This window comes from Alosa alosa, chromosome 20 (assembly GCF_017589495.1).
Source record: "Alosa alosa isolate M-15738 ecotype Scorff River chromosome 20, AALO_Geno_1.1, whole genome shotgun sequence".
Taxonomy (NCBI): Eukaryota; Metazoa; Chordata; class Actinopteri; order Clupeiformes; family Clupeidae; genus Alosa; species Alosa alosa.
The window spans coordinates 22,070,278-22,214,456 of record NC_063208.1 but is presented as its reverse complement, the minus strand read 5'-3'; the positions used below and the strand labels follow the sequence as shown (position 1 = coordinate 22,214,456).

Below are 144,179 nucleotides of genomic sequence, written 5' to 3'. Positions count from 1 at the left end.
TAATTTCAACAAACAAACATTTGAAGTAATTACTACTCTAAACTAGAAGTTATTCACACTCATTTTTTTAGGAAGTTGATGAACTGAAACATAATAATTTGACAAACAAACATTTTAAGTAATCACTACTTAAATCGTTGATAAGTTCAATGAACCTGATCATTTTAAAACCATTGTTAAAACTAACAAAATTGACACTGGAAATGGAGTTGATGTTTTTAAGTTATCACTCCTAATAATATATTCATGTTATCACCATGACTCATTCAGTTTCTCAGACCTAAACATCGTCACTTCAGTCTCTTATATTTTTAAGTTGACTTCACTCTATTGAAACACATTTTTTGACTGTTTAGGTTTACTATATATTGTACCTCAAAATCAAAAATATTTTATTTGTATGATTCAAATAAGAAACTACTCAAAAGACAATTTCAATGCAGATTCCATTTATTTAAGAATTCCATTAGAATTCTAACAGAACAACATCCCCAACAATGCGGTTAATACAGAAAATCAAAGAAATAACAACCTTTTACCACTTCAACAAAGGTAATAATACTCAAATAACAAAATAATAGGCCAACATAAATAAAAGCGAAAAGCTCCATTGCTTGCTTGAGTATTAACATGCTGGCAGTACCAACCATGAGATTTGGAGAAAACAGACTGCTTACTCATCCATCATCAGCAATTTATTTTCAAGGCTAAGCAGCAGTCTAGGAGGTAACCGCTTCAGGTCTTCCAAACCCATTATAATTTTTTGAATGAAATTAAATGTGTAGGACAATTGCTTTGGATAATCGAGTTGAAGTGCATAAATTAAGCCAAATAGCAAAATTAACGTCTCTGTCAACTCTGCTATATCACACACAACAATATTTCAGTCAAGAACTATAGAATGGATAGCAGGACCAAACTTCACAAGCAGAGTATCTGCACATTTAAAGACCTAAGACCTTTTCAAGACATCTAAATGGAAAAAATAAGACTATACCACGCCAAAAAAGATAAACATGACAACACTGTTTTATGCAAAACTTTAACACCCATCCCATTTTGGATGTCTACAGAAGTTACCAAATATAGATTTTTGGGGAAAGAAAATTAATTGTGTGTGAATCACCTTCACAGCTATAAATGGCCAATTGTAGGGTCTGGACTCGTTGCTTTTGAAGCTGGCTGTACATATCTGGTTGTGCTACTGGCTGAGGCTGACTGTTCCTCACCTGTGTCTGTAGTAGCTTAGGCTACTTGCCAAAGATCTAAACCAACCAAAGCTTGACTGAAACATTGTAAAACCATTGACTTGTTTTAAAAAAATGTATGGGAAAAGTGAAATCCACTATTAATTAAGAGACAGGTCCTCCTCGCATATTATTTTTATTAGAATATTATTTCTGCTGAAAAAACTGCTATGCGGTTTGCAAAGTACTGGGAAAGGCTGACAAGCAAGCCTATTCATTTCCATGTTAGGTAGGCTAGGCCAGCAACACACGCTGGAGAGATGTAAACAGATGAACTTTCGTGTATTTCCTCCTGATTGCGAAAACTTTCCTTTTCTGTCAGTCATAAATTGCGAAAGCAGATAAATTGGCGCAGCAGATTATCAGACAAGTGAAAGAAGCACCGGGCATAATTTGACCAGCAGTCTCCACTTCCATGGTTTATGAAACGCTATGCTGCTAAGGGATTGACATCATTTTCATTAAAGCAGTTATTTTAGAGTGCATTACGCCTTTGGTCGGCAAGCTTGGGCTTGAGGATGCTTTGGTGTTGAAGATGCTTTGGTGTTGAAGATGTTGACTAGAAGTTGTTTCGTGGGGAAAAAAACAATTGGCTAATTGGTTGATATGGGTGTGTGTGATTGTGACGATAATAAGCAGAGAATGACATTGACCATTTTCTCTATCTCCTGTTGCTATGTCACTTTTCAAGTCCAGGCCTGTCTGGAGAAATGATATTTTGCCCGCTCAATTAGAGGCACTCAGCGGCAGCTCAACCTAAACAGAGGGTGTAGTGGTAAAATAAGAGGTGGGTACACTATCAGTTCTGTGATCACGGTAAGGTGGACTGCGCCATGCAGTAGTGGGTTTTTAAAAAAGGCATTCAGAACATGTTTGATGAAGGTGGAGGGCAGACGCCCAATATTGTCCAGGTGCATTGTAGGCTATAAATGCCCTCCGCTGGCTGCAGATAATTGCAGATTAACAATAAACAGTAATGCTAATCTGAGGTACCTGTCTAGTTTTATTCCATAAATATATTGTTTTTATAGACGTTATTGGAATAAGAGCTTCCATGTACGCTTGTGGCTGTTGACATGAATCAAACATGTTCTGAATGCCTTTTTACAAAACCCACTACCGCTGTCCACCTTACCGTGATGACAGAATTACCACTAGGCCTACACTCTGCTTAGGTTGAGCTGCCGCTGAGTGCCTCACATTGAGCGGGTGAAATCTGATTTCTGCTGAAAGGCCTGCACTTGAGAAGTGACATGGCAACAGGAGATTAAAAGAAATAGTCAATGCCACTCTCTGCTTATTACTATCACAATCACACACCCCATATCAACCAATTCGCGCCCAATCAACATCTTCAACACCAAAGCTTCCTCAAGCCCAATCTTGCCCGACCAGGTGCAATGCACTCTAAAATAACGGCTTTAATGAAAATGTCAATCCCTTAGGTTTAGGGATATAGTGGAGGCTAAACGCAAATAAACTCAGTTTGTCCACCTCTGAAATTTAGATAAGAGACAGGCATATTTTTTCTTGCCGTTTTCAAACCTTTAGTGATACACACGTTAAAAACATCTTCACTTTGCAACCACTACACTTCCTCCAGTAGCCTTCTACTTGATCTACAGAATGCAGATGACACCCGCACAGAACAAATGCTTCCCCCAAAATGTAATTGCGGATAAAAAAAATACAAGAAACGGATGGAGACATTTCACTCGCTCGACGGTCCCATACCGAAAATGTAATACCTCCCTTTTGAAAATTCAAGACATTTCAGACAATTTAAGACTTTTTTAGGTCATAAAAACCGAAAGTTGTATTTAAGACTTTTTAAGGATCCACGGGGACCCTGACAAGAGAGTCTGTATCACCCGAGACAGTGAGAATAGCTACAGCTGCATCGGAGAAGTCTGGCAGGTCAATTTCTTCTGCCTGAAGAACATGACAGTAATTAGTTAATGAGTAGAGTAGTCAATGAAAAACACTACATGTGTATTTAATATAATATGAAATACCAGTGAATGAAAAGTTCAGGTAAAATTCCCAAATATGACATTCTTGGTGAATTACTGTAGTATGATTTAACTGCTATTCTGGTGGCTAGGAAGATGGTTGTGGTTGTTGTCTTTTGGCTGCAAGGTAGTATCAGAGAGGGCTGAATAGAAATACAGATATATAGAGAAGACAAAGTAAAAAAAGAAGAAAGAGTGAAAGAGGACAAACAACTTACATTTCAGGTCTTAAAAAATCCAGGGAAGGGCCTGCAGAGTAATTTTCCTTCTGCTGTTGACATTGACGTCTTCCTAGAAAGACAGAGGGATTGTGGAGTAATGGGAAGACAAATCAGCAGAATATTAATCCTATGCATATATTAAACAAGACTGTAGTACAGGTGACATAAATACAAGATTAACTCCTTCACGCTCCTGATATGCAACCTCCTGCTCTGTCTTTCTATGAAATCGTAAGAGATGAATGTTCAGTGCATTAATAGACTGGAATGAGCAAATGCGTGAGTGGTGTATGCATGGTAATGGGCTGACCCTTGAAAACTGACTGTGATTTAACTAATAATGGCAAAGTAACTGAGCCTGTGTCTTGGAAGAGCGCCACATGACCTGCATAGCCAACACATTTTTTGAAAATGCCACATAAAATAAGTCTTAAGGTGTCATCCCTTCTTTGATACAAAAACATCACTCAACCCTAGCCTTTGTGTATCCATGTGGAGAGATGCAAAGGGATAACATTAGGCTAGGCTATTCTCATTGGTAAATACATGCTTACAAAATATCACTATAACTTTGTGACACTAGTAAATGGAGGACAAGTAAGTTATCACTTACCATGGTGTGATGGTGGTTCCCTGCACAGAACTGAAAAGATGTCACACAGCCATCTGGTCCTGAGGGGAAAAATATTGTGAACAGTATTATTTCACTTTTTTGAACAAAAGTCAGTCAGACAGTCTCTTCATCTCTCTGTATAGGCAGGCCTATCAGAGTCAGACGTTGCCATTGATCATGCTTAGGCTATTGTCAGTAAGTTCAGAGCTACAACTTGGCTTCCTATCCGTGTTAACAAAACTGGAATTGACGTTAATATAAGACATATGCTATTGCTGCAGGGTTATTTTTCAACTATGGTACTCTTTGACCTGGTGATTTTTAGAAAATGTAACATCTTTCAGTAAAAATCTTTTTGCATGTTAATTATCTACTCTTTCTAGAAACTTGCCCTAATACACACTCAGTACACAGTGAACACACAGTGAGGTGAAGCACACACTAATCCCGATGCAGTGAGCTGCCTGCTACAGCCTTTCGGGGAGCAGTGAGGGGTTAGGTGCCTTGCTCAAGGGCACTTCAGCCGTTCCTACTGGTCGGGTTCGAACCAGCAACCCCGGGTTACAAGTCCGAAGCCCTAACCAATAGGCCACGACTGCCCAATCACACGTTTCCAAAACACAACAAAACGTGTGTTTTCAAGCAAAAATAACATCTACTGTTCCAAATGTATTTTATTAAATATTACACATATCAGCCAAAATATTAAATTGATAAATTTTCCAGAAATGTTGTATGTTGTATTATTTTTACACGTTAACTTAAAATATGTGTTGTGATGGAAATGACAAAGTGTGGTGGAGATGACAATGACATACATAGACAAATTTAAAAGCATTACTGTAAGATTTAAAACAAAAAAATGCATCCCTGCCATATGTTATGTAATTATGATGTTTTTTTCTACTAGATTCTTTAGTAGGCCTACTATGAAGCAAATAAACTGTGTTTTTAGGGCAATGTCATTTCCACCACTTCACCATGTCATTTCCACCACCAAAAACAAAAAAGTAGTAGGCCTAAATATTTTTTAGTTTTTCTTATTTCTTCCAAGGACAAGAAAAGTATCATAGTTGAAGAATTACCCTGCAGTGTTACTTTGCATTACATCTAGCAGCTAAGGCGAATCATGGCAGCTTATGGTAGGCTACTAATAACATGTTTAAAAGTGCGCTGCCTGTTTGTGCATGTCATGTGTTTGATTTCCAACTTATGAAACGTTGCTTTGGTGTCTAACCTGCACGGCCAAAGTAGGCCACACCAGAAACGGATGATAAAGGATCTTTGGTAATGCTAAACCATACTGTTTGTCACTAAAGTAGTGCAACAACAGGCAGGCTGGCTGGCTGGCTGGCTGACAGCTCCGACAACAAACTTTAGTTAACTCACTAAAACATGCAGCTAGCCCGCAAAAGGTCTCTTACATAACCTACACTTTAGCTGAGGTCTGCCCGCTGGAAGACGGTACACAAATAAATAAACAAAGTACACCTACGGTACATTAAGGCGTGTTCTTACCTTTGTGTAGAGGCTGTAAGGCTTGCAGCCTGATGATGATTGATGGATCATCTCACTGATTGCTTGCAGCTTGCCTCCCTACATCCGGGTGCGCAGCAGTCCTTGCAAACAATTAGTCTTAGGCCTACGATGTCAAAGTGTATCAACTTACAACTGCCACAATCGATTTTAGACTAGTTCATTCACCATTCATTGGGATTTACGATTTTATTGGTTTATGTTGGTTTGTGTAGGTTATTAGGTTATTTGCCATGTTGATATGAACCTAACCAATGAAGTTGCACGCCTTTTTATTCGCCAGACGCCATTTCAATCCACTCTTGAAAGAAATGAGTTTTGAGGTCAGTTCTACTCATATACTAAGAGCTAATCTTGTCAAAATAATCAATAACTGGGAAACTAGTTGAGTGAACTTGAAACGTTTGTGGTGCCTGAACAATATGGCAGCTTTGAGTACAGCTCTGCAATTTTATTGAGTTTAGAACACTGTTGGGGAATACAGTGTACAGTGTGTTTGTGTTTGTGTTTGAAACATGTTGCCACCAGATATCAGTAAGAATTAGCATCTCCTCCAGGGCACTGCTTCAGTGGCCAGCCTTCTCCTGAGGTTCCTCCAGGATGTCCAGCAGCAGGAGGAGGAGCAGGTAAGACCATGATGTTGTCCTCAGTCCAGCCTTGGCCGCTTTGCCCCCTTGCCTCGCTGCATTAACATGATTGGGGATGAGCGATGACTAACTCTTCATGAAAAGGCAACCTCCCTTAGGTTACAGTTATCACTAAATTAGAAATAAAACATGTATGTCCCTAGACACACACACACAATTTGTATTTTGTGTTGATGTCTCTTGGCATGCCTGTGAATCCTTCTCATATGGATAGGGCAAGATATGACATGAAAGGGTGACGGACAGAAGCCTCTTTATAGAGTGAATAAAAAATATCCTGTTGTAATGTTCTCAATATTACTATCAGCAATCTACCCATATTCAGGTGATCCAGGTAGAAAAAAAAAAAGTGTAAGGCCAGACATTTGCATACCTAAACTAGTGGAAAGGTATCATATTGACAAAAGCCTTTGTGATCAGCAGCACCCCTGTTTATACATACAGTGAACTAGAAAGCCTCTGGTTTCACCTGCAATTTGGTGTTGGTTCTCGTCACCCTGCTGAGGGCCTAACTCAGGCCGGGGCTTCTCCTGGACCACAGGAAAATACATGAACTCTAACTGTATTTGTCAATTTGTCAAATGTCATTTGTTTGATGGCCAACGCAATTCTCATCCTGAGGAGCGTCCGTGCCATCCTTTACACAACAACCTACCCATATCCACGTGTTTGCAATTAACATGATTGCTCTGCTACTTTCCTCACCTGTATTTAAGAAATTGATTGTGTGTAATTTTGTCATATTACCTTTTGTCAGGCTGCAGATGACGTTGACATGTTCGCACCTTGTCACCAGTTTGTAACAACAATCACACCCCACACACTCTGTAAACATGGCAAAGATGAGAAATCGTTGATAGAATGGTAATTAACATTATTAATTATAAACGTCCAACAGAAACATTATGATCCCAGTGTACGTTCATTAAAGATAATTGTAGCAATGATTAGAGTATTGGAATATTAACCGTTGATTCAGTCCCTTCTTACAGAGCCTTGTGTTCATCTTGATCCAACACAGACGTGATTAAGACATAATTCACCGACAGACCTAATTGGAGTAAAAATGGAACTAATGATGAACCCTCTCCTCTGTATCCATTGTGTAATTGAAAATAAATGGGTTTGAGGGGAGACACTGTGTGTCCTCTAGAACAAACCAACTTAAAAATAAGTGGCTTGTAAAAAGAAAACAGTCATCTTTAAATAATTAAGCACAGCATGTTGATGCTGCATTCCAAAAAGACGACAAAAAAAACAACAACAAAAGCAATGAGTATTTACTGGTTAGCGAGATAGATGGACAGTGATAGAGACATGAAATGGAAAAACAGAGAGGAAAGAGAATGAGAGAAGCAGAAGGTGAGAGGAGATTCTGATGAAAACCTGCCATTGCTCACACAATCCTTTAATGTAGCTTGAGCTTGGGCACCATGTGTGATGTGAGGAGTGCGAGCAATCTGATGGAGGTGGATTGGCTGCCCAAACAGCCTGCCATCTCATTTCATCCCATCCCATTCCCACCTCAATCAGCGCTCCATCATACAGCTCTCTTTCGAGCGCCTGGCCACAACGACAGCACTTGCTTTCCTTTAATGACACAAACAGTAGTGACTGGCGGCCATGTTTTTTTCTCTCCTCTGCTTGACTTGCAGTCCATGATTCTTATCCCACACACTTTTTTTTTGTCAAATTCAGCGAATTGCTCCTCAATCCTCTGACGGTCCGTTCAGTGTTTGCGCAAAAACAAAACCTTGTGGTGTTTGCACTTGGTCCTGACTGACGAGATAAAGTCATAAACAATCTCAGCCAATCAACACAGTGCTTCAGCAGCACTGAAGGGATGATGGAGATTTGATAGGCTGTTGAGGTGATATGTCAACAACCATTTGCAAGACCAAAACTGAATCATGGACTGTACCTTTTAATAGACTTGGTGACAAGGGGAGAAAATATGGGAGACAACTGAGCACTGCCATAAACTAAGATATGAAATATATGCCCAGTGATATGACTGGGTAGGTTCTCTAGTGCACAGCCATCCTGTAATCATCGCATGATTTGAGTGTTTCCGCAGGGTAAATACTCATCGAAATACAAGGTGTAGCGTTATTGCCGTGCACTGTCGTGTTGAAACCTGACATTGCCTCCCCAAACATTGTTTCGTCGGGGGACACAGTCAGTCGAGGAGGGGGGTGCTGAACATACCCACATAAATGATCCCCTCATTTTGCATGCAGGCACACCGTTGTTTACATATCGCATTGTGGACTTTGCCGACTTTGAATATGGAAATCAGGTCTTGTTCAGAAGATCTACATTTAAGTCATGCTACGCCCTCCCTCCACACACACACACACACCGCCCCACACACAAGTGTAGGGTGATGTTGGCTCTGCAGTGTGAGAACAAAAGAATAATGAAAAATGTCAATATCTTTGCTAAGCTTTTCCTTGAGTGGTCGCTGTGTACACTCTTAAAATGAATGTGCTGTCCCTTTCTGGACACAAAAATATGTAAAAAAAAAAAACAAAAGACAAAAGTTGTGTTGTTTTCAACGCAGTTGTTTTATTTTCAACACGTCTTGTGTAACAAACAAAAAAGGAAACAACACAAACTGTGTTGTCCCTATCTGTACACAGAGATGTGTTGTGCAAGTTGTGTTGTTTTCAACACATTTATTTTAAGAGTGTAGGGATAAGCATTCCCCCCACTTACATAATCCCTTTCCTCTGACTAATCAATGGAGACTCAGTAAACTCTGCTCTGCTCTTTCCTTCGTAATGAGTTGCAGATCATTCAGACGTGACTCACTCCATGTTTTCTTTCAGAGAAAAAAGAAAGTCTCTTCACCACTTGAAAAAATATACAGGGAATAACTTCATAAACACAAACAAGAGCTCTGTCTCTAATGTAATACAAATGAGGATTAAGGAGACATTAAATGCATGTTAAATGTTTAAATATACTTGAAGAGCTATCGGGTTGGTCTAGTTTTACAACAACAAGGATGTGTGTGCATGCATTTGTGTTTTAGTGTTTATTTCCACAAACAAACACAGATGCACTTCAGTTAAACCACTCACTGAGGACATATTCACGGATGTCCAGTCGACATCTTTCTATGTGGCCAACAGAAGAGTCCCAAAAAAATAATTGGTGAGAGATGAGGGTCACTCTTGCACACAGGCAGTTGCCTTCCACATATTGGCCCTTTCCAATCTTAACAACCCTACAGAGGAAATCATGCTTGTCAGAGGCATAATGATCATGCCAGTACCAGTTTTAGAAAACATTGTGAACTTCTTTTAATGGGGTGGGCTTGTAGTGTGATCTTCATCAAATAGGAAAAGCTCACTTCAGTGTGCATGAATCATTATAGACTTTACGGAAAGGTGGGATAAATGTACAAAAACAGATTCCTTGATGCTTTTTGTGTTATAATTTTAGAATTGTTGAAAACAGAACTAACCTGACCAACATTCTCTCTCGAAATGACATAACCCTACAGGCCATATTTAGCCACTAAGTAATTTGTAACCATAACTACATCATTAAAGGTGCATTTCTGTTCAGTTAGTTTCATGGTCATATTTATGCTCAGTCTATAAGTACATTTTTTACTTTGTATACAAAAATATTAAAAAGATATATCTTTTTAAATATGTTTACTCCTTTGAGCTATTTACATCAGTGCGATACAGTGAAAATGTGTGAGGCAGCCAATAGACTAGATCTTAATCATTAACTCCAGCCATTAACGTTGTTATTCCCACCACTAAAATGTTGACAAACGTTACAAAGTGGTTCTCTGTTGGTAAAACCAACGACAGCTAGATCACTTCCTCACTCCCCCAGAATAACATCCATCCATCCATCCATCGCTCGTTGGCCTCTATGGTCCTGGCTGGAGTGTTGGGGGCTGCTTTGCATACGATTGTATCAGGTCCTCAGCTGCTGGGTCTCTGCCACGGTGAGAACCCACTGGGCTGCACTCTGCATTGGTAATCTCCAGCGTCTGGGGTTCCAAGCCTGGAGAGGTCTCTAATTGGCCAGCCTTTCATTTGTATTGTCGGAGGCCCGGCTGGAAAAGGTCTGACCGTGGAGGTCACAGAGCAGTCCTCGGCCTCGCTTGACGCCTGCCCTTTACTTATCCAGATAAATTATTTATCACATGGTGCTGCCGTCGCGGCGCGTGGGCCAAACTCGCAAAACACCGGAGGGGCCCTTTTCAAAATTCACGTTGGCAACAAAACATGGCTACTGCTGTTTCAAAAATATGTCATGTCCTCTTTTTTTTTTTTTTATCTAACCAGCAACACAAATGTAGGCTTAAGCTTGTTGGCGGTTTACAATATCTCCAAGCAATTGCCCTCAAAACCTATTCACACCAAGAGGCGAGCAAACAAGCACAAACTACTGACTGGCTAATGCCCCGTGAGGCATCTGGCTGATGTGTAATCGATGGGATGCCGTGGAGGAGTTGGGTAGGAGGGTGTCCTTGGTGTGCTCTCCCCTCTCCTGGCCCTGGCGTCTGCCCTAGAGACAGGCTGGCTAGGGCCCAGAGAGGAGGGTCCGTGATTGGGGTCATGTTTTTCCTCGTGGCACGGCCTTCCACTAGACCCTCTCCCCAGTGGCAGCCCAGTGACCTGCTTGGAGCCACCAGAGCTGACCACCATTCTGGAGCAAAAAGGATCTTGGTCTTGGAAAGGGCATATTTTTTTTCTTTTCCATTTTCATTCACTCATTGACTTTCTAGAATAAATATCAATTGTCCTGAGAGGTATTGTGAAATGTTTCATTTATTGAAATATCTTAAATAACTTGAAGAAATGTATGTAAAATGCTTCAATAATATCTATTTCTATATCTATAAATGACAGGAATGTCTGTCTGCCTGTTTGTCTGCTATTCGCAGATCTCTGAACCAACACTGAATCAGGGCACAGTGCGGGTCAAGACGCAAGATATTTGGATGATTATCATTTCTGACCTCAACAATAACGACTCCCTCTATGCAGTTTGCTTGTTTTGCAGATTTTGCAACAAAACTGACACTTAAAATAGCCCAGGGCCCACTTCCCCGATAACGACGGAGACACGCTCTTAAGAGGGTTTTCTACGATTCATCTTACGATCGTTCGTTTGGTTTTTCCGACTGTTTCCTGAACATGCTCGTAGCGTGAACGGGAGCTGTCCACGTTAATAGTTCTGAAATATTTGACGGTGATGTCAGATGACTGCACGTCACAGCTATAGGCCTACCATTTAAACTTCGGATCTACACATTAATTCACATCAATACGAAAATAGAAACACTTTGACATCTGCATGTAAGCATCCCAAGTAGGTTATATACCACACAGAGACATAAATAATTGTAATTATTTTAAGATTAGATTGTTGCACCATGCAATAATTTTTCGCGGTGCCACTTAAGAACACGTTTGAAGATAAGAAAGAAGTCGAGTAAGAACGAGAGGAAATGTGTAGACTTAGATTTTGATGCAGTAGGCTACAGACTAAACCACATGTTGCTTTCTCTGCTTTTTACCTCATAGGCCTAATAAAATATTCACTTAGCAAAGATAATGTCAAACTATTCTGGCAATGTCTCGTTTCATAACTTGATTGCATTTTTGTTCGCTTTTCATCACATTATTATGACCATTAAATGTAGGCTATTTTGCACGCTAAAATCTGATTCATCACAGGTAAACACAATAAAGAATGGGAACGTAAGTTGGATTATGTATTCTAAGTTGTAATTCCTCTGTATGTCCTGTTGGTGACCTCAGTGAGAAGTACTGTTAAGACGCTCTTAGCCGGTAACGAGTACTCTGGAGCACTCGTGAGATCTCACGAAAGTGTTTTTTCACGATGCTCTTAAGCTACGATGGTTTCGGGAAACAGTCGGCAAATCTTAAGACGTTCGTAAGAGGGACTTTATGACGCTCTTAGGCTTAAGATGCTTTCGGGGAAGTGGGCCCAGGCTACTTTGGACTGTCTTTAGACAATTCAGACTGCAAGCAAGGTCCCAAATTAAAACGAGCGATAAAGGCCACGAATTTAAGGATGTTTCAGAATGCCACACAGCTTGATGACAAGTGGCAGACAGAGCGACATGCACTTATGCTACCAAAGACTGTTTTTGAGTCACATCGTTGCAAATTGCATAGGATGATGCATCTTGCTACAAAATGGTTTGTCTTCTATATCATTAAGTTATTCAATAGGCTAAATATATAGCCTTACATTAAAGCTTTAGGCTTGTGTCATTTCGATCAGCTACAGACAACAAGTGGCAGACAGAGTGTGATGCCACTTACAGTATAGGCTACCAGAGATTGTTGAGTCACATTGTTGCAAATAGACCTCTCTGGAATAAGTCCCGCCTCCGACACATCCGTATCCACCCAACTTCCGGTCGTCAAACTCTGTAGGTGGCAAAGTAGAAAAAGCTGGTGAGCCGATTGGCCTACATACTTCTGCCATCTAGTTTCCACTGGATTTTTTGATTGTCGGTGCCGTTAAAGTAGTAAATGATTATTAATGCTAACCGGGAGCTAGTTCCAATGTACGCGGGCGGAGGAGGGCGTTACATCTCGCTCACCAGTGTTGTGCCAGTTCACAGCTTTTCTGAACTAGTTCAAGTTCAGTTCATACATGCTCAAAGTGAACAGTTCACGTTCAAAGTTCACAATTTTAATTCTGAACTAGTTCAAAGTTCAGTTCATTTTACTTTTTTCGTGAGATATTCAAATAAATACTTTTTTTCACACTCTGAGCTAGAAATCACTATACGTTCTTTGAAGCTGCTCATTGTAGACATTTGCTCATGACACTGCAATTGTGGGTTTCTTACCAGGTGATGAAACTTGCAGCAGTACAGACAAGGTAGACCAGTCTCCGTGCCATCACTTCCACTAGCCATTTTTTTTTTTTAAATTGCAGCGCTTTCTCTCACTCTCGTCATTGGTCTGTCTCTCTCTCTCTCTAGTTCCTCCAGCCCTCCGCGTTCTCGTCATTGCCTGCTACGCGGCATTGCTATGCCTACCCCGCTCTGCTGCAATTCAACACGGGTAACGTTATGCGGAAGCCAGTATGCTATTCAACTATTCTCAGCTGGACACTACGTTGCCCGCAATGCATTGCGCACACAATGTCAAAAACATTTCTGTCTGGTGATACATGATTTAAGCGGCACCAGCGAGAATACAGGAGGGAGGAACTTTCTCTCATTGCGTTTCAAAAGAGAAAACAGATGTCACTCAGTTTTCAATGGAAAACTAATTCCAATGTTCATTTACAGTGATGTCTGCCGTTCATGACACATAATGTGAACTAATTCACGTTCAAGTTCTTTATTTAAAAATGTGTTGCGTTCAGTTCAACGTTCACGAAAAAATGAGCGTGTTCAATGAACGCGTTCTTTTGAACTGTCGCTCACAACCAGTCACAACCTAACGTGATGGTCATTTTCATGTGTGATTCACGCGTGATTTCAGCCTTAACTTCAAGTTCAGACTTAACTTTGGTTCGACTGTGCTGAGAGTTTGTTGGCTGTTATTGAAATATGTGAAAAAGAAAGAAATCGCCGACAAAGACCCTAAAGTACTTCCCCGGGTGACACGGGGAAAAAAAAACATGGGTGGGAAAAAAACATGAAGAAAAAAAAAAAAAAAACATGTACTTTTGCGGGATCTCGCAAAACTTTTTTTCTACTTTTGGAACTTGCTGGGCTTCCTTCTTGACCCCAATAGGCCCACAAACCACTACCGCCAGATGGCAATCATATCATGATACTATGATTGCTCTATCGCTGTTGCGTTTTGTGGGTTTTCTGGACACATTACATAGGCCTATGACACGGGAGGGAGAGGGAGACACCTCACACACACACAACATACAGGAACGCACATACAGACACGCACACACACACACAACATACAGGAACATCACAATGCAACTAAGCGCTACAATATGATCAAAGGCCTATGCAATTATTGACAGAATTTAACGGACCTTTGTTCCTCCCGGTTCGCTAGTTTGGCCCTCTGATATGATTGTTGATGTTTTTTTTCCCATGACTTTTTTTTTTTTTTTTTTTTTTTTTTTAACCCATGTTTTTTTTTCCCATGTCACCCGGAGGGCTCTGTACTAATACGACGGAGTATTAGGGCCACACTTGAAGGAAAAAATATTTTTGCCATGACGAGATTGAACTCGACATGTCGACTTTAAAGTCACCATGTCAACATTAAACGACATTTCGAGAATAAAGTTGAAATGTAATATCGACTTTAATCTCGACGTATCGACTTTAATGTCGCCACGTCGACATTAAACTCAACATTTCGAGAATAAAGTTTGTTTGGAGAGAGAACGACCGCTCGAGACGATTGAAAGGGAGGACGAATGAAACAATGCAACAAGTGCAACAAGGATTCAGAGTGTTCGAGTGCAACAATGATTAGATAGGCCTATATCATGTGGACAAAACATAGAACATATTAACCTACGTTGCTCAGCCAAATACTTTGTTGTTAGGTCCTTATCACAGAGTTACAGGCGATAAATGCGATGGTCAAAAGTAGCCTAAACGTCATAGCGGTTTATTTATTTATTGTAGGCCTATTATTAAAGTGTTGTTTTTCATCTAAAGGTTCAACTTCATGCTTATGCACTAGAGGCATACTAGGCGCTCTCCCCAATCCTAGACTTTCACGTTGCTTGTTTGTAATGAATGCAAAACAGCCTATTGCTGAATGTCTATGGAGGGACGAATGAAGCTGTCCTCCTGACCACCCCATGTAGGCTAGTAGCCTACATGCACACACAACCTATGCACACAAAGTGCATAAATAAAGTGCATGCACACATATTCTCTCACGGGATCAAAATAGTATATATGCTTAGGCTATGTGTTTCTAGCCTCCTATACGTATTGCAGGTGAGACATGGAAAAGCAGTTTTAGAAAAATGAGTTTTGCCATGTTATCCTGAAGAGTGACGGCCTGTGGGTCATGAAGGGCAGTTATTTGGATGTGCAGTGGCCTTAACCACGTAAAACAGAGTGAAATAACATTTTGTATAGAAACATTATATCATTGGATACATATATTTTTCTAGCTATTTAGCCTAAACGGCATAGTGCATGGTATTTCCATAACCGCGAGACACTTCACGATGACAGCAATGAGTAGTTAACAAGGACTAATCTATCTGAATATCTGCAATCTAGCAATCTATCTAAAATAACACCTATTTGAAGCCCATTTTTTTTTTTTTATGTAACATATTGTGTATTAGTGTAGGCTACATAGCTTAAACTGTGTAGGCTATGTTTAAACAGTATAGGGCCTATTGCGAGTTTAATGTCAGCATGTCGACTTTAAAGTCGACACGTCGAGATTAAAGTAGATATGATATTTCAACTTTATTCTCAAAATGTTGAGTTTAATGTCGACATGTCGACTTTAAAGTCAACATGTCGAGTTTAATCTCGCCATGGCAAAAATATTTTTTTTCTTCATGTGTGGCCCTAATACTCCGTCGTAGTACTAAAGACATGACGAGACGAGATTTTTTTTTTTCACGAGAAACAGATAATGATAAACAGACTAGGAATCAGAGGCAGAGTCGTATTGAGTCGATAGCTTTATTTTGCATGACCTTAATCAGAAAAGTAACATTTTCAGAATGTATTAACAACCTATCAAACGATTTCATGCAGGGTTAGTGCCACCTCCGTAGACAGGCTCTGGTGCCACGAACTCCATTTCAGTGAAGACAAACTATGAAACATTGCCGTTGCTAAGCAACCTTGACTTGGGGAGTGCTTCTTACTGATATATTTCTACTTTAACGGCACCGACAATCAAAAAATCCAGTGGAAACTAGATGGCAGAAGTGTGTAGGCCAATCGGGCCACCATTTTTTTTCTACTTTGCCACCTACAGATGTTTGACAGGTATGATATTTCGAAACGCCATGTTATTTCCCATAGACATTCGACGCCCGGAAGTGGGGTGGACACTGCTGTTTTGGAGGCGGGACTTATTCCGGAGAGGTCTATTTCATACAATAATACATCATTCCACAAAATTTGTCTTCTCTATCAGGAAGTTATTCAATAAGCTTAACAATAAACATATCCTTAACTCAAAACAGCTGTTAAGCTTATGTTATTTTGATCTGTACAAATGTCACATGCAGCCATGCCTAAATTATGCTTACTGCACATTAATTATATGCTAATATAATATAATTTTCAGTATTCATTATTGAATGCTTAGCTGTTGGAAGGATGTTTTCTCCATCATCCTATTTTTAAAGCAGGCCTACTGTACCTGTGTGCATGTAATTGGGCTACAGGTTTTCTAAAGGAATGACATGGTTGAACAGGCACTTGTTGATTACATTAGGTAACAGCCTAATATATAAGTAACTAACAGCCAAAGCCAATGCATCTGAGCGCTAGAAGAGATGAGGTACCTTAAGTTAAGCATCCATCGCTGACAGCTGCCACAACCTTTTGGGGGCCAAACAATAGCGTGGTGGTGGTGATGATAGAGTGAATAAGCATTAGGCTCACCTGTCATGCTGCCTTGCGCCTCTCAAAAATTTCACACCACCCTGAAGGGCCACTTCTGCTGGAGCCCACGGTCAATAATTCATCATTCGTACCTGTGCTGGAACAGAGAGCCAACTCCTCGGCACCAACCCCTCCAAGCACCTGAGAAGCTCAGTAGGTAAAAACAACAACAACATACGTATCTATTTTTGAGCAATTGGAAACCACATTGTTCACCGAGCAAAATGTATGTGCTTCAGGTACCTCCTCAGTCTGCATAATACTGAGCCATTAGTCAAAAATTATGTTTCAAATTAGTTATAATAAGCGGAGGATGGGGGCGGCTCATTAAAGCTGTGTACACTGAAAGGCTCTGCATACACTCTCTGGGATATTCATTAATGCAATTAAAACTTTTCTTTTGTAGGACAAAGAGGAGTTATGCGTAGCTCCTAGTTATTTTCACTTCTTTTCATTTAGTTAAACAAAGTGAAGGAATGTGGGTTTTTTTTAGGATGGCATAGTGCGATTTTTCTTCATTTTTAGAAGAAAGTTTATGGCCGTGTTGAGATTGGCCAGCAGGTCTTCATCTCAGAAGCACCCTTTTGTAATACTGGGTGTTGTCAATGTCATATCACATCAGTATTTTGCAGCAGACACACACAAACGCACACACACACACACTTACGCTGATTGACACCCACGTCATCCACTCTCGGCGGCTCTGCCCTCTGAAGTCAGGCTGGTGGCTCCATCCATCCTTCCATCTGGACTTGACATAATTATGATCCATTTCAGTCATCCTCGACATTTCACTCATGTTCCCTCTCAATTATGTCTTGCGTTTTAGCGTCACCTGCCGTTTAGCGTTCCATATGTCTCTGATTACACCGTACTCTATCACTGGCAAACAACAACCCCACCACCAGCACCACCCTCCACCCCACTCGTTACTTCCACACACACACACACACTCGTAAATACAGCTTTTATGCGTCGCACAGGCCGACCACTCCTGGGGCCCAGACCCAGCTGCCCCCACCACCCCCCCCCCCACTTGCCATCCGGGCAAAATGAGAATCAATGGTCTAATCAATGAAGTAATAAAAGCCATAAAAAGGGCTCTGTTTTTAATTTCGGGTCCATCTGACCTTTGGGATGGAGCTCTCATTTTAAGATGCAAACTAGCCATTTATGCATTCACACAGAGTTTTGAGTTGGGGACAAATATGCCCAGACCAAATATGAGAGGTTTTTTTTAGGGTGGGGAGCTGAATACTAAGATCTCTTCACAAACTTAAATACTTTAGACACCTGTTCTCAGGAGTAATATTAATGTGTTTAAAAACACAGATAATTAATAAAGATAAAAATGTGTGTATAATCACCAAATTATGTTTGGACTTGTTTCCCCATTTTTATAATTTATTCATACAGTTGTTTATTGGAACATGCCAGAGCTGAGCAGTCGTCGGCAGTTAGATCCCAAATCCCAGTTAGACCCAGACCCGGAGTTTGTCTGCCTCTGTATTCACTTGTAACATGCTAACTCCCTCTCAACGTATTGACAGGAGACAAAATCGACCTTGTGTTATGGTAAACCACACTGTACATCTGGTCGACGCCTCTTCGCGTTACTCTCGCTCGGTTTGCGCAGCGCGCACGTCAGTGAGCAGACATGACAATCAGACAATTCAATAGGGGGGTATTTGAAATGCCGCTGACGGCTGAATAATTCAGCACTTGCAATGCACACAGCTCGGGCCTTGCAAACGAATGAGATGGAAGACAATGAAAGGATGAATAATCACAGCAGCAGACAGGTATATATATGTGTATGTGTGTGTGTGTGAGAGACAGAGAGTAAGAGAGAGAGACAGAGATGGGCACTGGGGAATCTCAGACATGCACACACACCTCGCACTCTAAGTGGGCTTTTGAGGAGATGTGAGGAAATATATCCCCGTACACCACCGGATCCCGGGAGGACGGAGTCTGACCAGCGCTGACAATATGCTGCTTCCCGCCTCTACCCCATGTATGCCTAGCAGGGAGGGGCGGCATGAATAAACAACCTAAATCTCGCCCTCAGTCTGTCTGTCATTCACTCACTCATTCTAGCATTATCACATGCTTTTTTGTCTCTACAAAGCCAGATTTGGACTGACAGCAAATTGTATGTAGCAGAGAAGATGGAGAGAGAAGCTTTGGGGGGTAATTAGAAAGGTCCCCGCCCCCACACCAGCCTTGTGCAAAATTCCAGAATTTAATTGAAACTGGCTCTTAAATTCCAATTCACTTGCATTTCAATTCGAATTGTGCACAACCCTGTCCCCCCCCACACACACACACACACACACCTAACCCAACCCACCCACCCTGGTTGAGTGATTTAAAAGAAAATACAAAATAAACAGTTGAGAACAGGCTAGTGGTCCAAACTTCAGGGGCTTTATCTCACCCCTGTTGTTTTTGCCAGCAGAATGTGAGATCCAAAAAGAGGCTTCCATGCTTGTTGTTTGCCTCTTGAAGATGATGCTATGAGAGTAGGAGTCAGAAGAGTAGATTCTGTATCTGCTGGAGCGAGTACTGGGTGCTCGTACAAGGGAGAGCGGCTGTAGTAGATTTTAAGCAGGTTTCCTTCAAGGAGCCCTTAGGGTAATACAGAAATACAGATTGTCTGCATGTCATTGTTAAAGGAGTGCTACAGGTCTCAGATCTGTCTCCCTGTTCACTTTAGCTCTCCTTCCTCCATCTCTCTCTCTCTAACTCTTCCTCTACTCCCTCTCTCGTTCACTCGCTCACTCAATCACTCACATCCTCCTCAGATGGAGACATGACACTGCCTCTTTCATATCACAGGAAGAGACTGAGGAAGGCAGCGTATCCATGGCAACTAAGAGCCCCTTCAGATGATAAATTGTCTCACAATATCATTTCAGAGGGAGGGCCTCATGCCTTCCGCTAGTTCAACTGTCCAGACCGGGAACCAAGACTCTCAGGGGGGAAACCACGGCTGATTGTCAGCAGTGTCGCTTTTTAAATATGCATTGCTGTATTGTCACTGAAATAGTATTGCTGTGAAAAGTCCTTGTCCTCCATGGTTTCTGCTAAAAGCATTACATTCCTAGATCTGTGCTCTGATCTCTTTCATGCTGACATACGGTAGCTTTTTATGATGGTTACCATGACCACTAGTGCTGCTCAAATTGTAGCTTGTGATCAAGACAAACAGCTGGTCAAGGGGGTCGAGAGGTCAGCAGGAAATGGGTTTTTGGCCTCTAGTTTTCTCTGTGTGAGTGGATCTTGCGGATGGTTAAGGAAAACCACTGACATAACTTGGTGACTTGACTGAAATGTCACCGCAAAAACTTTATTTTCCTTCCTGCAAATCAAACAAACAAACAAACAAACAAAAAGACATTTGTCTTCCAATTCTCAGACCAAATTAAGCTTTCTTTTTACAGAATACTTACTGGCAAAACAAACCAACAGGAATGCTTTTCTGCTATTGCCGCCCAATGTCCATGTTGTTTCCTTCCCAGCATCAAACCAATCAAAGGAGGCATTTCACCAGTGTGATGATATATTATTTACAGCTCCTTGTGGTGGTGTGGGAGTCATTGCTGGGGCACCAGACTCCCTCTGGGCTGGAGGCCATGGCTGATTGATATATAGTTTCCCTTGAGTGGTGGCTGCTGGCCCCAGCAGGGTCTTTGCTGGTGTATCAGCTTTTTTTCTCATCAATGATCAACACATTAAGAACCACAGCAGGGATTACAGGCTCATTAGCATACGTTTAGCCACACTGACCTAAGTGCTAAGCGGGGCTGACAGTGCATACTGAGTGTCTTACTTTCCCTCTCTCTCTCTCCACCCCTCACTCCTAAACTTTTCTCTCTCGTATTCCTTCTCTCAAGTCACTCTTCACTTACTAATGGCTACCAGTGCATCACAGCCCAATAAACTAAAACTAAGAATCTAAAAAATAAAAAAAACCTCAAACAATTGAATTTCCTATACAGTATATATTGATATTGGCAAGTGTTGTCTGTATGTCCCAGCACTACCCAGCCTGCCTCTCTGCCCTCCTGTCTCAGAGAGGCCTGATTCCAGCTAGCTTGGCACTAAACCCCCTACACCCAGACTCTCTTGGCAGCCCTCGGCCCGCGCATCCGTATCACGCCGGGCTAAGATGCCCTCTGCCTCACCAGCTGGTGCCCTTCCATTCTTCCCTGATCCGCAGCATGAGTCCAGCTCACCAAGTCCGGTGTCCCCCCCACCCCCCACCCCAGCCCTCGGCCTGACCCAGTCCGATCATGCGGATCTGCCGCTCGGCCTGAGTTTGGCAGATGGGCAGGGGCCTCGGATGCCCCTCGACATGATCTGATGAGACAGCGGCGCACGTCATGTGTGGGAGGGCGAGAGGGCGGCTCCAGTTGTTACTCTCTCCCGCTCTTGTATTTAATGACATTCAAGGTGTGAAGCGTGGCATGACTGCAGGAGGAGCGTGAGAGCACCGGAGGGGTCTGTGAGAGGGGTCGACGAGGTCATGAAAAGACTTTCTCAGCAAAAACATGGAAGTTAAGAAGAAGAATGCTTCAGGACTTCTGGGAGGTAAATGGTAGGCACTGTATGATGTTTTGATACATTTGACATGCAACTGTCTCTATTACTAGTAATACATTGTGTTATCTATCTGAAAATCCCTGTTATGTTCATCCTTTAAAGGAACCATATGTAAGATTGTGGCCAAAACTGGTACTGCAATGACTTTCAAATTACTGTAGAGCGGTGTATCCCCTCCCCCTCCCCCCTGACTGGCAGAGCTGGCAACCCAGATGCCGAAACACTACTGACTTTGTGATTCGTAGATAGGTGGACGGTGGCGCATCAGGCCAAAACATAACATGACAACATCAACATCAGTTGAGGGCTGCAACTTCACTTTTTAAATGACAATATCCTGGCCGGACTACTGTTGTCAGTGATAAAGGTATTTGAAATGAAAATGATTTCTTAATGTCTAGTGACATATCAGGGCCATTTTTAGCCTGGCGGGCCATCCTATATCATTGAAATGTATAGTCTGGAATCGAACCATTCACCTCGCTTAATCCAAGGGGCGGGCAGAGAATTGTCTTTCAAACTGCCTAGGCATACAATAGGCCAGCGCTACGACCATATCCGTATCCGGTAGGCAAAACGGCAAATACATCCTTCTTTGAAAGGAATGACTTAAGTGCAATGTGTTGCTCAACTTTCAAAGAAAAGCACAAGTCCAACTCCTCCAAAGTTGACGCCAACGCCAATTCAAACAACCGCTCTTCGTTCGCCATAGCCACCTTCCTTGTTGTTCACCGTCGCAGGACTGTCTTTATCCTGTTAAGCCCGCCTTAAGACTCTCTAACAAAATAGAGTGATTGGATGACATCCACGGCGTCAGCCAATAGAAATCCCTATGGTTTGATACTAGACGTACAGGCTGAGCAAATTAATTTGCCGCTAGGGTGCGTCTAGATTTCTAGGCTAGGCCATTTTATGATTAAATGAAATACATTTCTTACATACGGTTCCTTTAAGAATTACACCTTATCCCACACATGAAGCGTCTATGTTTGTGAATTTATAAAAACATTAAAAATGTACTTATTTTGGCAAATACACTATACATTTTTCTCTTTTTTCCATGTGGAATGTAACTTTCATCAACTTCAGAAAAGAACTACAAGCCCAATGTGAAAGTTGGCTGTGCAGTCTGAGCGTGTGTCATGTTTTGAATACCCCAGGTGAGGTGTTAGTCATCCAAAAAAATACCATCAGTAAGGAGTCAGTTGTTTGATCCACATACACACTGTGGATGCCTAGCCTCAAACCCATTTGTAAGAATGTCCAATAGAAAGAATGTCCAATAGAAAATAAATTGGACTCTGTTACCCTGCGACCCAAGACGCTGGTGGTAGCATGGGTCATCTCACACACTGGAGTAAACTGTTGGAGATTTTAATTTTTTATGCGATGAATTACATGAGAGAAAACAGAAGAAAACAAGTCACACTAAAACAAAACAAAAGAAAGAGAACTGCAAGAGGACTCCAATCTCAGGTTTGCTTTAGGAGAACAAAACCTGAAACCTATTAACAATTTATATGGTTGCCTAATTTGAACAAAAAAGATCCTTTCTAATTTAGTCTAAGCACATGAAAAAGTAATGTGCTGGTAATTTAGTTTTCTTGTTGGTAAGTCATTTGAAATGGTTTAGACTTGCTCAGTGGCATAAACAAAAGCATAAAGTACATTATACACAACATGCATTTTGCATGTCTTCAATATATCTTAAAGCTATCCACTGCAGTTCTTCCTCTTCTTCTTCTTCTTCTTCTTCTTTTTTGTGTGGTGCTACAGGGCTCCCCCTGCAGTTGAGAGTATGTATTTGACACAATGGTCGTAAATACTCTTGGCACTTTTGGCTAGAACCCTTCCTCCTGGACACAGTGCATGTGGTTTTGTTTACAAAGCGGTAGAGATAACTTCTGAAGAGCCATGTCGACTGACAAGGTAATATTGCATGATTTAATACAAATAGTAGGCTATTGCACAACTCTGGGATGTTTTTATGCAAGTTGCAAGGCTCGTTCTCTGTAGCCGACTACATAGGGTGCACAATTCTGCCCATTACAAGTTTGTTTACCATCAAAATGGCTTCAAAGCTGTTATATTAAGGTAAAAAAAACTTGCATAGGAAGCCTTTAAAGGGAGCAAATGATGTCTTCATTTAACTCTCAAGTGCCTTACTAAGATGGAAATATTAGAGGTTGTGAACTCAATCACTCAAACCTTCAATCTTAACTAGGACAAAATAAAACCACAATAGCATTCAGCTAATATGCTTGTGATAAGGTCAGCTATAAACACACATGAATTTCTTTCTTGTATTCCATTGGCACTTTCAGCAGGGATGAAACAAGTTCAAGCTCAAGCTACAGAGCCTTCACCTAGGTTGATTAATGTTTCTTCACATTGCATTTTTAGGAGAAAGATTCTGCATTTCACTCCATACTGTCTGCAAGGGTATAAATAAATCTAGTCAGATGAAGGTCAAATTCAGTCCAGGGTAATGTATTTACATGTGTGTTTGTGTGAACTATCCATGTGTGCACATTCACATGTTGTCAGTGCCTTGAAATGATGTTGTGATGCATACATACAAGTACAACCATTCCCTATAAAAATGGGACAGGGCCAATCTCATTTGCTTGAGGGGGTTTATGTGTGTTGTTGTGGTGAGCCAGGCATGGGTAGGGGAGCTTGAAGATGTCTGATGACCTCTATAGGAACCACCACCACACCCACCCTCCCTTGCCCCTCACCCCTCCCCCCAAACAGACAGGTCTCCTGGGCGTGCGCGCTGCAGAATGGGGCCTCTTATTTTGCCTGGTGGAGGTCTGGCACTCGACTTTGAGTGTGCGTCCTCTGACCATCTTCTCTGCTGCTTGCTGTCAGTGCGACTCACGTCACGCTGGGGTGCAGTGGATGCCTGGAACTCACAGAGGTATGAGTTTGTATGTCTTTCCATACGTGCTTGTCTGTAAGGGATAAAGCAGGGGTGAATTCAAGGAGTTGTGTGTGTTTGTGTGTCTGTGGATGTGTTGTGTAATTGTGGTGAGTGGACACATGTTTTGTTATGAAGTGTTGTGTAATGCATATTATACATTGGTGCACTTCTCTACATGTATGTATATTCCTGTGTATACTTGTCTTTATAGACATATGTGTACATTTGTTTGTTAGTATATAGAATGTGTGTGTGTGTGTGTGTGTTTGAAGCATGTTGCCACCAGATATCAGTAAGAAGTGTGTGCAAGGTAAGTAGAGTTAGCAGCATCTCTGTCAGCTGGCCAAGGGATCTGGCAGATTAATCTAGCTCATCTCTTCATTTATTTTCTGCCCCTCAGCACCATCAAGCAGATTTCATTAACACTACTGGGCTGATCATAGGCCTGGTTACACTTGCTCCCAGTCAAGCTCCCACTGTGTGAATGAATTATGTCCTCCCTCTCTCCCTCCTTTTCGATCTCCCTCCCTCTCTCACTCCTCCTCTTTCTCTCTCTCTCTCTCTCCATCTCTGTCTTCTACTCTGGAAAAAACACCATCCTCCATCTTCCCTCCTCCTCCTTCTCTACACTATCTGTCTCTTTTGCTCTCTGAAAAAAACATTCCTGTTCCATCTCTCCGCACCCTTCTTTCTCTCTCTCTCTCTCTCTCTCTCTCTCTCTCCCTCTCTGTGGCGAGTCAGCACAATTCAAAAAACCCAAACGCAGATGTTTTCGAAAAACACGAAGGGCTCTTGTTTACCATTCTGCCCCTTTTTTTGTGCAGGTAAATTAGGCAGCTGTAAAGCGGACATGTGGCGCCAATTAGCCCTCGCCCGCTGTGCCCGCATTGTCAGAGCGGGACCCGGAGCCAAGCGTTGGAGAGCTGAAGCGGGCGCAAGAGAGAGAGGCGGCAGTGATCAGCGTGAAGCTCGCCACGGCTACAGCCGGAGCGTCTTCGCTTTCACACTTGACCTAGAGAGCGGTGTTTAACAGTGAGCGGTTTGCCGTGCATTAAACACGCTGCCTTTTGACAAGATCGTCAGCCGGCCGTGGCCCCTGTTGCACGTCGTTGCTCGATGCAGTGCATCATTAATTATGCCAGTGGGGGTTAACAGGGATGCACAGTGGGGCAGAGGTGAAGGAAAATAACAGAGATGCTTAGCTGGAAAACAAATGCTGTTGTCATTGGTGCTGCTTCCAAACATCAGAGCCAATGCAAACAAGTACACAGGGAAGATAAAGCAACTATGTTAAATCAAAAGACTAGAATGTTGAACACTAGACCAGACAGTTTTGAAGAAGACTGGTGTTAGGGAGCTTGCAGAGCACGGCCAATGACTTTGACTCTGTGCTTCATATTCCATCGCCACTTCCGTGGTGAGGCATGTCTATGCACGTATTCATCAGTCAAGCCTTTCAAGCTGTTGGTATTCCTATGCCATCCCTCAGAGCCTTGATGAGTTGCATGCTCTGTGTCGAGGACGTATGCTTCCTGTTTAGTAAAACAGTTGATCTGTGCATGCTGCTGCTGAAGATGGGCCTTGGAGACATTCGACATTCTGATATAAACTTTCTGATATAATAACTTTCATTATTCCACTGCTGCATTGTCTATCAGTCTTCCTCTTGTCACATTCTTGATTTTAGGATGTCTGGTGCCTCCTGGTTTGAGACATATTAGACCACTGAATATAGCAGTGAGTTAAGACACACACTGTGTTTGAATAGACAAAAGAAACCGCCACCACCTTGTACTTAGTCCACATTATGTGCTCTGCAGTAGAAGGATTTGCATGAGCATTTCATTATGCTTTGAGGGAGGTTCACTGCAGTGCTAATGCTGTATAATTTTTGTCTTCCAGTTAAAACTACTGGTGTATTTTTGGTCATGGAAAAAGCTACAGGGCTACGGTCGCCTCTCACCCCTAAAAATACAGTGTGAGAGATACTTGAAACTGGTTAGTGTTCAGAACAGCCCTGAAGCTAGTGCAGGTCCTGAGCGCAATAGTTCACCCGTGTCAAGGAGGAGACTCGAACAAGACTGCAGATTTGACAAGAATGGCCTAGTGTTGTATTGTGTGTGTGTGTGTGTGTGTGTGTGTGTGTGTGTGTGTGTGTGAGAGTCACAGCCTCACACACTGGTTGTTTTAGCTCAGACATTGTCTTTAACTTTCTGTGAAAACACCCAGATTAGAGGGATAATTAGATTTGGCGGATACAGAGACTCTCTTTTAGCAAGTCAAATTCCCCACTCGTTTCAGCTGGCTCATCTGTTGTGAAGAATCCCAGCTTCTCGGCTAATTTTGTTCCTGCTTAAATTTCATGAGCATGTCCTTATAAATGTTTAACGTTTCATGACTGAAAAACCGAAAGTAAATAAAATAAATGAAATAAATAAATAATTGGAAAATCTCTGAAGACGAAAATGGGCGAATAAAGAAAAACAAAGAAAAAAAAGTTCTGATTACATCACTAATTACACCCAGAAAAAAAAAAAAAGTTTTAAGAAGTCACCAAAAAATGTAAATTATGTTTCCTTTTCTAAAATCGTTTGAATACACTGGCAGTGCTCCAAGACATTACTAAATTTTCCCCAAACTACATCCCAGTGATATACAGTGAGTCTATATTGCTCCTGGCAAACCGTCATCTTGCTGTGAGGAGGCAACGAATAAATATGCAGTTGTGTTAAGTGTTTAATTATGTTCCAGGCTGGTGACACTGGACATTACTCAAGCCGCGGAGATGCCAGCGAGATAAATGAGCTGTGGATTTTTGAAACTTTGTCCATGATAACCTCTCATTAATACCGCTCGGAATTAATGCTGGCATTCAGTGCGCAGGAGCCACTAATTACTCGCAGCCTATTTACTGCCAACCAATGAAAAATATGCACAAGTAGAGCGGGATTAGAGCGTGCATGTCGACAAGGCGAGCGTGCATGACCAGATTTCACACCCCCAATCGTCACAAGTCGGCGGGTGGTGGTGTGTGTGTGTGTGTGTGTGGGAGTGGAAGGTTACATATTGTGGATAAACGCCTGCTAGATTTGTTAGGGCTTAACTTTTTTTTTTCCCAAGTAAGAGGGCGCTTGCTTAGCACTTTTTAAGAGAGACATCAACATAGAGAATATTTGAAAAGGACTGTTTCAAAGAGCATGCGGATAGACTGCCTCTGTGTTTGGCGACCTGGTAAAAGTTTCCTTACATTTTTGCAGAATTGTCTGTCTCAAACCACTGTGTATAGCCTGGCCTGCTAGTGTCAATGGCTGGTGTGTCCATGTCCTTTACATGACCATATAGCATCATAATGAACTTGAACTTGATCATACCAAAGCAGCTGGCTACACAACATGTTTTGTTGACAGAAAACATTCTAGATCCCTTGAATAAGTCCTTATTCTGCTGCAGAGCCGGAAATGGTGGCAAATTGCTGCCTACTGACATTCCTCTAGAGAATAAAATCATGCAAATAATTTCTCCAACACTCTAAAGTTTATATATAAAGATATAATTAAAGAACATTATAGTTTTCAAGTAAGTTGTTAACTGTAAAATATCTAAATCACCCTTATGTAAAAGTGTATGTAACATTTTCAAACTTATGCTTCTTTAATGGGTAAGACGCAAACTTTTTAGAGATGATTGACATTACTAATCATTATCATAATTATGGAATTAACCTCTGTCATACTACAATGTATGATCTGGAATGGTAGACAACTAAAATCCACCACTATGCACACACAATCATCACCCAGAATAAACCATTTCTGAAATGTCTTCCTCAAATGTGGATTTAACAGAGTTTGCCTGCCTGAGCGTACTGTGAAACACTGTTTCAAATCCTGTGTGAAAAATCAGCAAAGACTACCACTAACTAGTGTCCATTAAAACATGATCACGAATAAACACACCCGTGGAAATCCCAAACACGCGTTCGGGTTAATGTATCAGGGTACACCTCTGTGCCAGGCCAGCCGTATAATTATACCTGTTAACAAAAGAGCTTGTTTGCTTGAGCCATATGGCAGGGTGCACGTCCTGTAGTGAGACCAGGCCTGTCACCATTGTTCACGGGAGCAGCTGCTGTGCAGGGCTGAAGTCGAAGACGGGCGCCAGCATGGATGAAACTACTGACCACTGGATGATTGGACGCTGGAGTCTATCAGAGGCATATTTAACACAAAGAGCTACAGAGTAAGTGAAACACAAACTATCTCTCTCTGTGTCTCTCTCTCTCTCTCTTTCTTTCTCTCTCTCTGAGAGGAGTCTTTCTTTCTCTCTTCTGAGAGGAGTATTTTCTGAAGTAGACATTTTTTTGTCACATAATTGTCTGTTTAATATGGGATGACCATAAATATACATGTTTCTACATCATTTGCATGTATGAGCTACATCAATATACATTTCTATATGTAGGCCTACATAAACTCTCAGTGCAAACAAAACTGTCAATAACTATGCAATACAACATTCATCATATCATAATTTGTGCATTAATACCTAAAATAATAGCGCAAGAGAGGGAGACAGCTTAGTGGTGAAAATGCAGGGACCTGTTTACACATCAGATGCCCTGTCATGTAAGGATAGTGCCGCTGTCCCGCCTTTTTAATTGGTCTGCTCCTGCTGATGATAGATAGATTATTTATCTCAGCAGAGCACCAGAGGAACTGGGGCTGTCACACAATCGTCCGCAGAGAGAGAGAGAAAGAGAGAGAGAGAGAGAGAGAGAGAGAGAGAGAGAGAGAGAGCCTTGTGGGGCTTGCTGGTGAGAGAAAGAAAATTAGCTGTTAACTGGAAGCTGCTTCATTTCGTGAGATCCTTATAAAACTGGCTGCGGCATAAAATAAATTGAACAAATGAAGCACAACTTGCCACAAAGCCTGAAGCATTTTTCAAGATTATTATATTAGGGGAGTATCTATGGCAACCGTTAATATACAGGTCAGGGGGCAGCCTACTTGTTAGGGAATCAGACAGCACTCTCCCATGTTTACATCCATGGTTGAGGTGCCCTTGAGCAAGACACCAACAGTGCCCCAGTCTCTACAGCAATGTCTGCCCACTGCTGTGGGTGTTTGTGTGTGCTCACTATTCACTGTGTTCTAACTGCTAGTGTGTGTCTTCACAAATGGATTGGTCAAATACAGAGAAAGAATTTCCACATGAGATATCCTGATGAGTATCTATCAGCCCATCCTTCTTGGAGGTCAAGAAAAGTATAAGCCTTCCAGACTTCATAATTATAATCATCATCAAATAAAACCATTTGCTCCACAAAATTGGGATGTTATTAACAGAAAGACATAGACTGAGCTGCCTCCTCTTTCAGGAGAACATTTATGGTCACTCTCGCTCTCTGTGTGAAATGGTGGAGGGTGAGAAGATGAACCCTGGACAGACTCCATTGCCTCGCCCTGTGAAATCTCGGCCCGTCCCTGCTGGCTTCCTGAATTGGAAAATGAGGTCACGCCAGGAGTCACCTCATCCTGGCCCCGAAATGGAAATATGGAGGCTGTCAGCACAAGGTGACACAGAGTCCCATACTCCAACCAAAGGGCATGGTGGACAAATGCATGGTGTCAGCATAAATATGACGCCTTTTGTTTATCGTTTCGTATACAGTGTTTCTTGAGTTTATTTACTGGTAAGTGACCATGGCAAGAGAATGTGTTTTTGGACATAGAACTAAAATGAGCCTTGTTAGAACATCGCAAGTTCAATGAAGAGTCACCATATAGTTAATTGGCCATAGTTTTCAATAAAGTATAAACCACCTTGTTGCCATGGGTCTATTTTAGTGTATGAGAATGTTTTACTTGGGGTGAAAGAAAGAGAGAGATTTGAAGAAAGAGAAACAGGAGAAAGAGAGAGAGAGAGAGCCTACCTTAAAAGCCTGTCATAAATCATTCATGCATTAGATTTTAGCCTGCTTTACATGCCGGAGCTGATCCTGTCCCACAGGCTGAGGCAGTCAGCGATGACTCAGGGTATCTGCACTCCCGCAGGTGCTCTCTAGCTCAACCCCCACCTCCCCCCTTGCCATCGCTTATGACTCACCCATTAGAGGGGCCATGAGAGGGGCCTATCGCTCCCTTGCCAGCCCTTCCCCTCCAATGAGCCACCAGCCAACCAATGGCACCTGCAGCCAAGAAGGCCCCAGAGAGGTCCACCCTGGGGGTAAGTCCTGGCAAGTCATGGGACCCTCTGCCTGGACTTTGGCCATTCTAAACCATTAGTTCATAATTAGTCTATGCTCGTTGAAAGCGAGGGTTGGTGCTTGCACACATGAAGGTAGTCTCATGCTGGCTCACTTCAAAGCATTCTCCATAATCCACATTTTATGAGGCATTTATAAACAGTGTGCACCTGTGACAGGTGATTTCCACTCCATAAAAGACGCAAGACGAGGTTCATAGTTTTTATAACTGATTAAATGAATTTTTACTGGCATCAAGGATGGAAATGTTACTCACTCAGTGAATATATTCTGCATCGTTTTTATTTAAGGCCAATGAAAACAAGAATACAATATTTAGGATATGAGACTAGCTTTTTTCACAATGTTCGCTTTTTTTGTTAGATTGGCATTTATGGAATATTGTAAAATTAAATAGGAGTGTTTTTTATGGTGCCACCAAGTTATTCTTATGCAGTTTTTGACGTGATTAAAACTCAAAAACACCTGAACTGATGGAGGACAATCTTGTAATGACTATCTTGTAGCCTTCATGTGTAGCCTTGAGGGCAGAGAAATAGAACAAGATAGCCGTGACCGATAGAGACTTATTAACAAATTAATGAGCAGTCATGGATAGCAGAAATATCTGTGATATTTTTCCCAATTCCCTGCAGCAGCCAAATGGTACAATCAATTAGCCCCCGGCATTCAGAACAGAGGCCAAGGTCCAGATGTGGAAGGGGAGATTTTTTGCACTTATCTTATGACTTATTTTATCACCATATCTTATGACTCACAACTTTACCTGCACCTAATTAAAAAGGCAAAAACTGCAGCTTCTTTTCCAGAAAATTAGATGCTCATACATGAAATAATTTATAAAACTTTCCACAAAGACCTTATCACGTAACAGATAAAAATAAACCACACAATAATAGCCTCGCAGATAACAAAATGGCACACAAATGGTAATGTCCGATAATCTTTTGAGAGAGAAAGAGAGCAAGAGTGAAAAAGCTGTGCAAATGCTTAACTGACCTTATAGCAGTTGAGTTTTGCATGACCAAGGCTTCAAATGAAGAGCAAAACTTCTGAATGAAAAAGCTAAACATCTTCCTGAACCGCCAAACAAGGGTCAGTGAAACGCTTGAGTGCTTCTGCGATAAAGGCCCACATTTTATACTTCTAATCGTCTTGTACTGATAAAAGTGCTCTCTGTGAATCTGTCCATTGTGTTTCATGAATTAGCGAGAGGAGTGTGGGTGGGTGAGGGGATGAGATATGCTTATTTGTACAACCTGGAAAGAGTAGAGCCTAAGGTTTGGGAGATTGTTTTCCCCTCTTTCTTATCACCTGGAGAAGAGTGCCCTTGAAGCTGTGGTAATTGTCGTACTTTCGCTCATCCTTTTAAATGGAGATGAAGCCTTGTAAGGAGGTCTTATGGAGAGCAGGGTCCCAAGCAAATGACCCAAAATGACACCAACTAATAGCTAGCTTATTAAACGGTGTGAAGCCTTGTTCACAGCGAGCATATGCTCTTGATTTGCTCAAAACTGGAATTGTTCTCATGGCCAGGCTCTTTGCAGGAGTGATAGGCATGTAACAACCTTTTTCTATTGGTCCAGTTCACAATGTAATAGTGAGTTCTGCAAGTGTGAGAATGAGTATTGAGGGAGCTACACAGAGGGCCTAGAGAAGTGTTAGCTATGTGTAAGTTTACTGCTCTTCTTGCTACTTAAACTCTGCTTGTAAATATCCTGACTTTCCAGTGATTTCAAAAGCACCTTTCGAGCTACAACAAGTTTACAGATCCTACGACTCACAAAAGCCGGCAAAGAGCGTGATCTCATCCTCGCTCAAAACTGTGACACCCTAACGGTGACTCCTCTGCACCTGTCTGACCATGATTTAATTTGACTCAACATGTGCCTCTCTGAACAAGCCTCTGTTCCTCTGCCCATGATCTCCTTGCACCGCACCCTGCATCCATTCCTCCTCTCTGTGTCCACCTGTCAGCACACTCTGTCTAGAGGTTAATAATGCCACAGAGTCACTCTGCTCTATACTACATGTAAGCTCTTGTGTGAATAGCCTGTGTCCTCCCGACCTGCTCGACTTAACCAGTCTCATCCATGGCTGAATGATACCCTGGGAGTGCTGTACATTGACCTCAGAGGTGCTGGGAGGAAATGGCATAAAACTAAAGCACCTACCGACCTCACGAGCTACCAGTCCTTCTCATCCAGCATCACTAGTGCACAGAAGTCTTTTTATAATGATAAGATCCACAGTGCTGCTGACAACCTGAGACAATTTTCCACTTTCAAAACTTTACTCGACCCTCAACCTCCTCCTCCAGCAACCCACCTCACAGCTGACAGCAATCTGTCTCCTAAGGTTGGGTGCAACTAAGTCTCAAATATGTAGCGGTCCTACTACATGTCCCTCTCAGTCTCCCCCTGCTAAGGGCACAACAAGAGATCCAGAATGCAGCAGTGCTACTGCATATCCTCAGTCTCTCTCGGTTTATGGCCCATCATTTCCTTCATTCACCCCTCTCATTGAGAGTGAGGTGTCCTAACATGTGTAAGCTTGAGTAATTACTACAATTCCTGAATATGAATAAAGAATTAATATCTTAAGTAATAATTTAGAAAATATAAGGATTTTATAATGTTAGTAAATGGGGAAGTTCATGTCTGTTATTAAATGTTTACAGCACGTGAGGGAACTAGGAAGTGACAGGCTGTGTGGTTGGAAACACGTGTAAAAGCTGAGTCGGAATTAAACAGAACTGTTCTTGAGCATATCCATCTCTTTCTTGTGTCTATAAAGTGAGGAATCCACCTGTAGACGAACCCAGGAGTCAGGATTTAGTTTACACATGTAACTGTCCTTCTACATGCCCACTGGTCCCAATTCCAACCAACCTCCTCCAAGCTATATCTCCTATGATCTCGCCAGCAGTCACACATGTGATTAATGGATCACTGGCTTTTTGTACATTTCCAACTGCATCCACACTGGCTCAAGTAACAGCACTGCTTATAAACCTTTCCCTTGCTTCCACTCAAGTAGAGAACTATTGGCCGGTCTTTCTAGTGCTATCGAAAGGGTGGTTTCCAAACAAGTCACAGAATGTCTCTCACCGACCGACCTCCTTTAGCCTAATCAGTCCTGCTTTAAAAGTGGCCACTTCACCGAAATGGCTCTGTTGTCTGTGACAGAAACCTTCAAATCAGCCAGAGCAGGCGGTCAGTCCTCGGTACTTATCTTGCTCAACTTATCAGCTGTTTCTGACAAAAACCATCATCCTACTATCCATACTTGGAAATATGCGCATTACAGGCAAAGCACACTTCGCACTTACCTCAATGGCTGATCATTCAATGTGTCATTACTGGGACAAACATCCACATCTCACCGCCCCGTTAGAGAGGTGCCCTATGGCTTGGAGGCTTGATGCTGGGCCCTTTTCTTTGCCATATACACCACCACGCTAAGCTTGATTATCTGCTCACGTGGCTTCTCATATCATTGCTACGTAGATGACACCCAACTATATCTGTCCATTCCGCCTGGTGCAGATTTCCAGGTCTCAGTGCAGATTTTGGATTGTCTATCAGACATATCCACTTGGATGAAGGAACACCACCCCAACTAAACCTTTCTAAGACCGAACTGCTGGTCTTCCCAGCCAAACAAACCATACATCACAACATCAAACATCAAAATTGATTCTTCTCTCCTGCTCCTACCAAAGGTGATAAGAAACTTGGGTGTCATGATTGATGACCAGCTAAACTTATCTATGTTGCCGCTTTGCACTACTCAATATAAGTAAAAATCAGACCGTACCTCTACAGAGGTGTCCCTCTCTTTCTTCAAGAAGCACTTGAAGGTCCTCCTCTCCTCACTCCTAACAACTCAACCCTCCCAACATGCACTTACCATGCACTTCCCTTCTACTATCCTTCTACTTCCTCTACCACTATATCCTTTGACTACACTTTTAGCACACTTTAGACTCAAACTGCTGCACTCTCATTCTCTGGTAGCATTTATTGTTGGAGTATTAATTGTTCTCCTGCAATGTAGCTCTAATGTTATTCCTCATTGTTGTTAGGCACTTTGAATAAAAGCATCTGCTAAATGAATAAATGTTATTGTAAATGGAAGTATTTTTCTGGATTGTTTCTGGAACAGCTTTGTACATAACCTTGGATTACCTTTGTGTATTGTAGATGAGTTCATGATATGCGGTATATATGATTCTCTGATATTTTCCTGTTAAATCATATAAGATATGAATGCACAATATCTCAAACATATGGTTGGAGTTATGCGAAACTGAGAAAAAGAGAGAGAGAGTGAGTGAGAGAGCGAGAGAGAGATCTTAGCATTTGAGAGGAAACACTTGTTTTAGGGTCAGACCTTTGCAAATTTGGCAAACAGAGGCCTATTACAAGCTACAGTGGCTATTGTTGTAACACTGTAATAAAGCAGGTTCAATAGTGGTAACCATATGAAAGCATGAGCCATTTCAAAATCATTTGTGCAATAAAATTCCCAGCTGGCTCAATTTAGATTTTTCTTTTCTGAATTGACACAAAACAGGTTGCCTACCCCTACCTTTGTCTGCAATGCATTGTATCATAAAATATATTAATGAATAATAAAGTTAATTTAATATAGTAAAGAGTTTCCTTGTCTGCAGCACTGCTTAAGATTATTGAGCTCCTGCTAAGCAAACTCAGCCAGCTGCAAACAGCCCACTTAAGAGGATCAGCATGTGACATGGGGTTGCAGAGATGGATCATTGCTTTCATACAGAGCCATCGCTCTTGTTTGACAGGATATGGTTTACATTCAAAGGGTGCGTCTCTTGTGCATGATAAATATCGAGAGGTTCATCAAGGACGGATCTTTAATAAAAAGACGAGACAGGGTGGTGGGAGGGGAAGCTTTAGGGATGGGTTTGAAAGACAGAGACAGACCGAGAGGCAGAGAGAGACAGACAGACAAGCAGTAGAAGAGAATGAGAGAGAGAGAAGAATGGGTGACCAAGCTGATTGACAGAAAGACAGGCAAACAGAGTGAAAAAAAGGCAGAGAGAGACAAAGCATACAGGAGGATAGACAGACAGGAGTTTCATGGGCAGACATTTAAAGTCAAACACAGACAGACAGACAGACAGAGCAGGAAGCCCCACTGGCCCCCTTACTGGACGGTCGTGCCCCCGTCTGTTTCACAGTCCCGTATCTGGGGCGATGACAATTTGGTTTTTGCCCGTGAATGGAAGCCGTCCAATCAACAGCCTGCTTCCAGATGGGGTGGGAGGTTGCAGGGCTGGAGGGGGTGACGGGCGAGGAGCGAAGCCAGCCATCCACACGGGGCCAGTTTAATCACGCGGATAACTCCCAAATTGTGAAAGTGAATGGTTTGTTGATTAATTTGATATGTGTTAGGGCCCCCGCAAGCCGCCGGAGGAGCGGTTTGTTGGGGTGTGCCGAAATGAGGCTGTTCATCGGAGTGCTGCGGGACAGGCTTGGGCCGTCATCTGCGAAATTTGCCATGATGCCAGGGCCAGACCCAGCTGATAAGGCGCTAAATCTGTGTCGCGACGGCGGGGGAGAGAGAGGGGAGATGGGGGTCGGCTGATAATGAACGAGTCCGTGGTGACGATCGGCACCAAGGCATTTCTCAGACCCGTTCGCCGTCTGGAACAGAATCCAGACCCCTTAACGAGGAATGTGTATGATTTTTAAGACACTCTAAGGACAAAGCAAAAAGTCTGACACTGTATGAACTATTACTTGTGTAAAGCTTATATAATCTATACAGTAAGTCTGTCTATGAAAATGACATGCAATATAACTAGTGCGTATGGTACAAAACTGTAGGTCACGGGTTCAGTAGCTAGACAGAAGCTGTGTGGGTTTTTTTAAACGTGAATATAAACAGCTTTATGTGTGAGTTCATGGTCTGATTTTAAGTGACTTTGTTTACACAGTGAGGAAACCTCCATGTGACCTTCAAAAGTGTGTCACAGTCTGTTGCCCTCCCCCACGGCCGTCGGTCAGGCGACACTGAGGCCTTCGAGGACGGCACCTGACATCCTCATCCCTAGAGGCTACAGTAACCTTTCCCACCTGAGCAGTCTGCTGTTTTTTTTTTAATTGTTTTTTTTTACTCAGGACCTTTGGAGCGTGCGATCGCTCTGAGCGACCATTAGACATTCAACCCCCCCTGCTGCCTGAGCTGCTCTTCCCTGAGCCCTGAGTGGGACCTGCTGGCTGCTCATTTAGGCACGCGCTGCTTGTTCACAGCTGAGCATCTGCACTAGGGCTCTGAGGCCAGACTAGTGTAGCCAGGTGCTAACACCACACCGAGGCCATGAGGTCAACACCTAGGAAGTGCACACACTGATGAGTGGAAATCATTCAGGTGCTCTACTTTGAACAAATATATATTTATAACAAATATATATATATATATATATATATATATATATATATATATATATATATATATATATATATATATATATATATATATATATATATATAAGATAGTGATACCACAATCCATGGGCCATACCCTGTCTACATTGGCACACATGTCTGCACCTCCCAAATCCCTCGAAAACAAATGTAGATAAAATGTTCGGGAGCTTCCCTTGCTCTGTTACCACAACATTGTCACATAACATACTGGACAGGAGTGTGACAGGAGCGCCTGTATGTCCGGTCTCTACCTGGGCCCATCCGGAGCAACAGGCACCGGTGCATTGAAATTCACAGCCCGGCAGCTTTCATGATTTATTGAGTCATGGTGGGAGTGTTTTCATAATGCTCGCCCCCCACACACACACGCGCCGGCTCGAGCGCTTCCACCTCCTCTCCGCTCATAACAACACTGTGTTGTTGTTTACTTGACTGCCGGCAGTCCCGGAGCTGGCCGCCAGCACACACCAATCCACCCGCTGCCTTGAGATGATCAAAGCAGGCCTCCCCGCGTCCCCCAGGTCTCTGATGGCCACGGGCAGACCACTCCTGGACCCAAGCTGGATGACAGTAGACCCTGCCAAACCAAGAGTGTGCTGCTGTGCAGGGGGGGGGACTGGCCAGAGGCGAGTGAATAAGTAAGTGAGAAACTTTGTCAGTTAGTGTGTGTGTGCACATGAGAGAGAGAGAGACAGAGAGAGAGCATCATTCATCCACTTCAAAGACTGCCTACAGAGGTCCGACTCCATCTGCAGTTCCGGCAGAGACACAGTGGGTGGGACTCTAGTCTGGACTGACTGCAACTATGCCAAGTCCAAAGCGCCTCGACAGGAGTTACTGTGAGAGAGATGGAGACATGCTTTCTGCTGGAGACTAGCAGAATGGCCAGAGGCCTAACAGTCTCACTAGTGTCCCTTTGAAAACAATGGGAGAACGGCAATGAGCTAGCAGTCAAAAGAAAGGCTCCAGAAAGCATGGGGAACCTTTCAGTTTGAGTACATACAGTAACCAAATAAATTTAATGTAGTGCTTTCTTTTTATGATCAATCTTGGTTGGTTGCTGAGATAAGTGAATAAACTGAAACACGACTGCTTGCTGACCGATAAGGTCTACAACAAGCACAAGCAAACAAGCAGATATATTAGCCCATACAGTATAGAATGAAATTCTACATGGACATGTTGTATCATCATGAAAAGTACTTGTATAGAATATGTTTTCCTATTTTTCAACTCATCCAGGATTCTTAAAGGTGCCATGTGTAATGTCCGCCAAAAATCAATTCATACTCCACATTCCATAAAAGATTGGGGTAGTAAACCTCCAGAAAGCGAGTTGGTCTACCCTAGAGTAATAACCAAGACACGTGTATTGCATTTTGGCTGGCGGTTATGTTGCCCGCATACCACCTCCCATGGCCGAAACTGGAATTATGACACCTGTCGGGCTGTGGCTAGTAATTTATCATGCTAATTCAGGTTGATATCTCTGCAGCACTATACCTTGTCATTTTTTTAATGACATCATCGCCATTATTTCTTCTCATTCTATTGATGCGTGTAGCTCATTTTTTGGATATTTTTACCTCAATTCTTACACATGGCACCTTTAAAGAAAGAGCCCAGTCTCATCTGCGGAGTTGCTGAATGCTGTACTGCTGCAAAATTATAAAAGGTTTGTGTAAGCATAGACCATTTAGCATACATATACTGGAAGATCTCGGCATTCGAAACATTGCTATAAAACTAAAACCTATGCTTAACCACAGGGATTATAGGGCAATTGCTGCAAATGCACGTTAGGCTAAGCTGTTAATGTGTCTGATTGATCAAAATACCTTATTTCTGCAGTTAAGTACAATACAATGTACAGTACTGGAAATGCATTTGTTTTTAAATGTCCAAAATGTTACATTCCTGTATATGAAAATAGGCTATTTGAATTCTGCGTGTGTATTTTTGCATGTAAATAAGGGTAAGTTCTGGCCAGTCAGGATGTTCAGATCCACCACAAATAAATTTGCCGTTGAAGGAGAAAGGCAGCTGGGCAGGCAGCAGAGGCATTGGGCAGGCAGCCATGACCTACTGGTTGGGAAGCTTAGTTGTGACAGTAGGGTGGCCGGTTTTATCCCTGACTGGTACAGTAGGAACATGGGAGGCTGTTTAGCGTCACTCTCCCATGTCCACATGCAGGGCTGTGGTGCCCTTGAACAATGCACCTAACCCTCAACTCCTTGTGGGCAGTCCACTGCTCTGGGTTTTGTATGTGTGTGTGTGTGTGTGTGTTCACTAATGGCTAAAATGCCAAGAAAGAATTTCCCTCAATGATAAATTATCAATTATAGTATCTATCTATATATCTATCTAAAAAGAAAATGGTGGATACCGGCTTGTAAATTATTCATTTTGTGACAGACCTAATGAGCTGATAGATGTATCAGTTATGTACTACTGGCAAGTTCATGTTCTAAAATGTGTCCAGGATTGTTGGTAAATGTAAAATAATTCAATATAATAGGATTTTCAAACATTTCAAACAACCCATAGTATACTTCATTATTCAAGAGTGCCACTTCAAAGGAGATATTTAGAATCTTCATCAAAACACATTCTAGTCACACTCATGTTTGTAAATATCCCAGGTTTCATGAGATTGCATCACCTTCTCTAAATCACAGAATTTTCTTTCATAGTGATTTTATGTTGCAGGAATTATTTTAGGTAAGCCTGTAAAAAAACGTGTTAAATAAAGTTTGCAAAGACTTTGAACTTTTAACACAGAGGGCTGAATGGCGTACAGTCGATGCGTCTCAGATGACTCAGCAGTTTTAGATGTGAGTTTTTAAGTTAGCAGCAGCTGTAATGTCTTATCTTGTGGTCGTCAATGTCTGACGCTGGTGCTGCTGTTGCTAAAAGACATGTCAGACAGCAGCATTCCAGCCGAGCGCTTCGCAAACTGTATATTGACCGCAAGTCAAAAGACGGGATGTCAATCAATGGAACATCCACATGCGACGGCCAGAGGGGTCAAGGCTCTTCATTTAAAGGTTCCATCATCTCATTGGCCCTTCTGTGCCGAGCACAAGCCCACAAATACCTTGAGTTACATAATATTCTGCCGAGAGCTTAGAGGTTTACCTACATCTCTGTAATGGAAAAGAGCAATCGATGGGTGAAAGACTGACTGAAGAAAAAATGGGCCTTTCTGCACATGAAGGTCATGGTGTGCTCATAGGTCCAGTTAAGTGTGGCTTGTCTGGTCCAAACAATTTGTCACCATTTGTCAAGGGGTATTACACAAATTATAGAAGTTAGGTTATTGACAGCTCTCAGCACTTGAAAGACTAGTCATTGTGTTGTGGAAGAAAAATGATGACCATCACACCATCTGACATGTTTTGTTATTACTTTATTAATTATTATTATCATCATTATTATTCAAGTTTAGATGTAACAGACATCTTTGCCATCTTTGTTGATTTTTTTTGTTGTTTGCTTGTAAAAACTACAACACAAAAACGTTAAGGTGGCTGCTGAAAATCAAAAAATAAACAAAAACAAAAACAAAACAAAAAACAATTCTAAACCATCATCTATGCACTTTAAATGCTGTAAAAGTAAAAACAATAACAATCTAAAAAAAAAAAATATGGTTAAAAACATTTACATTTTTTGCCTTCTGCCATGACCATGTCCTAGCTGGCTTCGTAGCCTCCCATCCCACAGCCCCCCCTCCTATGTATTTCTCTCTCCCTGCAGCCTTACATAAGGCCCTTATAAAATATGTATGGTCACTTACAAAAAAAAAGTCAATTGATTAAGATGCAGTACCTGTATGCAGCATGCTAATTACATTTCATCATTCTTCCTTGGCAATAAACTGGATAACTGAAGTGCAAGCGTTAACATATTTCAACTTAAAAACATCCATACTCCATTAAAAAAAATAATCAGAAAACAAGAAATAAAAACAAGAGCAAAATAAACTATGACATCTCAAACAAATAAACATTTTTTTAAAAAAGGCAAGAGTTCCTTATGTTATTCAATAACCTACTGTATAAATGCTCCTGTGAAAAAAAAAAAAAGCTTTATTATTTAAATGTATTCTTTTTTTACTCATTTATTTCCCAAGAGGCATTTGCAGTAAAGCAGCATCGTAAGGCTATACTGAGTATCTGACACCTCTCAGTAATTCAAAAACAACACACTCCCAACACATACATAATACCACCATCCTCCTCTCTCATCCTTTCTCCCCTTCTCTCTCATACATCCTCCAAGTCTCTCTCTCTCCACTTCATATAAATATATACCGTGGGCCGGAGTGCAGCACTCCACGACAGGATAAAGCCAGACTAGCAGAGAGTAAAGACATTTCCAAGCTAGCAAAGCATGCAGCGGAGGGGGGTGTGTAATAGCGATTAAGTAAAAAACACCAGAGGTTTTTGCTTCTGCTGAGCATCGCCGGATGCTTTTGAAGATGATTACAGCCTAGGCCTTCTGATTCAGCTCCAGTCCAGTGGATCTGATATTGCTGATGAGGGGGCATCTGCTTGGTAAGGATCTGTAATATTTGTAGTCAGAGGGAGCACGGGCGATTAAGCTGATGTGGATCTCACGAAGGACACTGTGTGAGTCTAATAAGAAAGCAATCGGGTGGTGTCAAGGCACCGACGGAGCCAGTCTGAGTCTTGCCATGGCTTAAGTTAAAACTGGACCACCAGCTGTGGAGGTGCCTTGCACCTTCACTTATTTGTTTATTCACTTCTAGGTCCACCACATGAAAGTCGATGAGAGTACGCTAGTGGTGCAGTTCAACTTTAGGAACTTCCACACATGTGACCGCAGTCGTGAGTCCTTTTGCCTCCATGTTGCTGCTCTCTAAAGACTCAGCCCTGCAACATAATGCATGGATTTGCAAACTCGGGAGTGTTTACACAACTGCCACTGTTCCAACGAAAGGCACCTGCAGAACATCTGCACGTCATGACTGTTTACAATACTCTACTGTGTCGGGACGCAGATGGAACTATGCAAGAATTAGTCCATGGTTCTCTCAATATTTTGTCTTAAAAATGCAAAACTGACACACTAAAAGAAATAAAAGAAAAAACAACATAAAGAGAGATACTGGTGAATGTTGTGGTGGCTGAAATGCCTGGACGACCAAATAAGGAAGTATTAAAAACGTTGTAGAGATCCTATTCACTTAATGAAACGGATGCCAAAGCCTGGTCAGGCTCTTGAGTATTTTCTTTGTTCAGCGTCAGAGTGTGAGAAAGGCTGAAGCCCACCGCCATGAGAGTTGCTCTGAAACTACAAAGCACTGCGGTGTACGTGTGTGTGTGTGCGTGCGTGTGTGTGTGTGTGTGTGTGTGTGTGTGTGTGTCTGTGTACAGTATGTGTGCGTGCCAGGTAAGATAAAGAATAGAGACAGACTATGCTTGGAATGGACAGATGCGTGATGTGGCGTGTGTGCACGGATACATATACGCTACAAAATAACCATGTCCTTCTGTTCCTTGAAGCTCCTGCCTTTGTAAAAAAAGGCATTATATTCTTAATAGCATTTTTTGTTCTTGTGAGAGATAAAAAATATTAAAAATAAAATCAATGAAAAAAAAATGTAACAATAGCAGGTGTTTGCTTCATTACCAAGTTTGCTACATTTGCAAATGTAAACAGTTTGTCAGAGCCTAGCTCATGGGCTCTTTACTCCAATGCAAGTTTGCAAGTTCATTGCTGCATATCAACATACCAGGTAGAAAATACTTTGTACAATATATCAGGCACTGATATAATGATTATTCTTATTAACATCTTAGAAAATATATTGTTTTCTTCTTCTTTGTTTTCCTTCTCAAATGTCTAGTGATATCAGTTTTGCATCCCAGCAACTAAGGCAGCAGCTTAAAGTGTTGACGGATATATCTGTGGGAAAAACAAAAACAAACACCAACCCAAAACAACCCCCCTCCCCACAAAAAAAAGAAATGCATCTCTAAAAATGAACATTGTTTGATACAACATAGGACACTTAGTACAATGTTAACTGGCGACAAGTACGTCTAAAACTACTTAAGGTCTCTAGATCAGCCGTGCACGTTCCCTGAGGACGTCTTTGTTAGTCTGAATTTTGCTGAGGACACTGTCACTTCTTCCGTGGCTTTTCCGAACACCTGTCTCAACCCTTTGACCCCAAACATGAGGCCCATCATCCTGGTGTCACTGGAGGTACGAGAACATTTTGATAAGCCACTTCTCCCACGGGAGAAAGGCAAGGGAGTACAAAATAAAATAAAATAAAACAAAATAAAGTCAAATAAAATAAAAACGGCAAAAAAAAGGTCAAACCATTAAAAATAAATCTGCTCATGTACCTTACTTGCTGGACTGCTCGACAAGTCTCAGAAACTGAGGTGGGAAAACAAAACTGCTTGTACCATTGTCATTAAAAAGCATTTGTATCTTCGTAAAAATGTGGAAATTGCAAATAGCTTTTTGTTGTTCATTAGTTTTCAGCTTGAAATGAACTCCCAACAGCTGTCTAGAACTCTCATGTCTTCTTTCCCATTTTGAAAGACTGAGGCACCGCATAAGACTGGCAGCGCAAGCCGTCATGGCACATTTGTGGTTCTTCCTCCACTTCATGATGTTTTTTAAAGTCAGGTGAGTGAAGGTGATTATTGGGGGGTTAAGTGTGAGGAGTTGAGGATGGAGGAATTGGTGGGGGTCTAGGGTGAGGGGAGGATGCGTTCTGTGTTGAAGCACTGTCTCCACTGCGCCCCCTGCAGTTCATGCTGCACGTTGTGGCGTCGGGGTCGTTCTGGACATCCTAGACGTCTGATGGCTCACTCTTGTGGGGGGCTGTCGCCTGGGGCCGGTGCCGGCGTCGGGGTCGGAGTCGGGGTCAGGGTCGGGGTGGAGGCGGAGGAGGGCGGCTCGCTGGCCGGCCGGTGGAGGCCCCTCTGGATGTGCGTGGTGAAGTCGTACTTGTCGGCGCAGGCGTGCAGGCAGATGCTGCACTGGAAGGGCCCGCCGTCGCCGTGGCAGCTCATGTGCAGCGCGTACATCACCTCGTCCAGGAAGAGGATGCCGCAGCGGACGCACTTGCTGGACAGCTCGTCCTGCGTGCCTTGCTCCGCTGTCTCGGGTCTGGCGCGCTGCGGCTGCGGCTGCGGTGACCGGGCCCTCGTGGAGCCCTCGTCCACGTCGTTGTTCGATGTTGGTTTGAGCTGCTGCTGTTTTTGCTGCTGCTCGCGCTCTTTCTCGATCGCCGCTGCGGCAGGCGAGGAGCGTTTCTCCGAGTTGATCCTCTCTATGACGATGGCGGGCGGCGTCGCAAGCCCGAGGGGGATGGCGCCACCTGAGCCGGCGCCGTTTGGCGTCACCGAGGGGCTGGGCTTGGAATGTTTGATGGCCAGGTCGAGTGGGGCGTCGCTTTCTGGACCGACGGAGGACGGAGGTGGCGGGGGTGGAAAGTGAGGCTGGAGCCCGAAGGGGGCGTAAGGCACAAAGCTTTGGCACGGATTGGGCAGGCCGGGCACGGGGCCCAGGTAGTGCGGGTTGCCCGGCACGGACATCTTGTACTTAGTCCAGAAGCGCAGCCAGTCGGTCTCGCTCTGCAGGTCGCTGTGGAGGAAGGGCAGGCTGAAGAAGGGGTACTGGTACTTCTCGATGGGGCTCCCCGGCGGAGAGTAGCTGGCCTGCTTGGACGGCCGCATGTACTTCTCGATGGGGCTGCCGCGCTCCGAGCCGCCCTTGCCGCGCCGCCGCCCGTCCGAGCCGGGGGCAGCGAGGCCGTTGTTGCCCTCGGCTCCCAGCGGCCCCCCGGCGTCCGGCGGGCTCTTGTGGAGGTGCAGCGGGGGCATGCGCTTCTGGATCTCCAGCGTCTGGTTGACCAGGAAGGCGTGGGTGGAGCGCGGGCTGGGGTGGCCCTTGACGCCCGCCGCGGCAGGGGACCCGTAGCCCTCGTACTTGCTCAGCGGGCCGTGCGGGATGTCGGAGCGCAGCGGGGCGACGGGGGTGTCCGGGCCCGAAGGGGTCTGCGAGTCGTCCGGCCGGCGCTCCAGGGGGCTGCCGTTGAGACGCTCCTCGCTGTTGATCCCGCCGCGCTGCTGCTTGGGACCCACCGACTCAGACGGGAGCGTGTCGGGATTCAAGCGCTTCCGCGTGCGCCGGCGGATGATCTGCTCGCCGTTGTTCTGCTTGATGATGTTCAGGGGCCTGGGAGTCTGTGAACAAGAGAGGAGAGAAGAGAGTTAGGATACAAAAATGAGAAAATAATTATTAGTTACATTATTCACGATTGTGTTAACATCATCTTTGTCATTTTAATCATAGTTATGCCTGTGGCAGGTTTGTGAACTATGTGTGTATGTGTGTGTGTGTGTGTGTGTGTGTGTGTGTGTGTGTGTGTGTGTGTGTGTGTGTGTGTGTGTGTTTTATAAAGTCAGTCTGCACTTTTGCCCCTTTCACAGGTCCAACTGCGGTCACAGCTGGCCAGACAGGTGAGGCCCGAGCATTTGGACTCGAGTCCAAATCTGTCCCGCTGCGGCAGGCTTCAGTGGCTTGCTGATTTCCCATTAGAGCTCGGCGGGTGGTAAGTAAAGCAGCAGGCTGGGCCGAGCCGGTCAGCGGGCCCTGGGCACGCCAACACCACCTGCCCACCTCCACATGCATCTCCTCCCTCTCACCCCCCCACAGGCACAGACTCTAATGACACCCACAGAGGCGATGGGATGGGAGGACCCAAAGACCCGAGGCCCCTCGTGGTGCAGCGGCGCAGACTGCAGGTGGAACAATGCTAGCCCAGTTACTCGCACTCCTCTTTCAGGACTGGCTGATCAGCTTTAATTAGCAGTTGGTTAGCTTCGTAATCAGTCATCAAAACTCAATTAATTACACGGCTGGGGTTGGACTGGCTTGGGCAGGCTGAACAGGGCAAGAAAAGATCAGAGAGAGATAGAGAGAGAGACAGAGAGAAAGAAAGAGGGGGAGAGAGAGAGAAAGAAAGAGATGGAAAGGGAGGAAGATATTGAGCTAGTTTTGCTCCTTCTTTTTCATGTTCTGTTGTTTTTTTCCCTCTTCCACTCATACCAAATAAACGGAGCACATAAACTCCCCTGCCGGACGGCACTTTGCCTGGCTCTCTATATCAATTGCTGTCAGAAGGCTCCTCGCCGTTCAGGGGAAATTGTGTTGTTGAGGAGACGCGGCGCTGAGGGATGTTCCATTCTGCCTGGACCGGGGCGCAGCAGATGGATCTTTTGAAGAATTTTGGCTCTCTCGTGCACCGCCCAGCTTTGACTCTTGGGGTGGGGGGGGTCAGATGAGGGGGCCTGATAGGGGGCCGTCTCTCTCGTGGGCTCATGTTGCTGGACCTGAAAACATTAGCTCATCTGCAGCCGGGGTGGTGCACTCACGGCGGAGGAAGACCAGATGAGGAGGAGTAGGAGGATGAGGAGGAGTAAACTACGGGAAAAGCACATGTGTCTCCCGTGAGGACACCTCGGAGATGCATAAGGTGAGGAGGATCTTGCCGCCTCATTCATCACGTGTTGGCTTCTACTTCTTCTGGCGTTCTTTTGTCTCTCTGTCTCTATCCAACTCCCTCTGTACGACATTGCAGCCATACAGGACTTATGTACACTGGTCAGGTACAACGGGAGATATCTACACATTGTTCTGTTCCTATCCGTTGGGAGGGGGGAGATCGGGAAAGAAGTAGAGAGGAGGGAGGGAAGATGGCCAGAAGGGTTATGAGGGTGAAGCCATTTTCTTTTCTTTGATTCATTTCGCTCCTGTGCTTTTTCTCTCTCACTCCCATTGGACAGCCTGCACCTTAACGTTCAATGTGCATATGACACCGGGAAGCAGAGGGGGAAAGAGATGGGGGGTTGCAAGAGGGGCAGGTGGGGAGAAAGAGGGGTGGGGGTGGTGTAATGGGATCAGATTGCCCCCCCCCCCCTCTCCCTCCTTGACTTTGAGGGGAGCAGAGTCCCAGCGGAATCAATCCCACACGGCGCGGCCAGTCTCCTTTTGTGCGCACAGGAATCTGTCGACAGGTTCCCAGGCGAAAGAAAAACAATCATTTCAGAGAACTGGAGAGGAGAGCAGTGGAGAGGAGAGGAAAGGAGAAGGGAGAGGAGGAGAGGAGAAGAGGAGAGGAGAGGAGAGAGGAGGAGGAGGAGGGGGTGACTGGGGGCAGGAAGGTGGGGGAGGTCCTAACCACAGTACAGGTGAACTTGTGTAAGAGGATTTGGAGGGTGCAGATCTTCCTCTGGTTACTAACTCTCCTCATCTGGCCCAGATGGAGAGTGTGATTTATTCCGAAAAGACGACCAGAAGCCCATCAAGCAGAGAGTCTGGCCTCACACTGACTCGTGCTGAAGGAAAGCAGGCAGAGGAGTGGAGGAGGAGAGGAGGGATGAAAAAAAAAAAAAAAAGAAAAGAAGTGCGAGGGAGGTGTATTTTTTGACAAATGTTTGCTTTGTTAAGAAACGGGAGTGGTATCACTTAAACAAATCTGTGCACAGCTGCCTTTCGGTTTAGCCGAGGTGGGAGATGAATGTGGAGAGAAATGACTCGTCTGTGGCGGGGAGGCATCAGGACAGTTTACATGAGAGGAGAGAGAGAGAGAGAGACAGAGACAGAGAGAGAACGAAAGACAGAGATGACTGGAAAATCTGACAAACAGAAAGAGTGCCCTCTGCTGTTGGGCCAGTTCAGACCTCTGCTCGGAAGGCACAGCCAGTATGGACAGTGCTTCCCCTCTTTCTCATCTCTTTTTTACCCTTGCGTCATCTCTCACTTCTCTCTTTTTTTGCTATCTAATTTCTCTTTGTCTCTCTCTCTCCCCCTCCATTCTCTTTCCCACTCCCCCATCCGTCATTTTTGGATAGTGTCCCTTTCAGATAAAACACAGTCATGGACATCGAGCACACTAGCAGCACACACACACACACATACACACACACACACACTCACACACACACACACACACACACACACACACACACATTTTGTGTGCCGTTCCCTTTCTCTCCTCTCCTTAAGAATTGAAAATCTCTGTAACCATAGAAATCTCAGCTGTTTCTGTGAGAGTGCTGCCGCTCGCCTTTGTTAAATGATTTAAATGGGTGGCCTCCAAGTTACAACGACGGAAGAGCTTTCACAAAGTAAAATCGTAAAGTCAGGCCAGGATAGGGGTTGACAAAGCAAGGACTTTTTTTTTACAAAGAGGAAGGCAAGACACAATATTATGACATTTGCTACAGCAGATGAGCCAAGCAGATGGTTAGAAGAAATCATTTATTTTAAAACGGCAGTGACACAGCATATAGATGGCATATTACCATTACGGGGTACACAATCATTTGTTAATGTGATTCTGTATTGTAGCAAATGAGGAGCACGCTTCATAATTCTTCCTGCAACGATTAGACGCTTTGAAATTCAACTCAGTACTATGTGTGACACTGATTGCAATTGCCACCTCGCACACCTACAGGTACACCGTGTGCAGCAAATCTGAAGCACTTTTTTTTCCGGCACGGCAGAAATCACTCAGAAAAGGATATGACATTTTCCACGCGCTACGCGACCTGGTCACCACAGCTGGTGTTTGCGTCTTCATCTAGCGAGGTAACCACATAACGCCACTGACACCCCACTCCTCCCTCTTCACTGCAGCCAAAAAAAAAATTAACGATGATAACATGCCCTCCACCAGTGGCGATACCTTATTAACCATGTTTGCAACAGAGAACGTTTCATTGAAACTGGCGCTTCATTCAATATATTTTTTTTATTTTCATTTAATTTCAATACATGGGCCTCCATAGTATCTACCATCAGAAATGTTAACCTTTTCCATATGTTAACCTTTTCCATATCTATGCAAATCCTTTTCAGATCATCTATTTTTACATACAACATCGCATTCATACCTTAATCTCAGTGTGATCAGTGATTACTAATAAGGCGTATCAAGAGAGAACATATGAGTTTTTATGTCAATAAAACCTTTTTGTTTTTTAGCTAGTGGGAGAGGAAGGAACCCCTTTCCAGTCATAACAACTGATAACTGATTGAACCTTCTATTCCTGCTAATTTGCTACATCAATTATACTACTGTGCTAAGAGACCAAATCAGAGAGAGATCAAACAGATCAGAAACTATGTTTATATTTGAAAGTTCTTTATCACTCCCATCCCAACCAATCCCATCCACCACACATACATAAAAATACCCTGCCTATCTATAAAAGATGGAGACAATGAGCGAGCGATCAAGACTAGTGGGGACTCTGCCGAGTTTTATGGTGGCCGCCATATTGAAGCGCACATCCGCCCCTGTTCCTGACGGGTTCTGGTTATTAGTAGACAAAATCAAAGAGACATTTATAGTTGCAGTGTGTTCTGGCACGGAGAGACCTGCTCTCCGCTAGGCCTTGCTGCAACGCGGTTTTTATGAGGTGCCATTATGAAATGATTTCTGCACGGCGTATAAACTTTTTATTTAAAAGTATAAAAATACGAATGTAACAGCGCTGCCAAGACATGAAGGACAAGGGGTGGGGTGGTGGTTCAGAGGGGAGGGGGGGGGCTCTGCCTTTTAACGATGGTGTGTGGGTTGAGCAAAACTAATTATTCATTGCTGCACTGTCTGGTGGTCCATACTACCTGAACGTCACTACCCCCACCCCTCTATCTCTCTATCTTTCCATCATCCGTCTATCTCTCTCTCTCTCTCTCTCTCTTTTTCTGCATCCCCCTCTCAGAATGGCACAGGGGCAAGAATGAGTCAGACCCTCCACCAGAGGAGCCCCAGTCGTCCCTAAAAACAAACAAGCAAATCTCGCAGCCAAGCATGGGCCTAGCAGGAGAAAACCCTGCAGACTTGGAGTGCCCTTCTCCCATTACATTTATTAGCTGCTAGCAGAGCATGACGTGTGCTCAACCTGATGGTCCACTGCATACACACGACCGAACAAGAGGAGAGCAGGGACAGAGACACAGAGACACACACAGACACACACACACACACACACACAGACAGAGACAGATACAGATACAGATACAGATACAGATACAGATACAGACACAGACACAGACACAGACACACAGACACAGACACAGACACACACACACACACACACACACACACACACACACGCAAGAAGAAGCTAACAAACTAGTAGGTATCTCTGGACGTAATTGCTGTAGTACAATTCATGATAGGGCTGGTGAGGACATATTTGCAATCTAGTACTTGGGCTCATAGAAGCACAAGGTGTAAGCAGTTTTTTTAATTGAACACTGCTTAAATGGTCAAACGGGGTGACATTATACCATGAGATCAAAGCTATCTGCACATTGCTTTGAGGTACAATATGTGCAAATACAAAAAAATAAAAATGAACAAAAAAACACAACAAGGTGTAATTACTTATTGACAAAGTATGTTCAAATACGAAATCAAAATGCTGTGTCCTAGATTTTAAGGTAAATATGGGAAAGTGGGATAAATAAATAAATAAAAAACCCACCATTTGAACAAATGAATTTCATTTAGAGGTGCAATCAATACAGTATGAAAAAATCTCCCAATAAGAAAAACACAAAATGCAATTTGTTTGGCTTTGTTTCTGAACGGAGCCTTAAGCTTATAGGTCAGCATTGCAAAAAGATATAGTGCTGACAAGAAACAACACCACGGGGACTAAACTCTGGGTTCCCTCTCATAACATGACCTGGATATCTGTCAAAGAACAAAAAGGGTCTATACTGTAAGAAAGGTATCATATTAAGCAGACAGAACAGAGTTTTTAAAAAAGAGTGAGAAGGAGAAAGCGGGTGAGTAAAAGAGAGAAAGAGAAGGATAGAGAGGGGGAAGAAACAGAAAAAGGGAGAGAAGAATGAAGAAAGAGAGAAATGAAAGAGGGGAAGACGAGAGAGAGAGTGTGTGGCGCTGAAGTGAGACTGTGGTGGGCCTGGGCAGTGATGGGCCCCAACCCTGTTTCTCAAAACCACCAGGTGGCACAGGTCCTGAAAGGGGGCCGTTTGTGGCCGGGACCCGTGGAGCCCAGCCTGGCTCAGCTCAGCACTTGCCCCTGCCCCCCGGCGACCACACCGATTCAGGGAGCCTCCTGTGTGTGTGTGTGTGTGTGTGTGTGTGTGTGTGTGTGTGTGTGTGTGTGTGTGTGTGTGTGTGTGTGTGTGTGTGTGTGTACTGAGGCTAGGGCTGGGGCTTTCTGCCACCCAGGCAGCCCGCCCAGACGCCCCCCGAGCCCTGCACGTCAACGCTGCCGCTGATGGAAAGGGGGGGGCAATGAGAGACCTCCAGCCAAACCCATAAAGACATGAGAACTTTCAGACGCTACCCAGCTCCAATTGAGTTAACGCATATATATAAAAAAAAAAAAAAAAATCGAAAAAAAAAAAAGCACACCGCTTTGGCCGGCGAATGGGTGCACGTTATACGTGCACAATGCTCGCCCTTGTGTTCTGCGGGGAGAGAGGCTAATTCCTCACATGTTGTCAAATATGTTTACCCAAATGTTTATCCAGACACAATTTCAAAGAGGGGTGGGGGGAACACTAGAGCACTTCAAGGATTTTTTTTCATCAAACAGCGAAGCCTTAAGTACGCAAGGGGCGAAAAAAAAAGGAGCAGGGAGGGGAAAAATAAATACATTTGCTCATTCGGATCAAAAACTGAACTTTCTGAAGGAAGCGAACAGCCTGTAAACTAAATCCAATTGTAAAATATCATCGTGATTGACTCCAGGGAACAGTGACGTTTGTTTTCAGGAAAAACGGACCACTGGCCCTTTTTCACAGTGCCTCACAGAAACAAACCAATCATCAAGGAGAGTTAAAGTAAGGGGGAAACAATTCTCCATGATTCCTGACATTTTGATTTGATTTCACACAATTTGTGAAATTCATTTGATTTTGCCAGGTGACTATACATCTGCTTTCCACTACAGCAATCAGGCACTACCTTTGGTGTGACAGGATCAATCCTATCATGGTTTTTCGCTATACTTGACAGAGGCTTCAAGTGCAAACCCAAGGGAGGAGGCTGTGTGTGAGTGTGTGAGAAGTGTAAGATAGAAAAGAGAGAGAGGAAAAAAAGAGAAGAAAGAGGTGAAGAGAGAAAGACAAGACCATGAGTGTGAAAGAACAAATACCATAGTGTGCAAGTGTGGAACAATTCGACAGTGTCCGTGATGGTGGGAAGGTGATATATGCAACAGGACTTAAATGCTTCTCTCTGGTCTGTTGTGTGAGGTATCAATTTCAAGGTCAGATGTTTCTGAACCTGTGAGGAGCTGAGTGTGTGTGTGTGTGTGTGTGTGTGTGTGTGTGTGTGTGTGGAGGAGGTTTGTCATTATCTAGGGTTGAAGGTGAGAAGAGTGAAAGAAGACCTCTGCTTGGCCATGCCAAAGGTCGCATCGCCCTGCTCTGAACTAGCAGACCACACCTCAGTCATCTCCTCACTTTTTTTCGTACAGTTTTTTTTTTTCTTTTTAAACTTAATTTCTGTGGGTGGGCTGCCTCTGTGTTTTCCTAAGCCATCCCCTACCCACCCCTCCACCATCTTCTCTCGCCTCCAACCGCCGCCACCACCACCCCCCACCACCCCACCTCTTTCCCTTTCCCCTTCTCACCGAGTGCAGCTTCTGATAGAGGCCACACGCGTTGCACACGTAGCCCCCATTGGCGTTCTTCCTCCACAGCGAGGTCTTGGTGGTCAGACAGTTGGCACAGAACACGCCGGAGCCTCGCCGCCTCTGCAACATAAAAAGAGATAGAGAGAGAGAGAGAGAGTCAGTGAACGAGTGAATCAGAGCTAACTGAGAAGGATGAATGAAGGCAGAGCATTAGAGAGAGAGAGAAAAACGAGGGGAAAAAGGTAGAGAAGGGAAGGCCTCATTTAAGGTTTAGACCTCTGATTGTGTTATGTGGTGATGACCATGGACCATGTAAGTATCAAAATAAACCGAGGGCACCTAACAAAATACTATATGTCTATTGCAATCTCTCTAGCCCCAACATTTTCTTGTTGGACTGTTCTAAAAATATATACACAATATATCCAGGGCAAAGCAGGAAGTTAGGGCAGTGTAATGTAGGTATTGTTGAATTGGAAAAAGTTACAGTGTGGTACATGGCTCATGTACTTTATCAGCTGTGAAACAAAACACACACACACACACACACACACACACACACGCACGACGCGCGGACACGTAGAACGTGGTGGTGTGGTCAAAGGTTTGGATGTCTGACCGAACTGTCGTCTAGGTTATGTACTGTGAGGTAGATGCTCCCGTGAGGGGAAAGCAGAGTGAGGTAGGTAAAGAAAGATGGGAGGAATGCCAACGGTGGCCTGGGCCACCTCCCACTGCGCTGCCAAGGGGGTCGTCTGCCTTGCAGTCGTGGCCCCCCGACGTCTCGAGACCTCGCACTGTCCAATCAGAAGGTCAGGCTGCAGGTTGATTAGCAGAACCCAGCTGATTTTGCCGGTTATTAACCTTCTGGTGATTAATACGCCTTGTAAGGTACCACTGAGACGGCTGTGACCGTCACCCCCATTACACGGCGCTTGTCCCCACCCAGTGCGAGCGACAAACACACACATGGCCCCCTGAGTCCGACAGGCTTCAGAAGAAAAAAAAAAACAACAACAACTACAACCCTTCCTTTGGTCTGCTCACCCTGAGCTGATTTCCCATGAGTTGTTTGGGTTTCTGTTTGTGTTTTTCATTAATGTGCTGTCACAGTTTCACTCTGTTATCAGCTTTTCATTTGCTTGCATTTTGGACCTCACTGTTCTTGAGAGTCTACCAAAAGAAACAAAATAAATCAACTGAGGCATTGATAAAAAAAAAAATGGAAAGAAAGAGAGACAGAAGGATAGAGAGAGAGAGAGAGAGAGGAGGAAAAAACAACAACATGAATCATTTGGTGACTACCAGACTTATCGGTGGCTCAAACACAAGTGAACACAGGGAAACAAGCAGCCCGTGACTTGCAAGGCGAAACACCAGAATTATCTAGATTATGGCCAGCAAAAGTCATTTGGACCTTATAGAATATGTGCAATTTATCTAATGTCAGACATCTTCAGGAGGGAAGCATGTTTTCCCTGCCAGAAAAATACAATGCTCCTAATTGTGCTCAGATACATTTAGAATGGAAAGCTTTCTGCAGACATAATTTTGGCTTCAAGGCCAGAGAGCTTTCTTGGCAAGGGACAGGGCACTTGATTCATCGGGTGTTTCACAACGTCTCAGTAAAAAGTGCTGGTGAGCGGCCAGTTCCCTATAGGGTAATTTTTCCATCCAGATGCGAGCGCTATCGGAGGGCCCCTCTCGTCAGCTAAACTAATTATGATCTCGCGTTTGCTTATGCCTGCTCACTCTAACGTTCGACACTAGCCATTAATCATGGAAACGTGCAGAGAAATGAAAAAAGACACAGAGGACGAATGAGAGACAGTAGCCTGGCTGGTCGTTAAGGTCCAGAATGACAGCAATAATTTAATGAGATGGAGAAATGTTTTTCAGTGGGTCATCAACAGCAAGTGCAAAGTTGCCCCTCTGACAATTGCCCTCTTGAATTGGGTGGAAAGTGGGGCAATCACTTTTCTTTCTGTTCCGCATGGCTGCTTGTGGTCCAATCACCGGCAGGGTTACAGGATCCCTGTTTTAACCGCCAGTCCTTTTCCAAAGACAGCAGTACTCATTTCAAGGACCATCAAATCACTATCGATTCATTAATTTTCTGTCATTACACTCTACTCAAGGTGGAGATCGGAAATATAAAGTTCCATAACGGAAACTTCAGAACCGAGTTTCTTCCCCTGCTTCATTTACTGAGTAAGGGTCATTGGTTAGCAGCAAGATCTTGTACTGTAATGCACGTACAGTACATGATTCAAATCAAATTAAGTTGTATTAGTGGATTGAGTTCAAATTGGATTACAGAGAATTTAAGTCAGGAATCAGGATCAATGTTTTTACAAACTCTTGAGGTTTAATCGAGAAAAAAAAAAAAAAAGTGAAAAAAGAGGAGGAAAAAGAAACAAACATTCTTGCACCTCCAGTCTCCAAATGTTGGGTTTCTGCGGCCCACATGGCAAGACTGACAAGCCACGTCAGGACTGATTGATTTATTCTTTCCTATCCTGGTCTAGCGTTACAAGCCAAACAGAGTGTCCGTCATCGGGTTGGTGTGTTGCTGAGCCTCTGGCTCCCCCAGCTCCCCGGTCCCACAGGCTCCGAAATTATTCACACGTGTGTTCCCCTCCCACAACCCATCCTGCCATGGTGTCCCAGGCGCTCTCTATGCACAGCCATCGGAGGGCTGCGGAGTGGAGCTGTTCGCCAGCCTCATGCGCCAGGACTGACAGTCTCATTCGTGGCGTTTCTGCTTATCTCTTCCTGACTCGGTGACAGGTACAAAAGGAAGGATTCTAAGTAGACTAACTAAGTATGCAATTAAGTACGGAGAAAAAGACGAAGGACGTGGGCAAATAAAGGTAACCATGACAACGCAAACTGAGTAAAGAAATTCCTACTGGAGGTATAAAACTAAATCACACAAACACACAAACACACACACACACACACACACACAGAGTGTATAATAAATATAATAAATCCAGATGTGGCAGAGAGACCAATGAATCACAGGCACACAGATTTTCCCAGCGCTCGGTGTGTAGCCAGTGCCCAGGTTTGTTGTTACATGATTTCCTCGACTCGAGCTGAAATATTCATGAAGGCCAGGTGTGCACCCCCTCCCTTCTTTCTCTTGCTCCCTCTCTTTTCCTCCCTCGCTTATTCCTCTCCTCTCTCCGCTGCCGGAGTCAGGTCTTTCTGATCTGAAGTGACACGCCACGAGCGGCAACATGGACCCCACGCGCAATTAATGACTCTGCATTTAGAGCACAGCTCCTTGTAATCAATAGCAGCAATGTGATACAGCCCGCCAGAGAGCGGCAAGTCAGTAGACGAGACGCCGGCCAAGCTGGGGGCTAGCTTGTGCTAGCACGGGAGGCACCAGAATGTCAACACTCAGCCAAGTTCTCCTGCATAAAAACATCCGGGCAGGCTACGGCGCTGAGAGAAAGGGAGGGAGGGAGGGAGGGAGGGTGAAGAGAGAGAAAGAGAGACAGGGAGAGATCAGAAGCAACAAAGGCTTCTCCTCAAAAAGCAGTTGACATAGGACCATGAGATCGTTACATAGCGAGGGGGGAGAGAGAGGAATGAATGGAAAAAAAGAGCTGCTAAAACACGAAGCGATTGGAATTAGCAGTGTGTTACCATAGCTTCAGGAGTGAGACAGGATGAAGGCTCGTTTGTCCTCGTGGGTTGGGTGCTTTTTAACAGCTGTGTGCAGAGCTAGGAGAGAGGGAGACAGAGCGAGAGAGAGAGAGAAAGAAAGAGTGAGAGAGAGAAAGAGTGAGAGAGAGAAAGAGTGAGGGGGCTGGCTGGGCCTGGAGGCTGTTTGGTGTGTGTGTATGCAAGTGTGAGTGTGTGTGAGTGTGCGGTGTATATATGTGTGTCGGTGCGGTGGGGATGGGGAGGGCCGCTAAGGCCGTCCAGTTAGTTCAAGTGTCAATTACACAGGAAAGACCCAGAAATAGTCTCCCCACTGTCGAATGGCTCGCGATCCCAGACTTCCTTTTCAATTATCAACTGGTCTGCTCTGCCATCTGTAAAAACGAATGCATACCTAGCCTTGACAGGTTTATCTTTCTCTTTTTTTCTCTCAACTCTTATACAATCATTTATTCAGAGAAAAAAAAGAACATACTAAGACCAAAAAAAAAAACCACAGACCATAGTTGCACAGACTGGTATAGAAAACAAGCTGCAAGCTTAATGTTGAGAAAGAGAGAGAGAGAGAGAGAGAGAGAGAGAGAGAGAGAGAGAGAGAGAGTTGCCCCTGTTTTCTCTAAGTGGCAGCCGATTCTTCTCCTCAGCCATGTACAGCACCAGGCTCGGTGTGGGTGAGCAAGGGCTACTGCGCGAGGAGGGCCCTCTTTGTCTGCTGACCTGATTCAGTTCATCAGTGCACTGGGGCGCCGGTGCTGCTCCCCCTGTGGCGGGGCCCTCCTGCTCCGTGCTGTGCTACCCTTCCTCTCCCCACCTGGCGCACTTTTCATCCACATTCTTTCCGCGGTAGGAATGCTGCAATATGGCGGCAAGCTGAAGGCCATGCCAGGTATGTGAAGCAACAAAAGAAAAAAACTCTCACAAAAGAGTTAGAACTAGACAGTTAATGGCTCTAATGGGCCTCACTGACTCATATCCAGTAGACATACATAGGCTTGGGTGAAAACATACCCCTCCCTGCCACACATACACACACACAGTTGCAATTAATTAGTGGTGTGTGGAGAAGTGCGCATCAGTTCTCATCAAAACACATATCCAAGTACCAGCCAGACACACACACACACACACACACACACACACACACACACACACACACAGCTCGTGCTTTCAACTTTGTTGCTGTGATGAATGACATGGGTTCCCCGCAGCTCCATCAGTAGGTGTGGGCCCATGTGTGTCTCTGTGATGGATTATTAATGCCTGAGCTTTGGCACGCCCAAGGACTTTGACTCATACTGCAGTGGTGAGAGGGGCTATCAGGTCATTACGAGCAGTCACCTAATTACGTCTATTTATTTAATGCAAACGGTTCCCACGTTTACATAGCAGTCGCTCATTAGTCCTGCTGTTCCTTATGGTCAAGTGAGGATGGCTGGTCACTGGGTGCAGCTAGTGTTTGGCCCCCTGTAGTCTTGTATCAATCAAAACAGCTAGGAAAATCACAGGGCCGCTGGAACACTGCTGTCGGATATTTTGGTGGCACAATTAAAGTGATACACCACTCTGTCAACATGTGAAAAAGATAGCTAATGAGGACCAACAACATACAATCTATTCAAAGACTCCAAAAATGTCTTTTTTCTTTCACTTGTTGTAGAAAGACACTGAGTATTTTCCCACGGCTCACACTGAAACAGACGTCTAAGCTTCATCAGGAATTTCAAATGAGGGGGGAAAAAGGCAAAAAATGAAGAAACTTGTTAGCAGCGGCAGTGCTTGAATCACACATAATCACGCTGGCTCATGTCGCAATGTCAAAATAAGTCATCACACGGCAAGGAAAAATTCCATTCATAGTTGTGAGTAATGAAGGTTCATCCTAACAAATGAGAGGAGAGGCGGGGGGACCAGGAGTAACGATAAACAAAACCATCACGATGAAATTACATTTAATTCACTTAAGCAATCCGCGGGCCCACTTACATTAAATAAACAATTATTTAATCAGCAGTGGGGGAAATTAGGTGAACCCCTACTGACAATTTCAATTTCAGAAATCCTGCATCAACATTTCGGGGGCTCAGGCGTGAGTATCATAACCGCCTTCAGCAAACATCTGGTTACAATTCCAGACATATCGAACCATCAAGTCCTATCTCGGGAGGAGGTTATCCTGGGTTTAGGCGAAAGCCAGCGTCTCTCGCTAAATTGCAGCTCTAATTGTATAATTCAGTTTGAGTTTAATAAATTAAGTTTAATTTATTCCTCCAAGATTTATTCACTCGACAAAACCTAAAAAGCGAAGCTTTTGGGAGGTCACACTGCATCGTAATAAAGCCGAGAACACTTGGAGTTGACTTCCCTCTATCCATCTCTCTCTCTCTCTCTCGTCTCATTTTCTCTCTCTCCCTTTCTCTCTCTGTAGCCCTCCAATTTGCTCCCAACTCTCTTCTCTTTATTAAGGAACCATGCTAGTCATGCCACTCAAACCTCAGGAAGTGCGCTCTCCCAAGTATTCGAATTTGCAGGGGGATTGGAGTGCTTAATCAACCTTAAGGACAAGCGCAGACCTTCTGCTTTCATGGGAATCAATGTGCGTCAAGATTTCTTTCCCTCCCTTTTCTCATTCTTTCTATTGGGCAATGTGAAAAATGCAATCAATGTCTTTCAGCATACATGTTGTCTTTTTTTTCACCTGATGTCTTTGCAGAGGAGCACATGACATCTTCTGCACATGACATCTTCTGAAGAAACGATGAACGTTAAAAGAAAATAAAAGTGAGTCATATCTCTGCCACAGTACATGTTAATGCATGAAGTAATACTCTCGGGAACTGGGAAATGGAACTAGAAGGACCTCATCTCTGTGCAAAAAGATTCAACATGGCCAGAATCACCTTGGCTGGGTCTCACTATTTAGACTTTCAAAGGCGTCCTCGATGTTGCTGGGGACTCATTCAAAGCATCATGCTTGGCCACGTAAAAACCAACGGCCAGTCTAAACTCTGTGTACTGGAGGAACCTGAGAAAGAGGCCCACTTGAGCGTCCTCAGCTGCACGCTGGCACGTATGCACACGCACAGCAGAGGCTACTTGCAAAACCACAAAATCCCGGCTCATATCAGTGCAGTGTGGTGCATTAAACTGAGCAGCAAAAGGGGGCTCTCGAAATCAAAGGCCACTCTCTAAAGTATGCATCCGAAACCCTTTTTTTCCATTAATGCACAGAAATATCTGTTCTCGTGGCAGAACAATGAGATAGTATTCTCTTACTCTGCCTCCAGAAAAGAGGTCTTTTTTGTTCCTCTGTGCGCTCCAGAGGAATCAATGCGTTCTGTGTAGCCCTTATCGGAGTCTCTCTTCCTGCGATAGTGTAAGAGCCGTCCCTTCAGAGAGCCCGTTTCCGTGGCTACATCCTGCCTGCCTGACGTGCAGAGGAAAGGCTGTGTTACACAACAGCTTCTTCCTGCGCGTGTCATCTGTCACTTTGTCCCCATGCCATCTGTGTGTGTGTGTGTGTGTGTGTGTGTGTGTGTGTGTGTGTGTGTGTGTGTGAGAGAGAGATGTGTGTGTGTGTGCTGGAGAGGGCTGTCATTGTCACTGAAATGCATGTGTGTGTGTGTGTGTGTTTGTACACACTGGTCACCTCTCCTCAAACCTCCTCTCGGACACAATGGTGGTGGTGTTGGTTGAGGGTGGAAGGGTGGTGGCAGCAGGGGATGGTGTGTGTGTGTGTGTGTGTGTGGGGGTGATGGTGAGCACAATGGCCTTTCCGACAGACATGAAAGGCACAGCCATGACATCACAGGGCTTGTGTGTCACCAGACACAGCGAGGCCAATGTTGCCCAGGAAGAGACCTGTGAAAAGGGTCTGCAACAGGGCCAGCTTTTCCCAACCTTCCTTTTATCCAGCTTTTTTTTTTCATCTTGTCATTTATCCCTGTTTTGTTTACCTCTTCCCCTCATTGTGTGCCATTGAACACAGAGGTGTGAGTGTGAGGGAGCAATAGAGCAAGGGACTGATGGCGTGTGGAGGAAACCCTGCAGCCCTATAGGGACTGGGGATGAAGAGGGAACCGTCTTGAAAAGCAGAATGAGACCGTAACGGAAGGAAGGAAGTGTTCCTTTTTCAGCGGCCGGCTTGATCTGGTCAGTGGAAAAAAGCCGCCTTGCTGCAAACTCAGAGGAGGGATTCGGTCAGTCGACTGTGAAGGTGTGTGTGTGTGTGTGTGTGTGTGTTTAGGAGATCATGATCACGTTACGGTCACACCACACTGAATTAACCGTGAGATGAAAAAAAAAAAAAAAAAAAGATCACAGCATCACTTGTGCAGCAGTCTAAATACTTCTTCAATTGTGCGTTTGCTTTCCTAAACTCGCCGTGGTGAATCAGAGGCCGTTTAGTCGGCAGAAGCAAAAATGTTTTCCCTCAACTATATGTGGAAAGATGGACCATGAAAACTGCCAAGAGGTAAACGGTGGCACACTTTCACTCTAATAGTCTGTGCGGTAACACACTGTGGAAAAGAGGACACAGGAACCTCGATTCACCTTGCCCTGAGGGTAGGGCTGGGGTGAGAGGAGTGTGTGTGTGTGTGTGTGTGTGTGTGTGTGTTTGTGTAGAGTAACACTGTGTAGATGGAGAGACTGCCTGACCAGACGGCACCTGAACTCCAGATGATTTGGTGGGCAGCTAAAGTCAGCCGAGCTTGACGGGGAGCTGCTTCCCACCTGTAAACTCAACGCCGTAATGGCAAATGATTGCAGTGCGAGGTCGGTCATCTATGAGCTCAGGCCACGGGCAGCTGTGCCACACAAAAAAAGACTTATTTTGTTCTCTTCGTCATGACAAAGAATTCAGGAAGTGAAAGTGGTCTTAAAGAACGTGCTGCTGAGTTCTGAGGTAGAAAATAATTCTGCAGAAAAAAAGTTCGAAAATAATTATGGAGAACTATGTTGAAAGTGGGAAAGAAAAGAAAAAAGGAAGTAATGAAAGACCAGACGAGGCATTCGGACTGGAGGATGGTAGGGCCTGCTTAGTGTGGAATCGAAGAGGACCTTGTTAACAGGAAGAGCAGAGGCAGAGGCAGCCAGATAGCACTATGCTGAGAAAATCACCCAAGGCAGGGGTCATCCCTCAGGCTCATGTAAAAATCACAGCTAGAAGTACACTCTGAACACACACTACACACACAATATGTACTAGACAAACAGATACAGACACACACACACACACACACACACACACACACACACACAGCTTGGACCTGTGTGTCATACATGTATTTATGGTGAGGACCTGGCTCACCTGGTGTGCACACAAATCAAAGGAAAGCCCACAGAACAAGGCCAGAAGAAACATCCCGCCTCCGTATGCAAAGTTCACAACAAATTCAGCTCCTCTTACTGTTGATTCTGTAGACATCTATGTCCAAAGCTCAAATGAATCGAGCTGAATCAGCTTTCCATACATTTTCCAAAATCAGTTCGTTGTTCATCAGCTCATGATGTCAAGAGTTCGTCCACATACATTTAAGTGGTCAAATTTGATTTGTTAGCCATTCACGCTAAATGCCAGTTTTCACTCAAGAGGTCCATCTCCAGTAATGTGCGAGGCCAGTTGGAGTGCTCTGTGTCTGCAAGCAAACCAGTTAAAGGGTTGCTAGGAGAGGCGGGAGGGAGGGGCAAATCGATGGTTTGATAAGATACATGGCAGCAGTGGGGGTCTACATGGCCCCATAAGGACCAATGAGAACTGAAAATCAATACGCTCATGATCGCATGAGGGAGCCTTGCCAGACGTTATAGGCTCCTCCTGACGCACTCAAGCAGGACATCAGGATATCCACTGTGTGATTTTCTTACTTTTTCTCCATCATTTTTTCACACTTTCACAAATGTGACAGAAACCTCCACAAGTTGCCCATGCCCATTTGTTAGCTTACATCCCTTTTGAAAAGTTGAAAAATTATAACAGCCGTGACATTTTGTGATTGGAAGATCTGCGCCATGCAAAATCCACTTTAGTCAACACGGGCTAAATGACAAATAAAATGTATTTGCTCTCGAACCATTAGTTAATCTCTTACAAAACAGGTGGTAGAAAAAAGCAATTATAAGGTGAGCTCGTGTTTCTCTGTGTAGGGAGTGGATGCCCCTTTAATTAAGATCCATTGTTCTTCCTCTTTTCCACCCTACAAGTCTTCCTCTTTTCCACCCTACATCCAATCTGGGTGATGCACGAAAATTCCATTACCCAGAAGCACCTGGGGGGATTCGGCAAAGCAGCTGCGTTAACAAAAACAAATGGCTCGGAGCATAAGACAGTCAGGCTGGTCGACAGGATTGGGTTCACAGGGAGGTGTAGAGAGAGAGAGGAGAGAGAGAGAGAGAGATAGAGAGAGAGAGAAATGAAAGATGTGAAGTTTTGTGTTTTGTGATATCGGGGGTGCTGCTCAATTACGAAGGTTAACTACTCCCAGTGGTGGTCTGCTGGAGTCTGACAGAGGGGGGTGGGTGGGGGGACTTCTAGTTTTGGAAGAGGCTGCTTTCACAGCAGGGAGATTTTTGGGTGGAAATTTGGAACTCAATTCACTTTCCTACCTAGGCAAATGTGGTCCTCTTTCAGTGAAACTGGAGTATTAGCATGGAACTTGTTTTAGTGTCAGGTGCAATGACTATTTGATTACTGCATTACGGCTGCGGTTTCATCGTGCCAAAATATAGTCTGAGATGTAATGCATTATAATGTCTAAAATGTAATGTAATGTAAGGGTGGAAACCAAGTATTCATAAACACACTGAACTGTACAGCTCCGATTCTGAAAAGTTCCACTGTTGTTCATGACACACAGTGTAAAAAAACTGTGCTGTGATATGGGGTAGTTAATGATGGCATCAAGTGACAGCTGGAGCCAGTCTGCAGGTCAGATAAGAGAGAAGACCGATAGTTAGAGTAGGGAGCAGTCCTCTCTTTCCTTCATTTTTTTTCTCTCTGCTTCACTGGAAAAAAAGGAGTCTGTGAGGTTGGAAACTAATGGAGTCTCCATGGAGCAGTGCACACTAGCGTCCATCTTGGCTCCTGACTCAGCAGCAGCATCTTGCTCCCATCAGTAAGATATCAGACCGCTGTGCATCTGGTGCTGCATCCGCTGGGGGCGAGTGGGGGTATTAAAAAGTGATAAGGGTCACGTTTTAGCTGGCAGGCTACTGCCACGCACTCCACTGCCAAACACAAATCAGACTAATAAGGGATGCTTCTATCTCTACTGCTGCTCTGTCTCTTTCTTGGAATCCTTTACTCACTCCCACACACACAAATACACACACACACACACACACACACACACACACACACACACACACAACTGGTTGCATCTGTCGAGGGTTTCACCCACTGAACCACAAGAAATGTCACGACTGCACTAACGAGGGGCGAGACCCTGAGACGACGGCACAAAGTAAAGTAGACGTGACAAGTGCAGGGGTCTGTCCAACCCGCCAACGAGTCTCTCTCTTCCAGCCAATCACTTCCATTAGAAAGCATATATGATGTACATGAAACAGATCACCAAAGGCCGCAAGATAATGCAACATGGGGGATATATATATATATATATATATATATATATATATATATATATATATATATATATATATATATGTTCACAAATAATTCCATCATAGTTTGCATTAGCCATTTGTGAGTCAAACTCAGCTAAGTGGCTCACACAATTAAACTACAGGGAGAGAAGTGGGGAGTGTGTGTAAGGGTGTGAGTGTATGCATGCATTGTGTGTGTGTGTGTGTGTGTGTGTGGGTGTGGAGGGGGTAGGGGGTTGTGGCGGACAAAAATGGCCATGTTGAGCTCTGCCTCCATAGTTCTTAATTGCCTAGCAACCTCGGACAAGTAAGCCTTCCAAATTGGAGGATAAGTGGAGAACCGTTTCCACCAACTGAGGGGCAAATTTCATTGTGCTTAATGTGGATAATTACCGAAGTTCTCTGCAAGAGAAGAGAGAGAGGGCTGTAATGAATGGTACTTTATTGTATTAAATCCCCCTCTCTTCCAAAGAACGCAAATATAGAGGGGGAAAAAAAGTCACTTTGGTGGCAAGGCCAAATTTTCTTGTCCACTGTTTGAGTGTTCTTGGGCACTTCAGCTCAACATTGTGACCAAATAACCATAAATCAGGCATGAAGAAAATAAAAAGAGAAACTCAATCAATCTCAACTGCTTAACTGTGCGATTTTGACACCTTATTGCATTGTATAACTCTCACATGTGTAAGTACATATCCTGAGTCACAATTAAGCCTAACACCTTGTAGCCAAATGTTATTATTAATAGGTACATAGAATATACTCAGTGCATGACACACTATTTAATATACAGTGTGAGTCAAGGAAGATAAACAGCAGAGGGAATTCTTCAACGGCCTCTCTGTTGGTGTCTCTTAGGACAGTGCATTGTCCTAAAATGGACTGTTCATCCCTACTTTGACCATCCCATCTACTGTACATGACCTCATCTACTGAGTGAAGGGAGCAGGGAGGGTTTTTTTTTTTACCTTTGGAGGGTAAGGGAGGGCAGTTTGGGAGGGTAAGGGCAGGGCAACCGTGGGGACAGTGTGCCTCCATTCCTCTGCACTGGCCCCAAAAGAGACCTGCTCCTGGGGCTCTGGCTGTGCAGGGAGAACATGGTGGAGGACGACGGCCACGGAGGTCATTCCATATGGATGAACATTTAAGGAATGAGGGTGAAAAAAAGGAGCCTGACAATGGACTGCTTGCTTGCTTGGACGATGTGTTCACTTTCCCCTTGCTGACCTGCTGCCGTTCCATCTTGTTTGCCCAGCACCACTAGCTTTCTCCTCCACTGCGCTAATATCAGCCCAGAGATCTCACAGAGGTCAGAGGTGACACCGTGGACATCGAGGGATGGGGCAGCCTATTTCCAAGACCCGCTGTCCATGGACGCACACAAACAGAGACATGGACATTTGCTTATGACCAGGAGAATGGGAGTCTTTTTTCTTTTTTTAAAGCGGCTCTCTTCCATTCTACACTCAAATGGTAAACTCAACCTTGTGCTGTTGTACAAGTTCACATTCAGTTGTGTCAGTTGAGTGTGGTTGAACAGTCAACAAGGCAAGGGTGTGATAAATAATTTAGTCCCAAACCTCAACCTTCGCAGCTTCCACATGCATCACCAGTGAAGGCTTTCAAGATATTCTACTTTTCGACACACAAAAAAAACAACAACACTCACTCACGGACAAGTATGTCCAGCATCAAATAAAGTATGCACACTTGTGAATGGCAGTGATAAAAGTCAGCAGTACAACCCTCCAGTAGTTAAAAACAAACTGCTACATAAATATGTAAATCCTGCTACGAGTGGCGGCGCGCTGCACATAGTCATCATAAAAGCTGGCTGCATATGGCCACAATGTGTCCAGCACGCGTGCATCATAATGAGCAGTGGTCTTAACGGCGGCTCAGTATGCATGTATGAGTTTCTGCCATGGGTTGAACTCAAATTCAACAATGGCCTTCATTATTTTCGTGTGTGCCTTGGGTGTCCTTGTGACGTGTAGTCTTCATTAGGGACCCCCCTTGCGCTCGGTGGCTAAATAATCCATGGCTGTGTCCACCCGCGTCCACAAGCCGAGAGCCTGTAATCTACACTGTATGTATGTATGTATGAGCTGGCTGACTGGCGGGCAGTACTGGCTCTCTAATGGGCGTGTGCAGCCGTGCGCTGCATTACCGATTCCATCTGGAGGAGTAGCAAACTGCAGGGGCCCCTGTCCTGCCCTCTAGCAAATTGAATGACTAGCCTGTTTCCAATTTGCGCTAACTCTAATATCTAGCAGATACCCCACCCTCCACCCCCCACATATACCTCTACCCACACCCCTGTGTGTTCCATGACCCCTGCCCACCTCCACCTCCAGGCAACAATTTAAGCCCTGACCCCCTTTAGCAGCAAGACAACATCATGCCATTTGCACCCCCCCCCCTCTCCTTTTCCTCCCTCAAAATGGCTGACTCTTTATTGACCCCCCCCCCACTGCCCCCGCTGTTAGTGTGGCCTGCTCCGAGGCCACTGTTAATTATGGTGCCGATCCCTTCAAAATGGACGAGCTGGACATTTCATTAACTTTGCTACTGTAAATCTCATTGGAGCGATGCAGACGGCAGCAGGGTAAGGTGGCGTTGGGGGTTGGGGGGTAGCGGGTGGCTCGACAGCCGTCTGGTGACATTCAGTCTTTTAATGAGGTGGGTCAAAGTCAAGCACACATTCGTTTTTCACTGGGGGAGGAGTGAAAAGGGGAATACAGGTGTGTGTGTGTGAGTATGTGTGTGCTTGCGTACGAGTGTGTGTGCTTGCGTACGTTCATGTGCACGTGCACATGCTTGTGTTTGCCTACCAGACTGAGGGGGCTAGTGTCTGGCATGAAAATGATTCTGGACAAAAGTTGCATACCCATCTCAGATTTACATGACTGAGGGAGCTCAATCATCAATCAAACTGTTCTATTTCACCCCCCCGAAAAAAACTCGCCAGTAACGTATTTGTGCCCTGCACTTCTCTCGTCACGCCGGCTGCCTCAGCAATTTGGAAACGGAGCATACTGCCGCATCGCCAAACAGGAACTGATGGAAGGAACCCCTGTGGCTATAAACCCTTCTTCTGTGACAGTCGCCCACTGTTAAATTGAAGCTGGGTGAACAGCGATTGCATTGTGGCTACATTTGCTTTGTTATTAGTGCTGCTTTGGGACGAGTGAGCTCGGAGTACTCAGCCAACTGCAGCTGTTTCCCCGACCTATGACGGCAGGCTTTCTTCCTGTGTCTCACGCCCACTGATAAAAGTGGCATCGAGGCTACTTCCAGCTCAGCGCCACCACCAGGTCAAGGTGAGGGACCAGTCCAGGGAATAGAATGTGTGAGTGCTGCTTGAATCAAGAGGAACTGTGACATCCAGCTACTTCCAGACACTAGGTCAAGGGGATCTGACCAGTGAATGTATGTGTGTAAATGTACGCTTGCATGTGTGTGTGTGTAATAGTATGGCTTAATTTCAGGGAAAATGGTCAACTCTGGAAGAGAGAGAGAGAGAGAGAGAGAGAGAGAGAGAGAGAGAGAGAGAGAGAGAGAGAGAAGAAAGAGAGACAGAGAGAGAGAGTTTGTGTGTGTGTATGTGGTGTCCACAGTAAATGAATTTATCCACTGTTCCATTGCCTGTGAGCCGTGCCGCACTGTACGAGTGAGCAGATGTGAAATTAACCTGAGGTAATCACTAAATAACTCAAAAAGTCCAATTAATTCCATTAAATTACTTCTCCTTTGATTTTCAATTAGCCTCCAGATTGTCAATGGCTTTCCTGCCACCGCTCCTGCTGCTTTGGCAACCGTATGGTGAAAAAAACCCAGTCGAAAAAAAAAAAAAAACCTCTCTATCCCGTTTAAAACTTGCTTTTTAAAGGCTATTGAATTTTGGGGGGGCTGGTCACAAAACAGTCCTCATCCAGTTACACAGTGGCCTCGTGGGGCACAATGGCTGTGGGTATCATATTTGTCCAGGGAGTTGTGATCTGGTGTGAATTTTAGTGTGACCTTAGCCTTTTTTTTGGCCTGGCTTGGACTGTGCCAGTGCTGTCTTGACTGTCGAATGAGCGAATCGCAGGCTGTAGCCTTGGGGTTCTTCCGCTGGTTTTGCAGGTGTTAATTACTGGCGAGTCCCACCCTTCCTTAGGTCACTTGAGATCAGGAGAACAATGTTCCCTGAGAGAGAGAGAGAGAGAGAGAGAGAGAGAGAGAGAGAGAGAGAGAGAGGGGAGAGAGAGAGAGAGAGAGAGAGAGAGAGAGAGAGAGAGAGAGAGAGGAGAGAGAGAGTGTGTGTGTGTGTGTGTATGTGTGAATATCCAAGAGGGCTAGTCTGGAAGCTCGAAATCTATGGAGTTGGACAGCACAGTGTAATCAATAGCTATATTGATATTTTTTTTCTTACTGCTTTTCACACCTTGCTCCCTGCCACACATATATACGCACACACATACACACACACACACACAGTTGCAATCAGTGCTGTGTGGAGAAGTGTGCATCAGTGCTCATTGAAACATGTACCCAAGAACCAGCCGGTCATACGGACACACACACACAAAGTCCTTGAGCGGCTGCAACTGCTGTGATCAGCCTTGAGCATGGTCCCTTGATAGGCTCGGCAGTGGATCGAATTCCATCAAACTTCCCTGTGCTGTGAACATCACCTATACATGGCACTCTCATTCCTGGGGAATTAGCATCATGGGATTCCCTGCTGTCAGGAAAACTGTGATTGCGCCCCAGTCTTGTGATGAAAACCAGTGACCCCATAATAGCTTACAGCATAATACTGTAATAGGATCAGAACCAATTTGAGGATCAGGTCTGGGATAGGGTAACCAATCACAATAGTTACTAAATTACTTATTAGTTTTACATTCCCAGTGTAACGAAATGTGGCATTTACCAAATTGATAAAATTCCAATCACTGCACCACGCAAAGTGTCATAAAATACTATTAGGACTATACATTATAATTTGGTGACAGTTGTATGCCCACAAATGACAGTGCTTTCTGGCAGCCATTTCTGCTGAGACTTCTTCTAAATGTCCTCAAATACAAGAAGTCAGAGGCTCGCGGTATGTGGGGGATAAGGATATAGCAAGTTTTGGTGCAACATTCTCCACAGAAAGGATGTGATCTTTCCTCGTCTGTTCCCTCATCTGCTGTGAATTAACAAAAAACTGGTCAATGGCACTCTGCATCGCTGACATAAAGTGTTAGAGCAATTCTGTCATCTACTCTCTGTTTGGCTTATTAGTGCTAGCAACAGCCAGGTTTTCATGGATTGCGTTTCCTCATAACATGGAAATAATGGGCTGCTTAAACAGCATTTTAATAGGCTACCATTCATCATAGCCTTCCTCCATTTTATAGATTTTGCCTACATTTTTATGCAGCATTTAAAGGTACTTTGTCTTAAAGTTACACAAAACTTAAAACTAATTTTGTTTTTCTCTATTTCAGTTTGGAGAAAACCAACAAAAGGCAACACCATTTCAGAAGTAATTTCCCAAAATCTCCCAAAGGTCTACAATCGTATAGGAGCCTTCTGGCTCGAAATGCACTTCAACACAACATCCAAATTCCTTGAACATACATGTAAAATATCTCTGTAGATTTCATCTCTAAAGCAGCATGCCCTTGGATGCATCCATGTAAACATCATAATCCTTCAGATAGAGGAGCTGTTTCATCTTTGTCTAAATCATGCCATACAGGCTCCTCTCTGCAGACCTGATGCTCTCTCTATCTTTTCTTTCCTCCTTTTCTTTATCTCCCTCTCTCTATCTCTTTCTCAGCTGAACTCTTTGGCTTATCGGTGGCCACTGGATGCACACTTAGCAGAGGGGGCGGAACGTGACAGCTGGCAGGCACGAGGGTCAGTGAGATCTGGCAGTGGTGCTGTGCTGTGGTCGATAGCCGCCCTCGCTTCGCTTTGCTTTTGCCTGCTGCCCACCTGCGCACGGGGAGGGAGCCCCCCCACCTCCTCTCTACTCCCTTCCCCTCCTCACCACCACCACCACTTCCCTCTCAGCCTCCGCCATGTCTTGATCAATGCTTTCAATTTGAGCAATGGAGGGAAATGACAAGGAATGGAGAAAGGGGGAGCAGGATTCTGAGAGAGAGAGAGAGAACGCAAAGAAAAAAAGAAAGAAAAAAGAAAGTGATAGAGGGAGAAGGAGAGATGCAGTAGAGAGTGAAGGATAGAGAAAGAGAGGGAGAGAGAAAGAAATTCACAGGGTGGAGAGAGGGGGAGAAAGAAAGTGAGAGAGCGAGAAAAAAAAGAGACAGAGAGAGAGAGAGACAGAAAGAGAGAGACTGAATAAAGGTGAGGGCCCCGTGTCCTTATCCCATGCTGTTGTCTGGCAGCTGGCACGAGCATAGCTGCAGTGTCTGGTCATTGATTTCCTTTTAGTGCGAGTGCATTACTTCAGTCTCCTCTGTAGGCTTAGAGGAGGTGGCCACTGGAAACTAAGCTGGGCAGCCCGGTGGAAAAAAAGGAGCTTTGTCTCCACTGATCTCAACCTGATCTACCCTCAGTGCAATCTCTGCTCTACAGCTGGGAAATATCTAAAACAAGATGGTGTCATATCAGTAGGTTATAAAGGATAATGATTCACTCTATATGAAATATATATTAATGCTCTATTGATGCCTGTAGTGTTTTGACCATGGTCATTCCAAGACACTTGCTCACGTATTGGAGATACGAGCCTTCAAGCCCGTCCATCATGGTTAGCCCATGACTCCTTGATGCCATCTCCACTACAGATAACCGGAGAGTTATGAGGCAAAGAACATAACTTCCGTTCCTTTTATTTTTGAGGCACTTTTTCTGATACTACTGCATTCCCTTTGCTCTTTGGTCTGTCTCTCAAAACCATGCAGACGTTGGACAGTGAGTGATCTGAAGAAGCTGCAAGCCCTTAGGTGCATGGAAAAAAAAAAAAAACAGGGAATCTCAGACTGCACCTCTGGCCCAGTCAATTTCGGACATCAATGCGGTCGATTCGGCTGGACACCAGCCAACCCCCGGGCGGTGACATCGAAAGGCTCTCTGGGGAGACGGCTCACCCTTGTAATGAGGGCTTGTCAAAATGTCAAACTCGATCAATACCGGGAGCTAAAGGTCAAAACTGCTCCTGCGAGCGTGATTCAATACTTCATTAAGAAAGAGGGAAGTACAGCGTGCATGTGAATGGATGTTTAAAGTCAGAGGAGTTGCGCCACGCATACCATCGACAGTGATGGAGAGAGGAGATGCATGTCTCTGCCAGGGTGTTAGGTTGAGATGGGCCAGCGATGTTCCCTTGGGATAAGAGGACTGATAAGTCTTTGTTGGCTAATTATTGTTTTTGTTGCTGAGATTGTTGAAATTTCCGTAGTAAAGCTTTATCATATAGACATGTTTGTGTGCATGTTTATAGTGTGGATGTGGGGAAAATCTCTATACGTCTCTGTGGATGTTAAACCCTGCATCGATGAAGTACACACACACTGTATGTGTGTGTGTGTGTGTGTGTGTGTGTGTGTAGGAGGGAGGTAGCAACTCACGGCCTCTCTAACCTTTCCCGCCCACTCTCCCTATACAGCATGCTTACTCCTTACTTCCACGCTCCACCGAAAGCGAGAGGCAAAGAAGCAACACCTTTGCGACACCCGCCTGCATATATTACCACGCCTTCTAGTGAGGATTCAAAAAACACGGCAATGAAAACATTGCAAAGACTGTGTAGATGTGTGTGTGTGTGTGTGTGTGCGTGTATGTGTGTGTGTGTGTGTGAGGTTTCGACTTGAAATGCTGCAGCCAGGTTTGGGTGGGATTGTCAGGGGCGGGCGAGGACGCCTTGATCGATCAGAGGGCCTCCAAGGCTGCGGGGGGAAACATGGGGGAAAAGAGATATTTGTTGGAGGGCTCTCAGAAAACGCACCGAAGCCCTGCATAGTAGTGATTCGCTGTGGGAACGCAAGACACCTTGTTTTCAAATCCTAGACGAATCTTCCTCTGGATCACGTTCGGAGATGAATGATGAGTTGTAAAAGAGACTTGATGTGTGAGTGTGTGTGTGTGTGTTTGTGTGAGCCGAGATAGGGAAAGTGAGAGAGAAAGCATGAGAGAGAGAGAGAGAAAAGAGAGAGAATCATAAGGGGAGGATGAGAACTGGCTGGCATCCAGCACATTCAGTTTTCAGTCCCATTGTTTTATCCCCCTGCAATATATTCCTCATGTGGAGGGAAAAAAAATGATTCTGCAGTCAAGGATGAGAGGGAGGAGAGAGACCTCAGCAGAGAAAATGAGACAAGGGACTCCGCAGCTGCAGCGGAGCTATTTAGAAGGCATTGCGTCACTGGGAGAGGAGGCTTACCAGTATCAGACAGAGTAAGCCCATCTAATATTAATGTCCTCTTTATTCACCCCCCAACTCTGGGAAAAACTGGAAGGAGCGGTGCAGGGGGGGGGGGGGGCATATGCAAACAGCAGCCAGTCCAGTTCACACAAACACACACACACACCTAAACACACACACAGAAACCTCCAATTACGCGACTGACAAACAACAAAGGCACCTCCACTGATGGAGTGAGAAAGGGTTATATGGAGCACCCACGCACACCTGACACATCTTTGACAGAGAGCTGAATTCACACTTTTTCAGTGTTTGCAGGTAAACTGCCTCAAAACTGCACCACGGTGTGAAAGAGGAGCGAGAGAAGCATGGAAGCCACGCGATGGGAGAATGTGGCCTACACGGTGCCTAGGCCTGAGATCAACAGCTGCACTCCTCTGACGCATCTCAGCATGAATCAAGCGAAATCTAGAAGGGGAAGCCCTGCATCTATATATGCCTTTTCTTTTCCTCTGCATGTTTTGTTTTAACTGTGGGTTAAAAACCCCGGTGTGACTCATTGTAGGTGACTTTCTTTGTATTTGTTTTGTTTGATTTCTGTTTCCTGTTCAAACGGCCTCAAACTTCTTCTTTTTTTTCCCTCACCCAATCTTTGTTTCTTTTCACCCTGCTTTCTTACCTCCGTGTCGTTGCTTTTCTTGTTGCCATTGAAAACAAACTGACCTGAAACACGTATGATGATGACACCTCTTCCACACCACACACACACACACACACACACACACACACACACACACACACACACGCACGCACACACACACGCACATATTTCTCCAACCAGCTCTGAGACCCTTTCATGAGCCGTCATCGGTGATCGCCATGGAGACTCGACACTGAGCCACTGGGCGGAAACACCCATCTGTCAGCGCGGACGCTGTTGTTGTTGCAGACAGAGGAGAGGAGTGTGTGCACACTCACAGGACCCTGCACATGTGAGGCAGAACGTGGCGCTGCAGCAGCACCACAAGCTCACACTCTCAGTGAAGGCTGCTGGGTCCTAAAATTCCTTTACATTCATGTCCTAAACTCCAGAGCTAACTTAGCCACCCCAAAAAAAAACAAAACAAAAACAAAACAAAAACAAAAAACAAGGTCCACAAACACTGATGTTTGTTTCATCATGTACCAACATGTTGGTAGCTGTAATTAATTTTCTTTACGTCATGAACTTTTTTTTAACATGCTTTAGGCTTTCGGTAACAGGTGGTGTGCGGAAGCCTGATGTTAGAGGTGGGAGATATATTCTGCACGCCATTTTTGCGAATCCTGTTACAGATTATCTCCAGTTTATGCATGGCACTCACGGATTACCACACCTATCAGTCAAAAAGAGAGGGGACGGTGCCAGATGTTGACAGACACAAGCTTTACGTTTCGCCTGCCAGGGCATTTTCAGGGGGCTGTCACTTCACCTTTTCTGCAGCTCGGATGGAGCCGGAATGGGTGGGTGACGAGAGTACCTGCGGGGCTGCCGGGTGAGTCAGCCTGCCAGGAGTGCACTGCAGGCATCTGGCTGTTGAGGGCAGCACTTCTTTAAATGCACCGCTATTTCTGTGAGTCCTCTCTCTCTTTGTCTGGGGCAAGGGGCCAGGATGGTCTGAGTCAGGGAGAGGGAGAAAGAAAGGGCCTTTTCTCTGCCTTGTCTGGGGACTGCATCTTACACAGGAAATGAACACAAGCCTCTCTCTGAATCAGCTGGTGCTCAGGCCCGGCGCCTGGCTTTTCTGCTGCGACCTTCATAAAGACAGGGGGAGAGAAAGAGAGAGAGAGAGAGAGAGAGAGAGGAGACAGAGAAATAGAGAGGGAGGAAGGAGGAAGAGCAGATCCTCTTCACCTGACTAGTCTCTTGTGGATCTATGCGTCTGAGTTCCTCCTGCCTCCCCTGTTTGGTCTGTCTGCGTCTCCTCCAACATCTCACTCCCTCCTGCTGGGCTCCGCCTGTCTCCCTGCTGCCTCGTTCGAAAACGCTGTTTAACTACAGAGCTTGCGTGTCGTCAAAGGAAGCCTAAAGAAGCAGGCTGCCCTAGCAAGCAGCCAACAAAGGAAGAGACGGCTGAAGACAGTCTCTCTTCTTCTCTTTCCTTTTTTTCTCTCTCTCCCCTTCGCTCTCTAGCTCACACATTTAAAACACACACACTCGAATGTACACATACCAACCAACACACACACGCACACCCACACACAGACACACACACACACACACACACACACACACACACACACACACACACACACACTGCAAGCGTTCCTGGGCTGGAGGCTGGCCAGAATCAGTAATAAAGTGCTAAGCAGAAGACAGGAAATACTAGAGAAGTCGAACAATGTTATGACAATACTTATAACTTTTACAGTCGGGGCCCAGCTGCACATCTGCAGAGCATCAGGCCCTCGCTGGCCCAGACGAGAGGAAACCATTTTTACTCCTGGCATACAGCGTCTCCTGACAGATGTTATCACTTTGCCAATGGCTCCGTCGTTCTTTTCTCTTTCTCTTTCTTACTTCAAGACTCTCCCTAAAAGAATAAATAAACAAAACACAAAAGTATAGGTTTTTGGAGAGCGAAGGGAAGAGTCTCTGGTTGCACTGGCCGAGAGTGGAGAGGGGCTGCGTAATAAGTGAATGATGGAAGCCGTGATTGATTTAGCATGAAGGAATTTAAACCGGCACGTCCAGACGGGAGGTGGGGTCTCGCTAACAGGAAACCCGGGGTCTGTCGCAGGGGCCGTAAAACAACACGCCGAGGGGTGTGCCGCCCTCCCTCTTTCCAAAAATAAAAAAAATATCTCCCACTCAAGTGATACTCAACTGTCTGTAAAATTGACACTACCCAGCTGACAGGTAGGAGTCTAAATGAAATGGCTTTTCAATGACTGGTGATAATTTTATTATTTTCCGTATTTGTTTTCTTGTTTTTTTTTTATTGCCTTTGCTTGGAGAGACAACCTATGCAGCCATTCTAATATCCTTGCACTTGGATAAAGAAATCGTGTTCTCTCGAAAGCATGGGTGGCCCTTTGCCCTTGTCTTGTTACACATCCACAATGGGTGTTTAATAATTACGAGCACAGAAACATGCTTGTGTTTCTGCAGTTAACAGGCTTGGAATATTTACCGGGTGCCAGGACATCAGGTTACACTTTTTAACAGTGATGGGGGGGGTCTCTAAACAAACAAAGGTGCAATCTTAACAGCTTAACAGTTTGTTTACATCTGTCAGACAAAAGAGGAAGAGAGAGAGAGGGGAAAAAATGCTCAGATTGTTTCATCTTTTGGAAAGCCAAGTTAGACACTAAGCTCTTGTGTAGGCATTGGTGGTAGGCTTGTAGACACAAGTCACATTTTACGGACAACATTTCACCATTTGGTAATGAGGCTTTATTAGCAAACCGTACCTAATTGTAGTCAACACATAGAGGCTGTTCGAGAATCTTTTGTTTATCCATTCTGAGAGCTTCTTCCCTCGCCTTTCTCTCCCTCTCGCACTCTCTGTACTACACTGGTTTCGCCCCCGAGTCCCAATTTAATCACAATAAAAGCCAGCCACAAGGATGCAGCCTTCTTTTATTTATCATTAAATACAGATCAAGCTCTCATTCCCCAAGGATTAAAGTCAATTCTGCAGGAGCGGGGCCCTCCAACAGATCTATGGTACACCTTTCATAGAACAAACAACAAATCTCATCCAAGTCATTTATAAATAAACAGGAGCTTATTTCCCAGATGCCCCGAGTCTCATGGAAGTTGCGGCGAACGAGTTCAGCTTACACAAACTGCAGGGGTCCGACCTTCCTCTTTAATTTGTTGAGGCATTTGCGTAGCTTGGGCCTGGTGGGTAAGCACGCAAGACTACGCTTCACAAGGAAGGTCAAAAGGTGTCAAATGAACAGATAATTCAACTCATGTAAAGAGAAGTTAGCTGCACATCATTTCAATGGGCAAGGACACAAAATTCACATTCAACACAATCTACTGTACACTCTACTCACATTCTACGGAAAATCATCTCATACCACATGATTTTTTTTCACTCATTACATGACAAGAGCTCTAAGAATGTGAAAATATTACAGAAGTGAGACAAGAACTAACCAGTTATTCTGTTTGCCAAATCATGTTTTCCTATGGCTACATCCAACTATCCCTTCCTTTCTTAACGCAATCCTCCCTCATACGGAACACGGGTAGTACGTGACTCTCTCGATTTCGCCCTGCACATTTTACACATCAATTCGAGAGCAAGTGTTTCATTACCCGAAAACACAAAGCAGACAACCTCCCAGTGTTTGCGAGGCGAATGTCAGCCAGGGCTTTAAGTGGGGTTAAGCAAGCTCAGTGAGACGTTCCAAAAACCCACCAGGAACGAGACGAGACCCGGGCTTGTTCGGAGGGACTCCAAGTGCCTGAGTGCAACTGCAGCTCCAATCAGGAGGTTTTTTTGGGGGCTTTCAGGATATACCCAAAGTGCATTTGTTATTGAGAGATGGAAGTCCACTGGGTAAAAAAAAATAAAGATCTTGAGGCCTCTCGCTGTTACTGTTGAGTGGAGTGGTGTGTGAAACACCTCTAATGAGATAAAGGAGAACAAGCCAAGCCATGAGTCTCTCTAAAAGACTTCCTGGGGTTGCATCAGATGAGGGACCACCGAATCAGTAACAATTTAGTCTTTGCAGGATCACAGTGTTTATCTCGAGTGGGGAGTTTTTGTAATGGTTGATCCCTCTCTCCCAGTGTGTGTGTGTATGTGTGTGTGTGTGTGTGTGTGTGTGTGCTGGCCAGAAAGGAAATCGAAACAAGAATCATCGTTGTTCATACAGGTCTCTCACTGCAATCCTGATAAGCACACTGTGCTAGTCGAGGGGGGTGACACTAAACAGCTGTGCCAGATGCCAGCGCGGCTCCTGAGCAACCTCCCTTAGCAACAGCTAAGCAGCTGCCTGCCTGCCTGCTAAACTTCACCACGGACAGAGCTACCCTGGAAACGATCGGAATGAGCACAAACAAGTACGAGAGGAGCACAAGTGAGAGGGAGACAGAGCAAATGAATAAAGCAGCAAACTATTCCTCAAAATGACGCACGTTGAGGACTTTCATTTCACCTCTCCATGAGAGCAGGAACGAGAGAGAGAGAGAGAGAGAGAGAGAGACTCTTGAAGGTTGAATGAAAGCCTGGGCCTCCATTTTGACAAGATGTAGGGAGCGAAATCAGCAATGGAAAAGGAAGTAGAATGAGGGGGAAAAAAGAGAACAGTGTAAGCCTATTAGCTCCCACCCATCTGTGGGCTGTGCATTAGCTTGTACTTACCCGCAGGCCCAGGAATCACACAGGAGCTTTAGAAAAACACTTTCACACACTCCAAGACACACACACACACACACTCACACACACACATACACACACTAAACACACTCTCATGTGCACTCTGTCCCTGGAACACACACTCATACACCCGTGCACACACACACACACACACACTGGGCGAGAGGGATCAGGCATTACATGCCGTTGGTTGGGATTTCGGGACGATGTACAGCCTGAGCCCAGACACACATGTATCATTTCGCTGCTGATTAGAGGGGAGAGGGATAGCTTCACATTGAACAGTTTAAGTCCAGCTGGAAAGCGATAAGGGATGATATTAAGAAATATATAAATAAATAGGAGGAGGGGGGAAAAATGTTGAAACATGTTTTCCTTGTGTTTTAATCTTCTCCCTTCTTGTAATGTAACACTGGCTACGGGGCTTCGCCTTGAAGCTTTTATTCGAAACACATGTTCTCCACTCCGTCGTTATCGCTCCATCAATCTGGAGACACTAGCTGATTCATTTTCAGTGTGGTTGGAACTGTGTGTGTGTGTGTGTGTGTGTGTGGGTGTGTGTCTTTGTGTTTGTGTGAGAGTGTGTGTCTGCGTGATGTGCAAGTGTGTGTGTGTGGGTGGGTAGAAGGAAGAGGGCGTGCGGCTGGGCATCACAGCCATAGGCACTTACTTATTAAATCACGATAAGACCATGCAGCCGTAATGGAGAATGTTACATTTTTTTTTGCGAAAGTACAACTGGAGCTCCACTGATGGAACATTAATGTAAGATACCCCAGTGGGAGTTGCTGGCCGCACACAACGCTTGTATAGAAGGGCACCAAAGTCTGAACTGACTCAACTCTGGAGAGCCTATTGGGGAAAATAATCTAACTTTGCTTACTTGAACTACAAAAGTACTAAATAAAATGCTCTCAACTTAATACATGTCCAGCATCAATTAAAACATTACTTTAAAATGCTCTTAAATTACTATAAGTTTTGCATCAATTAAATCATAACTAATAAAAGTTAAAGTTGCTGATATTTAGCAGACTTATTATCCAACACCACTGATTTGTGTTAATGAAGTGTTGACATACTGAGTAATTACAAAATGTAAGTTTTCTCAGGAAACAGTTCTTCTACTGAAGGATGGTTCACTTCTACCATCTTAAAGCATCATGTCACTTAGTTTCTATAAAGTCCACCAACTTGATGCATCAGAGAAGGAACAAAAATGATCCCTAGTGTTCACTGTGGCTTCAGGCGAGTCCCCCCCATAACTTCCTAAATTATTCCTACACTCGTCCCCAGCCTTTGACTTTCCCTCTTTCCTTCTTCCCAGTGAATATGGGTTGTGTCACCGCCCTCGCGAGACAGAGAGACACGCTGTGTTCAGCATCTCAGCCCAACCATTGAGCTGGGGAGTGGATGATGAGGTTTGAGATGGGGTAGGAGGGGTAGGGCCAGGGGGCATTACTAACACACTCCGGCTTACATCATGTTCCCGAAACCTACCGCAGTCACTTGCACATTTCCCGCACCTTGATATGACCACACAAGGATTTATCAATATTCGCACACAAAGACAACAACAGTAAGGAAAGCAAGGATGGGGGACTAAGCAGTGTGCTATTACTGCCCACAAGTCTGTGGTGATTGTCTGATGGTTTTGGTCAAACAATGGTATGCATTAGCCTGAATAAGACATAGCTCCTCACAGCGGATTGCCGATTTTAATTAAGTACTTCCATCCATTTATGGGTTTTTAAAAAAGAACCTGTAGTCACACGGGCTAATTGATTTGGCTGATCATAATTAGAAAATGAATGGGGTCTCAGACAATCGAGTTTGAGATGAAATGAAACTGTTAGGTTAACAATATTGGGCTGCGATGTGTGTGTGTGTGTGTGTGTGTGTGTGTGTGTGTGTGTGTGTGTGTGTGTGTGTGGAGAAATTAGATTTGACATGTTAGACGCATCAGAGGTTAATAAATGAGACATGGATGGAACGGATGGCGAGGTCAGGTGGGATGTGAAACTGGTCGAGAGGGTTGGAGATAATAAGCAGAATGACTTTCATGACCGAAAATTAGTTCTCAGAGACTCTGGACAAAGCTATTAGAGGAAAATGACTCATATTGTGGAAACAATATAGAAGTCTCGTATCACATCAGCAGGAATATAACAGTAAATGTTGCATTACTTGGAAGTGTAACTTCCATCTCTCTTTACGGTATAAACAAAATAACGCTAAATGGCTCTTGTATCAGATGGAAAAATAAACTCACGAGGAATATTCAAATGACAAAAAGCACATTCAGCATGCTAAATAGCCACTTTTCAGAGTCAACCAAGATGCGAGAGATCTTCTGAGGACCTGTGGTGCGCCTAAACACCTCCAGAAAAAAGTGTCTAAGAGAAAACCCCATTTCGTGTGGGAATGTAAACATGTACTCTTCAGTTTGTGGTGCTGTCTGGTACCAATCAGTTTTAACTCTGCAACCCGCGGGGTGCCTTTTCATGTGTTGATAAATTAGCCCCTGAAAGCGTCATGTCATATGTGCAACAGCTTGTAGGAACCAGAGACTGTAGTGGAGTATGAGGGGCTATGAAAAACAGAAGAGAGAAAGATATGGGATGAGATAAGGACAGGGAAGAGAGATAAAAAAAAACCTGGGCGAAGAAAGACAGATGTAGAAAGTAGGGGTGGGAGAGAGAGAAGGCAAGAGGGGCCCACATGCACCCAGGCTAATTGGATACACTCATACTGTAAGCCACTGTAGAGAGATGAGTAGCTTTGAGGAGAAATCTGGACAATAATAATAACCTCAGCTTCAACTATTTTTATTTTCCCTCTTCTTCTGCCATTTCCTGTGACCACGCAGAGCACACTGTCCACCGTCACCATCGCCACCACCCTTTTACACCCACCACCGCCACCTCGCAACCTTCGTCTGATTAGCTCACTGGTTGCCATGGAGTTGGCCTTGGTGCATGGCTATTATTTCTCACAAGAGTTTCCTCCCACCTTCCATATACTCACGCACACAGACCGGCAGAGGAGGCAAAAACAACACCAGGAAATCAGGGTTCTTACAAATCGACAGTGCACACCATTGTTTCCTTTTGCCACCTGACTGGAAGTTATTTTTTTTTTAGAGAGAGAGAGAGAGAGAGAGAGAGAGAGAGAGAGAGAGAGAGAGAGGGGGAAGGGAGGGAGGGGGTGGAAGGAGTAACCAGAAATGCATGGTGGGGATGTGGGAAGAGAAAGAGTCATCACTAGAAAACAGCCTGTGATATGACCATGCAAAAGAAACTGGCCTTTATCATTGTATTGATCTGCGCATGCATTTCACCTATGAACGAGAGTTTTGCTTCTCGTATTTACTTGACACGTGTGCACGCATGCACACACGCACCCACACGCCGCACACACACACGCACACACACACACACACACACACACACACACACACACACACACACACACACACACACACACACACAGCCTTGGGAACATCAGTTAAATTAGTACAACTGGGGCAGAGTTCGTCTATTGGTCCTGTGGATAGCTGTAAAAATATCTCTTTAAATGATGTGTGTTTGTGTGAGTGTATGTGAGAGAGGGGGTGGGGGTCGGGGTGTTGCTGCATCAAATTCCAGGGAAGCGCGAGTTGTGCTTGACTGCTCACTCAAGCCGGACACTCTCAACCTGCCAAAAGGATGACTCAAGTGACCCTGAAGGGCGTACCAGCACCTCGTTAGAATTAATGAAACCTCTCTGCCTCAACATTCCCTGCTAAACGATGCCTCCTAGCCCCCTCCTCACACTCCCTGTCTACTATCCTTCAACTAGCGCCTCCTTATGGAGATGGCACAGCAGGCATGAGTACTGTCCAGTGTGGTCTGTGCCACCCTTTGACGGTGTCAGCATGTCTGGTGACTAGACCGTGGGCATCTGAATATCTGTTTTAAAATCTGTGTAAAATTCTACAGGCTAAATGTGGCTGAAATCATGTCTTCAGAAAAAAGAAAGATTTTATAGAAAGACTATAAATGATAACCATAAAAACAGTTCCCACTAACATATAATCAATGCTGAGGGGAAAAAATAGGTCTTTTGGTTGCTGGACTGTCTCAATGTTCTTATCTTCTAGATATACATCAGTGAAGAAATGCAATATTTGAGCTATTTTCTTTTTAAATTTTGCCATTAATCATGCTAAATCAGTCATCTTTGAAGTCTGATTGACAATATCTAATTTATCAAAGACGTTCATGTGTAATTATTTCCTCATTTCCTTGGGGAAATCTCTCCCTTTGTTCCCCTTCACACTCACATGCCCAATAAAAGCTTGCATCACATCCCTCACATGTTACGGCTGAAGCTATTAATATGATGCTGCCATGGAGGATTGACACCAGGCTTCCAATATTTCATGCTCTATTGATTACTTGACAGCAGCAGTGTCAAACTTGTCTCAGAAAAGTCAATTTACAGTGGGCCACATCTTAGTGTTGCACCTCATTTCTTGGCAATGGGTACATAGACAAAATATTTTTCCTATTTCCTTTTGTTTTGTCTGTTACCACTCTGCAACTGCCAAACTCCCACAACCTCTAAAAAACCCAGAGCCAAGAAGTCAAAACCAGTCAGACATATACACCACAGACCCTATAACTGCAACACCTCAGAGAGTTTGGCAACAGCGCTCTCAGTTAAGACACGAGAAGCCAATAGCCCTAATTGATCCCTGTGTCTTATTTAAAGGCCAAAAGCAAAGGACTCCACTGGGTCCACTCATTTACCATAATAAAGGGCCCTGTTGCCCTGATGCAGCTGAATACATGACTTTCACCATTTAAAGAGGCTCATTATTCAAACTTAGCCATACCTGGGTTTAAATTAGATTACTGGGAAATATACTTGGTCCCACCAGGATGTAACTGTATTATATGCCCTACTGGCTCCTCTGCAGGTAAATCGAGGAGATGATGTGTGAGAAATTACGAGAGTGCACGTGTACATTTACAAAGAGATGGGAAGCGACATGGAAGCTCTTACTGCTTTTTCCACCGATTTTTCAGCCATCGTTGCCTTTAAGAGGCTCCTTTTTAGAGGAGGCACAGTCGTGAAAGCTGGCAGGCTCCGATCCCCGTTCTCTGTAACAATGAGGTTAAAAATAAGGCCTCCTGCACAGGAGGAGTCCCAGCCCTGGGCTTATTTTTTCCTGCAGGATTTGCCATGGGTCCCATTAATATGGGATGTGCACACACGTGCAGTCACAAACACACACATACACACACACATGCATGCACACACGCACACACACACACACACACACACACACACAAACTTATACTCTCTCTCTCTCTCTCTCTCTCTCACACACACACACACACACACACACACACACACACACACACACACACACACACACACACACACACACACACACACACACACAGCAACCAGCTGGCAGTCTGAATCAATCTGCAATCATTTTGAGTTACCTTTGAAAGGAAATGGGGAAAAAAACTTGAATGTTTATCAATGAGGACATTATGCTCTTTGGGCTAACTGCAGTCTGCTGTTTGGTAGCTATTAGGCTGGAAAAGCAACCAAAGCAGTGTTACCTTCCAAGACCTTCCAAGAATTGCCTGTGTGAAAAAACCCCACAGCTAAACATGACATATTTGTCTAGCAACAACACCAAATTTTAGAGCTAATTTGAATTTTAAACAGTTAGATGTTATAGCCACTGACACATAATTGCTCAGATAAATGATTGTGTTGTTTATGGCACAAAGTGCTTCTGTGAAGAATTGAAGGGAGACGTTATGATTGAGTGTGGAGAGCTGCGTTAAGGGCTGTTTTCGGATGTGTGAAGTGAACGCACAAGTCTGCCTGTGATAGTCCTGGCCAGCGGGCCAAGCTCGAAGTTTATTCGCTAACATCCAGGAGGCTGCACATCTGCAGCCGTGAATAACCTGTTTGTAAAAACACGCACGTCCCTAATGAGAGCTCCATAAAAATGAAAATGAACACCATGTTTGTGAGAGGCTCACACTTTTCCCAAGCCAGTGTGAGCCATCTCCTAAGAATGCAGAGAGAAACACGAACACATTTGTTTTTTTTTTACAAGCTTCACAGAACTTCTGTTGCTGCCTCGTATCTTGGCTCCTGAAAAGTGCACTGCTCTGAAAATGATGGGATTCAGACAGAATAAGTTATGTAACAGCATCCATTCAAAACAGGCTGCTTTTCTGTGTGATGCTTCAGAAAAAAAGGCAACATTTCCTTGTCCTTCAGTTTGTGTATGCTTATGCATCCCTCTGAAGATTGGTATGTGTGTGTGTGTGTGTGTGTTTACAGGGAATAAGAGGATCTATTATGGCCTAAACGTTTCTTTCCTCGAAGAAAAATAAATTAATAATATTTCAATAGCAACCGTAATCGCCTAGAGAGCCTTGTCAACCATGAGAAATCATAATAAGAATAATAAAATAATACATAAAAATGAAAAAAGTGAGCAATATAAAAAAATTATAATACAAAGGTTTCCCACTAGGTAGAGATGCATTTATTGTTCAAGTGTCAGGGCAAAAAAAGCTACCTTGAGAGTGACAAACAATTAGACATCTCTTTAAAGCCCTGAAGTTCCGCGCTGAGCTGTCTGCAAAGCGACGCTCTGGTGTTTGTGCCATGCCTGAACAGGATTCCATTAAAGGCATTTTAGCAGCAAACTCCCCTGTTGGTTTCCTCAACGCTTTCAAGGTGCCAGTCTTTTGAACTTGGTTGGCAGGTAAAACTTTCTTTTCTTTTCTTTTTTTTTTTTTGTGAAGCCACCTTCCACTGTCGCTCTCTCACAGTTCACTGTAAACAGTAAGTGGAAGAACCTAAAGGGCTGCATTTGTAGGATGTGGGAGTATGTACAGACGAGGCTGGTGAGAGGCAGAGGATAATGCTAAGTAGCGCTGCTCCTCTTGCCGGTGGGGCTGAGGAGCTGCGTCACTGTCTGTCTCAAGTAGTGTGGCGGGTGCCACGGGCTACTGGGGTTACTATGGCAGCGCGGGTGAACTGCCTGTGCATGGATGCTCCCGCTCCCCTGCGGAGAGGAGGGGGGGGGTGCAGTATGAGGAGGTTATTGGGAGAAAGAGAGAGAGAGAGAAAGAGAGAGAGAAACAAAGAGCGAAAGAAACAGAGGGAAGAAAGACATACAAAGAAGGGACGCTACCTGGGCCAAGCCCCACAGCTGAGTGCCTCTGAGATAAGTCACTGATAGGGAATAATCCGCCCGCTAAATCCCACATTCCAGAGCCAAAGCATCTTTTAATAACAAAAACAGGGAGCTCCTACCACCACCACCACACTCACCACCCCACTGAAAAACCTTCACCGTGGCCCCTCTCCAAACAAAGACACAGGCACAGAGACAGAAAAAAGAAAGGATTGAGATAGAGAGGGAGAGAGAGATAGAGAGATGAGAAAATGTGTGAGAGACCAAAAAACCACCAGAGTTAACTACATCAAACCTATAAAACTGTGGTGAGATTATGGTGTTATAAGGGAGAAGGTAGATGAGGCAGAGCATGTTTCTACCTGATAAGTAATCAAGCAACAAAAGAGCCCAGGCATCGGGTGTGGCCGCCTATCCCCAGAGGTTGGGAGAGATTCGTGTCAGGGCGGGAGAGAACTGGGGAAGGGAGCGACAGCACAAAATGTCAGAGGCTGACAGAAGGTTGTTTAGGACCGGTATAGCGTGTGGGCAGCTGGCCAATGTACATGGCATACACACACACACACAGACACACGCACTCGAGAAGATGCACAATGAACTTGATTAATGATTCATTACACTGACTTTGATTTGTGTGTGTGTGTGTGTATGTATGTGTGTTTGTGTGTGTGTGTATTTTGGTAAGTGAGAAGTGGAGATGTGAGACTTCAGTACACTCATCTTTCAGGTGTAAAAATCAGGCAAAAGATAAGCAGAACATTATAACACACACACACACACACACACATCACTGATGAGTGTAAAAAAACAGCTGCCAGCTTTCTCCAAATAAACAAAATGTGCCTTCTTCCTGTCACAAGTAATTTTCTGTTTTTTATCACCACACCTGATTTGACAAAAACAACAATAAAAAAAATCAATGAAATTATAATTGTGCCTCCAAAGATTCCTTTTAGTTTCTTTCACCAACTTAGCATATGCTCATCACTGACATAAATAAACACAATTTCTCTCTCTCATTCTCTTGCTCTATCTCTCTCTCTCTCACTTTCTCTCACACACACACACACACACACATCCTGACAGAGTCTCTTTGTGATTTCTCCAAATTGCCTCTAATCAGCTTCGGTGAACCGCTGTTAAACTGTTTTGTGGGTGGGGTGGTGGAGGAGGGTGGTGAGTGGGAAAGGGGGAGGGGGTTCTCAATCTCAAGGGCTTTCAAAATGTTAAAACAACAGCTACAGAGCAGGGGGACACACACACACACACACACACACACATCCTGACAGAGTCTCTTTGTGATTTCTCCAAATTGCCTCTAATCAGCTTCGGTGAACCGCTGTTAAACTGTTTTGTGGGTGGGGTGGTGGAGGAGGGTGGTGAGTGGGAAAGGGGAGGGGGGGGGGGGGTTCTCCAATCTCAAGGGGCTTTCAAAAATGTTAAAAACAACAGCTACAGAGCAGGGGGAAAAAAATACCTTGTGAAGTGAACTGGCTGTTTTGTGGAGCCAGGAACAGTTGCTCCTCTGTCAGCCTGAGAATAAATCTTCCCAGTAAATAGCTCCAAGGCACTGCTAAGGAATATTGTATGGATCAAAGAAGTCATGTCTTCCTGTATAAAAGACTAGGCCACAAGCTTGCTTGTTTGTCTAAAACAATTAAGACTGGTATGAGAAGCAGGGAGGGTGGGGTGTGGGGAGGATGAGGGGGTTCGGGAGAGGGGAGGGGGTCCAGACAAATAGCTAACAGCTGATACCGCTTTGGCAAGTATTTTTTTGGCGGGGGGGGTCGACAGCGGTTTAAAAGAGGGCGGGGGGTGGTGGGTGAGGAGTGGACGGGGGTCCAAATTAATGATTGGTCAAGGTCCGAAGCGCGGTCTAATCTCAGCCAATTGCTCCCTAATTATGTAAGGTGCTGCCAATTTCGGCTGTCGGACAAATCAGGAGCAGCGTGCCGGGCTTTCTCCACAGAGCCCCTGATTGAGGCTGGTCATTATTTGGGCTGATCTCATTTTCCCACATGGAGCCAATATGTGGCCCCAGATGTTCATTTGCAATCGGGCACAGAGCACAACGACTCATCTACACGCGAGGGTAGCTCTTGCTCAACCACCCCTCCCCCCCTCCCACACACTTCCACCACACACTCACTCACACGCTAACCCCCACCCCCCCACACACTTCCACCACACACTCACTCACCCGCCTTTCTGGGCTGCTGTCTAACACCCCTACCCAACGACCCACCCAGGATGAACATAGCAAGGAATGGTGGGAGTGAAAGCAAGAGAGAGTGAGAGAATCAGGAGGAGGAGAGTCACAGAGAATGAGTGAGTGAGTGAGTGAGTGAGTGAGTGAGTGAGAAAGGGAGGGGGAACGAGCTAGTTATACTCCTGTCAGGTCAATGAATTGTACCATGTGTAGTAAAGACAGAGGACTTTCCTCGGTCGGGTAGATCTTGCAGTCAAACAAGTAACGAACAACGCTTTGGTTGCTCGAATCAAAAGCGTAATTTATATAAACGTTCAAATTACGCTGTGTGGGGAACATTTGGGTTAGTTCTTTTCCCCTCAGGTCATAAATAACTCACTTTTTTGGACTCTAGTTTCAGCCCCCGCCAGCATTATTGGGGCCACCTGGCTGTTTCTGGCAGACACGGAGGGGTGGGGCCCCTCAGCACTGAGTGACACACGGCACTCTCGGTTATTTCCTCTTTCATGCATGACTCTTTTTTTTCTCTCTCTCTCGTGGCACACTTGTCATGCTGAATCGTTGGAGGAGGCGAACTTAGGTCCTCTCTCTCTCTCTCCGCCGTATTTTTAGACGTCGAATAACAATGGTAATGGAAAAAACTAACACAAAGTGTCTCATTTTCCTCCCCGTCTGCCATCTTCTGTCAGCGCGACACGGCCTCTAATTCAGATCAACCTCCTTACGTGGGACAGAGCTCTCTCTTTACGTGGCCTTTCTCCAGGGGTGTAATGGCAGCTTTATGAAAGGGTTAGATACGATAAAAGCTGTCACTCTTGGTCGAACCGTGGCGGCACCAAAAATGAAGTTGATATCAAATGGTGAATGCGCCTGGAAGAAATCAGATGCTAAAGATCACATGCGTGCTCTTTACAGCCTGCCGATGAGAGGAAACATAGAAAGAAACAGACATGCATGATTACAGCTAAAAGCCCCACCGAATCCATGCATTAGTTTCCCTTCAAGGGACGTTATGGGAGAGAGATGAGTGGAATCGGGTCAGACGTGATGCAGAGCACTCCGAGTGTCTTCTTCCTCTGGCCCAGGACACAGTGTCAGAACGCACAACTATTTACATTTCACCCTACGACCCGCCACATTTACACACAAATTAAGTCAGCCCACGTCAACAGAAGAGACACAGCGAAAAGTAGCAGAAGAATTGTGCCATCTGTTGTGCACTAATCTAATTTAATGAGTAATTACGTTTAACTTGCCGCATCGTACAATTAGAGCATAAAAATAACTGTGTTAAAATAAGAGCCCACAAAGCCTTATTATGGCCTTAAATGATCTGTAAGGGCGTTTTTTTTTTTTTGGATGAATTTACATACTCCTTTTTATGCTGCATATCTCTTGACCTAGATAATATTTCACCGACTCATCCTGTATTTTGCATTGCTTGCAATGTAAATAATTTAGACTGAGCTCAGTTGTCTGGAGACTTCGCTGTCTTCCGGTTTTATGATCATTTCAAATGTGTTTCTTTTTTTTTCTTAGCAGACAGTGCCAGACAGAGCTGGCAAGGCCTATTAGACAGACAGCAATAGATGGACATTGGACTTTGTGGAGGAAACAGTAGCATACGCTTCTTGGGTCAAAGAGCTTGTCACGCCTTGACAGGGCAACAGAACAAAGATGGACAGAGTGTAATTTCGCTGAATCTACATGAATTATTAACGTTTGAAAAAATAAACAGAGCTGCCAGCACTCATGCGAAATTGTCTGAAGTCGTCATATAAATTCAAACTCGTCTGTCGGGACGATCGTGGGCTTACAATGCACAGTGTGAATGGAACGCCAAGAAGAACAAACACGCCCTGGTAAATGGGCGCACGGATGGGCAATTATGGGCAAACACGACGGGCGGACATGTACGATGTACGGACACGCTGACCTGCTGGGTTTACGTAAGGCCCGCCAGGGGCCTGGATCCGTGAATGAATAAACGTGGGATGGAGGGAAGCGACGACGAGGCGAGGCGGGGGAGGGACATAATTGCGGCGGAGGCAGCAGACGTCGTTTGGCCCTACCGATTATGTCTCCCTTTTTCCGACTTCAAACAGTCAGGCTGTTATGGACCAGAGCGGGGGGAGGGGTGCTGGGGTGGGGGTGCATGGAACACAGCAGCGCTATTTGGTCATGCACTCACCACCTTTTCCACTTGAGCACTAGACACAGGCCAAACCCTGGGAACTGTGTGAACAACTCACCCCCCCCCCCCCCCCACTAGAGCTGCCACCAAACACCCCCTCCCCTCCTACGCCCTTATTCCACCCCCCTCCCCCCAGCCGACCTCAACCCCCACCTCGGTCTCCACCTTCGCCCGCTGCTGGCTGCACTGGGGTGTCAGTTTGTGTCGGCTGCAGTCAGATTTCCCATCAACCCCACAGACAAAAATAAACATGGGCATCCTGGAAAGGGCCCGCTGAAACGGACCTCTGTACTCCTCCCCCTCAGACAGTGAGCTCACCCGCTGCACCTCAGCCCACGGGCTGGCCAGAAAAAGAGAGAGAGGGGGAGGGAGGGAGGGAGGGAGGGAGGAGAGGGATACAGGGAGAGAGAGAGAGACTGAGGGGGTAGTGAGGTGCAGCAGGTACAGTGCGCTTGCCCTTGCTCTTTTTCTGTTCCCTCCTTCCTTCCCTTCTGCACCCCCCCTCCCTCTTTCTCTCTGTCTGTCGCTCTCTTGCTCTGCAAAATGTGGCACTCTGTTGTGGAATTCAGCTGCAAGTCGACGAGGAAAGTTTTCCGCTTCCTCTCTGTGCTGTACTGACAGGCACATTCAAATCGAGATTGTGCACACACATTTGCAGTCTATTTCAACATGTGTACACATAAACACATTCACCGACTCACCATTTACAAACACACACACACACACACACACACACACACACACAGACACACACACACACACACACACACACACACACACACACACACACACACACACACACAGACACAGACACATCCAAATATGAGCAGTAACCTAAGAGTTGAGTGTCCAATCCTAAATACATGAGAGCACATGCCACACAGCCAGACAGCTATAGAATGACACCTAAGAGGGGCTCAAGTCTAGCAGTGACACTTTGTCTTTCTATCATCTCTCCATCTTTCACTCTGTCCCTCTTATGTAGCTAGACTTTGATCTATTTGTTTGACTGTGTCTCCTTCCCATACTCACATGCTTACACAGACACACAAACACAGACAGACAGAAGCTGACAGCCAGGACAGACGGGGACACAGACACAGACACACACACACAGACACACACACAGACACACACACACACACACACACACACACACACACACACACACAGCTCCGGTGGTGTCTGCTCCTAGTGCTGGAGTGTGTGCGTGGTGGGGCTGTCTGCTGTTGAGATTTATGGCAGGGGCGTTGGCGTGGGGCTGTTGACAGGCCGGGAGTGCTCCTGAGGACTACATTAACACTGGCACAGGGGCCCTCTCCACCCTCCGCTCACTCGCTCTATCTAATCTGCACTCACCAGGGCTACTTGGCAGCCTTCAGGAACCCCACTGCCCTCCCTCTTCACCCTCTCAGTCTCTCTCTCTCTGTCTGTCTTTCTCCATGAGCATGGCAGCCAGGGGGCCGGAATTGTGTGTGTGCGTGTGTGTGTGTGTGTGTGTGTGGAGGTGGGTGGGGTGGGGGGAGTGAGGGGGCCAGAGCGTAGCGGCGCGTCTGGAGTCACAGAGCCTTGGAACCGCGAGCTGGGAGCAGTCAGTCACTGCGCCGGTCTGCTGAGTCTCTCTCTGTCTCTCTCTCTCTCTATCTTGGTCTTCGTCCTTCTCCCTTTCTTTCTTTCACTCCCTCCTTACCCCTCTCTCTCTCTCACACACACACACACACACACACACACACACACACACACACACACACTCTGTCCAGGCCCAAACTATTCTACCCACGGTGGGTCTGCACTGTCTGACAAGCCTTCCCAGGAGAGGCGCAGCAAAGCTGGCCTGCCTCTTCGTCTGTCTGCCTGCTGCGTGAAGCTACTGTGGGCAAAATGGCCGTCCTGCAAGTCCTCTCCGACAATCTACTGTTGTGCAGAGAGGGGAGAAAATACACTGAGGTAACATGATCCAAGCCAGTGCTATAGAGTTACAACTTCTGGATCTATAGAAGCCTGTGACTTATTAGCAGCTAGAAAACAAAACAATCTTGGGAACTGTTCCTCGACGTGAACTCTCCCCTTCCCTCCTCACCCCCGATGTCTCCCCCAAGGCCAACTGGAGATTCCTCCTGGTGTGACAGATACATCTTGCATGTCATCACATTGGCCATCAAGTAACTAAGAGCACCCTAACCAACAACAACATAATTTATTGAAATTGCCATGGAGTACACTTGATGGAAGCCTTCAATCACTCTTCGTGGCCATAAAAGAACCGTATTTTCTGACTTTTTAATGTCAAGTTGGGATAGAGGTCTCCCCAGCATCCTGTGTTATAATAGAGGGAGACCTTGAGTCAAGCCACGGCCATCTGTTTGACCTTCCTGGAATCTAGTGCTGCTCAGGGTTGGAGAGGGTGAACAGATATGAAGAGATGGATAAAATGATAAGGAAAAAAACAATGACAAAATAAGTTAATACAATATGAACATGGAGAAATTAAGACAGACATATGTTAGGTATGTGTGAAGAGAATGTGTGTGTGTGTGTGTGTGTGTGTGTGTGTGTGTGAGAGAGAGAGAGAGAGAGAGAGAGAGAGAGAGAGAGAGAGAGAGAGAGAGAGAGAGAGGGCTACTTGAGGATGACAAAGACACTTTAGCTTCCGACTGGCCAGCATCTCTGGTGCAGAGGGATTATCTGATCCTGCCATCTGTAAATGTCATTGCTAATGACCCATCCTCAGATTATTAGTGATCAGCAAAAAAACAGGATTTATCCTGCTCTTTCCCCCGCCATATCAGAGCGCAAGGCCTTCTGGACGATTACTCAGCTGTGCAGAAATGTATTAGCATGATATTCTTCCCCAGGCTAAAAAGTTACTGCTACAGACGGCACAGAGAGAGAAAAAAACACTGGGTAAGTGAAGGGCAAAAAAACATTTTTGAAGAAAAAGATTCCCGCAGTAATGTGATACTGTACTGTCACTACAACATACAATGTAGCTTATCAAGGCAGCTGGCACTAAATATAATTCGAGTCAACATGCGGAAATGTAAACTATGGCAGAGCAAATGAACTTCAGCGTCGATCTGCGCCGAGTTGACGTGTTGTTTACCGCCGCCCGCCTCCACTTCACTGCGGCTCATTTAGATTGTTCACATTTGGAGCGGCACGCCAAAGCCAGAGGCCTCTCTGAATTATTTGTGTGTTGAGGGTTAAGGACTTTTACGCTCGTTTGTGAAAACAACCTGAAAAGGAGGGGCGAGAAAAAGAGGAGGACTTTTTTTCCCCTTCGTTTGTCTTGACATATGGTCTTACGTGAACCTAGGACTGGGTGAGGAGCCCCTCTAGGCCTGATTACAGGCGGCTCTCTTTCTCTCTCACACACACACACACACACACACACACACACACACACACACACACACACACACACACACACACACACATACAAAGTGAGAACAGTTTCTCCAGGCCCAAAACAGCATGGCCATTGACATGAAAGCCGTCTCTATTGCCGTCAAAGCCAGTGGAAAGAATCTGCACAGGAAAGAGTGTGACAAAGCATTTCCCCAGTTCAGGATAAAATAGATGTGTTGTCGTTTGGGACCTGGTCGGAATGTTGCCCATGCTGTGTGTGTGTGTGTGTGTGTGTGTGTGTGTGTGTGTGTGTGTGTGTGTGTGTGTGTGTGTTGGAAGGGGGTACTTCTTTAAAGTTGGTCGTCAATGCGCTATAGCTGTCTAACTGTTTGTTTAGCGTGAATGTGCCAGAGAACTCCTTAATCCCCAAGCTATTGAAACTTTTTCTTGAAAAGTCATACGTACATGGTACCACCTGTTTTTCAGACTCTTTCATGCAAATAACAAGGGTGCATCTCACGAACAAAAGTCAAGGTGAAAGGTTTCGAAGCCGATGAGCTGAGGCAGTCATTTTGAACGTGCCGTTTGGATAGGGGTTGTCCCTTGCTATCTGATCCACCTTGCCCTTATCTGCCATTTTCATCACTTCGAGATGCCAGAGCAAAGCGAAATCTCAGTGGCTTTTTTTTTGACAGAACAGCATTTCATAATGAATGTCATTCAGCATGATGTGGCGCAGCACAGGCCCACATCTTTATTGGGCCAAAATGCTGATTTTGTTCATTCTGAGAGCGTAGAATGGGTGGAGTAGGTGCAGAGGGAGGGAGGGTGATGAGTGGTGTGGGGTAGGATTAGCGGAGTGTGGCTCTCCACGTTGCAGATGGGGACAGACATTCAACCTGATGTGGTTTTTGGGAGGGGGGCAGGGGGGTGCAATTAATTAGTACCGTGGGAGTGGGGTAAAGCAGAAGAACAGATGCCAGCAGCGTAGCTCACCTGCTACCCTGTGGAGTGGGGCTTTTTTCGGTCTTGGCTGTCCATCTCCCCTCACACACACACATGCACGCACGCACACACACACACACACACACAGATGCATGCACGCACACTCGTCCGGCTGAGGAAGGGCCAGTGGGGTCCTGTGGGAGGTCGCCTTCCACCGCTTGGCATGTGGAGCCGTGGCTGCTTGCGTCAGCATGAATAGCATGAATCACCGGCCGAGCGTCTCGCGTAAACAAGCAGCAGAAGTCAGCACACCTTTGAACAGGCACACAAACTAACAACATGCTTACACAATCAGTGAAACATACACAAACACTCACACCCAAGATATATAAACACACACACACATGCACACACACACACACACACACACACACACAGAAAATACTGGCACACTCAGAAATACACACACACAAACACACACACTCGACTCTGGTTTTTGCATCTCTCTAGGGGTGGATGCCATCTGTCTGGCTGGTCTACAGCTGAGCGCAGTCTCACCTGTGCCAGCTTTCCCCTGCTCCAGACCCACACACACACACACACACCCCACCAGCCCCACCACCCCAACCACACTAACCCACCTCCCAGTGTGTGCTCTCTGCCACGTCAACAGGGGCGCTGCCCTGCTCTGCCCTGCTACTGGGACATTGGGCGCCCATAATCCCCTGCCATTCATACCCTGGAATGACGGATGGCCTCTGCCACCGCTGTCGTTCGGAGGCTCGGCGCTCTCACAATGGGGGAGTTTTCTGCCGCGCCACCGGCCTCCATGGCTAATACTCAGCTGGCTCGACCGGTTCTGCTCCATCAACAAAACTTGGTGCGGGGAGAATTACTCTGCTCTGTCAGTCTGCAGCTGTTCTCTCTCTCTCTCTCTCTCTCTCTCTTCCTCTCTCTATCCTTCTCTCCGCCCATGTGTCCATCCGTTTCCACAGGCCCAGAGTCTTCAACTCTTAACGGAGTCTCCATCCGTGCTATGGTGCGCAGCTCGAAGCTCCGTAATTACGCATTCGTTTGTTTTGAAGCACAGCTGGTTCTTGTTTGTGTGTTTGCTTAACGCCCCGCTCTCACTGTCCCACCGTTCCCCCACCAACTCACTTCTCTTGCTGTCATCACAAAAAAAAAAAGCCTCCTTCCCTTCGCTCAGCTCCATCCCCCTCCCCGACTCCATCCCCCACCCCCACTCCACCCACTCCACCACGCCGCTACAAACTCTTTCCCTGCTAATTACCCTCCTCCACTCCTACAGTCAGACTATGTGCCACTGCTTCTTCCCTCCCCTCATTATTAATCCTGTCTCCACCAGTGTCATACCTGCAGGCAAATTCATCTTCTATTCGACAAAATTAGCTGCTGTGGAGTTTTAGACGAGTGATGGCCTCAGCAGGGACATAAGCGTTGTGCACCAACTCCCACTTCTAACTCTCCTCCGGTGTCCAATCAGAGGTTACCTCAGGTTACCTGAACTCTGCCTAACCTGCCACAGAAGGAGAGCTCATCCTTTTCACAACACTCCCAACGTACAAATACGTGCAAATAATTACAAACAAACAAACAAGCAAACAAACAAAAAAGACAGATAAACAATTAGAGGAAATAAAGAGGATGGCTAATGATGAGACATGGGCAGCCTTGGTGTATGAAACGACCACACAAGCAGCTGCATGGGTCTACCAGATCATCAAAACAAAAAGAGGCCAGGGAGTGTGTGTGTGTGTGTGTGTGTGTGTGTGTGTGTGTGTGTGTGTGTGTGCGTGTGTGCGTATTTGCTTGCTTGCGTATGCAGGTGTGTAAAATAGGGGAGATCAACAAAGGCATCAACACAGGTGCGGGTGAATAGCGTGTTAAAGAGCTGCCCATATGTGTGGGCTTCCTCGAGTGCCCCGCGGACGCAGCTCGGCCCTTGTTCCCCTCTCGTGAGCCCTCTCTGGGAAAACACACTCCTTCTGCACCAGCCAATTAGAAAACTTTGGAGAACAATTGACAAGACTTGCTCTCTGTGTCCCTGTTCTCCTGCTCCTCAAGGCTTCATGTTACTGAGGTAAGGGACAAGGGAATTATTGACTGTGCTATGCCTATGCTCTTTTTTGTCTAGGCTTGTTGGAAATAATGAAAAGAGTAGAGTGATATATATATATAAATAAAGTTATATATATATATATATATATATATAAATAAAGTTATATATATATATATATAAAGTAAATGAATAAAGGGAGTTGTGTAGAAGGATGGCCTTAGGGCTGTATTTTGAGAGCAGATCAGGATGTGCTTGAGAGATTGGTAGGAGCCTCTGATGTTACCCGGTGGAATACTCCGCTGAAGTTTTTCTTTTCCTCAAAAAAGTGCTTGGAGAGCGAATTCGCTTCTCTACCTGGACGCGGGAGACATTTCACGCTTCAAAGTAGTTCTCCAACTTTGGGGATGAGAGTCTCAGAAACCTTTTTCACTTGCGTAAATGAGCTCGTTAATAACACTACCTTTGGAGATGTTGGGTGCCTTACAATCACTGCCTAAATGCCTTAAAAAAGGATAAAAAAGAAAAGAACGGTGCGACAACACACACACAGGCCCACACACACTCCACAGACACACACACACACACACAGGCCCACACACACTCCACAGACACACACACACACACACAGGCCCACACACACTCCACAGACACACACACACACACACAGGCCCACACACACCCACAGACACACACACACACACACACAGGCCCACACACACTCCACAGACACACACACACACATACAGGCCCACACACACTCCACAGACACACACACACACATACAGGCCCACACACACTCCACAGACACACACACACACACAGATGTACTGTAGATGCTCCACAGATGGCTAACGTGCACTCAGCGGGAACACACATTTGTGGGCAATTAATGTGCCTAAAAAGTTAGTCAGAAAAAAAATCGGTGAAAGTGAGGGTACGGACAGCAGCGGGGACAACTGGAGTCGCTACACTTTTCATTTTCAAAACACGCGTCACTCCGTGATAGCCTTGTTTTGGCCTGCTGTGGGTAATTACAGATCAGTAGCGTAGCATGCCTCAGAGGACACCCCCCCCCCCCCACTTCTGACTGACCTCCCCCCGGGGTACAAACGGCTTGGATGTCGCAGGCTGGTCCGCTCCTAATTAGCGCCGACACCTTGGCTGGTAACGGGTCGCTGGTGTCAGAGTGTTGCGGAGGCCTCCAACCCTCTCGAGCCCTCATTGGTCTGCAGGGAGAGGAGGTCGGGGTGGGGTGGGGTGTGTGTGGGGGTTGGTGGGAACCACCATGGTGCTCATCATGGCATGACGGAAAGGAAAATGAAGGGAGAAAAAAAGGGGAAAAAACAAGAAAAAGAAATGTGCTAGTGCGTGTCGCTTATCTGACTAAAGCTCTGTGAGTGATAGGCAGTTATGGCCATCTGTGGAGATAAACGGTCCCAGTGCAGCCGTAAGGGTGAATGGGCTGTGCTTGAAACATAATGGATAGCATGGAGATTGCTGGTCATATTCACTCCTCCATACACACAGACACAAGCACACACACACACACACACACACACACACACACACACACACACACACACAAACCATGACCTAGCTCACACCAACCGTGCAACTGCCTGTGCGTGTTGCCATGACGAACCCTTCATTATGTATCTGAGAGGTATTCAGGAAAGTGAGCTAGGGTAGGGGTGGTGTGTGTGTGTGTGTGTGTGTGTGTGGGGGTGTCCACTCAAAGGGCCAAGGGTCAGTGTATCCACTCCCTCCTGTGTCAGTGTATCCACTCCCTCCCTGCTAAAACATCTCTAGCGCTGAGATTAGCGGGATATCTTGTGATATTCGATCGCAACATGTGACATTGTCTTATCTCTGGATGGTGAAGAGAAGAGAAGGGGGGGTATCTTGTTGCAGAGGGGAGCGAGATTGAAAAAAAAAAGAAAAAAGAAACTAAAAAAAAGAAACAAAAACATGGCACGCTAAACCAGGCAGAACGGAGGCCGTAATGAGTACAGTGGCATAACCAAAACATAATTAAAAGCCAATGAACTCCTTCTATAATGAAGCACGCTTCGGGGACGGATAAGTAAATGAGTTTCCTTGAGCTGCTAAGACAGGAGTTGAGTGATCTCCGAGAAAGGAAAAAAAAAAAAAACGCGGTTAATTGCTCGCTGGCTGGTATGCGCTGCGAAAACGGGCGACTCTGTCGAATCTCTGGTGAGTGGAGCAAATGGCGGCGAGTTGTAGGACTTGGCGGCGCTCGCTGTCCTCTTTCAGGTTTCCCGGCGCACGGGCGCGCTCCTCCCTTGCTCGCTTGCTCGTTGTATAATGGGCGGCCCGATGACTCATGCGCTAAGTCATGGTAACTTTAAAAATATTGTGACAGACCATGGAGCCCTTCTGAGCCCCATTAAGCCCTCGCCATCACGAAAAAAGGGAGCGAGAGAAACCGAGAGGGAAAGAGAGAGAGAGAGAGAGAGAGAGAGAGAGGGACAGAGAGGGTGAGAGAGAAAGAAAGACGAAGGCGATGAAAAAAAAATCTGATTCAACGTTTCCTGAAGGTTAGCAGCTCGCAATCTCCTCCTCCCGCCCCCCCTGCCCCAGGCCCAGCTTCACTTCTTTCACACACTCTCTCTCTCTCACACACACACACACACAATCACACACACGCTCGCTTGCCGACACGCCTCGGCCCTAATGACTAAACCACAGCGCGGGGGCCACACCCAGCCTCCAGCCTCCTGCCAACCCGCTCCCACAGCCATCCAAGAGGACTGGAGGAGTAGAGAGAAAAAACACCCCCAAAAAACAAAATGGAGAGATCGCAGAAGGAAAGAGGGAGGGAGGATGGAGAAGAGGAGGGATAAAGGGCGAGGAGGAGGTGGGGGGGGTTGTGGGTGGTAGAAGACTGGAGTCCTGCACGGAAAGTGATTATTCATACATGCAAACTGTGATCAAACAAGAGGGACAGAGAGGAATAGAGAGAGAGAGAGAGAGAGAGAGAGAGAGAGAGGGGAAAAATGGAGCGAAAAGGGGGATTTAGAAAGCAAATGAATCCAATGTCGTCCGCTGCCAACGTTCCTTACATCACACAGTGATACATTCTGGACTCAGAGGAAGGAGGGCATTCCCACGGGAGAAAGCAGCCGATCTCGGGATGAGAGAGAGAGAGAGGGATCGAGGTATTGACTGAATGGTGGGGGGAACGGATGGCGAGAGGAACGGGAGGAAATGATGTCAGAGCTCGTTGGCACGGCCCTTCCCTCGCCTGCTCTCACTCTCTCTTCGACAGGGACTCTGTCTGCCAGACACAAGATCAAAGGCAGCCTCTGTGAGCTTTTTTTTTTTTCACGAGGACATAAATATACAGAATGTGTTGCAAGCACGGCCCACTCCCCCACCCACCCCACACACACACACACACACACACACACACACACACACACACACACACACACACACACCCCCCCACACACCCCACAGCCAGAATCAGGGCTAAAGTATACACAATTGCAATGACCTTGAGACTTTTCTCTTCACAATTCACCTCCTCCATTGAAGGCATTTTTAAATGGAGGCCGGCGCTGTCAAAAACGTCAGATGGCGAGCGGCGCTTACACAGAGGCTCCTTTGTGGAACACATGTTTTTTTTGCATGGGGGTGTCACGCCCATCAAAAGCCGCCTCTCCCTCAGCCATGCCATTCCTCAGCAGGCAGCACCTAGGAGCGTCTTAAAATAGCCTCTGCCGTTCCGCTTATCGCTCTGACACTTTAAACACACCAAGCTTGCGTGAGTGGGGAGTGTGTGTGTGTGTGTGTGTGTGTTTGTGTGTCTGCATGTGTGTGTGTGTGTGTATGCGTGTGGCTATTTATAAACTCACAAACCTGACTTAATGAGGCCAATAGACATCCTGTAGCAGACTCTTATATTATCCTTGGGATGCAGTAGCCACTCTGAGACTGCAAAGGGATGCACTGCCTGATCAAATGGCTAACAAGAACAACACACATACACACACGCGTGCACGGACACAGAAATATAAATATTTACATAGGCAGTCACACAGATGTATTCATCCAGACATACACACATTCCATCACACTCTAAATGCAACCACTCTCCTATCCCATCCATCCATCCATCCATCCATCCATCCATCCATCCATCCATCCATCCATTCATCCATCCATCCATCCCCACACACAAACACACACACACACACACACACACACACACAGACACACAAAGGTCTCCATCTATAGAACTGACAGCGTGTCAACTTGACCACTCAAGTGGAGTGATGGTGGAGCAGGGGGGCCTGTAAGTGTAAGTCTGCTGTCGTGCTGTTGGCGGCCATCGCTGCGAGCAGTGCTCTGGGGGGGGAAGTAAAAAAAAGCCTGTCAAGCCGGCCAGCCTGTCCAGCGGGCGTTCAGCTCCGTCCAACGGCCTCCTTATTTATGACCTCGACCTGCCCGGCGCTAATGTGCGCTGAAAGGCAGCGGGTGACGCGACGCACCGCGCCACCACTCGGCTTGAACGGCGCTGTGTTCCATCAACACGCCGACGCGTATCTGGCCGAAAAAAAGACGGAGAGAGAGGGGAAAAAAAGACGGGAGGGAGCCCCTGGAGAGAGACCGCGTTGGCCTGCGCTGCCTGAGAAGAAGAAGAAGAAGAAAAAGAAGAAGAAGAAGTAGAAGGCGGCGGCCAAAGGAGGCCTGTGAAAGCGTTCAACCCTGCTGGGCTCGGTGAGCAGTGGGCCGCGGCCCGAGGAGGGCGTTTTTATAGTCAGGTCTTATCTGGAGGCGAGAGGCAGCAACGGTGGCCATCACCACAGAGGTTGAGTAGAGTGCTTACAGAGAAGCAGTTGTTGTTATTGCTGCTACTGTTGTTGTTGTTGTTGTCGCTGCTACTGTTGCTGTTGTTGCTGCTGCTACTGGTGTTGTTGCTATCGCTACTGTTGTTGTTGTTGTTGTTGTTGTTGGTGTTGTTGTTTTTACTTGGGCTGCTACTACTTCTCACAGAAACACAAAGCCTTTTCATGGCTCATCATAAGAAACTTGACCAACTTGACAGAACTTGCTTCTGTATTGTTAAAGCAAAGACGAGTTTTACATTTACTTGTACTGCAAGCCCAGACTGATCTGATAAAAAAACACATAGGCACACACACACACACACACACACACACACACACACACACACACACACGGATAGGTAGATACACATCTAAGGCCCTGACAAACATGGAGTCAGACAATGAAAAGAGGGACAGCGAGCTGCTGCCAAATAATTGATACCACTGGACTGGAGCCTGCTGTTTCATCAGTGCCGCTCAAGCCTGTCTGTCTTGGCTCATCATCACCTCAAGCTGTTCATACACTTCATCAACTAATACAGAAGCTGAAGGGGCATCAAGATTACAAAAACAGAACGAGGAAAAAGAAAAGTAAAGAAAACTTTTTCAAATGAGAGACAGGCACAGAGAAAGGGAGAGAGGAGGGTGGGTGGAATAGAATAGAGGGTATGAATGGCCATGTTTGGCTTACTCACCCGAAGAAGTGACTGGGACTCCTCCTTGGAGCTCTTGACCTCTGTGGTGCCACCGCTGGAGTACTGCTGCGTCCCGTGACCTCCGCTCTTGTCCCCTCCTCCACCTCCTCCAGACGGGGTCTGGGACTGCAGGAAGCCCTTAGCGTCAGCGCTCAGGCTGAACACCAGCCCTGGCGAGTCCCTGAGCACGGCCGCCGCCGCTGCTGCTGCCGCTTTCTGCTGCTGCTCGTGCTGATGCTGCTGCTGCTGTTGGGCGGCGACGGCGTTGAGCAGGCCTAGCGCCCCCTGGGGGAGCTGCGAGGGGCTGCCACGCAGGATCTCCCGCGCCCGCTCCTTGGGCACCCACACCAGGCTCTGCACCTGGTCCCCGGCGCTGACCGGGAGGGCAGGGCGGTAGCGGCTGGGCGGGCCGAAGGGCTGGCCAGTGCCTCGGCCCAGCCTGCCTCCCTCCCTCCTCCCCTCCTCCTCAGGCCTCCTTCAGCGGGATCAGGGCTCCTTCGCCGGGCTTCGCTCTTGACGCCGGCCTCGGTGCCGGGGCCCGACTCGGCGGGCCGGCCCTCGGGCGGCGCCAGGCTGTAGAGCTTGAGGTCGCCCTTGCTCTCCTCCTTGATGCTGAGGGTGGAGGGCGCCGAGCAGCCGTTGGTGGGCGCGCCGCTGGCACTGGCGCCGCCGGGCTGGGCCGGGTCCGGGCAGTGCGCCGTGTTGAAGTGCTCCAGCAGGGCCGACGTGTCCGCCGCCGTGAAGCTGCAGTGACGGCACTTGCAGCAGCCGTGGACCCTCCTGTCGAGAGAGGAACACAAAAAGAACAGAGAAGTGAGTGAGGAGAACGGAACTGATCCGATCAGAACACAACGGAACAGAACCAAGCAGGGAACATTAGAACTGGATGCACCGCCAATAATCACATGACATAAACAGCTGGTTCTCCCAGATCTCAAGTGTACAATCATTATAACATATGTAAAATGCTCCTATTACAGTATACTACCCCTACTCTCCATGAAATTACCTGCTGGAATTGTAGAGTTAGCCTTCTAGCTAGTATTACACACATGAACCTAAAATAATACAATATAATCAGACCAGTGGAGATATATACTTCCACTCCTACTTGGACTACCCCAAAAGCCATTCAAACCTTTGAGGCAGCGAATAATAATCAAAGGTGATAAAAATGATAGAATAAAAGGTGATAAAAATACAGAATTACTTCTTTAATCAGTCTGTGCAGACTGTGCAGAGTGTAGAGCAATCTTATTATACAATTTAAATAGAAATGGTACTGGCAGACAAAATGCTGCACTCAAATAAAAATAAATAAATGCATAAATAACTGTTCACAGCTGCAGTGTGAAACAAAAAAAACCTCAAGCCGATGGCAATCTCTTCACTGCCTCATCTCATAAGTAATCAAGCTGACAGTGAGCATCGAAATGTGATGCTAAAATGCAGACTCATCATGGAATCCTTTTTTGTTTGTGTTTTCTTTTTTTTGCATCTGCAGACATATATTCCAACTTTAAGTATGTGGCTATGCATTTATGGAGGGAATAAATCCCATGGAGGGGTCGTAAAACTCCTGATGGAGACCTTGGAAAAGGGAAAAAAGAGAGAGAGAGAGAGAGAGAGAGTGAGAGAGAGTGAGAGAAAAAGTTGAGGCGCAGAAAAATCACAAGCCCAGAGCGAAGAGTGGAGGTAAGGGAAGGCTGTGGTGGTGGTGGTGGTGGTGGTGATGCACGGCCCTGGCGAAATCCGCATCTGATTTACTGGAACACAAATGACTTAATGTTTTTACAGAAACATAAAACCCGGCAATGGGTGCCACAGCTCACAGACTGGCAGTCCGGACGAAGGCAAACAAAAAGATGATTTCCACTGGCAATGGCCTCCGTGAGTTTGTGTGTGTGTGTGTGTGTGCGTGTGTGTGTGTGTGTGTGTGGGCGTGAGAGGGAGAGAGAAAGAGACAGAGGGAGAGGGAGTGAGTGCATGTGTGTGGAAGTGTAAGAGAAGGGGAGAAAATAAGTGAGAGCATGCTTGCTTATACAAGATTTATGTGGCTCCATGAGAGAATTTGTGTGTGTGTGTGTGTGTGTGTATCTGAGTGTGTGTTGCCATGTTCCCATAGCCACTGTGTGTGCCAAGTAAATGTGTGTGTATGTGTGTGTGTGTGTGTGTCAGTAGCCTGTGTGCAGAGTAATTAGGCTAAAAGCCTCACAGATGCACCACAGTGGATGAGTAGCCTTGTGTGTAACTCCAGCCATGCTGCCCAGCATTATCACATGGGCCCAGCAGAGGCCTCTGCCTCACTCCAACTCAACAACTGTGTGTGTGTGTGTGTGTGTGTGTGTGTGTGTGTGTGTGTGTGATGTGGTGTATGTTTACAAAGATGTGAGTGTAGTATGTGTGGGTGTGTGTGTGTGTGTGTGTATGTGTGTGTGTGTGTGTGTGTGTGTGTGTGTGTGTGTGTGTGTGTGTGTACGCGCGTGTATATGTGTGTGGCTGAGTGGGTGTTCTGTGCTTATTTTATCGGCTAATTATGTATGTTCATAATTTATCCAAGTAAAGAGGGGGTTTATGTAAATCCAGCCCAGTCCATGAGGTTTTGATGAGTGTCCGTTGGCTGATACAGATAACTTGTAGGATAATGAGGGATTCTGGGGCTGAATAGGGGTGAGACTAAAAACAAAGGTACGGTGATATTATATATCCCCATCAACCAAAAATTAAGAATAGTAAATATAGAATTTGTAAAAAAACGAATTAATTCACATAGTAATTCTGTTTTTCCAGAGCATCACTACCCTCCACCCCCATATCTAGGAGTTCTTGATAGAGTAGTGACGATCATGACACGCAATTATAGTTAATTACCGTGAATACGACATTCCATCAAAATAGCCTATTTACATTTCCTGTCTGGGGTTAGAATGAACTGCACATTGTGTCTATTTTGTTTAATAGCATATCTATTCTTGTGCTGTGATATAACGATATTATATGAGAAAAATGCCATGCTAGCATCGAGCCATGAGTGTTGACCTGTGATTCCTACCTCCAGCAAACATATGACCTTGACCTTGTATGTGTATCTTATACATGCCACTGTGCTAGTATTCTTCTACTATATTTCTGAAGGTGAGGCATGTCATGCAGCAGTCATGGAGGTGAGAAAGCCTCAGGCCTGGTGTGAGGGAAACAGCGAGAGAGTTCTCTACATCATTCCAGCCCTGCCGCTGGCCTTCCCAGCATGCCGTTCAGCAATTTGTTTCCCACCTCCGGGAACAAACGGGAGCGGGGCAGGGAGGGGCTCATGGGGTGTCCGCTAGGTGTGCGGACTGTGGTGAGGTGCGTGTGCCCTAGTGGGTGGGTCGGATTATCGGCGGCACTGTTTACAATTTAAAGCAGAGTGTACTATGCAACCAGGTGCTCGTATGAATTAGGCCCCTGTCTGGAGTTATTTACACATGCGCATACACACACACACACACACACACACACACACACACACACACACACACACACACACACACACACACCATCACATGTCTGAAGCCCAGAAACACTGTATTCGCTGCACTTTCTACGCTGAACTCCACACAAAAATGATCAAACCACATGTCATTTTCGGAGCATTACCATGACTCAACTTGGCAGAGTTTTATTGACTTCATGGAAGTCAAACTGAACAATTCATGAGTTTGTCTTGCACTCATAGATGGAAATCCTGAAACCTTTTGTGGGCCAGCCAGAGAATGAGGCAGCTCGCACTAACGCCGGTTGGATGTTGCTCGGGAGGATGAACACTAAGGGTTGATCTTGACCTTCTTAGGGCTTCTCCTTCTACTCCTTTTTCTCTTCCTGAGTGAGCTAAAGTAACTACTACACACAGCTGCTTATATCTTCTCTCAAACAAAACAAAGACTCCCTCTTAGGAGAATAATAAAAAAAAAAAAAAAAAAGAAAAAAAAATTCTAAAGCACGCGGCTCCAACATAAATTGCATGCCTCTGTCGACCTCGCCGACAGCAAACACAAATATTTAGGCCGACCCTCGAGACCCACACCCCCTTCGCCCCGACGTGGATCCCTCCGCAGCCTCTGATCTGAGCTAGAGGCCGCAGCCTCTCAGCGGTCAGCTCCAGTGACCAGTGGCTCGGCTAACACAGAGCCTGAGAGCTGGGAGAACTCTTACAATACTACTGTGCAGATTACTCACATTTTTTTTGTAAGAACCTTGATATAACTTCTATACAGAAAAATATGCAAAAACCTAAAACGCAAGTTTGAGGTAGTTTCCATCCCTTCACAAAAACATGCAGAGGAACTGCTGTAATATAGTCCTGCACCATTTTTGAAAGATTCTGGGCTTTCTGGAAAAGAGTTTCAAAGGAATAATTTTTATGACTTTTTTGTGAGTCTTCTTATTCCAACAAATATTTAAAGGGGTAATAAGTTGTCAGCAACACTTGGAGGAAGTAGTCATGCATTGTTCAGTGGAGTGTCTGAGACAAAGTATTAGGCAGTAGTTTGGACGCTCTGTGTGTGTGTGTGTGTGTGTGTGTGTGTGTGTGTGTGTGTGTGTGTGTGTGTGTGTGTGTGTGCATGTGTGTGTTGCTGTGTGTGCAGAGCATTGCAGTGTTCCGCTATCAGATAACGCACAAGAGAGAATATCAAAATTCACATTGCAGCAGAGATAAAATTTAATTACCCCATAGTTCTCTCCACTGCACAAAAAACTTAACTACTTAAGAAAATACACACAAACACACACACAACACACACACACACACACACACACACACACACACACACAATGCGCCAGGCCCTTTAATTAAGTTGCGCTGGTTTTGTCGCTGGGGGAGCCCAATCCTCCCTTTAATCCTCCTAACTGTCATGTGTGTGTGTGTTCACTTTATTCACAATTAGATCAGTGCCGATAAAGATCACAAAATAGCTGGCGCAGTCTTCTCACCCACGGTTTCAAACAATGGATGTGAACGTCCACTGGGGATTCCGGCGATTGAGGTCTGAGTCGACAATTTCCATCAATTTACTCGTCTTTATTATTTCTGCAAATCCTTCACATCCCACTGTAATTCGAACAGCTGTTCCACAAAGAATGCAAACATCAAACTTTAAACTGAGATTGATGACTTTTGTCGAGCAAGTTAGGACTGGAAATACATCAAGGATGTAAAGGGCAAAATAAATAATTTGATAAAACACAATTTCAATGATCTTTCAATGAAAGAGACCCCTGGAGGAACTCATTTTAAATTGACATGTTGATTTTAGCAGTTGCTATCAGCCAAGTACATGTGGCTACCTGTAAGAGTGCAAGGTTAGATCTGCATTAACACCAATGCAAAGATCTCAGTTGCATACACACTTCTCTTAAATTTGAATAAGCATATATGAACATACATCTTCTTGATGGTCAAATAATAACTTTAGTTAATCCACGGTAATACTATTTAAATGTAAATATCAGTGTGTATGTGTGTGTGTGTGTGTGTGTGTGTGTGTGTGTGTGTGTGTGTGTGTGTACGTGCGTGCCGGCACATGCATGTGTGCATGCATTCAACTTAACCAAACAATCAAGTTAGATGCTGTTTACAGCACTATTCTGCTTTAATCTCTCAAACTGCTTCTGCTAGCAAAAACATTTTTGTCCATCTGAGAAACTCTTATTGATTTCGTCTGAACCAAGCTCCCAACCGCTCCACCAAGGCAAGTGAGAGATGAAGAGAGTCTCCAAACCAATATCAGTGGCAGAGTGCCAACGAGACATTTCAGCGCCAGCCTAGTGACATGAAAGCTTGTTAGCTATGCACCCGGGCACACGATCAATACCTTCACCTGGGTCTGAACGACACTAAGAGTATGGGGGCACGTCAATTACCCCGCCCCTCCCCCCCCACCACCACCCCACACACACACACCCCATAACACATGCACCCTTTCTCCTGGAGATTCAAAGAATTACTGGAAACTTCCCCGTAAAGGCTTTGCCTATGCCAAGCCTGACTGCCTGCAACTGACCAGCTGGTGGAGCTGGACTGAAAAGAGCTGGGGAGAGCAGGTGAGGTGGGGTGGGGTGGGGTGGGTAGTGGGGCAGTGAGATTGATGGGGTGCATATGGCCTCCATAAACTGCTACTAGCATGATACAAAGAGACAGAGATAAGGTGATTATCTGGAGAGATAACCCGTCACAGAAAAAGCTGACAGCCATTACAGATAGGTAGTAGGCTGTACAATACAGTTCACCAACATCTGTGCATCTGTCTCACACACACACACACACACACACACACACACACACACACACACACACACAATCTTTATCACATGAAGCTGGGCCTTATGCACTTGGTATAGATTGCGGAGGCTTAGCGGAACAAGTCATTCACAAGTCCACAATTGAAAAAGAAAAAACACCAGCAACAGCATCTTAAACACGACAACCACAGCAACTCCCTTACACACTCTTCCCAACAGGTTAGACAGAAAACTTTATTATAGAATGTGTTCAAACTAGATTTCTCTCTCTCTCTCTCTCACACACACACACACACACACACACACACACACACACACACACACACACACACACACACACACACACACAAACAAGAGCAAGTTTTACGTCTATTCTCTCCTCCACACTAGATGCCCTAAGCACTTTATTCAAAAGCACATACCACACGCACACACACACAAACTCTGATTTAGCCAGGGAAACAGAGGCAGTTGGCCTCCATCTAAAATAACTAGCCTTAGGCTCCAAAGCATGATGTCTACTAAAATTTGAATAAAAGAAACAGCACCACAATGTACCTGTCCAGTTTCTGCTCTTAAACACTCATGCACCAGCATTACAAGGGCCAAGAAAAATAGCAGCACCTTTTAACTATTTTTTTTTATTTCCATAATTGCTCACGTTTCCTTATTACAATACTGAATACGCAAAAAAGAAGAACTGCATCTTCAATCAAGGTGAAAGCCTTGTTCCGGAAATCCTAAAAATAATCTAATGCAGGCTTTGCCAGCGGAGTGATCTGACATCAATTGCACAAAGTGCTGACGCTAGCCTTGTTATATTTACAATGCAGCTCTATTGGATTTTGGAGAAGTTGTTTTGTTGTGTCGGGGCTCGAGAGCAACATGTGCTGGCAAAGAGACATATGGATTGACTGTAAGGGGGCTACTACACTAAACTCATTTCTTCCAATAACATCAAAACAGTACAGGCTAAACATGACCGTAAACTCACGCAAGGCAAACTTGTGGTAATTGATAGCTTATGCCAAGGTAATGGACCACGATCCCCCAACTTCAGTGGCTAAATTTATAACACAGTTAAGTTGAAGACTATTTTATTTTCCATAAACACACACACACACACACACACACACACACACACAGACACAACTACATGCAAAAACATCGGCCCCCGTAACCACACACACAAACATACACCACACACCTGGTCGAACAGTCGATTTTAAATTAAAACCAATGCAGAGCATATCGGATTACTCGATGTGACACGCTTCATGACATATTCTAAAAAAGCTCTATAACTACAGACCTTGCGTTACAAAGAGCCAAAACCTGTGGTCCATTACGAGCTAAACTGAATTTACTCTTGTTCATCACAACAGCGTTGGAGAGTAATCACATGCCGAATGACTGAATTTCCCCATCATGTAAACATGGCCATCAGAGTCAGGATACACCCAGCACACACCGCTGACCACGCGCAGAACTCGCTCTGCCAGGTTCCATGTCATGGCGATTAATGACAAAGAGTGACTCACCACCTGGATTTATTCTGTTCCGCAAATACACACACACACACACACACACACACACACACACACACACACACACACACACACACAGCCCTGATCGTTAAACTTGATTGTTATCATGGATTCAGCGATGAATGCTTGAATGCCATGGTTTTGCTCAAAATAAATTTCCGCTAAAATCCCCCACCCTACAATCAAAACAACCTGCAAAAACAGAAAAGTTATTTATAACATTTCAACTGTTTTATAAAAGGACCCTGAGTGTTATTATAGGTCATTCTCCAAGACAGAATTCTCACCTGTAGTGGCGAAAGATCTCCTCCTCCACCTCGGTGAAGAAGGGGCACTTGGTGCAGGAGTGCTCGGACAACGACTGCCCTTTCGACCCCCGCTCGCCGCCACTGCCCTCCTCCTCGGGCTTGATGTCCGTCATGGCGGAAATGGTGTGCGCTTGTCAGAGTGCATGAGCAGTAGGTCGATGTCGGTGGTGGCGAATGGGCACTGGTCGCACAGGTGCGTGACCGAGGCTCGGGGCGGGGGAGGAGTGGCACCTCCGCCACCGCCGCCACCGCTGGGGGAGAGCTGGAGCAGGAGGAGGGCACAGTGCGAGCAGGCGCTCTTGCGGCAGGCGAAGGGGTAGGAGATCTCGCCCAGGTGCTTCTCGGGGCTGCAGAGGCCACGCGGGCAGAAGGGGCAGTGCTTGATGGTGCACTTGTGGATGCTGTGTGCCTGCTGGTAGTGGCGCAGCAGCGGCGCCACCACGATGACGTCTGGCCCGTGGTTCATGGAGTAGCGGAAGTCGCAGAACTGGCAGTTGTAGCTGGTCACCACCGCGTCGGGTTCCGCACCGCCGCCGCCCCCGCCCCCGCCGGACTTGTCTTTCCTCCGGGCATGGAGGAGCGAGGACGCCTGGTCACCCCCGACTCCCTCCCTGGAGGACTTGCGTTCCGCCGGGCTGCCCTCTCTGGCTGGCTGGCCGTGCCTCTTCTCGTAGTGCTCCAGCAGCCGGCCGTGGCTAGAGGCCTCACAGCTGAAACTGCAGTACTTGCACCAGTAGTACGCCATGCCCCCGGCCTCCTGCGGCCCTGCGCCCGTCCTGCATGTCGGCGAGGACGGGTCGGCGGGCCGTATGGGCACCGAGTAGCCCGCCACCGAGTCGTCCTCGGCACGCACCGCCACACGGTCCGCCCACTTGCCGTGCTCCTCGAGCCCCACCAGGCCGCCGCCACGCACCACCACACAGTTGCTCTTGCGCTCCGACAGGGGCTTGTCGTCGGCGCCGCCGTGCCCCACCGCGGGCAGAGGTGGGGGGCTCTTCATCTTGTTGGGGTGGGTCGCCAGGAAGTGCTGCTCCAGCTCCACCGCAGAGTTGCCCATGTATGTGAAGTTGCAGAACTTGCAGCGGAAGTACTTGGTGTTGCCCTGGCAATCGGGCGTCTTCCTACCGATACCGATGAAGGTGCTGCCAAGAGTCACCTACAGGGAAAAAGAAAACAGAAAAAAAAACACATGGACATTTTAAATAAATAAATCAAGCAAGATTATCTCTTAGTGACTTAAGAAAAAAAAGAATCCCCTGGCTGACACAAGAACAGAAACTATAAAAGGATCGCTTTCAGCAACAGAGCCGATAACATAAGGGATGCAGCAGTCATTTACAAAAAAGGCAAAATCACAGTTCATTTCATGTTTTTATTACATTTCAGTGCAGGACTCAAAGGGCTCCCTGTGAAAAGATGTGAAGACTATCGGGCTGGAACATATCCTCGGGATAAGGCAATAATACATTTGGGAGCAGAGGAGGGGAAAAAGGCGTATGGTAATACTTTTCATTTCACAAATCCGCTGAAAAACTCAAATTAGGAATTGACAGGCAGGGTGAAGCGAGACAGCTGAAACTGAAAATGATTTTCTGAAAATGTGTCTAAACTGTGCCTTTGAGGGAACAAAAGGAACAATTAAAAAATATATATATAATGAAAACAGTAAAAAAGCCAAACAACCACCTGTTTGCTTTCAAATCAATAAAACAGATTTTGAGCCTGGAGACTATTTTTTGTTTTGTTTTTATTTTTCATCTTTTTTTTGATACACCAGGAACAATCTCAATTAACAGCTCTGAAAGGCCCTCATGTTATGGAGCAGTTAAACGTCAGCTAAAAGCCTGCTGGAATGAGCCATAAAATAATAGTTAAAAAAAGAAAACGCAAAGCATAAAGCCAGGCATAGCGACGGTAATGACAGCTAATATGGATTCTCTGAGAGCGAGTGGGAGGTCCCTGATCCTCCTCGGCCCGCGCGAGTGTGCCGAGAGGAGAGGAGCACTGCGGAGAAGAGCTCCGAGTCGAGTTGAGGAAGGGAAGCCTGACATCATTCCCGTAGACGGGAGTGGGAGCGCGGGAGCGTTGCGTAATGGCTGCAGCAGACCGAGTTCCTGAGCGCTCCCCGGGGGCCGTATATTCCAGAGATGATGGAAGGCCTTCTGAACCGTGCTCACGAAAAAAGAAAAAGAAAGAAAAAAAAGGAAGAAACGGTCAACCAAAAAGTCTGCATTAGAACATATGTGGACGGAACCGCCCACGGACAAATTTAAAAAGTCTGCATTAGAACATATGTGGACGGAACCGCCCACGCGGACAAATTTAAAAAGTCTGCATTAGAACATATGTGGACGGAACCGCCCGCGCGGACAAATTTAGTCATGTGTTTTTGTTAGTTTTAGTCACATTAATGTACTTTCGGAGATGTATTGCTGTTTCAGTCGAATATTTAGTGCAGTTTGCGGGGACTGGATAGTTTATAAGGAACACTTTAAAGTAAACCTGATCCATCTTTGGACATTTTTTTGACACACTCAGTATTTTTATATCACTGGAATCAGAGCTGTCTTGCCCAGCTTTAATAACATTAGACAAAGATCAACAGGGGGAGTGTGAATATGTGTGTGTGTGTGTGTGTGTGTGTGTATTTGTGTAGGGGGAGTTTCTACATCTCACCACGTCCCTTGAGACACTAGAGTGCCATCGCCCGCAGACTGCATCAGGCAGATTATGATTGAATTTAAAAAGCTTTAAGTGATATCCACAACCTCTCCCTGTGCGCAACCACTTACAAAAAAGCAAGACAGTAAAATAAACTCAACCTAAAACTGTATGCAATATTGAGCAAAAAATGCCTCTGGATAGGGAGCTGCAAAACACATACATTTTCAAACGGCAATTGTAACAGAAAAAAAAAAATGTACACTAACACTAACACCAAAAATATGTATTTTCATATTAACCTCCATTGTAAAAAAAATCCAAATGCACAAAACCAAGATATGAATAGTAACTATTTCCTTTCAGAGAGGCTGGGATAAATGATTCCAATTGTGCGTGTTGGTGGGGCCAGATCACCTTTGCCTGGCATGGGACGGGGAGTAAGTGGATAAGGGACTGGGCGGGGGCAGCACAAAGCACACACCTCATTTCCAGCAGAGCAGTGTAGTCATTACGCCGGTCGGATTGTAAACACGACATTGCTGAAATGGAGAGCGAAACCGCACAGAGGGCCCGTGCAGATAAATGCCACTGACATCTGCTCATTACTGCTCGTTTTAAATAAATTGAGTTCCTCCTGTTTTCACTGGCACTCTTCTGGACTCGCTAACACCCCCCCCCCCCACACACACCACCATCACCACCCCTCAACCCAACTTTAACATCCCCCTCTCTAACCCCTCCCTCACATTCTCATTGGGTAATGAGAAATCACAGTCTTCTATATTACCGCATGGAAAATTCCACTAGGAATGAATACTGAATGTTTTTTTTTTATTTCCTTCTTTCTTTCATCGCATTTTTTTCAGTTTCATAATGACAATATGGAAACCCCGGGGACTTTCGATTGATATACTTAGCAGGGGCGGTTCTGTATGACATGGTTAAATTTGATCAAATCGAGCGGATGATAATTGCGACAGGTAATGCTGTTTCTGCTCTTGGTGGGATTTGTTAAACTGTGCCTTTTCCTTCCCTCGATAGAGCTTGTCCATGTGTGCAATATAAGTTTTGGCATGAACTTCCACTTTGTCTTAATACAAGAAACGTTCACTTTTTAGTGTCATAATAAATCTCTTAAGTGATCGCGCCACTTTAAAAAAATGACTTGCAGCTTTCCTGAGTGGACCAGACAGATTTCCCACCTGCAGACCTGGACTTTAGGCTGGAATATGAAGTGTGCTTTAAAAAAACATAAAAGAAAATAAATTTTGTGAGGGAAAAACTGACTTTGGCGTTCAGTATGACTAATCTAGCTATTTCTGACTTGACTGATGATTACTGTGAAAAACTGCTCACTGTTACTTTAACAAATGGCTTTTTTTGTCACACTCATTCTGTCTAAATGGCGTCTACTCATCTACATTTTCCACTGCATTAATGTACCCAACTAAAATGTCCCGCAGATGCTAAAAAGCTCAGATACTGACCTGGAAGTTGCATATAATAACACATGTACCAAGTTATACTCACTAAACACACCCTTTACAATACATTTTATGCAGTACAATAGATTTTATAAATACCACACAAATCTATATGCTGAAATTTCCATCTTTTGAACTGTGTTTATTTTGCCCTTTAATGTATGTATTAAATGTTACAAGAAAGCAATTACATATAATTGCACTTCCAATTTTGAGATGAATACTACCTGCCAACCTATTCCAGTCCTATATTCCACTTTCCTACCTACAGTACCTACCAAACGGCAAATGCAATTTATTTCTAGGAGTATGTACTTGTGTGATGTCCTTGGGGCAAATGATATAATATATGTGTGCAATGCATGATTCTTACAACCAAACCAGTGAGGGGACAGTAAGATCATGTGTGAATTGATTGTTTAAATAAATCAATTACCGTATATATAATTGTACTTCAAACCCAATTCTAGGATGAATATCACCTTCCAAATAATACTACTTTCTATTCACGTACCTACCAACTGTAATATATTTCTATCTGTGCAGCACTATGTATGCATATGTATAGGACCAATGGGACATTATCTGGGTGCTATGCACGCACCTTACAACCTAACCAGTGGGAAGACGGTGTGGTGGTTACCTGCACGTCGTAGGTACCGTTGAGTAGTGAGGGCCTTGGGGAGGTAGGGTCTGGTAAGCTCCCACTGAGCCCAGCCTGCCCCAGCAGCCGCCCGCTGCCCTCCTTGCCCTGGCTCTGGGCCGAGAACTGCACCATGTTGTGGAGCGCCAGGATCTTGGTGTCCAGCTCGGCGTCCTGCCGCGTCCGGTTGTGCAATCCCAGATGGTACTTGCGGAAGTGTTTGATCAGGTCGGTGGGGTCGTTGCCGTAGTAACCGTAGCCGCAGATGTTGCACTTGAAGTCCTGCAGCTTGGGGGAGGAGGAGGATGGGGGGATGCCCGAGTCAGAGCCAGGCGGGCTAGCAGTGCCCTCTGTCCTTGGCAGGCCAGGAGTGCCGTTGCTGTTCCTCCGCAAGTGGAGGGATGAGCGGAGGGGGGGCATCTCCCCATCGTGGCCCATCTCCGGGCTGTGCGTGGCCGAGTCGCTCTCCTGCCCGTTGCTGGTGCAGCCCTGCACAATGACCCCGCCGCTAGTCCGCTGCCACCCATCCTGCAGCCTGCAGCCGCCGGGCTCCTGGGTCTCCCCCTCCTCGAACTGGGAGGGAGACGCGGAGCTGTCGCGCGCGTCCGCCTCGCTGTCGGCGCGGGACGTGAGAATCAGCAGCCTGGTGTCTGTCTCGCCGTCCTCCCCTCCGGGAAAGGCACCGCCGCTTCCGCCCTTCTTGTGTCCCGCGGCGTAATGGAAACCAGGCCTCTCTCTTGGCGCGCCTGCCTCTCCGCTGTCGCCGCCGCCTCCTCTCCAGGCACGCTTGACGGGCGGCTCCTCGGGCTCGTCGGCCGCCACGGGCACGTCGGCGCGCTGGCCCTGCTCTCCGTCGGCGCTGCTGGGCTCGGCCGGCCGTCCGCCGCCGTCGGCGTCCTCGCTCTCGGGCCCGCTGGCCTCGGCCGCCAGGGCCTCACCCTCCTCCTCCTCACCGCCGAAGCTCCTCAAAGGGGGGTTCTTTTTCCGCACCATATCTGCAAGGCACAACAACAGCACAAGTGGAGGAGAGGGTTAAGGAAGGGGGAGGCCTCTTTTGTGGTGTAGAGCAAAGACCATGATAAAACGCATGTTTGAAAAAACAACAACAAAAAAAAAATCCCGGAAAAATGAAAAAAAAGAGAACCTTATGACTGGCGGACTGTGGAGCCTGTTTTTCTAAACCATCTACAAGTCGTAAAAGAGAAACAAAAGCATCTTCCAATTGTTCTGGTATGTTCCAAATGGAGGGAATAAAATGACTGTGTGGTGAACAAGTCTTTTGTGAACAACAAGTTGTGCCCCTTTTCCCAGCTTAGTCCATAAACTGTTCTTTTGAGCCCTAATATCAGCGACGATGTCGGGCGCCGAGCTTTGTTGATGATATTTTAATGAATAAAATCTGTGTGCTTGTGTCACTGATGTGGCTTGCGGACCCGCATTTTAAGCAGCGAACCAAATCAAAGAGCAAAAGGGAGTGGGGTTTTTGAAAGGATGGGGGTGGGGGGAGGCAGAGGGGGGTCTGGGGTGGCTGGGATGATTTTCTGAACTGATTCGTGACATGAAATCACCCTCAGTGTGAGGTCACATGAGCATATCGCTTACAGATAATGACGAGAAGGAAAAATGTTTCAAAAAAATCATTAGCCGGGCTTTACTTCACCATAAACAACATTAAAGAAATGTGCACTAGATACTGAGATCAAACACTAGAGTGAGTGAACAACATTTTAGACATATTCCTATAAAATAATAACTGTACTTTTTTCGCCCCATACTACCCTCCTCGCTCCCAATTTCTCATTCGTCCAGAATCTCCACCACTCTTATTTAGTCAGTGCAAACGATTGAGAGCAATTTCCTAATTTAGGTTGTAAAGCAAATGGGTATTAAATCAGGCAATGGGACAACGCCTAAACCATGGCCATGTTAATAGAAGCCTTAGGAAAATCTAATCTGAACCAACGGCACACAAATCTCACCACACCCCGTTCTATCATTACGCCACCACTGGTTCAGTCTTCCTTTCACAATCTTCACGCTGGGCTCGACTGACTTAACATGCAGCACCAGTAGTCACTGAGACAATCACTCTGAATACAGATTTCTGTTTTTCTTTGTGAGTGTGTGTGTGTGCGTGTGTGTGTGTAAGTGTGTGAAAGTGTGTGTGAGAGTGTGTGTGTGAGTAGGGGGATATGTATTCATTTTTGTTATAATGACAGGAAACAAAGAAAAACTTGATTGCGCGATTGCGTCACACGCTAATGCCCGAAGTCTGTCTAAACCTCAGAATTCTCTGGCACCTCTCGCTCCCTATTAAAAAGGCCGTGGAGATTGGAGATTGGAACCAAACGTTACCGTTAAAACCCTTTGGAGCACTGACCAAACAGACTCACTATTTTTAAAATTGCATGAGGGCGACTTTAGAGAAAAAAGAAATAACAGTGCAGACCACTGTGCTGCTATTACGTTAACTGAGAAATGAAAACAGCCTTTATCTACAGAGCCTCGGAGAAAAATGTCAAAATGTCAGTGCATTACGATGGGTAAACGAGATGTTGACACAAAATACAATCTTTGCCCCTCGCTCCCTTTCCCTCCTGAAATGCACGCACACCAAAAAAAAAAAAGCTGGGATTCCTGTTTCAATAAAATTTGGATCAATGTAAACCTCCATCAAAACCAGTGTGCACTACATATTTAATCACATTTCAGAGAGAGTAATCTTTCCAGGCTCCGTTCATTACCTGCGCTAGCAGCAATACCTTGTTATATTTCTTCATTTCTTTATTTATCCATCTCTCACTCCGTGGGGCAAGGATAAAAGCACTGGGATACCCCTAAGCACAGAGGCTTCATTAGTGGACGCAAGTTTACAAGAAAAATCAAGTAAAGTATTTTTTCCTTATTATATTCAAACTTCTAAGGGGAGGATGAACACCATTACCACCTGAATGCCTCCATCCACAGATAGAATAATCAGCTTTCATAGCTCTGAGCCATTAACCACATTCCTGTACTAGTCAATTCAAATCACCATTCCCTTTTATTTTCATCCTTTGCCCCAAGCCCCCCACCCCCCGCCCGTGTTCTTTATTGCGGTCATCCCTGTCCGTTATTGTGGCTTTCTCGAGAACTTAATAATGTATAATATGGCTTTTGAAGAGGAGAGGACAATCAATTTCCTTAATTAAAAAAAGTCGGGGAGGTGGGGCGCCGGTGGTTTGGACTTGCATACTGAGCAGCAGCGAACGCCCCCTGGCCAGAGCCTTACAGCGTACGGCCAATGAGATGACACAGCCCAGCTTCCAGCTTCAGTTCAAGTATGGACACCCACCTCTTCACTAGTGACTTCCCAGCCCTTCCAAAGCAACACTGCTGTGTGATTCTAGATTAGCCTGGTACATCAGATATTGCCTGGACATCACAAGCAAGGCACTGCTGTATACAGTTTTTGAGACAGTCCTGCTTCTTTCGTCATGGAGACACCATTGTAAAAAAAAAAAACATGGCCCTGAAGTGCTGCTGCCACAGTAACCTCCTTTCACTACCCAGCAACACTCTCTTGAGATTTCTCTGAACAATCTAGTCTGTTTTTTATCACACTGCAAAGCAAGCACAGTTTGCCAAGAGTATTGACAAAGATGCCCTGACATAAGCTCTCATTCAGCAAGATGCCTGGCATGCACGTGAGAAACAAGGCCGGTTCTGTGCTGTGTGAAAGAGCACTTCCGATTGTTAGCTAAAAGACGTCAGATCAGAGGATTTATCAGCAGAACACAGACCTCAGTCACATCAGTCCAGAAGGGAGAGGCTCTTTAGCGGAATACTTTGATAAATAAAGGTGCGCACACCTTTCAAACCTGATCAGCCAGTCTAAGATCCTACCTGTTGTAAAGTGAAAGGGCAAACATCAAATCTGTCATTATTGATAGACACATTTACCTCAGCTCCTCCTAAACTGTGATGGCACAAGCAGGTCAGAACAGCAGCACGCACAAGTTGTCATTTAACTCCAATTGTAGATGTTGCAGATGTGAAAAATGAAGTAGTGTGATATTTGCCAGAAAAGCGTTTCAATGTTTTGCACCTGCCACTATAAAGACAGCATGTGGTTCAGTGAATGGGAGCAATCAATGACTATGACAGAAACCTTCACGCGGACAAAACAGGCAAACGCTGTGGAGTCTCACATTTCACCTCCCCAGTGACGGTACTACGGGCCAACCACAATGACACACAAGGCGACCCTTCTCAAAATATGTCATCCAAGATGTCAAACTAAATCATGCAATTCTTGCTCTCCCTTTTTCCGATTCCGGTTCCTGCATGAGCAAGAGAATAAGAAGGAGGGGGATAAAAAGCTCCAAACAATAAGCGCTCCACAGCAGATGACGTTGTGTCTGGTCCACATGGACGACCCTTGTTAAAGGGAAGGGAGGGGGGGTTGTTTTGACTGGGGGTAGACGGGAGCTTACAACAATAGCGTCTTGAGTTCACTAACCCGTCTCGTTCCATGAGGGCAGCCAGGTGGTCGGCATCACAGAGGCTTCTCGGCACATTGGGCCTGCTCCGATGCACTGTCACGCCAGGTATTCTTCACCAAAGTCAGGAGCAGTATCTAGCCTCAGGGTCTTAAAGGCTTGTGCTGTCATAACACCATCAATGTCTGACTCTGAGTGGGAGTTGGGCTGAACAGGTCGGATATTACGATTAGAAAACTGTAGGGTGACTTTCATCACAGACAGAGACGGTGTGCTTTTTATTATCTAACGCAGAAATCTTTCTGTAAACGGTATACTCAAGATGTGTACCTTTTAATGACATTGTTTTAGCATGCTTTCAATGTCAGCTGAAGTAAAGTTTCAAATATTCTGACAAAATCCAGAAGTTTGCAAAAAGCTCTTTGAAGCAATAAACCATAATAACATCATGTTCTGTGACATGCACTTCAAAACCAGTGAAAGTAAAATGTGCGTAAACACACACACACACACACTTATATATTTCACACACAGGCCTGGTATGGCAAGCATGCACATAACCTGGACACTCGTGCCTGAAGTCCTACATCTCCCGAGAGGAGAGTGAGCGTGCCCCTGTAGCGTATCTACAGCCTACAGCACTGTGAGCGCCTGCCTCAGCCAGCCAACACAGCAAGCAAAAGCAACTCTGCCCTGGAGGTGCAGTGGTCTGCTGTAACGCAGTCGAGTCCGAGTCCCTCTGCTTTCCCTCTTCTTACTTTGCAGTGGAGCGTCCAAATGCGGACTGGGACATGAGGCTTTTTCTCAATGGCTCAGGGGAGCAAACATGACCGCCGGTCACAGACACAGCTGGGGGGACCCCCACAGAGCGAGAGTGAGCTCTAGAATAATGCTCATCTCCCTCCCCGCCTCTTCTCTCCTCTCACCAGAGGAAGTTGGCTGGGTGGGGGTGTTTATTAAAACTATATTAGCACAATAGCCTCAACTCATATTTAGCCATCATGCACGTAAACCCTGTGAATACGGGGGGGCTAGAGTGTATTAGGACGCAGAATACATTTGCTCCCAGCACACATTCAAACAGACAGCAGGCAGCAGTCATGCATATCTATACTCACTGGCACACACACACACACACACACACACACACACACACAACCCCCACACACACACACACACACACACACAAGCCTACCCTTTCCTCAGGGGGAGTGACAAGACTGGCATACACATCCTGGCTGACTTCCTCATGAAGCTAGAGAGAGAGAGATACACCCCCACACACACACACATCCCAACTACCCAGCCCACTCACCCCCCTAGGAAAGAGACACCAAACAACTCTCAGATGCCAGAAGAGAGCACAAGGCTCTACTTTTTCAATACCAGTTAAGGGGGCAAAACAAGGCGACCCAAAGGAAGAAAAATTTGAGTTCAATCGAATTTTATCTGTTATTGCTTGGCACCAAAATAACAACAAAAGGGGAGACAACATGCTTTTATGAACAAAGCGATATTCACCAGCAACACATGGCTAGTGGCCCCTAGCTTGCTCAGTGAAGAATACCATATGTGTGTGGTCATGTGTAAAAAAAGCTCCTTCAGATGGACTAGACAGACGAAACGCCCCCAACCCTAACCCCACCCCCGTTCCACCTTCCCTCACGTGATGCTTCACACATCAGATGATGTAATCTGACCACAGCTATTTTTCTCTTTCAGGAGGTGTTTGTGTGCTGTGGTTTGAAGACAATTATGTCAGGTTCCCAGCCTGTTGGTTTATTGTGTTTAATCAATTGCGCTTCATTAGAGAGGAAAGTGCAAAACTGTATTCTGTCTACTGTCTGCATATAAGGGGTGCATATGTGGAATATATTGTAAGGTCAGTCTGCAATTAATTAGCATGCGGCCATATGTCAAAAAGAGAATTCTTTCAGAGGAAATCCATCCACACATCAATTCATACATACTCAAGCAGGAGTGCACAGCACACACACACACAAGTCACACGCATGCCTACACACGCACGCACGCACGCACTCACGCACACTTCCCCCAATCCCACCCCCACCCTAACCCCCACCCATCTACAGAAACTATTGTAACCATGAAGCCACGCGACACTTTAATTGAAGCTCCAGAACTAATACAGCCTTCCACATTGAAAATAATTACTGCTGAAGCAAGATAACTATCTGGTATTAATGCTCAGTCTCTTTTGTTGTACAACATACCATTTTTCTCCCCACTTCCCTCACATATCAAGTTGCTGCTTCGGTAGAAATGTGAAGCTTTAATCAAAAGTTAGCCGACTTTAACTTTAGTCATCCAGCCCATACATTTTTAGTCAACCTTTTACAGTACTGTAAAAGTTTTAATTGTTTTGATACAAGCACAGTAAATCTCTCTCTCTCTCTCTGTCTCTCTGTCAAATGAAAAAGATTTCACCTTACACAAACCTGCAAGCTTAGGGGTAAACAGTCACAGCCATGGGAACCTTGTAAAGGACCGGTCTCCCCCCGCCAGCTCAATCTATTGCCTAAAAACTCAGCGTGGTGCAAGCCTTTCACTCGCCATCAAAGCCACCCTCGTTCACTTGGCCCCGGTCACCCCGAACTCATCACTAACCTTTTGGACATTTACGACAGCGTGACATCGTTGGTATTTATTGGGCTATGAGACAAATATACATGGCGTGAGATTAAGAAAACTGACAATACAAACTTCCTACCGTCACTTTTTAATGTCTGAATATAGTCAACATGTAGCCTAATAGTTAATGCATGCTCAATACTACAAGAACATCCATGAAATATGATTTGTCTGTTCAGCATAGTGATTCACTGAAGGTTTACGTGTGAGCAGAATAACAAAGAAACATAAAAGTACATATTGAAGATAATGGAACATCCATACAAGCATGCTTCAGCACAGACTTACGAGACTGTAAGAAAGCTTCATATGGAATTTGTGTAAGACAATAAATTCAGAATGCCAATCTGTTAAAAGTTCTACCCTAGGTCATCAATCAAACACTACAGCCTCACATGTTAGAGCTGGGATGGAGAAAGCATTTTTATCCCAAAAGTAAAGCCTCTTGGCATTTGTTTCCACTAGCCTCCCTGGCAGTACATATGCAGTGAACTAGATAACTCCAGAGAAGAAAATTATTTATTTTTTCCTTAAAAAAAAAACAGTGTCAAGAAGAATTCTGTCTCTGGCCTTCAGTGTGTCACATTTGAAAAGGGAGAGACTTAAAAATACACCCGGTCCTCTAATAGAGACTCCACCTTTATAAACAAGTCGGAGAGGCGACATCATTTCAGTGGCCCAAAATAGCCCCACACGTCTACTCCAACGCCATCACGGAGAAATAGACTTTATTCGTGGGAGCACTGAGGGGAGGAAAATGGAGCAGAAGGGTGCGGAACAGCATGCTAATCCTCCTCTTCTTTAGCAGCAAATAAAAAAGGGGGCTGCCGCCTTGCAACACAGAGGTCTTTGAAGAGGACACAGATTTTTTTTCCGGAAAAGCATGGGCTTTACAGATGTCCCCCGAAACACAAATCTGCACTACAGAATATATTCCGCAGATTTATGAAGAAAGAAAAGCGAAACAGAGAGAAAGAGAGAGAGAGAGAGAGAGAGAGAGAGAGAGAGAGGGGTACAGGGAGAGAGCGATGGAGAGGGAGAAAGAGACTGTGTGCAAAGCCTGCACAGGCATGGAAAATAATCAGGGGCAAATGGAGCACTTGTGGAGAAGTCTTTGTCATGTGCCTTCCTTTACAAACGCCATAAAACTGCAGCGATGACTTTGCTTTATCTGAGACTCCGCTCCCAACAGGGAGGACTCCTCTTGAAAAGGCCCCCCCCCCACGCAAAGCTCTCCCCCGGCCAAAGGGAGAGACGCAACAAAAGCTCTCTTGCGTTTTCAAAAGGTTGGGATACGAGCACAGCACTGATCACTACCCTGAGCTGGATAGCCGCCTTGGCTCGCTGTAAACATGGAAGTAGTCTGGAAATGGATTGCTTGGAGAAGGATTTACGATCGAAGCTTACGGCAATCAGGAAAAAGATGTTGTTAGACCTCTGGCTATGAGAAGCTTGTACATCTGTAAATGTCTAACCAACGGCCTGCATGTTACCTGACTAATACATCTTCACAATCCCGACGCTATTTAGGCTTGATAACTAGTCCACAACAAAGATCCAAGTAGTCCTGTTTGTTTCTGTAGGTGAAAGGCCAAAAATATATGAAAAAGCATCGACTTTAAAAAGTGTCTGGTTAGACACACAAACAGCAGTAGCAGCAGTAGCAGAGAGAGCAAGAGCAGAAGCAGACTCTAAATCCACACAGTCACATAATTAATTCCCTGACAGAGTATGGCTCGTCACCTTAAGCCGGTTGCAGTTATGGGGTGCTGGAGGAGGAGGGAAGAGAGAGAGAGAAAAAAGAATGGGGAATGGGGGTGGAAAGGGGTGGAGGTGCGAACACGTCAAAAATAAAGAGCTTTTCCCATAATTCTTCCCAGCAGTTCGCCCTTTTAGGTGTGTGTGTGAAAGAGAGGGATACAGAGAGAGGGAGATGAGAAGGAGGGAGGGAATAAGATAGAGCAAGAAGGAGGTAGAGAGAGAGAGAGAGAGAGAGAGGGAGGAAGGGAGGGAGTGAAAGGATGACACTCTGAATGGGACAGGGCCGTGACTAACTGCCTCTCCATGACTTTCTTTCCCCCCTGAGAAGCACGTTTCTCTGGGCACAATACAACAAACACACAACTCTCTCTTCCTCCCTTTCTCTCCCACTCTCTTTCTCCTGAGTCACACAACTAAGCCTAAGTCATGTTTATTCATAAGCATACATCCACATCAAAGCCCGGCTGCACTGAGAAGCAAGGCCGCAGCAGCACTGGCAAGATTACGGCCCTCCTGACGTCTTTTGAGGCTGTGATATTCAATAACCCTGCTCCCTCCCTTGTACTTGTGGCTATTACAGCCCTTAACTCTTTCCAGCACGACTGCAGGACACGTTTATAAGAAACGTTTAATTGTGCAAGACGACGGTAAACCAGCGTCGCCAAAGGCTGGGCTCCCTGGTTGCAATTCTTGCACGAGTAATGGCCCGCAAAAACCCGAGCGCCGCAGCAGCACCCACCGTGACTTGCATGTAAACGAAAAAGACAACTTGTCATTACAAGTTTTTGTTGTTTAGGTTTACATAGCTACTAATTTACAACTTTTCGTGCCCATGGTCCACTGAGTGCGTCAGCTTTTCGAGAAAGTTGCCACACCAGAGCCAATGACTGAATGAGAAACAGGGCTGTTTGGCCAGGTTTCAAACTTTGTGCTCATGTGCAAGGAACTGAACAGGTTGTGCGAACGGTACCGTAGCGGCACCCTCTTTGTGTGCTTTATTTGATCTGAGCAAACCACCTGTCACATAGGCGTTGTCACCCGCGATTCTTCACCCGTCACGTCGGCGCCCTGGGCCTGTCGCGGCAACAATTCTCACCGGGGCTCAGTCTTGGTGCACAGTGGACCAGAGCAACTTTTGGTTACTTCCTCCTCCTGCTCCGACTCTTGCACTCCCCTCCCCCACATCTCTAGGCTTCTCAAGCTCTCTCAGGACCCCCAAACAGCACCCCCCCCCCTCCTCCTGTTGCTCCTCCAGCCTAGTAGAGAAAAGAGGGGGATGGGTGGGTGGGTGTTGGGGGTGGGGGTGGGGGAGGGGGGGTGTAGGGTGGCCCCAGCCTGAATGACCTGCCCTCTTTGCACTCAATCAGCGCACACTGGAACCGGAGACAACAGAGAACAACTGCTTCCCCTACACTTCCTGTGATCACAGGCGCGGAGCTGCCAGAGAGGGCTAGGGATCACGCGCTCCAGAGAAGGGCCGCAGATAACAGGCTTCCGCCAACGCCGTGCTGTGTGTGAGAGAGTGTGTGTGTGTGTGTGTGTGTGTGTGTGTGTGTGAACATGTGTGTGTGTGTGTGTGTGTGTGTGTGTGTGTGGGAGAGAGAGAGAGAGAGAGAGAGAAAGAGGGAGAGGGGGAAAAGAAACAGAAAAAAACGAATAGGTGCAAAAGAGAATTGGAAAAGAGCAGAAAAGGGAAGAGAGGGCTAGAGGATGAAAGAACTGAAAATACAGGAGAAGAAAGGCACCGAGTAAGAGAATAAGAGGTAGACATAGCTCAGATACAGGAAGAAAGTCACTCCAGGAACAAAATCACAAAAATGCAAGGATTTGCCCAAAACACTTGTAATGAGTTGTAATTTTCTCTAACTCCCAATCTATTTCCTTATAAAAATTCAGAATACTTAAACAATATTCAAATCTTTATTTGAGATCTATTGCAGGAATGGTTCCATGTTTGAGTGTATACCAAGTATAAAATCGGAGCCATGTCCACCATTAACACTCACACATGCCATGCACTACAACGTCAACATTGGAAATGCAGATCCATCTCATATTAAGAGAAAACGTTAGGGTAAAAAAGTAATCCTCAAGTTCTTACCTTACATGTACCTTACATTAGGAATCTATTGCCTCTAAGTCTTTTCATAACTCACAGTCACCAATGATCACAGATTTTGTTTTTAATGCAAAACCTGTCATAGGCCTATTTATTGCAATTTACTTGCAGTATTTGGACAATTCCCACCGGAAATTATCACAATTTGAACCACAATTTTTGACATTTCCTGCAGCAAATTCAGTCATTTTTGGCCACAAGTAGCACAATAAACTCTTGCACGATTCTGATGAGAGTGAAGAAAGAAAGAAAGAAAGAAAGAAAGAAAGAAAGTAAAATAAGAAAAGAAAGTCAGTAAGAAAGAAAGAACAAATGAAAGAAAAAGTTCCAGACAGCTCATTTCTGTACCACTTGGTCCCGTGAGCTCACCTATATACATTGTTTTCTTTTCTTGAAATACATAATGACCCCCTTATCAGATTCCATTATGCTCTAACGATGGTTTATGTGGCCCACTTCACTTTCAACAAACAGTCACGGATGCTGCACTACAACTCTCAAAATCATTTACAACCAAATCAGCTTTTAGGCCACTGTTTCTCAAACAACTCGACTCTTCTCTAAATGCCCCTCGCCTCTAATGGGTATTGACATTTGTTTAAATGCCGTAAATTAAACACTATGCCACGATGCAGACAATGTCTCTTCACCTCGACTTCAGAAATACCTGCAGGGTAAGTATATTCACAGAACTAAACAAAAAGAAAAAGCTTCCCAGGTCAGAGGTAAGCTTGAGTGAACACCACCACCCCTGAAATTGCACCGCATTTAGCAACAGGAAAGAACACTAGGGCACAGTCACAGGCGCCATTGCCCAACAATGTTAGCAAAGCTACTGAGTGCGAAAGCACTTCTGCTTGTGTGAACCTCTGTTTTCTTCCTGAAGAAATGCAATCACAGCCTACACTAGTGAGTCTTTCACTTGCTCTCTCTCTCTCGCTCTCTCTCTCTCTCTAGCTCTCTCTTTCGTTCCCTCACACTGTCCCCCTGTTCTCACCGCTAACGCTTTTTCTCACACATGCGTTTATGGAGCAACAGATGTTCCCGTGCTCTGTGATGTTTTTGAACTTTCCTGTGAAGGACTTTGAGACAGTTTAGAGAGGCCTTCAGGCAGCACAATAGATTTAATTTCCTCTCGCGCCCCCCTCATCTCCCTCTGCCCCAACCTGGCCCCCTCCCTCTACCCCAACTCCACACAATGATTTAAACGGTTATGAGCTTTTTATGACTGCTGCCTCCCCGGTGCCCTACCCAGAAGCATGTTACAAATTGCAACAAACACAGCAGAGGCACCGGGAGAGCAGCTAGTATCAGATAGCACACGGATCAGATCACAAGTGAGCTCGGGAGAAAGTAGTTTCTACAAGTCGCTGTTTCTAGTGCCCTGCAACAGGCTCCTTTATCTGTCAAACAAAGGTTTATGACATCAAAATCGAGAAGTGATAGGGAAAATCACGCTGGTGTAACCCCCTCAGTGGTGCAACAATTTTCCTACGATTCATAGTGGGCCGTTGCAGCTACAGTGCGAAACCGACAGTAAACCACAGCACTTAAAACACATTTCCCCTCAGGCTAGTGTCACACATTGTTGCGACATGACAAAGAAAATCCTCCACATCACCCACCCAAAGCGAGGAGAAAAAAAAACAACTCACCCACCCATTTCCTTTATCTGTGTATCGGTGTTGTTTGCATGTGCATTTGTTCATGTCATGTTTGTTTAAGTGTGATAGTGACAAACAGCCACAGGGGTCACTGAGAGGCAAAGGAGTTGGCACCTTACAGTCCGGGCCTGACAGAGGAGGTGACGGAAACAGAGGGATGAGCTTCTCCTGGCCACAGAAAAACAGAAACACCTCCAGCTGCACCTTTCTCGGAGAACAGATGGAAGGGGCAGGGCGGCCTGGTCCTAAAGTGCCTTGTTAGGCTTCCTTTACGACTCTGTTACAGACTTACAAGCTGCTACAGACACATCCATGCTCTCGTTCATAGCAGACATGTAGACAGATGGACGAGGAATTCAAGATAGGGAAGACAGAAAAGCCTTCAGTTCACATATACAACTGACAGTAATAGTTTGTGGAACTGTGTTGTAAAAGTAGGGTTTTTTTTATTTCTTCACATGCTGTTGCGACTGGGCCGTGGGCATGATCATTTTCTGGCCAAACAGTGCATGGGAAAATTGCCACAACTGACATCTCATAAATCGCACCAGGTGATTTCCTTTCTAGCAGGTCTGGTTACAAATAATGAAACCATGCTCCACACATAAGGAAAGTATACATCATCACACAACATATAGCCTGTGTCTTTAGAAACAAAATAATAATATAATATGGATAGTTAGATGCAGACTGAAGATGAAAAGAAAACACTCCACACAGTATAAATATATTATGAGCATTTCACTGGCATTTAACCCAGTGGAAGTCAGACAGTGTGAGATGGGTGATTGCTGGCTAACATAGACAAACGTAGCCTGGAGCTGCCTCATCCATAGACCTCATACCCTTGGGCGGTCTCTGCAGAGTTTGCCCTGCTGTGCCTGCACCTGAGCCAAAGAGCCAGGTGGTGCTAAAGGAAAAGGAGGGCCTCCGACCAAAAACCCGACCACCCAGTCACCCTTCTGCGAGGGCATTTTGGGTTTCGGGAACCGGAGAGTGGGTTGGGAGCTGTAATAGTTACTAACTGAACCTTGACACGCCGGTGGCACCCTCACCTTGAAAAACGCTAACCCGCTCTTGTGGTTTTCCTGCCTTACCCTCCCCGTTTGCGTCGTAAGTAGGTGGAGGTCTGTGTTCTCGGGCAGAAAAGCAGGGCCTTGCTTTTATTTGTGTGGTTTTGCTCCGCCCAGCTTAACTGTGGAAAAACGGCACGGCTGTAGACCACAGTTCGCACCAAATCAGCACAATCTAGTCAGACGTGGACCTGGAATATAAACGCCACTTTTCAGGCTTTCGACGTGGACATGCTCAAACAGTGAACACAATGTCTGTACAAGAAGAGAAAAAAAAACAAGGAGGAGGAACAACTAGGCCACATACTGTACGCCTTATCGGAACTGACATTCAACCAGATTCATTTTCAATGAGCGGTGTGCACCCAATTGTCAATTTCCTTTGTTCATCAAGGGAAGGAGGGCCGGTCGCCTATGCAGCCGATTCCTCCTACCCTTTATTTATCTTTGTCTAAGACGCTCTCCTTTTAATGCCACATAGCCTTGGGTCTGTTTAGTCAGAGCTATTCAATGACTGTGCCACACCTTCCGATAAATACCTTTCGTGATTATTTCAACAGCAAAATTACAGGCTCGTCTGTGATATGGGGAAAGATGGAACACGAATCGGAGAGCATTCCACAGCTGCAGCCAAATTTGAGCACACAGGCAACCCCCCACACACACACACACACACACACACAAACACACCCCTACACCCCCCATATCTCACTAAGCCTGACTGCGTTCCAAGTGAGCATGGGATTACTGTGACTTAAAGCAAAGTTTCTCCCAAGACGTGTTGCCCATTACCCATTGACATGGTTATGCCCGCATAGCAGAATAGCAGATTGTGCAAGGGGCCAACCAACCAACATTCTACAAACCCACCCACTGTCTTTACCACACACACATAAACACACACACTCACACACATACACACGCACACAGACATATCCAGGAGCACACATAGCCATGTTGGTCATGCTTGGAATGTAAAAGAAAAGAAAAATGCACATTTCGTCCCCCCCCCACCTCCTAAACCTGACTCATGTCTAACTGTCAACACGGGGGGGGGGATGGCAGAATGAGAAGCAGCCTGATGCCCACCAGAGATAAGGAGCAGCACTGAGCTCTGAAATGATGCCTCCATGCAGCAAACTGAAATACCTTCAAACACAGAGAATGTTCCACGTTCCACACAAAAGTGAAAGCTAAACATTAATAAATGTTGAAGGCGCTTCTTTTGACATTGAGGAAGGTTTTGAAATAAATAACATAAAAGGTCCTATGAATAAGAGAGCTTATTGGTATGAATTTGCATGTGTGTGTGTGTGTGTGTGTGTGTGTGTGTGTGTGTGTGTGTGTCTGTCTGTGAGAGAGATCTTTTGCTATCTGTGTGTGTGTGTGTGTGTGTATGTGTGTGCGTGTCTGTCTGTGTGAGAGAGATCTTTTGCTATCTTTGTCTCTATCTGTGTCTGTGTGTGTGTGTGTGTGTGTGTGTATGTGTGCGTGTGTCTGTTTGTCTCTCTGTCTTCAAATGATACATTCATGTTAGTGTGTGTGAGAGAGAGTGTGCACGCGTGCGTGCTTGTGTGATCCTCTCATGCGTGAGTGAGCCACTCCGGGCAGAGGACGTGCACTGACTCATCACAGTGAGAGCGGCCACAGCATCAGAGCACTGTCACAGCCCAAACCCCCTTCATCGCCCACACGTGCACTTCTCTAGAGCTACCTCCAACCCTAGCTCTCTCTCTCTCTACTCTGCCGTTAGCTGAACAGCACAAGCAAGCTGAGAGCAAGAGCAAGAGCACTGGTGCACTGATTTAAAGTATCGCAGGAGGGGGGGTGTTGACTAGATCGGAAATGTGAGTGGCCACCACGTTGTTCTACAGCGAGCTGAGAGCACATAGTGAACGTGGCCTGTGTGGAGAGCAAGAAAGTGGAATGGATGGCTTTTTCATGACAACATCGCTGATATGACAAAAAAAAAACATACAATGTAGGCAAAGCACTATCTTCTACTCCACAGATAATCATAACAACGACAGCCAGCCTGCCGGGAAAAGTGTGGATGTACAACTTCACACAACATTTAGCACCATGCTGGGAAGTTAAACTCTGCCGAGATAAAAGCGCGAGGAGCACTAAGAGGAGCCGGGCGTAAGACAGATAGAGGGGGGGTGCTTGTTTAATGTCGTATTGTCTCTGCATTCTTTCCAACCTGGTGTCAGTCGCTCCTTCTCATCCATAGTCCAACTGTCCACTTAAATCTTCCCTTCAGGCTCCTATTGGCAGGGCTCTGGCTGCTGCACTAAAAGCAGACTGGGCTTAGATTTGGCCGGCTACAGCGACTTTCGAGTCGGCCCGCGGACGTATAAATAAGAACAATATCAGATAAGTCTCGCAGGAAGTCTATAAACATTTACATTCTCTTTCAAGTGCTGTTTATGGATATTTTATCTCCTATCTGGAAGTTAAGAACATGGTGAAAAGAGGCGCAGGAGGAATCTGGGCGCGAGCGGTGAATCAAAACGCTGGCGGATGCCTGACAGGACCCCGGCCCGTTTACCATAATAGGTGTTGAGCGTGCCGAGCAGAACGCCCGATGGCAGACCCTTGCTCCGTTCCAGCCGCAGGCCTGCCAGAAGAGTTATGATGGCCGGTGCTGGAGAGATATGGAGGAGACAGAGAGAGAGAGAAGGAGGGAGGGGGTGAATTGGCGGGGTGGAGAGAGTGCAAGTGAGATGGGGACAAAAACGGAGTGAGAGATACACAAGAGGAGAGCTTTAGAAAGGCAGAGAAAACTTGAGGAGGAGAGAAAGAAGCAGGTAGGGAGAAAAGGGAAGATACAGAGATTAAGGAGGAGAGTGAAAGAGAATGAGACAGGAAGAACAAGATGGGGGGGGTAAGAGTGAGTGGGAGCGAGGATCAACAAATTCTATACCTCCTCTGACAGAGACAAACAGCAGCTCAAGTCTGGGTTCAGCCTGGGAGACGAGGAGGAGCTTGTATCCCCTGTTGGGGCTCTCGCACTCTGAGGACCATCTCCTGTCTCTGAGGCGGCCTGATCATTATCTGGCGTTCTGCACAAATTGCCCTCGCCGCAGACGTCTGATCAAGTCAGCCGCGAAGCCAGCCGTTGTGCACTTGGCCTCGCACAAAGCCCAAATATTAACTTTGAAGCCTGTTTCCCTTGTAACGCTGCCGCTTTCCTCAAATGTGATTTGTAGCTTAATGAAGCACTCGCTGTAAGTTCCAGTCAACACACACTTCCTCCGGGTCTGTATTTATAGAACTTGGTGCAGTTCAACATGAAATACATGTTTGCTCAAAAAATCTGATACCAAAACCAAAAGTGAGGTGACTGAACTGCAATTAAAAGGCTAAATCATAACCTGCTACTAAACCTACGAGCATAAGGATATCTCAACACAGACCTATCCATTCCTTCTGTCATTCTCCTCAGAACTTAATGTGTAAGTGACATCCTCGTTGTGCATTCACTATGAGCTTCTCCTGGCTCCTGTTTGGCTAAGGGATCTGGCTCACTCTGTACCTTCAGAGGGCAATCCTTCCAGGTCAATCAATGAGCCTGGATAAGAAACAATAATGTGGATCCATAACTTTACCAAGATTTGCCCTTTGGGTGCATTTACATATGTCCATACAAATTACAAACAAAAACAAATGACAGTACCATAAAAAATAAAAAAAATGAGATATAGAACATGCATATGCTAAAATGAAGTAAAATATCCCACCTTGTCTGTCACACAATAGCAGAACCAAGCACACAAAGGTGCGAGGATCCCCAAAAGTCCAGTGAGCAGCACCCAGCCACAAAAACTGGACAGCCTCCCTCCACTATGCAGGGTCAGCCTGAAGGCATGGAAGCCGTTTCCCTCTCCCGCCGAGTCTATGTCTCTCCGTGACGGAGCGTAGCGGCATGCTCCTCACCACCTCACCACAGCCCAGGAGTCAAGCCTCTACGCACAAAGCCCTCAATTAGCAAGACAATGCTGGCTCGCTGGCAGGTGTAGCAAGGTTTAACACAACTGCCTGCTGCTCCGCACAGTGTCACAGCAACACCTACGCTGGTGGATTGCTTTATCTTTGGAGATGACAAGCAGCCCGGGGGAAAGAGGGGAGTACTGTATATCGCTGAGGGCTCTGGAACTATACAAATGGTGATTTCCTTAAACAGTCGTTTCACACAGAGATGTTAATAGGACAGATGACACCAGCCAGTAGCCTGAGGGACTTGGCAGTTTACAGGTAAGGACCTGAGACAGGGGGCCAATGTGGGGTATAGCATCAATCATAGGCACAGGAGGGGGGGGGGGGCTGAGGTGACAGAGCATAGTGCATAGTCAGGGGTGAAAGGGTAGTCTTGGAAAGAGGGGGAAGGAATCTGAGTGACACTGAAGTGGCCTATCACCTCTCAACCTGAACGCAAAACGATCACAGGCCGGATCGCGGCATTCCATCCTGAAGTGGAGACTGGGCTGAGAACCAATGGCTCCATATTGTTCTTCTGCTGATGCTAAACAGGCATCGCTCAATGTGTGAACAACGTGGTCGGCACTGCTTTGTCAAGACTCCTTCTTTGGATCGGCAATTACGCAAAGTCACCAAAAAAAAAAAGAAAGGAAGAAAGAAAGACAGAGGAAAAAAACACATAACATTATTCAAGCTGCCAGAGGTGATGATGAAGACGTTGATTAATATGGCTTGGCTTTTTAAATAAACAAGTCCTGAGTGTGTGGTGCGTTTGACATTACCCTTTAATTTAGGAGGCTTTACCCGAGACATTTTGTTTTCGCAGCTTCACTGCACTGCCCGGCCCCCTTTTCTTTTTACCCCTTTTGAGGCCTTTTTTTTCCACCGCCATATGGTGCAGGCCTTGCGGAAACAATCTGCTAAAAACAACAGGCCTGCACTTAACCATTTCTTTCTTAACACCACATGGGACTGAATTGCTCCCTTGTTTTGCATTTTGTCAGTGGTCTAAGAATCATTTCTTGCTCGAGATCCAATTAGATTAGTTTGCTAGGGGACTGGTTGGTTATTACTGTTAGGTGCCGAGAAACAATTGGCATTAACTATCGAACAATAATCGCCTTCGGTCATGGACTCATCGTTCACTCATCTGTCCGTTAGCCATGTGTAAATGTGCCTTCTGACCAGACATTACTTGCCTGTGCTGGATACAAGGAAAGGGAATCCAACATACGGGAAGGTCGAGCTGAAATATGCACACTCTCACGCATAATCCGCAATGTAAAATTCCATCTTGGCATTGGAGAAAACCTGGAACTATTGACACACATCCGGCTGGCCCATGCGTCAATGTTCCTGGTCGGCTGCCGGTGATGATAATGAATAGGCTTATTATGCTGGAATAAACATACATTTAACTTCAGTCACTCACAAGGTCAAACCAGCATTGTAGCCTTTGAGCTTTTAGAAAGGAGGAAAAAAACGAGGGGAAAAAAAGCAAAGTCAAACTTTAGCAAATGAAATGCCTCGGGAAACAGTGTGGTCTGTGGAGGCGAAGGCAGGGCCGATTTGGCTCGCGAGACAAACTCGGACGAGCGTTTGAAAATCCACGAGAATCTCGAGCCACACGATTAGACTTTTAAATAAGCATTATGGAATCATTTGGAGCAGACGTGTCCCTCTGCACACTGGCACACCATACATCACGCAAGCACCTACAGCAGGACTGCGTGCTGACGGCTGGACATTCTCCTTTTCCATCTGCATTCTAATTCTCAGGGATTATACAAATCAAGGCTGCCTATTGTAAGCCAGTTCCTAAGGCTGAGTGCTCCAAAAAGACTGTTTATCCGCCCAAAATAAAAGACCTGCAGAAAAGAAAAATGTTGCAGCAACATCTCCTCTGCACAGGATGAGGACATGCTGTCTATGGAAGTTAGACAACAAAACAACTCCACAAAATCTGTGTGTGGAGCTAAATCTAACAGGAGTGGAGAAGTGAGGCAAAAGGTATTTCAAAGAAAATCCTTTCAAATGGAAATGAATAACACCAAAAATTCCCTGAACATATATATCATCATCACTGGTAGAGGCCTTTGTATACGCAACCTGAGTGTTAAGACCCATACTCCAGCAAAGCGAAGGCCTTAACAGAGGAGAGGCCTGAGAGAACATTAGGAAAGAGCAGAGGAAACGCATGAATGATTGATTGACTATATTATTTATATTCACTATATTATTTATAATAATAATATTAACAATAATAATACAATTTATTATTATGAATAATAATAATAATAATAATAATAATAATAATAATAATAATAAAATCAACATGCATTACACAAATTATCTGAGACACCAAAACCAACGTTACCAATATCATGACCAAAAATACCAAAAAGCAGTATAATTGACAGAGTGGAGATTTAAATATACACTTAGATTTATACATTATATGCACATGATTATTAACTCTTTATATCTTTGCCTCTCTTCGATGCTTTGAGGATCACTTCCCATGACAGACAGCAACAAAAGGGACCCCTACCCAAATAGTTATAGTCACGCCACCTCTGACCTCAGAAGGTCTTGCAAAAGCATACAGGTTATCTCAGCTGTCGACTGTCCCTCGACTCACTCAAGAGCAAATGTGAGCATTGGTTTAGGCACATTAGCCAATCTGAAGTAACAGAGGTAATTGTGTGCGTAAGTACAGACAGATTTTCTTCTCGAATGGGAGCCTGGAAAAAAGATAGCATGTGTTTGACATTACGCAAATCTGCTGAAATGGCAGGGGCAGTTAAGAGGAGCGTTCATTCGTTTCTGCAGCGTTAACAAAGGAAAGGTCTTGTAATAGCCAGCTCATTATAGCACGTTTCATATGCATGTACCCCAATAGAGGAAAGAGACATGGGTGTGTGATGATGGTGGTGGCCGTGTGGGAGAAGGGAGGTTCAACTATGACACACATTCGAGATCTCAGATCAACTACTGTTCAGTATCCCAAACCACAAAGTATGCGGTCATTTTCTAAATGTAATGAGATTATTGGATTTCTACGCTCATTGCATTTGTATTATTAGTTCAAGACTAAAGCCAGCGACTCAAGCACAATAGTACGACACAGGGAAAAGACCATAATACCCAAAATGTCGTGTAGGATTTGAACAGCAAATAACTGAAAACCTCTTAGGCTGAGAGGAAAGGAAAACGCTCACATTCCTCAATTGCCTCTGAAACCGAAACAATATCAGAACAATATAAACTTTCACACAAAGTTTATGATAACACCTGATGAATTTAAGCCAGTGACTACCACAGTTACAAGCGTACAAAACAAATGCCAGAACCTCGGATATGCCTTTCAAGTTGCTTGTGGCTGTCAGACTCTGTTGCTTATTATCAATAACTCCAAAGAGAAACAAAGCCTGGCTGTCAGGCCTTGCACAAAGACCTCATAAACGCATTGTATGAAAATTATTAGGCTTTGGAGTGCATTAAACTTTAATGAAAACTTTATGCTCGGCCATATAAGGAATGACACGGGGACTTATTCTCTTAATCAGTAAGCGCTACTCTGATAGTGTTGCAAAGGAGGAGGAAAAAAAAATATGTCTGATGTCTGGACCATTTCAAAGAAACAGCAACATAAAAAGGAGGTCAGTGAGACGCATGGCTAAAGGGTTTGGTGGGACCCACACAGAGCGGAGCGCCTATCAGACCGCAGAGAGCGAATATCTGGAGCAGAGACGCAGGGAAGCATGACTTCTTGTGTGGCCTCCAGACTTTACCTCAGAAAGAAAATTTGCGATGGTCAAGACAGTCAGAGAGCAGTAGAGAGCAAGGGGGGGGGGAGAGGGGAAAGTCAATAAAGACAACATTCCACATAAAAGGCTCCACGGAGCAGGGAGATGATAGCAGTGCCTCACTCCAGATCAAAGCGCTACATGGCTACCACAGCTGAGCTATCAAGCAGCAGGGCTCACGACTGCAGGAAAGTTCAGCGATGCTGCGAGAACTTCTCAGGGAAGAGTCTCTTTTTTTTTTTTTGCTGAGCATCTGATGAACCTGACTTAACCCAACCGAATCACAAAGTGTGGATTAGAGTCATCAAAACGATTTAAAAAAAAAACAAAAAAACATAAAAAAACACTCTACATTGTGCCATCACTTAATCCGTATTCTTTGCCTAACCACCCTTGCCACAAATATGTTATGCTTTACAAATAAATACGGACACATAAATAGTAAACACAGTGAATAATCTGTTTCGTTTACCCCTGTCGGAGCTCACAATGTTGTGTACGTACCTCTGCTGTGCATTGGGTTAGAGCATTATCAGCGGAGCTTTCACTGGGAGGCAGATAGCAGAGTTGGCACAATATCCAAAGCCCTTGCCCTGCGTCGCAGTTATCCTTTTATTTCACTCCCATACTGGATACGTATTTATTCCATTGTCGGGTTGCCGTGTTTGTTCTTCTGTATGCTTCCTCGTCTTCTGTTTTTCCCCCTCCTTTGAGGTTTCTTTTCTCTTCCACTTCTCCCGTCCCCGTGTTTATTTTTGTTTGGACAGTCGCTTTTCCTCCTATCGTTTCTTTGCAGGCCTTGATAGGTGTGCGTGGTCCCCCAGGTTCAGGCAGCGTACATGTCAGAAAAAGCTCCCCTCACTGCAGGCGTACAGTGGAGAGAAGAGAAAAGAGGGGAGAACACTTTTAAAAGTCAGAGCAATTACTATGCACGTTGAACAAAGCAGCAAAGCAGCACATTCAAACATATGACTCCATCCAGGATTGGCACATACACAAGTACTAAAAAGTAGGTAGACACACACACACACACACACACACAAACACACACACATACAGGGATAAAGGCATGCCTGTCGGATTTGCGGTAACATTTTAGAATATACTGCGATAAACAGTTCCGCAACATTCCTTTACTAGACGGAGTGGACTCGGAGCCCTCTGAGGACTCACCAGGTGATCCCAAAAAAGAAAAGAAGAAAACGAGGGAAAAAGGGGAAAACAATTAGTCAGAAGTGTAAACACAGGGAGAGAAAGGAATCCTGTGTCATCTCGTTCGGCGGAGACATGACAGCAGGTTTCATGAATGGGGGCTCTGACGAGACAGGCCCTCTGGCACACCAAATTGGAAACAGGAAAACAAACATTCTCGAGGAAAACTCCTGCCACCACCCGCTCCACACACACACACATACACCACACACGCACACACACACCTACAATCCAGCACCCTTTTACACATAAATGGCTGCCCCCCCCAAATCCCTGAATCATTCTGTGCAACCTGTCTCAAACAATGTAACAGCATATCCTACAGCCACTGTCCTAGGCCCAGACCACACAGATGGAAAGAGAACACTTCTCCATGAGGACAAAAGGGAGAGAGAAGGGGGGGGGGGGCAAAAAGTGTGATGGCAAGAACACACACTCACACACACACACACAGAGAGAGAGACGCTCCCGAGGACGGGAGGGCTAAATGACTCATCGCTGCTACAGAGAAGCCCAAGTCTAGGTAGGCCTTACTCCTCCAGCACCATTTAAAGAGGAAGATGAAAAATCTGCTGGATAGACTACACAATAAGACTGTAACTAGTGAAACTGATCTGACTGCTTCCCCTCCTACATAAAGACTAGAGAGTGAAACCTATGGCGATACCATGACTGTGAGGACACTAAACCAGGTTTGTCGGCAGAAAGCCTAAGGATCGGCAGTATATGTTAAATTATATGGTGCATCAACACATATTACATGAATTATAATGTGGCAGGTGGTAATCACAACAACCCTGTCTCATTACATGAAGCCCTAATAGCTTTACACTAACCTAACGACAGCAAAACGCAGTTGCCTGCAAAGATATAGCTTGTAAAACCACGCTCGAAATTTTTGACATTTGTAATTAAAAAAGTATGGTAAGTATTAAACTTAGGGCAATACTAAATAAAGGTCTGTTTTATAATTGAAAACACTCTGTTGGGCTGTGGGGGAAAAAAGACTTTATGCATAGTTTTTATTCACGCATGCTCTTGGCAGTATACGTTGCTCGACATATGCGTTATAGCATATAAACACGCTGCAAACAAACAAGCTGCTGCAAACAGAAGTTACACTGCGTGTGCGGTTTTACACAGTTGTGAGGTAACAAAAAAAAAACACAGGGGAAAATCCACACCAGGAGTATTACATTGCTGATGCTACATCTGCATTTTCTGTTCATATTCTGCTTAATCATTTTAAATCAACCAGCACTAATGAGAATTTCCTTATCTTTGGGAATTAAAACACTCCTGAGCTCTCCAAATTTGCCTTTGCCAAGACAAAGATAGCTACACTGATCCCAGTCCACGGGCCAGTAAAAAGTAAAAATAATTCCGTGCTCCTGATATCAGAGAAGGGCCAGGGGTACAACTTAGGGGGAACAACCACAGCACTGGCCACCGGAAACACCGGAGCAGAGCGGCTACTGCTAGCCTACCCTCAAGGTTGCGCTCGACAAGGCCCCAAACACCTGCAAAAATAATAGTGGAGCTTCTATACCAATTTGCACTGACCCCTACGAGACTCCCGGTGGGATCCATATCTGTATTGACCATCATAACATCTTTTCCCATTACTATTGTTATTATTATCATTACTATTATTGCTATTATTCAAACATTGAGCTGCTTTCATCACATTGGCAATAGAAAACTCCCGAAATTTGCAAAACTACACACTAAAATTATATAAAACATTTACAATTATTCTCGCAAAAACACACTATCAAATAATTAAATGAGTTCCCAAATAGTCCACCAATAACTTTTAATCACTGTGTGGTCAAGTAAGTTAGACATGTTTGCACATAATTAAATTCTTTATATAATGCTTAAGTCCTCACAGGGTATGTGCAATTTTTATACACGTATGCGTAAATGTGCTAGAAATGACAAGCTAATAGAAAGCATTAACAGAAATATGTGAAACATGCCGCTGTGTTTAGATTTCACCAGAGCATCATACTTTAAAGTCATGAAACTTGGGCATTAATTGTAAAATGAACTGCCACATCCGACTAGGCAACAGATGATAGATTCAAGAGAAACAAGCAATATACATACTTCATCAATGAGCTAGAGTGATAAAGGAGCATTTACATTTTCTCTTGTGTAATCCATCCTCATCACTTCCACCAAAATCTGCAAACCAAACCACTGAAACACCAGTATGATGAACCTATGGCATTTTCAAAGAGCTAAAGCTACCAATTACAGCAGTAGGGCTTCTCAAAGTAAACTTTGGCATTTCGGCAAATGGTTTTCCGAAAAATCTTAAGTTCTTTAGATCTCCTGAATGGTTATAACAATTCAAACTGCATGGCGTCTAGTCCGTTGGTGAGTCCAAGTAAATAAATAGGTACATAAAACACTTATGACCAAAAACAAAGCAGTGAATATATTCTGACATCATGCCACTGACATGCGGCCTGTCTGTTTTCAAAGACAACACCAGATGCAAACAAAGAAGGTCTAGAAGATGACACAAACTGATATGTCACGGCTAATAAAATAGAATATTCTTAGAGATAATTACTTACTTAGAGATAATTGCCATCTGCATCAACATTTAGTGCAGACAGATATAGACATATAAATATCTCTTGATGACAACAAAGTGGTATCAAGATATTACCCTTAACTGAAAAAAATATGAAATTCCTTAACTTGCATTATACAAAGGATCCAAAGAATCTGCTCATATTCTTCATGCTAAAAGTAAGAAACTCATTAACAGTATTTCTGAATATGTTTTTCTTTCTTTCATTTCAAACAGCTCTTCAATGTTTGGCTAATTTATGGTGGTTTCATTTCCCTAATGTTGCTTAAGTTTAATGGTGCCCTGTTTGTCCCAGCATTTAATCGTACAGTGGCATCTGTTCCATCTAAAACTTTCATAGAGTTATGTTTTCCTTTATCAGACAGAGTTGAGTTTCTTTGGCACTTTCAGCAATCGGGGAAAAGAGAATGCATATGCGATAGCTTTTTCTTTGACTGGAGGGAGAGAGGAAAAATTATCTCCCGTAGCTCTAGTTTTAGTGGAAAGGTGAATGCATAATCATGAATCTGCTTCGAAGTACACATGGATTAAAATTACATCAATCATTTGCAAGTCGTCTTCAAAGTAGAAAAAGGGAAAGTTTTCTTCAGAAGTTAGGAAGCAACCACAAAAATACTCACAGTGAGTGCACTACTTCACAAGATGAGAAATTCCCAGGTATTCCCAAAGACCATGGCTCGCAGCAGATTCAACAGTAGTAGTATGTACTTTTATTACTTTCAAATTAAATGTTTTTGTCCCAAATAAGTGGGAAAATATTTAAGACATGTGGCTTAGAGAAACATAATATTCCACTTGTAATATGGAGTTATGTCTTTTTTGGAAGTGAGCGAGTCCCTCCTTTTCATCTACTTGGATCTTGTAGCAAGCACACATAGTGAGAGGCTAACCTTGCTTGCGATTAGAAGTTACTCTGCAAAAGAAGTTGTGCAAACTCTAAAGCCATGTATAACAAACGCAAGCCCCCCACTGTTCCTTTCTCCTGCTGCCGAGACCCAAATTCATCTGTCAGCCATAAAGTTCCCCGACTATACAGGCCTGATCTATTGCACCCCCACCACCACCACCAAGCCCAAAAGAACTCACAGATGTGGGGCCATTTACATTTCAAATATACCTCAAGCTTTTCAATCACTTCAAACGCCTCTTATCACATGACCAAAGCGTATCTTCCTTTTCTTTTGAGAGGAAGTAAAGGGTTGCAGTCTATAATAGACAACCATCAACACTCACAGAGGACATTTTTACCGACTTAATAAATTAACAAATACTGAATACTAGTTGAGTTTTCAGGTTATTATTCTCTTTTAAAACGGCCGTGGTTGGATTAGAAGCATATCTAATTTGATGCCATGCAAATCCTATTTTTTCTGTCAGACATTTCAGTCACTGAGTTTTGCCTTTACACTGTGGCCTACACCTTGGGCCTATTTTCAATGCAATCATTGTTATTGATCAGGTGCAACTGCTCATATCATTACCAGTTCATAAATTATTTTTATTTAACTTTGAACATAAATAGACCACATAATTCATTCTTCTACTGACCCATTTTAGAAATGAATCGTCATTCACTGACTCTATGTGTGTCTCTAGCTGAGCACCACACCAAATGATGCGCGGCGCTTGTTTGCCTAGGCCACGTCATTAACAAACTTTCACTAAGAAGAAAGACAGCTTTCATAGGTAGGCTACACAACGTATCATTTCCAGATAGCCTACACCGCATGTAGCAAGTTTCACAGTTTACAGGAAATACAGCAACTCATCTACTGGAACCAGCATGGGAATTTTGTGTCATAACAGTGAGATAGCCTAGCATTGACTATATGAGAGTGCACTAAGTAGGACTAAAAGCAAAAAATTTAATCTGATAAGATAAACTGTACTATACTGAACTATATTGCTAATCAACCGGCATGCATAATCCTGTAAATAATATTGTTGCCACAGACGTCTCAGGAGTTGTGTAGGCAAAACTTTGTAACAAACTATGTGAATGCTGGGGTAACTTTTAGGCTACACACCAAAAGTTCTCTGTCCCCACACATGTTCAGGAGGCAGCTCGTATCGAAGTCGGAAACATTGCAAATACGCTTGACATCAAAGAAAATATTGACCCAGAAAATTAGGTAGCCTAGGTTGTTTGTTTGAAGTACCTTTGTCTATGAATATGCCCATGTAATAAAATACATATTACGGCATACTAACAACAGTGTAACAAATTGATAAAAGTAGAAAAGCAATTTGGTCTTGCTTTCTATAGGCTACGTGGTAACAATGCAAGAAACTTTCAGAACTATGGGCTACTCACTTTGCGCCAAAGTGTGTCTCAATGAATCTGTCAGTGTAAAACAAATGCATATAACACTTACTTTTGAATTAGGCTTGACTTTCTTCTTTAACACTCATTTGATGCTACTCATAGGCTACTATGAACGATATTTTGGAAATCCATGTCTTGCTAACTTTGAAAAGTAGCCTACTAAATGCGGGATACACTGCGTTTGTCTGCTGCTGCCCCGAACGTGACTTGTAGACTGATAACAAAGTTGACCACACAAATAATAGCCCAAAATATTAGGCTGTGCTTTAAAAAGTCCAAAAATATGCCATAGGCTATGGCACGGTAAATAGGCTAAATAAAATTAACAAAAGAAGACATGCAACAACTACTTTGAAGAATCAGCATGGGTCTTTGTCGCTTTTCTCAAATAGTCTCAAGCTCAGTGCATGTTGCTATGCCTACGCGTTTTCTTATCTTTGAGAAACATCAGTTACGGAAAGTTGAAAAAGTTACGTGGAAAACATCATGATAGCGCTACAGTTCGTTACATTTTAAAATGCCCCTACCTAAGATACTATTTGAAGTTTTACTAACTGTAGTCAAATGTGATACTTTGTATACCCCCCACCATGCGCTTTCTCACAAACAATGAAAATAAATACACGCGCTGCGGCAAAGAAGACTCCACATCTTGTCACATCTGAAATAGGACCGCGTTAGCACAGACTTCAAATGCTATAGCCCCTCACAAGACAGACTACACCATTCGTTCGAATATACAACACCGAAACGCGCTGCATTTCAATAAAATGAAATAAAAGGATTTCAAGAAATGGGAAGGAAAAAGTAAGCCACAAACCTACTGGAACTCATGTTTTTCTTCCTTGTCTGTGAACGTGACCACTCTGGGGCTACTGCTTGTAGCAAGTAGCCAATTTCAATTTCTCATGCGTTTGACCCAACAAAACCTAAATGCCATGTGAAATCCGAGAAGCCCTGCTTTTTTTTCACAGCAAAGTAGCTCACAACTGATTCACGAAATCCCTTAGCTCTTTCAACATTACATAACATTCGCTTCTAAAAGCGATTCAGCATTCAGGAACTACTGCAAATCCACATCTCATTGTTGTCTGCCATCCTCGTAATGTTCATTGATTCGCTTTCTCCTTACCTGTTGATTAAATTGCAATAGTCTTTGCAGTCTGAAAGATGGTGGAGCTTTGGCGTAAGCCATGAACCGTCTTTGTGTTGTTTGTTTGTTGATCTCGGGGTATTATTTCTTTTTTGTTGTTAGAGGGGATCTAAGATTTCGAATTTCTCCTGTGCAAGTGGAATCGGGGTGACTGTGTTTGATATTAAAAACGCCTGAAACTGGATGGAAAAAAGGAGGTTAGTTTGCAGTGATCTCAGTTCTTTATCAGAAATGTTATCGCTTGTCAGGACCTCAGACTCCAAGCATTACGTCAGTTTCAAGACACCAACACTATTAATATCAAGAAGCCCTTGCGGAGGAAAGCGCCACCCTAGACCGAGTGTTCTTAAAGGCACAGGGACCTAGTTCGCCGCTCATAGACCATTGCTTAATTATTCAAACCGATTTCAGCAAACTGCAGCGTTTTCAAATATGAAATATTTATTTTGGTAGACAGTAACAACGCTTCCAATGTTTCGTGTTAATGGTTATTTTATGTAAATTATGTTACTTGAGGTGAGACATAAAATAGGCTAATTTGTCACAATTCAGAACGTTCATGCCAATAATATTTTGGATTATATATGTAATACTTAATAATAAGTAATAAGGGAAAAATATGTTTTTGAAGGCTCTGAACATAATAGCCTACCCCCTTCTCGAACATACAAACAAGTAGCCTATCCAGTTAATTAAACACAAAGTGTGAATTTTATCTTGTGTTTTCTGCAATAAAGTCTAACACTGGACATTAAATGTAATTGTGGCCACATATGTGTCTGTATCACCTAGCTGAAACCACTAACCCCCACCCCCCTCTCTATCTACCTATCTATCCATCTAGCCTATCTTTGTCTGTTTGTCTGTCTGTCTCTCAGTCTGTCTGGCTGTTTAACTGATGTTATGTTGTTAGGCCTATATTGTGTAACTCAAATGTGATATTTAAGAGCAACATTTCCATGTAGGCATACACCCTTGTCAACACGTTTTAGTTGAGGAATGATGCAGTGAAGTT

At 45.1% G+C, this 144,179-nt stretch overlaps 1 protein-coding gene across 1 annotated transcript; it reads right to left on the bottom strand.

Moving 5' to 3' along the window:
• Nucleotides 1–43,826: 43,826 nt before the first annotated feature.
• On the bottom strand, nucleotides 43,827–143,436 carry trps1 (trichorhinophalangeal syndrome I). Its single transcript, XM_048230143.1, is given in 9 exon segments — nucleotides 43,827–45,376; nucleotides 52,823–52,945; nucleotides 101,401–101,800; nucleotides 101,902–102,180; nucleotides 109,514–109,667; nucleotides 109,670–110,690; nucleotides 114,326–115,320; nucleotides 136,370–136,726; nucleotides 143,144–143,436. Coding segments are annotated over 8 exon segments (4,368 nt in total). The 5' UTR covers nucleotides 136,383–136,726; nucleotides 143,144–143,436; the 3' UTR covers nucleotides 43,827–43,993.
• Nucleotides 143,437–144,179: the final 743 nt, after the last annotated feature.